The 103,467-nt window shown below is 38.3% G+C and overlaps 3 protein-coding genes across 4 annotated transcripts in view; all 3 read left to right on the top strand.

Moving 5' to 3' along the window:
* LOC131942276 (glutathione hydrolase 1 proenzyme) overlaps window positions 1-4,513 on the top strand; it is a 15,397-nt gene extending 10,884 nt beyond the window's left edge. Inside the window, exons 9-16 of the mRNA XM_059302051.1 lie at window positions 148-344; window positions 777-864; window positions 1,731-1,861; window positions 1,990-2,231; window positions 2,365-2,467; window positions 2,560-2,683; window positions 2,875-2,982; window positions 3,120-4,513. Of these exons, the coding sequence (XP_059158034.1) occupies window positions 148-344; window positions 777-864; window positions 1,731-1,861; window positions 1,990-2,231; window positions 2,365-2,467; window positions 2,560-2,683; window positions 2,875-2,982; window positions 3,120-3,283 (1,157 nt within the window). The 3' untranslated portion in view covers window positions 3,284-4,513. The remainder of the gene's footprint in view (window positions 1-147; window positions 345-776; window positions 865-1,730; window positions 1,862-1,989; window positions 2,232-2,364; window positions 2,468-2,559; window positions 2,684-2,874; window positions 2,983-3,119) is intronic.
* Window positions 4,514-11,476: 6,963 nt separating this feature from the next.
* LOC131942284 (cytochrome b-c1 complex subunit 7) lies at window positions 11,477-24,213 on the top strand. Its single transcript, XM_059302073.1, has 4 exons — window positions 11,477-11,570; window positions 23,113-23,181; window positions 23,482-23,660; window positions 23,962-24,213. The coding sequence occupies exons 1-4, from the start codon at window positions 11,489-11,491 to the stop codon at window positions 24,037-24,039; spliced, it is 408 nt and encodes a 135-aa protein (XP_059158056.1). The 5' UTR covers window positions 11,477-11,488; the 3' UTR covers window positions 24,040-24,213.
* Window positions 24,214-29,460: 5,247 nt separating this feature from the next.
* Window positions 29,461-88,469, top strand: LOC131942257 (RNA-binding protein 24-B). 2 transcript variants are annotated; one of them, XM_059302017.1, is made up of 7 exons: window positions 29,461-29,590; window positions 36,910-37,373; window positions 53,744-53,870; window positions 61,922-61,976; window positions 70,048-70,092; window positions 85,624-85,733; window positions 88,136-88,469. In XM_059302017.1, exons 2-7 carry the CDS (start codon window positions 37,185-37,187, stop codon window positions 88,369-88,371), a joined length of 762 nt encoding a protein of 253 aa, XP_059158000.1. In that variant the 5' UTR covers window positions 29,461-29,590; window positions 36,910-37,184; the 3' UTR covers window positions 88,372-88,469. The 2 variants fall into 2 exon arrangements, with proteins under 2 accessions (XP_059158000.1, XP_059157999.1); XM_059302016.1 differs by having other exon boundaries at window positions 29,461-29,722.
* Window positions 88,470-103,467: the final 14,998 nt, after the last annotated feature.

Raw genomic sequence — 103,467 nt, 5'->3', positions numbered from 1 at the left:
TTGTTTTAAATATTTTCCTTGTCAATGTTACTTCAATACTTTAAATAATTTAAAACATTTAAAATGTATCCCACATTTATTACTAAAGTATCAGTATTTTATAACATGCATTTAACTATATAGACTATTTGTTTTTATAAACTTCAGCCACAGTGTTGGAAAAACAGAGTGATTTTGAAGACTTCCAGGATAAAGTTATGAGTGATCTTTTCTTGGATGGTAGTATGTTCAAAAAGCAAAATTCTAATATAACCTGGAAAAGTCTGGCCAAGACTTTGAAAAAAATAGCTAGTGATCCAGATAGTTTATACACTGGGAGCTTACTAACTGATTTCCTTAATGATGTAAGTTCTCCCTATTTTTATCTGATAATGCAAGGTTTCTAAAATGTATCAAAAAATATAATTGATTAAAATTCATAGGGCGTTTTAAAAATTTGTATGCAATCTGGAAAAGGTATCTAATTTAGAAAAGTGTATATCAAACTACTAAATGTCTATAAAACAACTTTTAAAATTTATTTAACAATATTCTGCACAGGGATAGAACCACCATTCCAACTCAAAAGTGAATGCTAGCAAAGCAATCTCAAATGTTTTTGAGTTTTCAGTTCACTAAAATCCATAAACATTGCATAATTAAATCGCACCTCCTTTCTTTAAGAATTGCAAGAAGATGTTAACTGTACTCATATTCTTATATAATTCTCAGCAATGAGTTGTGATTTATACTGATTCTGAAAGATGGCTTATTAGGAATTAATTATTATTTTATAGGTTAGTAAAGCCAATGGTGTAATTACTGAAGAAGATATGAGAAATTACACTGTAGAACAGCTTGAAGTATTGAAAACAAAATATAAACGTAAGTATGAATGATTTTATTATTAATAAACCGGGAGTGATCTCCCCTAAACTTTCTCGAATATTCTTATATAACTTGGAATGTAGACATGATTTTTAATTACTTAAACTTTTAAAAATAGAATAGAATCTCATAGAAAAAAACATTGCGCACCAAACAAACGCCGAAACAAAATGTGCATAATAGTGCGCAATATTATTAGTGCTTTAAAAATTTACATTAGTTTTTTGAGAAATCGGAAGTAGCGTAAATTACTACTTCCGGTCAACGGAAATTACTCAAAATTTAACAGAAGGTAGAGAATTAGATCTTTTACTTACATGTGAAATTTCATTTAACTATCTGAAATAGTACTCAAGTTATAGGCTTTTGAAAAATTCAAAGTAGAAAAAGTACCACTTCCGGTTGTCGGAAATCGCTCAAAAGTTGATACGGATCTACGATTTTGATATAATACTTATATATGAAATTTCATCAACCTAGCTGTAACGGTACTCAAGTTATCGTGTTTACACACAGACACACACACAGACATACGAACAAGATTGCAAAATTATGTTTTTCCGTATCAGTGAGGTGTAAAACGTCGAGATTTGTAAAAATCTCGATATTTTTTTTTTTGCACGATTACAATACTTTCTCTATACTACCGAGAAAGTAAAAATTAATTATGAACTACTTAAATTGGATATTTATGATACCATTTAATGCAGGTATAGAAAAATAATAAAGATAATATAACAATGTATTTGTTAATTGTTCCCGAATTGCTATAGTTTTTAAAAATATTTTCATATTCTATAATGAATTCTTAGAAAATGCTATTATATTGAGAGAAATCTCAGTAACTATTTCTTTTGTGACAGAATGGACAGTGGTCAGCTTGCCACCCCCAGCAGGTGGAGTTCTTGTGGCTTTAATCCTTAAAATGGTTGATAAACTAGGATGGAATGAAAAGCAATATGATGATAGCCTTACCTACCATCAACTCATTGAGGTGAAGAAGATTATTAACTAAAAGACATTTAAAATACTAGTATATTTTAAAAAGAATACATGAAACTATTTCCCTATTTTTAAAAATGTTTGATGCAACAATGAATGTATGAATTATTTTTTTCTCAGAGTTTCAAGTTTGCCTTTGCCCACAGAGCTTTACTGGGTGATCCTAATTTCAATTCTAGTATGCAACAAAATGTAGAAGAGCTTTTAAATGATGAATTTGTTTCAAAACTTGTAAATAAAATTGATAACAATAAAACTCATTCTGAATCAACATATTATGGCCCATTCCTGCCTGGCCAAAGTGCTGGAACATCGCATGTTTCAGTTATTGATTCTTCTGAGTTGATGGTGTCTATTTCTCTGTAAGTATTGAAAAAAATGATGCTTAATTATACTAATCTTTTGATATAAATTGTCTGAAATTTATGTTGTCTAATAATAATAGATTAAAAAGCCATCTGTTATTTGTGGGTTTTTTTTTTTTTTTTTTTACAGAAGTATGAATAACAATTTTGGCAGTAAAACATTACTTGAAACAACAGGAATTTTGCTGAATGATGAACTCCTCAATTTTGACCTTATTAATTTAACTTCTGCTGTAAGTTAATGCCAAACACCTTTTAACTGTTAGATTTAAATAACTTTATTTTGAAAATTGTATTCTTTGAAATTTCTTCTTGTGACTTTAAGAATGGGATAGCACACGGAAAAAGACCTCTGTCTAGCATGAGTCCTACTGTCATCTATGATGAAGAACATCCCTGCAACTATAGACTAATAATTGGTGGTTCTGGTGGATTGAAACTTACTACAGGTTTTGCCTTAAAATAGTTTTACATATGTACTTTATTAACTAGTTCAAGTTTAAGAAGTTTTAATATATATATATCTTTGATTATAAAAAGTTTTTTTTAAAATTAGCAATTAAAAATTGCTCATTAACATAAAAAAATGATAGTCTATGCATTCTAATCTAATTATAAAATCTCTTTTTTTTACTTGAAGGTCTGACTCAATCAATTATTAATGCAATTGATTTCAAAATGAACATTTCTAAAGCAATAAATAGGCCAAGGATTCACAATGAATTAGATCCGACAACATTTTATGAAGGTAATACATTCTACAAACAAAAGTTCACTCCTTCACTATTTATATATGTAACTTGTACTTGCTTTTAGGCAAGCAATAACATTAGCAAGCTAAAAATGAGTTTCTAACTGCTTAAATTTTAAACATTTTTTGTGTAGATGGAATCCCTCAGTCAGTTCTTGGTGAACTTAAAATTAAAGGTCACAATTTGATGAAATTTTCACTGCAAGAAACTTCAAGCATAATAGCTTTGCAGAAAATCAATGATGAAATTCAAGCAAATGCTGACTACCGAAAGAATGGAGGAACAGCTGTATATTAATTTGACTTCACATATTATTGTAAAGATATGTATTATAGTTGGGAATTTTTTATTTTTTTATTAAGAGAAAGTGCACCAGAGTTTTTTGTTATTAAAAAATTTGCAGTGCTCTTCTAATTTAATTGTTATTCATAGAGAATACAAAAAAAAGCAGTTTAAATATTGTTAAATGTCAGAAAAATCCATCAATCCTAAGGCATTTTTTTAATATGCATTATTCCACTTTTTAAATAAGTGATTAGTTTAAATTGTGCATGATCCACAGAATGCTTTTTAATTTTTCTCCATACTTAAAGAGGGAGGTGGTGGTAAGAATGTTCTATTTTTTTTATTATTTGAAAATAATTCATATTTATTGTTGACAAAATTTAATTATTATAAACATTGTAAAATTTTAATGTGATAATTGTATATACATTTCAAGAGAAAGTTATAAACATTTTACCAACAAATTTTAAAAATTAAATAAATGCTAAATTTTTAAAAGCCAAAATTAGTTGATTTCTTAGATTATTGTTCAAAATATCTATAAATAATTGTAACTCCCAAAATTTTAAACCAATCTTATAAGATATTGCTCTGAAGGATTTCTGGGTAGCTGATATTATTTTTATCTTTTAAACAAAGAATTATTTATTCTGATTTTCAAACTGCAATTACTCAAAAACTCCCAATATGTAAAATTCCTATGTTTGATAATCATTATTATTTATATTGTTTGGTACTTTTGTCATGAATGGAGCTGTGTTATTATAAAACTGGAGTATTCCACTTTTCAACTATACTATTTCTTTGATCAGAGCTATTAAAATACTTTTATCAATGGTGTGAATATGTTCTAAACTGTAAGAAAAACTTTCAGAGTATCAAGCAATAGGAATTATCAATTTTTTTTTTTTTTCTTACCACATTCAAGGCATAATCCAAAAATGTTTCAAAATCCAGATTTTTAAAGCTTTCTCTTTTATTGCACACATCTTCTTAGCATTTATTAGATAACATAATCATAACACCTCTAGTGATTAGATTATCTTGACATTTTAAAATACTATTTTAGGGTTTATTATTTATGTACTTACTTGTTTCAATTGTTATGATTCCCACTTAAATAAACTTAATTAAAGAGCTTACTTTATTGGTATGTTTACTCCAATGCATTTAGACATTGAATTTGTGGCTGATGTAAAATTTAGTATACATTAAATAAAACGGAAGTGATCTCCTTTAAACTTTCTTGTATATTATTTATATTTATTATATAACAATAGGCAGGAAGGCATTTTTTTATTTTTAATACTTAATTTTTTTTTAAAATAGAAGGGAACCACATAGAAAAAAGAATTGCTCACAAAGTGAACTCAAATTGTGTATAATACTGAGCAGAATTAGTAGGCCTACTATATAAAGGGAACATTGATTACATTTTTGGAGAAATCGGAAACGGCTTCAAGTACCACTTCCGGTCACTGGAAATCATTTAAAATTTGACATGTATAAAATGTGGTTTTCTTAATTAAAACGGTATGCAAATTTTTAAAACAAGAAATAAAGTATCACTTCCGAGTATCAGGTCAGTAAAAAATTGCAAGTTATCGAAGTATAAGATCTTATACTTATCTATAAAATTTCGTTAACCTAACAGAAACAATACTCAAGTCAGCATGTTCCCCCACAAAAAAAAAATTCTGGTTAACAGAAATAGTCCAAAAGTTGATAGATAATTGCGTACAGGGGCGTAGCGAGAGGGGGGGGGGGTGCGGACCGCACCGGGTGACACCATTTAGGGGGGTGACACCAAGGCAAATAATAGCAAAATATATAGAGAAAAACTTGGGGGGGGGGGGGGGGGGGGGGGGGGTTCAAACCGAAAACTTGAAAGTTTGTCCCCGGGAAGGGTCGCTACGCCTCTGGGGGGTGACACCATTAAGTGCCGCATCGGGTGACACCCGACCTCGCTACGCCACTGATTGCGCATACTATTGGGAAGTAAATCACATGGTCAGGAAAAGTGCAAAATAAGACAAAAGACAGTTCATACAAGAGACAGAAACTGCAGTAGGACAAGGAAACATGAAGAGGCTCTATGAAGTAACCAGAACTCTATCAGGCAAAAATATTAATCCCAACAAACCAGTGAAGGATAAAGTAGGAAATATCTTAACAAGTGACACAGAACAGAGAGACAGATGGGTACAGCACGTAGAGGAGATTCTAAACCATCCTCTCTCATCAACCATCCCTGATATACACAGTTTCTTCCAGGCATCTCTTCGAACGAAATGAAATTTATATAGAAAATATATACTTTTAACAGTGTCCGCCCCCCCCCCCCCCCGAAAAAAGTCTACCACCCCCCCCCCCAAATTTCAAGTGCTCCCCCCCCCCCCCTCCCCCGGAGAAAAAAGTCTGGAAGAAACACTTCTGATATACCACCTGCAATTCACCTACCTAATGTGAGTACAGATTCCATCCCCCCCCCCCCACACACACACAAAAAGTAAGAAATAATAAGAGCAATAAAGGGCATGAAAAATGGCAAAGCAGCTGGCCCGGATGGCGTCCCGCCAAAGGCACTCAAAGCAGACCCTGCCATTTTAACAGATATATTACATCCTTTACTAATGCAGATTTGGGATGAGATAATCCCATCTGATTGGAAACTGGGCTGCCTGATAAAACTGCCAAAGACAGGAGACCTGACACAATGCAAAAACTGGAGAGGGATAATGAGATAATGGTTCTTTCGGTCCCAAGTAAGGTGCTGACAAGAATCAACCTAGAGAAACTTAGAGGTGCCTTGGTCGAGACAGGTCATGTATGACCACATTGGCACGTTCCTTGACTCAGTCTCTTGAGTGGCAGTCCCCCCTGTACATGACTTTTGTCAACTTCGAAAAGGCGTTTGACAGTGTGAATAGATACGCTATCTAGAAGTTAATGAGCCAATATGAAATACTCAAAAAATGTATATATATATATCAAACAGAAACTATATGAAGACTACTCCTGTCATGTAATACACAAAGGAAAAGTAACAGAACCCTTCACAGTGAAGACAGGAGTGGATGTATGCTATCGCCAATGTAATTCTTGATGGTAATCGACTGGATCATGCTACAAACTACAAAAAATGACAAAGGAATCCAGTGAAGTCTGACGAAAAGGTTGGAAGATCTCGATTTTGCCGATGACATCTGCCTACTATCTCACAATCAGCAACATGCACAAGCCAAACTGAATCGGCTATCTGAAGAAGTCTCCAAAGTTGGACAAAAAATACACAAAAGTAAAACAGAGGTCATTAGAATCAAAACAACAAGGACCTACAATTACAGCTGAATGGAGAAGATATACGTGAAACAAACACATTCACATATCTGGGAAGTGTGATCAATAAGGACGGTGGAGGTGTGAGCAGACCAGGACATAAAATGCCGTATGAACAAGGCTAAATGTGCCTTTAACTCACTGCACCCAATGTGGAAGTGCACAGCCCTGTCACTCTATCATCATCATTCCTTCGTGGCCCCTGGAGAGCAAAGGGCTGCAACCACACATCTCCATCGGACTCGGTTTGGGCTGCTCCCTTTATCTGTGCCCATGTGAGCCCAGCTGTTTTCGCCTCTTCTTCAACCGTTCTTCTCCATGTCTTCCTTGGCCGGCCCACCCTCCTTTTTCCCTGGGGATTCCAGTCCCAAGCGTGTTTTGCGATGTTTTCTTTTTCTTTTCTTAATAGGTGTTCGATCCATCCCCATTTACTTACTTACTTAATCCTCATCACTCCCTGTGGAGTATAGGGCAACAACAAATCTCCGCCATTCCACCCTGTCCTGTGCGAGCCACTTTAGTTCATGCCAGGTTTTGCCAGTAGCCTGTACTTCTTCTTCCATCTCCCTCCTCCATGTTCCCAGTGGTCTTCCTCTACTTCTCTTTCCGGGTGGGTTCCACTTCAGCGCCATGTTGGGGAGTCTTTTTTTGCTCATGCGTAGGACATGGCCCAGCCATCTCCATCTCCTCGTTCTAACTTCTGAGACAATGTCGTTTAATCCTGTCCTTCGCCATATTTCCTTGTTCGGGACTTTGTCGTCCCACTTTATCCTGAGGATGCGTTGGAGGGATCTTCTTTCAAAGCCTCTGAGTCGGCTGTCTACTTTCTTGTTTAGTTTCCATGACTCTGCAGCATAGAGGAGTACAGAACGTACATTAGACTTATAGATCCTTATTTTAGTTCTCTGCTGCAGTGAGGATGATTTCCAGATCTTAGCCAGTCTGTTGAAAGCTTGTGCTGCCATTGCTATTCTGGTGGCAATTTCTTTCTCCGTGCTGCCATTTGCTGATATATAGCTGCCGAGGTACTTAAAGTCTTCGACCTCTTCTAGCTCTGCTCCATTCGCAAAGGTCTTGAGAGCACTTTTGGTTTTTATTTTCATTAGCTTGGTTTTTCCGGAGTTTATCTTTAGCCCAACGCTTTTGGCAATTTGCTCTATTCTTGTGGTTTTCGCTTGGATGTCTTTTTGGGCATGTGAAAGTAAAGCCAAGTCATCAGCAAAGTCACAGTCCTCTAGGTGGTTGGTAAGTTCCCAAACAATTCCTCTTGGCTTATCCTCAGTGGCTCTTCTCATAATCCAGTCTATTACCACCAAAAAGATGACAGGTGAGATGACACAGCCCTGTCTGACTCCTGTTTTTACCTTGAACCATTCACTTTGCTGATTTTCGTGTCGCACACAGCATTGGTTATCATAGTACATGTCCTTAAGTATGTTTATGACTTTTCCTGGAAAGCCATATAGCTCTAGTATCTTCCATAATGATGGATGGTGGATGCTATCAAATGCTTTCTCGAAATCTATGTAGTTGATGTAGAGAGACGAATTCCACTCCAGGGACTGTTCCACTATAGTGCGCAAGACAAATATTTGGTCGTTACATGACCTGTTGGCCCTGAAGCCAGCTTGTTCTTCACGAAGGATCCCATCAATTCCTTTCCTCATTCTTTGTAATAGCACTCTGCAGAAGACTTTTCCTGGTACTGACAGAAGATTAATGCCTCTCCAGTTCTCACAAACATTAAGGTCGCCCTTTTTGGGTAATTTGATAATGATTCCCCGTTTCCAAGAATCTGGGACTTTTTCTTCATTCCATACTTTGTTGAAGATCCCTAATAGAGTTTCTGCACCTATTTTTGGGTCTGCCTTTAGCATCTCCGCAGTGATTCTGTCCTCTCCTGGAGCCTTATTGCTTTTTGTTTTTTGGATTGCTTCTATTATTTCTTGTTCTAGGATGGGTCCTCTATACATTTCAAAATGTATGTTCATGTCAGTGAAGTCAGCAGTTTCTTCTGGGTCTGGTCTGTTTAGGGTCTCTTCGAAGTATTCAGCCCATCTTTTCAATTGATGTTTCTCCGTTGTAAGAACTTTCCCGTTTTTGTCCTTGATAGTAGATGACCTATTTGCTATTCCTCCTGTTAGAGTCCTGATAATCTTGTAGACTGTTCTGCTATCTCCCTTATCAGCTGCAGCCTGTGCTTCTGTGGCCATTGTGTCTACATAGTTCCTTTTATCCTTCCTAGCATTCCTTTTTACCTCTTTTTGCAGTCTTCTATATTCTACATCGTTCCGTACCCTGCTTTCCATGGTTCCAGATAGTGTTTTGATTTTGGCTTCTCTTCTCTTTTCAATGAGATTCCAAGTATCGTTTGAGATCCATTCCTTCCTTTGTTTGTTCCTGTGTCCTAGTATGCATTGGCTTGTTTTCGTGTATACATCCAGGATCTTCTCGCATTGAGTATTGGTGTCCTCTTCTGGTAGGTTCTCGAGTAGACTAAATCTATTTTTTAGTTCAATTGCGAAGTTTTCCTTAATGGTGGGATCTTTTAGTTTAGCTGAGTCAAATAGCTGGTGGTTTACTTTCCTGTCAACTCTCTTAAGCTTGAGTTGTAGTTTGCACAAGACTAGATTATGGTCGCTACCCACGTCAGCTCCTCCTATCGCCTTTACATCCCTCATGGATCTTCTCCACTTTTTATTTATAGCAATGTGATCGATTTGATTGCTGGTTCGCTTATCTGGGGATATCCAACTGGATTTGTGTATTTCTTTGTGCTGAAATAAGCTGCCACCTATAACCAGACCATTTTCTAGGCAAATCTCTCTAAATCTTTGGCCGTTGTTATTTGCCTCTCCCAGCCCCTCCTTACCCATGCAGATCTCGTATCCTTCATTACTGGCCCCTATTTTTGCATTCATGTCTCCCATGACCACAAGAATGTCATGTTGTGGAGTCCTGTCGATTTGCTCTTGTAGAGTGTGGTAGAACATGTCTTTGTCTTCATCCTTTGCTTGTTCTGTCGGGGCGTAGCACTGTATTACGGTAATCTTTACATGTCTTGAGTAGAATCTGGCTCTAAGCATGCGAGAATTGATTGGTTCCCACCCTATTAGGCTTTTCCTTGATATTTTATCCATGATAATACCAACTCCTTCCTGGTGTTGGTTATCAGATCTCCCAGAATAGATTATAGTTTCTCCTGATCCGAGTGTAGTCAGGCCTGAGTCTGTCCATCTCATTTCGCTGATACCCAGGATGTTGATCCTGTATCTTGACATTTCCTTGACCACTTGAGCTGTTTTGCTAGTTTCGTACATGGTACGCACATTCCAAGCTCCTATTCGTGTAATAATTTTGGGGGTTACTAAGGACTGTTTCAGAGTAGAGACTTCCTTGCGGCTTTCATCTAGACTCGTCATATCAGGCAAAGCTGCCTCGGTCCTCGGTTGCTCTCCCATGATGGTTTGATTTAGATCTGTTGCCGTTTCTGTAGCGTTTTTGTTTTTACATGGTGGGTTGCTAGCCCAAACCCAAAACCCTCCTCCTTTCCCATTCTGGACTTGGGACCAGACAATGGCGGAGTTATCCCCATTTACGGGCCTTGATATATGTCTCTAGGCTGTTGCTTTAAAGTTCGCCGCAGATCTTTGTTTGATATTTTGTCTGGCCATCTTATTTTAAGTAGATCTATATGCCGTAAGCATTTATAAAAATGTTCAATACAAATGTCAAGGCAGTATTGCTCTATGGCTCTCGGATACTTGGAGGATTACAAAGTCCCCCCCCCCCCCCCGAAGAAAGTGGGAACAGGGCATTACCCCCCCCCCCCCCCCCGACATTACCCCCCCCCCCCCACCTCCCCGGACATAGCTATGGTACAGCTAGAGTAGGGTTAGGGCTAGGGTTAGGGCTACGGTTAGGGTTAGGGCTACGGTTAGGGTTAGGGCTAGATGCGGGGTTAGGATTAGGGTTAGTGTTATTGTCAAGGTTAGGCTTAAACTTAAACCAATGTCTAGCGTTGGTTTTGGTTTTGAGTTTAGCTTTAGGCTGAGGTGAATGCTTAAGTTTTTTTTTTTCTTAAGGTTTGGATTATGGTAATATATAGGTATTGAATTTGAGTTAGAGTTAGGATTCTAATTTGAGAGGGGAGGGGGTAATTGACGGGGGGGGGGGGGTAATTGCTCGGGGGGGGGAATACAGGGGTGGGGTAATGTCCTGTAGCCGAAGAAAGTATACAGCTCCGCGAACGAAATGGAATGTATATAGAAAATATATACTTTTAACAGTGTCGTCCGTCCCCCCCCCCCTCCGAAAATTTCAAGTGCCCCCCCCCCCCCCCGGAGAAAAAAGTCTGGAAGAAACACTGAACCTATTTCGCTGTAAGATAGATATATCAAAGACAAATCACACACAAATGTCTGACTCATTTCGGGCGAGATTTAATCGTGTTCTAAAAAGTTTACATCTCATTTCTCATTTAGATCTAGATCTATACCTTTTACAAAAGCTATAAGTACAAATAGCTTCGGCCGCTTTTCGGACAAGGCAATAAATGTGTTAAGATATAGAATGGCCTATACCTTTTCTGTTGATTTGATTTTTTTCTTGTAATTCCATACGGTATCTAGAGATTTTGCTTTCATTACCCAATTCATTCATGACAAATGTCACGGCGAAAGGAGTTCTTATAGGTCCACTCTATTCTATATCAATGGCATATGGACAATATGGTATAAACTATATATATATATAGTGTATATTTATGCGTGTTACAGTTTGCCCAATTATGATAGTTTAAGTTAAAATTATGATTTATTGGATAATTAAAAACAAAAGTTCCAAAAATAAGCGAATCTTGGTTGTTTTTCAATCTCAATGCTAAAGAGTCGATTATTTACAAGGTCACTTATACCAACTACAATGGCTGCACCTGTTCGTCAAGCTATTCAGAAAGGAGGTAATCATTTCACACATATATATATATATATATCTAGATCTAGACCTAGATAAACTATTTCAGAATGATTCTTCTATTTGTATTCGCATTTATTAAAAAAGGGGTAGATCTCTAGATCTATGTGACACTGTGTTGTACCAGTATCCGAATTGGGGGTAATCTATCGTTTTGGGTACGTAAAATCGCCCGCGATTTGTAATGTGAAAAACAGGTGACTCCTTAAATTTTAATAATTATTTCACATTTTGAGGAGAATTTATGTTTTAAAAAATTCAAAAATGTTTCCTTGATTCATTTATGTACCTGTTTTTAAACAATTGAATTAAAACTTTTCCGTAATAAATGAAGACTAGCGATGTTTCCAACAGATGCAACCATGCTCATTTACTATAGCAGCCATCTTGTCTAAGTTTTATTTTTATAAGCTTTTAGCGCCAGATTCAGGGGGAAGTCACTCTATTTTACAAATGGCTGCTGTTTATATAGCAAATCTTGCTCTCAGACACTGCTGTTTAAAGTTAATTTCTGGCCTATATCGATATATTTAGCCATTAATTTAGGTTTATTATTCATTTATCTATAATATTTGACACAAAAGTATGACAACATACTTCTATTAAAGCCTTGACAATGAGGTAACGTTTTCGTACATAAATAGCCGCGGGCGATTTTACGTACCCAAAACGATAGATTACCGAATTGGGTAAACCTCCATTTTAGCGTATTTTATTCTCCATTGCTTGTTTACCTCCAGTTGAGCGTATTTTATTATAACAACCGAAACACACCAAAACATTAGGAAAACACGATTTATTATTTGTATTGTATTTTTGTTTTCACAAATGAATAAAATGAATGTTTAAAAAACACGACTTGTTTATTTGTATTGTATTTTTGTTTTAAATAATGAATAAAAAACAACAAAGAGGCTGACTGAAGTGCTTTGTTCGTTGGTTACAAAAAAAGAGATGCACACTTTGTAAAATTAAGTGTTCCAATTTCAACTAAACTGAATAAAAGTATTAAAAGGCACAATAATGCTGCTAAAAGTGGGCCGGGGGGGTGGAATTTGGTGAGGGATGGCTTGGAGTGTTAGAGAAAGTGTGACAACTCACGTCATTTTAAAAAAAAAATGTTAGAGGTCGTCCATAAATGACGTCACACTAGTAGGGGGAGGGGCAGAGGCGTAGCGTGGTTGACACCATTTAGGGGGGGGGGGGTGACACCAAGGCAAAAAATAGCAAAATATATAGAGAAAAATGATAATTCCACTTAATTAAGTGATTAATACGAGTGTTAAATAGTCTTTTAAGAGGTGCAAATCGAAAGTTGAGTTTGTCCCCGGGAAGGGTCGCTACGCCTCTGGGGAGGAGGGGGTCCGTAATTTTGTGACGGTGTGTGTTGAGGGGACGGGGGGTTCAGATGGTGCTACGTCATTTGGGGGGGGGGTCTTGCTTTTTGTGACGACACGCTTTTTTTACGATTTTTACCTCCCCCTCCCCTCCTTTACACGTCGTCACAAAAAGCCAGACCCCCCCTAAAATGATGTCACACCACAGCCTACACCCCCCCCCCCCCCCCTAAAAATTTTTGTTGAATTTTTCTTAAAACATCGATAATTTTTCCAAAAGCTTGTCAGAACTCTGTCAACAGAGTATTTTGATCAATTCCTATTACAATTTATTAAAACCGTTTTCTAAAACGCGAAATAACGGCTAAAACTCATTTTTCTAACATTGCTTTTTTTTATAATGCAAAAAAGTGACGTCACACCAGCTGAAACCCCACCCCCTCCCTACACACCGTCACAAAATTGCGGACCCCCTCTCCCTTACGAGTGTGACGTCATTTATGGACGACCCCACGTCAATTTTTTTTAAAGCCAAAAATTTACTCATACAAAAAATCATACTTGATAGGCCTACATATATCAAAATATTTGGAAGGTAGTAGAATTACTATGAATTTAAATAACATACAACTCTATAGTAAAAATATTTTTTTCAGTTTTGGCAAAATTGTCAAACAAAAAAACACAGAGTTTGTAGGCCTTCATTTATTGCATAAATACAAAAAATATAATACAGAATAATTAACAGTGTATCTGTTTCACCATGAGACAAATGCCTTTTTAAAAAAAATACAATACAAATAAACAAGGCGTGTTTTTTAAATATTCATTTTTATTCATTTGCTAAAACAAAAATACAATACAAAAAATAAATCGTGTTTTCCTAATGTTTTGGTGTGTTTCGGTTGTTATAATAAAATACGCTCAACTGGAGGTAAACAAGCAATGGAGAATAAAATACGCTAAAATGGAGGTTTACCTCCGAATTGATAATGAGTCATAATAATTAGGGAGGCTCACTAAATCTTAATTTTAATTTTTTATTTTTTTAACCAATACCAATAAAAGCTAGAGATATTTTTCTAACTAACTAGGCACTACATTTGATGATTTTAGCTCATTATGAACTAAAATACATGATTTTAATTATTGGTGCCATACAGCTTAGCTGTGAAAGATTTTTCCATGACAACCAGTCTGAGATCTGATTCCTAAAGTTGACCTGAAAACTACCTAGGAGGTTCGTAAGGATCATGTGTGGGGAGGGGGAAGTGGAGGTATGCTGCAATAAAACGAAATCGAAAGGATACTCGTAACTTGGTTATGTAATCTATTTACTATATTTTTAGCAAACGCCAAATGAATGAACCAAAAATAATCACGTATAAATGTTTAAAAATATATAGATCTAAACTTTTTAAAGGTATTCATTTTCACGTTTTATTCAGTCTTGATTAATCAGTGTAAATAGGAATGTTTAATTAGGACAATTATGCATAATAATACATAGATTGAGTTAACGGCGGAATCTAACCCTCCTCCCTTATCCAGCATGGAAGCTTTGTCTAGGCTGAGTTTTAAATATTAAAAAAAAGTATATAGGCATAATAAAAAATCTGTTTTTATTTTTAAAACTGTCGTTGCATTAAATTTCATCACATGTGAGCGAGAAATGCATTCCAAACATCGCCACTCATAGGCTGTGCGTAGTGACGGCTCACTCGCGTTGTTTTGTCAACGAGAGAAACATCGCCCGTCCGAAGCTAGATCCAGGTGGAGTTTTAATACTTAAATTTGTATCTAGAGCTGGTGTGTAGATCTAGATAGATCTATTTAAAGATTGTTAGGCTACGCCTATCACATTAACGTTGATCACTTGTGAGTGAAAAATTATGCAAATTCGTCACGAGCCCGCTTGCGTTCTTTCGTCACGCGAGCGTGTGCGCAAGTCCCTGTACTGTGTCAACTAGATCTAGATCTAAGAATGCAAACTTTTGTTTATGCAGGCTGTCCTCTAATATAATTATTATAATTTATTAGCCTAGCCCTTCTGGATCTAAATCATAATAATCAATTATATAAAAATGAAAGCAAATGAAAATAATATTAACTATAATTCGATCTAGTAGTAATTAGTAATAATAAAATCAAGTAATTAATTTAGCACCTAGACTTTTTCGAGATCGCGTTTCACCACGAGATCACAGGTTTACGGGCTTTTACAGAAATACCAACTAATTCCTATCTTACCGTGTTCAGATCGAAATACTTAATTAATTTGTCCAGCAATGTAAAAATCAAAATTGGAAAATATTCACTTAACGCTCGTCAACACAAACGTAGTAAAGAGTCGATAGAGCCACCTAGGCGAACGTCTGCCGCCCAATAGCGGTCACGTGGGTTATGGAATTTTTACTTCTGGTGGTGACCGTTTTGGAGAATTTTTTTTAAAATTAGCGCATGTAATATTCGATTTATTTTTACACAGACTGTTAAATCTAATATTGATGTACTTTCGGTTTCCGATTTACATCGTAGTTGCTAATATTTAAAAAGATCTACGAATGTTTGTCGGCACCACTTTTTGAGCTTCGGTCTTCATTATCCAAAGCAATTTATAGCGTTTCTCTGGCATATTTAGCACTGCCAACTATAGTTTGTTTACATTATGTGAAAAAACCGCAATTTTTCACGAGGTAAACATTTTAAAAACGAATTCCTATAAAGTCACTTGGGCAGACAAGAAAAATGTCCGAAACTAAGCGTCCGGTTTAGGACGCCATGTTGTTGTTACAGAGGCGTAGCGACCCTTCCCGGCGCCCGGGGACAAACTTTTCGATTAGCACCCCCCCTCGAGATTTTGATTTGCACGCCCCCCCCCCCCCCCCTCAAACTTTCGATTTGCACCCCCCCTTCGAGATTTTGATTTGCACCCCCCCTTCGAGATTTTGATTTGCACCCCCCTCAAACTTTCAATTTGCACCCCCCTCAACCTTTCAATTTATTTTTCCAACCCATTTTGGCGCCCCTAAGCGCGGCGCCCGGGGACATGTGTCCCCCCCCCCCCCCTCGCTACGCTACTGTGTTGTTAGCAACCAGAGACGCTTTCAAGTTAGTTATCCTTGCTATAATAAGTATGCATCAAATACTCTCACCAATACCAATCTGAAGGGTAGATCGATGTGTTTCGCGGGCTTTTATAGCCTTGTAAGATACCTATCATCACATGGCCAGGTAAAAGATCACTAATGATTCTCAATTAGCCTAATTACGCAGGAAATCAAGGCCAAATTGTGAGCCCATTTGAAATAATATACAACCCTTTTAGCGTCTATTGCGCATACTTCCGTACAGCATCCATCACAATAGCGATGACGTCACAATTAAAAATTACGTGCTTTCAGTGACCTTTTTTGGGCGCCGATTTCTTAAAATGGTTATAAAATAATTACAATATTTTTTCACTAAACGATCAGTCTAATAATAGCCTACCGTACAGTGCCATTTGGACACCTAACAGACCATTATTTAAAGTTTTTAAACAACTCAAACTATACCCATGTTTACGTTTGACCTACATTGTCAGAAGCAAATTTTTTTTTTTTTTTTCTGGCAAAAATAGCTTTGTCATCTTCAGATAGCTTAAAATACGCAAAAAAAAACGCCATTTTTCGCGTGATAATTATTTTTAATGTTACTGTTAAGGTGGTCTCTCGAACAAAGCTGAAAAAATTGCCCAATCGTAGGCCAAGGTGTGGTAGCCATGTTCTGGTTAGCAACCAAGGACGCTTTCGAGTTAGTGAGCCTCGCTAATAATAATGACTCAAGACTCAAAATGAGAATGGAGGCGAGCGAGTTGACGAGATTCCTTCCATAATGTTGTTGACATGGAAAAAAAAAACGTGCTTTTTAGATTTAGACCGTAAAAAAAAATAAAAACTTAAGCCTAAAATTAATTTAGAAATTTTATATTTTTAGAATAAATGCTATAAAAGTTGCAAATCCAGAGAACTTGAAAATAATTTGTTGAGTTTTTTAATAACAATGCAAATTTAAAACCCAATGACCTAGTTTTCTATTTTTAACTTACAATGTGTACAACAAAATCTATGACGGCCTATCCAATAACAGGATGCCATTGTTTATGTCGCCATTACACGTGAAAACCAAATTGTTTTTGCTTTTTTTTTAAATTTTTATTTAGTTACCGAAAATATTATAAACATCAAATAGGCCTACATCCAATCTTTAGTAAAGTCCGAAAAAAACCAGACAGGCAGGATTTTATAACCATATTAATTGTAACTACGCTGTGCATGATTTTTAAATGAATTTATACACCTCTCAAATACCTTTGAGACTTTTCTCGCTGGTGTCCATTTTGCCACCCACAATCCACAACAGCACAAAAGAAACAGTAGTCTAGAATAAGAATAGATGAGTAGACGTAAGTCGTAGATTCTAGATTTAGTCTAGATCTAGATCTCTAGACATTTTCATTTGTTTGATGAAAATGAATTTAATGACTTAATGATAGTTTCTAGAGTAAAGTGGCGTCTGCGGACAGACGTAGCAAAATAATCGGAACTCCCGATTTCCATTGTGAGTTCATTGAGCGCCACTCAGTAGCCGTTTCACATAGAAACAAACCGAAAGTACCATCTTACTCCGCATTCTTTCTAGTTTAATAACGTCTGATTCATTTTGTATTCATACGCATAGCATTGGATGTATTAACATTTTTAGTGGTGAGACTCTGTGTGGACACTAAGCGCACTTTTTTTACATTTTATTTTCTGTGCGGACACTTGCTCCTTATGCCGACAAGGCATATTTTGTTCATTTTGTTTCTATTTAAATGATTGAAATAAATATGTTACACACATAAATAGTGTTGGTGATAGTTTTATATATTAGGGCCTAATATATTGGAAAACAAAAAATATGAAGAAATATGAAATAAGTTTTAATTAAATTAAAGTGATGCCTGAAAGAAACTCAGGACCTGGTTGAGATTTTATTTCACTTTTTGCTTAGTAGACACGTTTGATGATCTAAAATATTTTTAAAACCTAAAAACATTACAAAAAACTAATAGATCTAGATTTAGACTTAAATTTAAATATAAATCTGGAGTATCAAGATTAGTTCAAAGCTCCTTTTTACTTGAAGTGTAAGAAATATACTCTGATTTTTCGTTAGTGTCCGCTAAAGGTTAACCCTAAAAAAATGTATATCCCTTATGCGGACACCCCAATTTTTCCTCTAAGATGGCTTAAATAACCTTAACTATGATATTTATAGCTTTCTATATATAAATATAAGCTATTTATAGTTAACCCAGTTAACTAAGCTGTGATTGGTTCAATTTATTCCTCTAATCCGGGGACTAGTGCTCTTCATCCGGGTGAGGTTCCCTACATAAAACGTCATACGTCGCAACTTAGAAAAATTCCAATTAATCTTCCTATTGAGCGAAATAGAAGAAATTGACCCAGATGTGTTTAAAAATGGACATGAGATGTGTTTAAAAATGGACATGCGTTGTGTTGTTTGCGGTAGTTTCGTATAAAACATTCATACAATTATTATTTAAGCGAAAAACAGCAAGGTGTCCACACAGGGGAAACTGTCCGCATACGGCACTTTACTCTAGATCTAGATTCATAGATTCTATTTAATGAAAAGTTCTGGGATTAGGACAGGATTTGAGGATTAGGCTAGGCCTACTAAAAATTAATGAAGTGACTGCGCGTCTCGCAAAGCGTGGCCCCTAAGGAATAGACTACATGTCTCGCAGGTTGGATTTGCCATCTTGTAATTGAAAATGCTTACTTTTTACTATTCCGTCACATGCTGTGTGGTTGAGTCAACAGTGTGCCAGCTGTAGACTGTAGTTCATAGACCCGGGTTAGCACGACTGGTAGTTTTTTTGTGTTATTTTTTACATTTTTTTTTTTTTCATGTTGAAAATATGACGTATGATTCTTTTTTTTTAATAAAATTTCCAAACAACGTCACTGGCGTGATTGATTGCTTGCATTACGTTTACTATATCGTGAGTGGAAAATCCCACCACGGCCCACGGTCGGCTAGTTCACTGAGTTCAGTAGGCCTAAAGCATACGTCATAGAATTAACACAAGTTCACGTGATCATCTGTCGGGCAGTCCTGATATCTGTTTTTTTTTAGATCGCGTGACACCTAAGGTAAAGATTAAGCGTAACGCGGAGCGAACAGCGCAAAGATGGCCTTACGCGTAACGCTGAGCGAACCGCGCAAATGCGGCCAAAAATTAAATTGATCGAACAAGTAAAAAGTATCAATCCATTTATGATTTATCAATTGTAAACTTATAAATTATAAAGTAAACTAGATTTAGAATCTAAAAAAATAAAATATCCAAGTCAAGGTAATATCACGATAAAGCGTCAGAAATTATCCGGTAATGTTTATTTTAATTAACATTCTGCCACTTGCTAAGTTGCTTTGCTATATCTAGATTAGATCTAGTACTTGGCATGTGACCTGCACACAAATCTACTTTTGTTTTATTTTAAATTATAATAAAATATATAGCAAAATCGGGATTTTTGCAAATCTCATTGTTTTACACCTCCCTGAGTCTGAAAAACATAGTTTTGCAATCTTGTCCATATGTCTGTGTTTGTGTATGTGTGTCTGTAAACATGATAACTTGAGTACCATTACAGCTAGGTTGATGAAACTTCATATATGAGTATTATATCAAATTTGTAGTTCTGTATCAACTTTTCAGCGATTTCCGGTGACCGTAAGTGGAACTTATACTGCTTTTAGTTTTTCAAAAGCCTATAACTTGAGTACTGTTTCAGATAGATAAATGAAATTTCACATTTAAGTAAACGATCTTCTGTCATATTTTGAGTAACTTCCATTGAACGGAAGTAGTAATTTACGCTATTTCCAATTTCTCAAAAAAAAAAACGAATGTGAATTTATAAAGTACTAATATTCCGCACTATTATACACAGATTGTTTGGCGTTCACTTGGTGCACAATTATTTTTTCTACGAGATTCTATTTTAAAAAGTTTAAGTAATTTAAAATGGATTAAAAATCATGTCTATACCCCGAGGTCCATCCCCCGTTGTGTTATATATGAATATTCGAGAAAGGGGAGATTACTCCGGGTTTTATTATGTTTTATGATTTGTACACAATCAGCATGTTATGCTTTTTAACTTGATAAAGGTAAAGTATACCAAGTTACAAAAACTACAATCTAACAATGAGTAGGCCTACTTTCAGTTAAAAAAATAAAACTAACAATCATCAATGAAGAAAGCGTACCTAATGCATTCTAATTTTAGGTATGACATAAAAAAGTCATAACTCTAGCCAAATGATTGGATTTTTGTGCTGCACAAATTTCTCATAAATCCGGAAAACTATTACCAGATAATTATGTGTGTAAAATGAAGGCTTTCAATCATGATTGACATAATTGAAGCAGTATTTAAGAGTTATTTGATTTGAAAGACAAGAATGCATAGAGCTAAAGCACTGCTTTAAAGACAAAGTACTGAGGTCAAAAGTACACAGGCAATCCTACATAAATAAAATTGACAATGGTAAATAGTAGGAAATTTTAATTAATAAAAAAATTAATTATGCATCCAATTAAGTCAAATTTGATGTCAGATTGCTTCAAGTTTGAAACAAATTGGTCAGTTAGAAGTGCTCAAAATTTTGCTAGGCAGTTTCACAGAAAGACAGAAAGATTGGGGAAGTGTGTTAAATAAAAGCTTGTAAAAATTACTAAAACGAGCAGAAAATTAGTACTTTTTAAAGGAAACATTATTGAATTTTAGGTAAGTTAATGAAACATCCAATTAAGTCACATTTTGTGTCAATTGCATTGTGATAGAGACCTGATGTGAAATGTTTTAAAGAAATCGACACTGTAGAAGTGGTCAAAATTTTGCTTGCAAGTTTCCATCCATCACAATTAACAGGGGAATCAGGTTAACTAAAACCTTGTATTTATTAAATTCTGAATGTTTTTGAGAAATCTGAGATTGAATACTAAGTAAAGAAACTTTTCTAGATATCTGAGTTCACTCATAAATGATAAATTAAATGTATATTAAATGTAAGATCTTATACTAATTTATAAAATTTGTCAGAAATTAATAGAAAACTACTAAAAATTACTTGTATAAAAAATTTCTTAAACCAAACTGAAATGGTTGTCAAGTTTACATACACACAGACAGAAGGATAAGATTGGTCAACCAAATACCTAGGAGTCACTTTTGACACTCTTCTTACCTGGAGGAGACAAATAGAAAACACACAAACTAAGGGGATCAAATGACTAAATCTAATGAGGAAACTGGCAGGAACAGACTGGGGAGCAAATCACCCCATCCTGAAAAAAACCTACACCAGCTATGTGAGACCTACGTTAGAATATGGTGCTTCGGCCTGGGGCTCAGCAGCTAAAACAAATATTAGCAAAATTGACAAGGTTGAGAACATTGGTTTGAGAATAATGACAGGAGCTATGAAAACAACGCCTATAAAAGCAATGGAAGAAATAGCCGCTCTTAGTTCAATAGAAGAAAGAAGAGAATCAGGCACTGGATAACCGTAATCTAAAACATAAACTTCAGAAGCCCAGCCCATCAAACAGACTTTAAAGAACAAGTTTTATTAAAGAAGCAAAAAATCTAAAAAAGAAATATGAAATAGAAAACATCATTCCAGAAAAAATCAAAACTCGAAACCTCTCCCAGCCGTGGATCTCTCACCATACTTTAACCACCAGTGACTCAATAGATACTATAGAAAAAAAATCTGACTACGATCAAGAAGAACTAAAGAAAATTACATATAAGCACATTAAGGATCAGTACCCCAGCAATACCTGGATTAGAGTATTTACAGATGGCTCAGCTGAAGATGCCACAAAAAAATGGCGGGGCTGAAGTCCTTATTGAATGGCCAAATGGAGAAAGCTTAGAAAAGTCAATAGCCACAGGCAGCCTAGCCGACGATTTTAGAGTAGAGAAAGAAGCTTTAGAGCATGCAGAAACCCTCCTGTCAGAACACCCTGAATCTCCAAATCGTCAGATAGTATTTCTTACAGATGCTAAATCTGTCCTGCAGTCCCTAAAAAATCCACTTTCCTATATTAAATCACTCAGGACAGCCCTTAAAAGGCTACAAAATACCTGCAGCATGATTGTGCTGCAGTGGATCCCTGGCCACTGCCAGATACAGGGTAATGAGATCGCGGACCAGCTGGCAAAAATTGGGGGAAAGAAAAAACCAGAAATCTCGCTACATCTAAAAGAAATCAAAAGAATCATAAAAAACAAACAAACACAAATGTGGTCTGACACACACCCTCACTACAAAAAAGACAATGGATATTACTATTTGACACGAAACAAACAATGCATAATCTTTAGACTCAGAACAGGCTACAACAGACTAAAACAGCACATGCATAAAAAACTAAAAATTGGGTGTGGCGAAATATGCCCTTGTGGCAAGGCCCCGGAAAATACGGAGCACGTCCTTCAAGAATGTTCATTATATAGCCAGGGGCGATCCAAACACTGGCACCCGCTGATCTGGAGACCACAGTCCAGTTCATCCACGAAGTTGGGCTTGTTTAAATCCTCCATCATATACTTAATTAATAATTAAGAACGAAGAAAAAAGGAAGGTCAACTAAGTTTTTCTGCAGGATTACAATAGTTCCTCTATACTTTGTTTATTAGAAAATAAAAATACAATTTAATTTGAAAATTTTATCTGTTAAGATTAGAGTACTACAAATTAACAGAAAGTGGGGTTTTTAGAAGATGCATCACAGAGTTCCTGTAATAAAATAGAAATGTAGCCTTAACTGCAAAAAATAGTCCAGTGGTGGAACGTTTGTCTTACCCAAATTTATAAATTTGTTACCTAGTCTCAAGTCTCTAAGCCTGTCTTTCCCACCAAAATGTTAACCCCATCCCACCCATATCCATACTTGGTTGTGTGAAGGACTAATGGGGAAAAAAGTAATACTAACTGGACAAGCTGTGGACAACAGGAGAGATATACTTGATTCTTATCTTGTTTAAAACTGATTTATGCAATTAGTTTGTGAGACTAGGATTATTTTACTGATTCAGTGTAATATTATTTTCTCAGTTGATAGGACGAGTCTTGGGTACAAGATCAGAAGATGGTGCTATTATAAATCTTATTTTCCAGAGCTAGGTAAGTTTGCTAATTTTAATATTAGAATTTTCATTAGCTGTATTTTAAAAAATGGTTTCACTTCTAAGCATGCCACTAGTGCTTCTCTACACACATTTTAAAAAATCATCATCACAAAACAGAAATAATTAACAATGTGTGACCAGATCTCATTGTGTTCTTAATAAAACTGAATATGGTTATATAGGCCTACATATTTTAAAGAAATAGTTACTTCTGGTAAATTGTATTAGAATTTAGATGCTGTAAAACAGTTTTAACACTTTAAGGTACAATGTTAACATTTTTATTTCATTACAGGGCTCCGCAAAGATGACATTATTGTTGAAAGTCCAGAAACTGGTCACATCATAAAAGAGGCACTGAGGAGAATACCAAAAGAAGAATTTGATGCCCGTAACTTTCGTATCTTGAGAGCCAGCCAGCTGTCAATGACAAAAACAACTTTACCCCGTAATCAGTGGACAGTTTATGAAGAGGTTTGTTTTGTTGCATTTTCCTTGCTGAAGTTCCAAGTTTTACTGCTCTGTTTAGTGTTTATTGACTTCATTTTAGCCAGCTTCAATTGTATTATTATAGATGATTTTTATGCATAGCCTATTGTAAATTATATAGTTTCAAGTAAGTATTATTTAGTAAAATTAAGCAGTGATAATTCTGCAATCCCAAAAACTCAGCCTACACATGGTTTGTGTCAGTATACTTTGGGTTAGCTGAAAATTGTAGTAAAAAGACATTTTAACAAAAATTCTTGTTTTATTTTTCCAATTTTCTTTCTAGGATGAACCTTACCTCCAGCCACATATAGATGAAGTTTTGCGAGAGATGAAGGAGAGAAAACATTGGGATTCTGTTTAATAGTTTTGTTTACAAATGCTCTAATTGCATGCTACATTATTTAGAATAATTCAATAAAAACTGTTTTTATAAAAGAGATGTAGTATTGTATTCAAATGTTTACAGTGAATGTCACTAAAGCAATGCAAAGTATGGAATGATGCTTAATTTGATTAAAGATGCTCATTAAAGACATTTTACTTGTTTTAGTAATGTTAGATTATGCAAAGTATATAGTATGATTTTAATTGCCGATAGTGAACAAGCTATAACGTCCAAAATTCATTGCACTGATAAAAACAATATTGTTTCTATAATCAAGGTAAAAAATGAGTATAATCAGAGTAATACCATTTTAGTATTTCAAATTTGAACCATTTTGCTGCTCAATAGGAATGACTTTCTTGTTAATGCAATTCTTGTACATCAAGAGAGGTTTGATATTTTAAATAATAATCACCAAAGCCTACAACAAATAAGTAGATGTGTGATTTGATTACCTAAAGTAAGATTTTCAAGATTTATGCTTTTTAGTAAGCTGTTACTGTTACATTTTCAGAATATAAAAGGCTTTGTTCATCAATATCAATTTAGTATTTTTACATTTCAAAGTTAACTTTTATATTATTCTTTAATTTGTTTTGATTTTCATTACTAAATTTGTAATAATTTTTAAATGAAAGACAGTCACACATCTTCACCCCCCCCCCCCCCCACACACACACACAAAATAGCAGTTGAATTTATCTTTAAACGGATATTTTTTTCCAAAATCTTGTCTGAACTCTGTCAACATAGAGTATTTTATTTAAATCAATTCCTATTACAATTTATTAAAACAGTTTTCTAAAACGCGAAATAATGACTTAAGTTTAAACTCGTTAAACTTACATACATTGTTTTTTTTAATATAAATCTGACCCCCCCCCCCTCATCACACCATCACAACATTACGGACCCCCCCCCCCTCTCCCACCATACACGTGTGACGCCATTTATAAACAACCAAGGGAATGATGAACACATAAGCCAAGAAGAGTTACGGGGAGTGGGAAACATTCTTGAAGTCGGTACTATTAATATAAAAAGAAATCGGTGCTGTAGAAGTGGTCGAAATTTAGCTTGCAGTATATTACAAAAATTGATTTTTGGCAGGATTATGTCTACTACCCCTATATGCTTACTCGGGTGTGGGGGAGGATGCTTTAGATGTCACTCCCTGGACCTAATGGTTTGCTATCAGATGGAAATTGAGGATTATAGCCAACATTAATTTATGTTTTTGGACTAGAAGTACCGTAGTGTTCGATGGTAAGAGCTAAATTTTGTCTCAGACCAAGAGTAAGTCCACCAAAATGAAATGTCTGTAAATTTATTTGTCGTGTTGCTAGCATTGAAGGTACAGAACTTCTAACCTGTGAACAGTTTTTACGACAGAGTTATTTCCCTTGTTATCTAGATAAGAAAAAACGTATGCGCTTGTATTTAGTTTGTTAAAATATTCCGTTCTGAGAAATTTAAAAAAGGATCGTAGAATATTTCTTAAAGAAAAATAATTAAAATGTATTGTTTTTAGGAAGGAGTATTTATTAATTACTTCCTCCCCCCCATTCAAATTAGAAAAGTAGGACTACATCAGTCAGACAATTGAATTAAACTACTGGTAAAAAACTACATAACTTATAACTTTGATCTTTTAAAGAGGAACCTCCTTGACCAAGTTGGTGATTTAGCAATTTCTGTTGCTTTTTCTGTAGGTTTTTTATGATGCAGGGTTGCTTGACCACCGGCTTGGGACTTACTTTAGCCGAGTTATGTAACTTATACATAGTATGGGCCTACTGCTCTTATAAGTTATAAAATCAGTATCTATTTAACAACTTTTTAAAATCAAATTAATACAATTATTTATTAAATATATCGTTGAAACAATTGGTCATTAAATTTATCTTGAGACTTTGTCTTCAAAACATTTTCATTTCCCTTGGCGTTGTGCGGGGCTGTTGAAAAGTCAAACAAGAAACAGAAAGATAGACACTATTAATGGCTTCCCCCCCCCCCCCCCCCCCGAAGAGATGCCTGGAAGAAACACCGCAACTAGGCAACGCAATTGTAAAATTAATATAATGGGAAGTGTTTCTTTCAGACATTTTCTCGGGAGGAGGAGGGGGGGGGCAGATTTTGTTTTGTGATTTATTGTGCTTTACACTTGTGTTATGTCTTGTTGTGCTTTGTTATTTTTTTTATTTTTTTTTCGTTCACATTAGGATCAATTTGTTGTTAGATAGCTTTAGAATAGATTAGTGCTATAGTAAAAAAAAATTAGTCTACTATTGGTCTATTTCTTTAAAAGAAAATTAACATTATGCTCTTTCAACAAGTACGGGGCTAAGTATTCGAGATTCGATATGACCAACATGATTTATCCACGTCTAATTTGAGGCAGTTTTTGAGAAGAATCGCCATTTAAAGAAATATACACTTACTATATAATTCATTTTGCGTTGTTTATTAAAAAGTGTTAAGTTGAACCACCAGTATACAAAATGTTAAGTTTGTGGCCACCGTTAATTTAAACCACATTATTGCATCTTTCGATCACCATGAAACTTTGGGGGGGGGGGGGGGGGTCCCGGACATAAACCCCCTAGACAATAGCCCCCCCCCCCCCCCACCGATTAAGGTGCCCGGGTGAAGCACCATTCGATTACTAAAGCGCCCCGTCATGCCCCTGACACCTGGGCGGTCGCCTATGTGTGTTCTCAGACTATCTCACACGGAGAGCGATTAACGTACACTCAAGGCTTTCATACAGCACGCCCTGGGATGTCTGGGTAATAGTGTGGACAAATCCCCCCCCCCCCCCCCCCAACAACAACTATCAAAGAAATATACCGTCGGCTTTGTTTACATTTAAATAACTCAATTTTAGAAAAAAAAATAAGGTCACGCGTCTAAAAATACATGATTGGTAACACATTGATGAATGTTGCGTCATCATTTCTTCTGAGATCGCAGCGACGCGCTGGACGTGTACGTACGATAGTATTTTAATAAATATTTTTGTCTTGAAACTGATTAAAAGTGATACAGGATCACATTTGGTCCCAAAAAAAGCGAGTCTCAACTACAAGCCCTTGCTCGTCACATTTCGTTACTAAATGCACCGCCCTCCCCCACTCTACTCAACCATACGTCACGACGCCCGCATTAAAATTTGATGGGCAGAAAAATTGAGCGCAGGAAAGAATTTAGTTTCGAGTTATCTTCCCTGATCATATGAATTTTTCACCTGGCGCCTTGCTTGAACAGCTGGTTGCGACTTTTGTTAATTGCTTGTTTTCACTAGCTGTCTTTAATCTCTAGCGAATTATTAGCTGGGTCGAATGTCAAGACAAGATGCCTCTTAGTTTAGTGTAGTGTCAAGACATCATAAAACCACGTGGAGTGTGTGTTGGGGGGGGGGGGGGATAGACTGACAATCACACACAGACAAATATTGCTAGCAGAAAGAAAAAAAAATCAAAATGACCAGTGTAAAATAGGATATTTATATATCTTTTGTCGTGCATTCTCTTGGGTGAGGTGTACGGAACAATGTTTTGAATGTTTCTTCTTGTCGTGGTGAAAAGAATTGTGTTAGCGATTGATTATCTTATTTACACGTCTTGACTCAACAAAAACAACTGCAGCCTACCTTGTAAAAAACTAGTTATTTACTGAGGAACACAAGGCGCCGTTTCTACTCACATATTTCTAGTGGTTAAATAACATGTCGACCAGCTTTAGGTTTTGTTTTATCCTGCAACATTTAGATCTAATAGATAACCCTCCCTCAGGCCCCCATTACCTTTCTACCCCAACCCACTCGTTAACCCCTCCCACCCCCTCTCCACCCCTCCCCACCCCTCTCCACCTTTTTGCGTTTGAAGGATCTTGAGCGTGTTCTCACGTCTTAGATTCACAACTGGCTGCCAACGGTACGTGTGCCATGCTGGAAAGTTTTTATGTAGCTTTCTTCATGTGCGGTTCTATTTTTGAAAACGTGAGAAAAGAGTAGACAAATGCAGGTTTGACATGAAGTCGCATCACAATTGTCATTGTTTGAAACTTTCGCATTTTCTATTCATGGTTATATATATATATATATATATATATATATATATATATATATATATATATATATATATATATATATATATATATATATATATATATATATATATATATATAATCCCTACAATTAACCTCCGCCCTATTACACCCCATGTGAACTACCTTTGCCCCCTGTCAATTAACCTCGTTCTCGTTGAGAAAACCACATTTATTAATTGTATTTTACATGAAATCGGAAAACATAAAACCCCGGCATTTTCAAAATGCCCAGTCTTTTGTTTTTTTCAGTTCCTGACATGGGCTGGCAAATTTCCCTCGAGAACATTTACTAAACGAACTATTCCTAACTCTGTTACTTTCCCTATCCATATGCCTACCCACCCTACCTTACCCTACCCTACCCTTTAAATATATATATATATATATATATATATATATATATATATATATATATATATATATATATATATATATATATATATATATATATATATATATATATATATATATATATATATATATATATATATATATATATATATATATACATATGCATGTAGCGTATGTCTTATAAACATAGTTTCTTCCAGGTATCTCTTCGGGTGGGGGGGGCTTTGCCCCCCCCCCCCCCAATTTTTTTTACCGCCCCCCCCCCCACCGATCGAAATGAAATTTATATAATTTATATAGAAAATATATACTTTTAACAGTGTCCCCCCCCCCCCCCCCGAAGAAAGTCTACCGCCCCCCCCGAAAATTTCAACCGCCCCCCCCCCCCGGAGAAAAAAGTCTGGAAGAAACACTGCTTATAAATAACAAGTCTTGTTTTTTTTTTAGCCTTTTGTCAGTATTGTTTTGACAAAGTTTTTATGTTTAGAAACATTTATGGGAGCCGTCTCGTTCCAGGCCATTTTGATGGGGTACATTGTCTCTTTGAAGTCTATACTAACAGGCCTAAACATATGAACCCATAAAAATTCTATACTTGACCTAAAGTTTTATATTCTTTAACCATCGACCTGATGCTTGATGAAACAACTTTTAGATTGCTCAGTAAACCAGAATGGTTACTTGAATTAGTGTTGCATACCACAAGTAATTCACCGCACGAACTAGAAGCTACCCTATTGGTCTCCCCTCTCTTTTATCTGTTAAGCTAAAAAAAATATTTTGGCTGCTCTTCTGGTAGTTCCAGTCTTTCATGCCAGCTGATCCCGGCTCCCCAACCCGTCCCAACAATGCAGAAATGTATTGTTGCTGTTGCCCCACGAGGCGTGTCCAACGAAACCCCTCCCCCCAAATCTTTCTATCAGTGTTAATCAGGTGAATAGACTGCTAGAGGGGCGTGGCCAGGTGACAAACCAGGTGGGGGAGCCGGGTAAAAGAAAAACTCTAGCACTAATAAACTTGGCGACTCGCTTCCTACCCCACTGTGCGCAATCACCAAACTGGAATCGTAAGTAGCGCACCTATTGTTGTAGTGATTTCCATTCTAGTCGTGGTACCAGCTCAGTGTATTCCGTCCTCTGGCGCCGATAGCATAACCCCAGCACTAGTGGAACCGTTAGAGGATCTCAACTTGGATTTGGTAACTACGATTTTCTTTCTTTGTCATTCTCATTAGTAGGGGGTTGTCCATCATAACCTTTGACCTTATCTTCATATGTTAGGATCCGTTCAAACTTTCCATCCATGCCAAACACGTGTAGTATAGGTTCAAACGTGGCTTTGTTTAAAACACGTGTAGTATAGGTTCAAACGTGGCTTTGTTTAAAACACGTGTAGTATAGGTTCAAACCTGGGTATATGTATTAGCACGTGTTGATAGAGTAGGCTTGAACCTCCCTTTGTTTAAAGCACATGCAGTGTAGACTTGAACCTCCCTTTGTTTAAAACACGTGTAGTATAGGTTCAAACCTGGCTTTGTTTAAAGCACGTGTAGTGTAGGTTTAAACCTCCCCTGTACATAAAGCACGCGTACTGTAGGCTTGTGTTTATTCTTGACTTGATTAGGACTGGTCTGGTCGGTCTTGTAATTCAACGGTTAAACGATTCCCAGCATCCAACTTTTTTTTCTTTGTTTTTTTTTTCCTTTCCGTTTTTTACCTGCCACTCGCTTGGCTGGAACCGTGTGCCCTTTAGTCGTTGCGTCTGTTGGGACGATACCGTTTCTCTCTAGTCGTTGTGTCTGTTGGGACGATACCGTTTCTCTCTAGTCGTTGTGTCTGTTGGGACGATACCGTTTCTCTCTAGTCGTTGTGTCTGTTGGGACGATACCGTTTCTCTCTAGTCGTTGTGTCTGTTGGGACGATACCGTTTCTCTCTAGTCGTTGTGTCTGTTGGGACGATACCGTTTCTCTCTAGTCGTTGTGTCTGTTGGGACGATACCGTTTCTCTCTAGTCGTTGTGTCTGTTGGGACGATACCGTTTCTCTCTAGTCGTTGTGTCTGTTGGGACGATACCGTTTCTCTCTAGTCGTTGTGTCTGTTGGGACGATACCGTTTCTCTCTAGTCGTTGTGTCTGTTGGGACGATACCGTTTCTCTCTAGTCGTTGTGTCTGTTGGGACGATACCGTTTCTCTCTAGTCGTTGTGTCTGTTGGGACGATACCGTTTCTGTCCGTTTGTTCGTACACCGAGTGATGCCGGTACCTTTGTTTTTCTCTAATTAAACGCGTCATTCGCATGTTCTTCAAACCGGTCTCACTCAACTCTACAATAAAAATACTATACCTGTTCTTTGATAACATTGAGGTAGAATTTTAAATTGGTTTTTAGTACCACACTTATATTCAGTAACACGTTACATATTTAGTAACACCTTGCACGTCCAGCAACACCTTACATATTTAGTAACACCTTACATATTCTGTAACACCTCATATATTTAGTAATACCTTACATGTTTAGTAACACTTTACATATTTAGTAACACCCTACATATTAAGTAACACCCTGCATATTAAGTAAAACATTACATATTTAGTAAAACTTTACATATTTAGTAACACCTTACTTATTTAGTAACATCTTACTTATTTAGTAACACCTTACATATTTAGTAACACCTTACACATTTAGTAACATCTTACATATTTAGTAACACCTTACATATTTAGTAACACCTTACATACTTAGTAACACCTTACATATTTAGTAACACCTTACATATTTGGTAACACCTTACATATTTAGTAACACCTTACATATTAAGTAACACCTTACATATTTAGTAACACCTTACTTATTTAGTAACACCTTACATATTTAGTAACAGCTAACATATTTAGTAACTCCCTACATGTTTAGTAACACCTTACATGTTTAGTAACACCTTACATATTTAGTAACACCTTACATATTTAGTAACATCCTACATATTCAGTAAAACCTTACATATTTATAACACCTTACATATTTAGTAACACCCTACATATTTATAACACCTTACATATTTAGTAACACCTTACTTATTTAGTAACACCTTACATATTTAGTAACACCTTACATATTTAGTAACACCTTACATGTTCAGTAACACCTTACATGTTTAGTAACACCTTACATATTTAGTAACATCTTACATATTTAGTAACTCCTTACATGTTCAGTAAGACCTCACATATTTAGTAACACCTCATATATTCAGTAACACATTACATATTAAGTAACAACTTACATATTTAGTAACACCTTACATATTTAGTAACTCCTTACATGTTCAGTAACACCCTAAATATTTAGTAACACCTTACATGTTTAGTAACACCTTACATGTTTAGTAACACCTTACATATTTAGTAACACCATACATATTTAGTAACACCATACATATTTAGTAACACCTTACATGTTTAGTAACACCGTACATATTTAGTAGCACCATACATATTTAGGAGCATTTTACATATTTAGTAACACCTTACATGTTTAGTTACACCTAACATATTTAGTAACACCTTACATGTTCAGTAACACCCTACATATTTAGTAACACCTTACATATTTAGTAACACCTTACGAAAACCAAACCCCGAGACTTCTGCTGATTTGAGGACACCACCCACTTGAGGCTGGGGGGGGGGGGGAACTCGCTGTTGTTGTCTGCTATCAACACTCTGTTGTTTCTTATAAAGTCTGTATTTCATATGCTAATTAGCATGAATTATTGCAATAACTGTACTCACGTTTATCCTATAAAACACAACTTTGTCACTAAACAAGTGCACACCCTCCCTCCACCCCCCTCCCACTTTGGAACAAAATATAAAAAAAAAGAATATAGAAAATAATTTTTATATTGTAACCAGTGTCACTACCCCCTTCCCCCCCCCCCCTTCCCCCCTGGAAATGTAAGTGCGCCACCTGAGAGTTACCTCCCCCCTCCCTTAAAAATACCTGAAAGGAACACTGTTTGCATGCATATCTTACTTTTTATTAGGGAGAGTATCAGACAACCAATCGAGTTAGTTTGTCTTGAAACAGATATCAACTGGAAATAATTGTAAACACAAAGGAAAACTCAATCATATACCCCCTGGTCTTTATGTCTTTACCTATCCCCCCCCCCCCTATCCAGTAAGCGTGCCTGTAGCCGCCACAGGTCAAAACGTGTCTATCAGCAGAACTCTCGGGATATCAGGGCACTAAAGATTGCTTGAGTTAACGTGGCTCTAATCACAAGATCTCGACCACCACAATTCTCTTTACAATTCTTTCCGCCTGAGTTTTTTGTTGGGCAAACATGATTTGATCTTAACGCCTCGACGGTTAACTATTGTCTAATATATCTGTCTGTTGGTCAAGTCCACCGGTTATAAAACAAAGTAATTAGGATTTGGTTAGGTGCTACCATATAACACAAGGTATTTAGGATTTATTTGGTTAGGTGATACCATATAACACTAGTTAGGATTTGGTTAGGTGGTACCATATAACACAAGGTATTTAGGATTTATTTGGTTAGGTGGTATCATATAACACTAGTTAGGATTTATATAGGGTGTACCATATAACACAAGGTAGTTAGGATTTATTTGGTTAGGTGGTACCATATAACACAAGATAGTTAGGCTTTGGTTAGGTGGTACCATATAACACTAGTTAGGATTTGGTAAGGTGGTACCATATAAGACAAGGTATTTAGGATTTATTTGGTTAGGTGGTACCATATAACACAAGGTAGTTAGGATTTGGTTAGGTGGTACCATAGGAAGATAAGGTGACGGTTGGTGGGAGAGGGGTTGGAGGCGTAAAATTTAGGCCCTTCAAAGTTATCACATATTTTGTAGTGTAATATTTCTGACATTTAGTACCAGTTCTTCTCTTTTTCAATTTTACAAGGTGAATGAGGGACATCGGGATCTAGCCAACCCCAATTTAAAAAAAAAAACAACAGATCGTGCGCCCCCTCCCATAACTCAAATGTTAGATTCGTGGGGGCAATGCCTTTTGATATTCTATATTTTTAAAAATTGCAAAATTTACACCATTTTTGATGAATTTGATAGAAACGTAAGACAAACTACGGTTACACGCGTACAAATTATGCGATACTTATTTAAAAACAAAACAAAACAACTCCACTTTTTGTAATACCAACTTTTGTGTCATAGTTTGTGGGGGGAGGGGGGGGGGTCGGTTCCTACAATAGATTATATATGGTAATGTATAGAATGGTTATACAGAGTATGAGGTGGTAAAAATTATCCTATTTTTGTGCTACACAAATGTACAGGATGTTCCAACACATATGGGACATGTAGGATCAAACATATTTCTTTGAAACATTACAACAGCTTCGTTGATTAAGGTTTTCTTAAAAAAAATTGTCCAAAGCTTACAAGAAAAATAATTATTGGACCAAAGTATTCCGTGTTGTTTGTAAACTTGCTGCTACCATTTTAGAAGAGTTGGTATAAAACTCCACTAAAAAAACGGGTTTACAAATGTGTAGAGCAGCGACCCAACTCTGATGTAACCCGGCGTGTTATGGGGGGCTCTGCCTGCAGCATGTACATGGGCCCTCACATCAACAGATCGGCTTTGTTGGCTACTTGCAAGACCCCCTGTATACTCGACTACCCGCATCTTCTAAACGATTCAAGGTGAAATTTACAAACATTTCTCCCAAAGTTTGCCGCCATGTTTTCATCAAGCCATGCCAGTTCTTTTGTCTCGCACGTCAGAACGTAGGTAACAACGAGGCACCGTATCACGTGACCTGTAGAGCCTGAAGGTGAGAACACACCTGGGCCAGGCATTGTGTGCAGCACGGGCGGCGTGTAGCACACACCATAGTGAGTAGCGGCATAGCACCGTCATGTACAGTAGCACGGTGTGTAGTTTCTAGCGTGTAGCACACACCATAGTGAGTAGCGTCATAGCACCGTCATGTACAGTAGCACGGTGTGTAGTTTCTAGCGTGTAGCACACACCATAGTGAGTAGCGTCATAGCACCGTAATGTACAGTAGCACGGTGTGTAGTTTCTAGCGTGTAGCACACACCATAGTGAGTAGCGTCATAGCACCGTCATGTACAGTAGCACGGTGTGTAGTTTCTAGCGTGTAGCACACACCATAGTGAGTAGCGTCATAGCACCGTAATGTACAGTAGCACGGTGTGTAGTTTCTAGCGTGTAGCACACACCATAGTAGCGTCATAGCACCGTGATGTACAGTAGCACGGTGTGTAGTTTCTAGCGTGTAGCACACACCATAGTGAGTAGCGTCATAGCACCGTAATGTACAGTAGCACGGTGTGTAGTTTCTAGCGTGTAGCACACACCATAGTGAGTAGCGTCATAGCACCGTAATGTACAGTAGCACGGTGTGTAGTTTCTAGCGTGTAGCACACACCATAGTGAGTAGCGTCATAACACCGTAATGTACAGTAGCACGGTGTTTCTAGCGTGTAGCACCATGGTGTGTAGTATTTAGTATGTAGCACCAGTTTATAGCACACTATTTTACACCGCATTCTATGTGTTACACCGGCGTGTGTAATACCAACAATATGTAGCACCAACTATATGTAGCACCAACTATATGTAGCACCAACTATATGTAGCACCAACTATATGTAGCACCAACTATATGTAGCACCAACTATAAGTAGCACCAACTTTATGTAGCACCAACTTTATGTAGCACCAACTATATGTAGCACCAACTATATGTAGCACCAACTATAAGTAGCACCAACTTTATGTAGCACCAACTTTATGTAGCACCAACTATATGTAGCACCAACTATATGTAGCACCAACTATATGTAGCACCAACTATATGTAGCACCAACTATATGTAGCACCAACTATATATGTAGCACCAAGGCGTGTAGCTTCAAGGCATGTAGCACCATATGTAGCACCATATGTAGCACCACATGTAGCACCATATGTAGCACCATAGTATGTGGCAATTTCGTGTTCAGGTGGTGGTGGGGGGGGGGGGGGCGATTTCGTGTTTCTCTCTAACACATGCCCAAGTTGCATTTTTAATTTCTTGAATGCATTAGCAGAAACATCAGGAACCAAATCATGCGCTATAAAACTACGCGCATCCACGGCTAATGAAGACAAGGGGTCTTAAAACTGTGTGAGTGTAACAAGGGGTCTTAAAACTGTGTGAGTGTAACAAGGGGTCTTAAAACTGTGTGAGTGTAACAAGGGGTCTTAAAACTGTGTGAGTGTAACAAGGTGTCTTAAAGCTGTGTGAGTGTAACAAGGGGTCTTAAAACTGTGTGAGTGTAACAAGGGGTCTTAAAACTGTGTGAGTGTAACAAGGGGTCTTAAAACTGTGTGAGTGTAACAAGGTGTCTTAAAGCTGTGTGAGTGTAACAAGGGGTCTTAAAACTGTGTGAGTGTAACAAGGGGTCTTAAAACTGTGTGAGTGTAACTATATATAAATGGGGTGGGGGCGGGAGTGCGCCCCAGGTGTCAGAGTGCGTAGCTACGCTACTGTTCTACAAATACTTTTGTTTATTACTTGATATCTGATACAAATACTATTGTTTCCTGCTTGATACTGGATACAAGTCCAGTTTAGTTTTGATCTTTCTTATCTTACTTAAGTTTTATTTCATCTACGAATAAACTCAAAAGGATTTATTTCGCATACTAGTGAGAAAACAACGGGACTATTGATTTTCTAGTATAACTGCACTTGATCATTAGAGTAGCTTCCCTTAGTTCAGCACAGGAAGAGCACGATAGCGGCAGGTGCGACAACTGACCAAGTGATCTATGTTAACTATCCCAATGAAACTTTATCCGACACTAGCGTTTAATGCTAAGGTTGATAAATGAGTTATCAATCACTTGAAGCTAGATATTGAAAGAAGTTGGGAAATCTCGGGTCAATTGGACTGATTATCAGCATGAGTTTGTGCACACTCCACACATTAACCTCAGCAGGTTTTTCTTTTTTTCACTTTATTACCTACTAGAGATAATTCTAAGGTAAGACTCGAGCATATTTCTATGATATTCTACCTGAAAAGGTCAACTTTGTGCCCCCCCCCCCCCCCACCTATAATGTGGAGTGGGGCGAGATTTTCTCCCTTGTGCCACCAGCAGCATGATGGCGGCTACTCCAGTTTAATTTGGGCCGTAGCATTTCGATCTTCTTGATCATTCTACTAGGTTGTTTTAAAAATAAGTGTCGCGTTCGCAACATTTATCTAAACCAACACACAATTATTTACATCGTAATCCAACATGAACATGTTCCCTTTGAATTGACAGTAAAGTGATGTTTTGGTTTTTTTTTCAGAAAGAAAAGAAAAAAAACTTCAGTGAGGATCATCTGGGTAATCTCTTGCTGCCAGTGACACAACAAAGCGACACAACAAACGACATAACAAAGCGCCATAACAAAGCGCCAGTTTGATCAGATCGTGTACACATACACGTGGTGTAAACAGCCCGGGTCACTTGAGCCAGACGACGGACTGACCGTTGGACTTCCCAGCCGTCACCATTGAACATCCGGGTATTTACCTCATCGCCACCCCCTCCCAGTCCAGCTCCTACCCCCAACCTTCTGCCATGTCCGCCCCCTCCGTATTGTCCATCACCGGTCAGAAGGACACGCAGTACACGAAGATCTTCGTTGGGGGACTACCTTACCACACCACAGACCAGAGCTTGAGGGAATACTTTGACAAATTTGGCGAGATCGAAGAAGCAGTTGTTATCACAGACCGACAAACGGGCAAGAGTAGAGGATATGGATTCGTAAGTACAATTTTCTTTGCACATTTAGTATCGCCAGGATTCGTAAGTACAATTTTCTTTGCACATTTGGTATCGCCAGGATTCGTAAGTACAATTTTCTTTGCACATTTAGTATCTCCAGGATTCGTAAGTACAATTTTCTTTGCACATTTAGTATCGCCAGGATTCGTAAGTACAATTTTCTTTGCACATTTAGTATCTCCAGGATTCGTAAGTACAATTTTCTTTGCACATTTGGTATCGCCATGTTTTAACTTAGTCGTTTTCTAACTGTTAAAGAACTAAGTGGTTGAAAGAAATTTGAAGACAACACACGTGTTCATTGTATTCAGAAATCAATAGCCAATATTGATTTTCGATAGCGCTACACATCTAAAGTCTACCTGATCATATTGATGTCAGCTTGGGTGGTCTGTTGACCAATAGCTTTATGTCATTATATCTGTCATCTGTTGACCAATGGCTTTATGTCATCTGTTGACCAATGGCTTTATGTCATCTGTTGACCAATGGCTTTATGTCATCTGTTGACCAATGGCTTTATGTCATCTGTTGACCAATGGCTTTATGTCATCTGTTGACCAATGGCTTTATGTCATCTGTTGACCAATGGCTTTATGTCATCTGTTGACCAATGGCTTTATGTCATCTGTTGACCAATGGCTTTATGTCATCTGTTGACCAATGGCTTTATGTCATCTGTTGACCAATGGCTTTATGTCATTATATCTGTCATCTGTTGACCAATGGCTTTATGTCATCTGTTGACCAATAGCTTTATGTGTTCTGTTGACCAATGGCGTCTTGTCATTATATCTGTCATCTGTTGACCAATGGCTTTATGTCATCTGTTGACCAATGGCTTTATGTCATCTGTTGACCAATGGCTTTATGTCATCTGTTGACCAATAGCTTTATGTCATCTGTTGACCAATGGCTTTATGTCATCTGTTGACCAATAGCTTTATGTCATCTGTTGACCAATGGCTTTATGTCATCTGTTGACCAATAGCTTTATGTCATCTGTTGACCAATGGCGTCTTGTCATTATATCTGTCATCTGTTGACCAATGGCTTTATGTCATCTGTTGACCAATGGCTTTATGTCATCTGTTGACCAATGGCTTTATGTCATCTGTTGACCAATGGCTTTATGTCATCTGATGACCAATGGCTTTATGTCATCTGTTGACCAATGGCTTTATGTCATCTGTTGACCAATGGCTTTATGTCATCTGTTGACCAATGGCTTTATGTCATCTGATGACCAATAGCTTAATGTCATTATATCTGTCATCTGTTGACCAATGGCGTTTTGTCATTAGAAATCAATTAGACATCACTTAGAAATATCTGGCTAAAATAGATGTCTACTACATTAACTGAAAAACCCCCACAACAATTTTGACGTCACTACTGAGTTAGTGATAAAATCAACCCAGTGATCGGATTATGATCAATATGTTGATCGTGGCAGTGACTCCTCCATATTACCTGCTGATTAAGGTGTTCTTAAAAAGTTAACAAATTAAATAAAAACCGTAATTCGATATAAAAACGGCCCAAGTTTTATTGCAGACTATTTGTAAGAGAGCGGAGATTTGCTGTCACCTAACGGCCACCTCTAAGCTGACATGGAATAACGGCGACTTTCTATAGAATAAAAGAAGAAAGGCAAGCCTGCAGTGGTGCCGTGTTACAACCATTCAGCACGGCTGTCAAAGGTTATTTAGCTCTCCTAGCTTTAACACGGCGGCAACACAGACGTTTGGGGTGTCTTACGTGTTTATGTGGCCCAGTCACACATACGGCCCATGTGTTCAGTGGCCCATGTGTTCAGTGGCCCAATCACACATACGGCCCATGTGTTCAGTGGCCCATGTGTTCAGTGGCCCAATCACACATACGGCCCATGTGTTCAGTGGCCCATGTGTTCAGTGGCCCAATCACACAAACGGCCCATGTGTTCAGTGGCCCTTGTGTTAAGTGGCCCATGTGTTCAGTGGCCCTTGTGTTAAGTGGCCCATGTGTTCAGTGGCCCTTGTGTTCAGTGGCCCATGTGTTCAATGGCCCATTTGTTCAGTGGTCCATGTGTTCAGTGGCCCAACCACACATACGGCACATGTGTTCAGTGGCCCAACCACACATACGGCCCATGTGTTCAGTGGCCCAATCACGCATACGGCCCATGTGTTCAGTGGCCCAACCACACATACGGCCCATGTGTTCAGTGGCCCAATCACACATACGGCCCATGTGTTCAGTGGCCCAATCACACATACGGCCCATGTGTTCAGTGGTCCAGCCAGACGAGTGATTGAAATGTTTGCACATTGCTTGCACGCGGTGACGTGCGATAAACCAAGTTTTCACACCTGTAATATGTAGAGCTGAAGCTTGTTAGCCCACAACAACATTTATGATACTAGCTTGTTAGCCCACAACAACAGATATGATACTAGCTTGTTAGCCCACAACAACAGATATGATACTAGCTTGTTAGCCCACAACAACAGATATGATACTAGCTTGTTAGCCCACAACTACAGATATGATACTAGCTTGTTAGCCCACAACAACAGATATAATACTAGCTTGCAGTGTTTCTTCCAGACTTTTTTCTCCGGGGGGGGGGGGGGCACTTGAAATTTTCGGGGGGGGGGGCGGTAGACTTTCTTCGGGGGGGGCGGACACTGTTAAAAGTATATATTTTCTATATAAGTTATATAAATTTCATTTCGTTCGGGGGGGGGGGGGGCGGTAAAATTTTTTCGGGGGGGGGTGCTTTGCCCCTTTGCCCCCCCCCCCCCCCCCCCCGAAGAGATGCCTGGAAGAAACTCTGCTAGCTTGTTAGCCCACAACATTATAATTATACTAGCTATGACTCTATCATACACCAACATGAGATCCATATCATATACCAACATGTGATCCATGACTTTATCAAAGTCAGGCCAGATGGCTGGAAGAAACACTGCATGTTATTAAAGCCTATATCAGGGACAGGTCTAGATGCTTGACTTGATAACTCAAAGCTGCTAGGAAAACCTAGCCGTAGAAAATGTCGGCACGCGAGTTTTCTTATCTTAGTGTAAGGCACATTGTAATCTGGTCAGATTATTCAATCAATCTGTGTATGTTGGCCAGATTAACACACGTTCAATCATCCACGTGTTGATGTGTGATTCATGTGTTATTCATGTGTGATTCATGTGTTGATGTGTGATTCTTGTGTTATTCATGTGTGATTCATGTGTTGATGTGTGATTCTTGTGTTATTCATGTGTGATTCATGTGTTGATGTGTGATTCTTGTGTTATTCATGTGTGATTCATGTGTTGATGTGTGATTCATGTGTGGTTCATGTGTGATTCATGTGTGATTTATGTGTTGAAGTGTGGTTCATGTGTCGATGTGTGGTTGATGTGTGGTTCATGTGTTGATGTGTTTTTCATGTGTGGTTCATGAGTCGACGTGTGATTTATGTGTAGTTCATGTGTTGATGTATGGTTCATGTGTGGTTCATGCGTCGATGTGTGGTTCATGTGTGGTTCATGTGTTGATGTGTGGTTCATGTGTGGTTCATGCGTTGATGTGTGGTGCATGTGTGGTTTTTGTGTTGATAAACACAATATGTACACACTGTGGTGGTAGGTTCATGTTTGATGGGACCCTAGTACACATTGTGGTGGTAGGTTCATGTTTGATGGGACCCTAGTACACACTGTGGTGGTAGGTTCATGTTTGATGGGACCCTAGTACACATTGTGGTGGTAGGTTCATGTTTGATGGGACCCTAGTACACACTGTGGTGGTAGGTTCATGTTTGATGGGACCCTAGTACACACTGTGGTGGTAGGTTCATGTTTGATGGGACCCTAGTACACACTGTGGTGGTAGGTTCATGTTTGATGGGACCCTAGTACACACTGTGGTGGTAGGTTCATGTTTGATGGGACCCTAGTACACATTGTGGTGGTAGGTTCATGTTTGATGGGACCCTAGTACACACTGTGGTGGTAGGTTCATGTTTGATGGGACCCTAGTACACACTGTGGTGGTCGGTTCATGTTTGATGGGACCCTAGTACACACTGTGGTGGTAGGTTCATGTTTGATGGGACCCTAGTACACACTGTGGTGGTAGGTTCATGTTTGATGGGACCCTAGTACACACTGTGGTGGTAGGTTCATGTTTGATGGGACCCTAGTACACACTGTGGTGGTAGGTTCATGTTTGATGGGACCCTAGTACACACTGTGGTGGTAGGTTCATGTTTGATGGGACCCTAGTACACACTGTGGTGGTAGGTTCATGTTTGATGGGACCCTAGTACACACTGTGGTGGTAGGTTCATGTTTGATGGGACCCTAGTACACACTGTGGTGGTAGGTTCATGTTTGATGGGACCCTAGTACACACTGTGGTGGTAGGTTCATGTTTGATGGGACCCTAGTACACACTGTGGTGGTAGGTTCATGTTTGATGGGACCCTAGTACACACTGTGGTGGTAGGTTCATGTTTGATGGGACCCTAGTACACATTGTGGTGGTAGGTTCATGTTTGATGGGACCCTAGTACACACTGTGGTGGTAGGTTCATGTTTGATGGGACCCTAGTACACACTGTGGTGGTCGGTTCATGTTTGATGGGACCCTAGTACACACTGTGGTGGTAGGTTCATGTTTGATGGGACCCTAGTACACACTGTGGTGGTAGGTTCATGTTTGATGGGACCCTAGTACACACTGTGGTGGTAGGTTCATGTTTGATGGGACCCTAGTACACACTGTGGTGGTAGGTTCATGTTTGATGGGACCCTAGTACACACTGTGGTGGTAGGTTCATGTTTGATGGGACCCTAGTACACACTGTGGTGGTAGGTTCATGTTTGATGGGACCCTAGTACACACTGTGGTGGTAGGTTCATGTTTGATGGGACCCTAGTACACACTGTGGTGGTAGGTTCATGTTTGATGGGACCCTAGTACACACTGTGGTGGTAGGTTCATGTTTGATTTGACCCTAGTACACACTGTGGTGGTAGGTTCATGTTTGATGGGACCCTAGTACACATTGTGGTGGTAGGTTCATGTTTGATGGGACCCTAGTACACACTGTGGTGGTAGGTTCATGTTTGATGGGACCCTAGTACACACTGTGGTGGTAGGTTCATGTTTGATGGGACCCTAGTACACACTGTGGTGGTAGGTTCATGTTTGATGGGACCCTAGTACACACTGTGGTGGTAGGTTCATGTTTGATGGGACCCTAGTACACATTGTGGTGGTAGGTTCATGTTTGATGGGACCCTAGTACACACTGTGGTGGTAGGTTCATGTTTGATGGGACCCTAGTACACACTGTGGTGGTAGTTTCAAGTTTGGTTATTCTCGACGCCATTCAATTGTGAATTTGTAAGCATGTATATGTGTATGTGTGTGTGTGTGTGTGGGGGGGGGGGGGTTGTGAGCCTTTCAAAAACATGCACTGACAGATAAGTGTGAAATACAAATCTTCAGACATACAAACACTGACAGATAAGTGTGAAATACAAATCTTCAGACATACAAACACTGACAGATAAGTGTGAAACAAAACTTCAGACATACAAACACTGACAGATAAGTGTGAAACAAAACTTCAGACATACAAACACTGACAGATAAGTGTGAAACAAAACTTTAGACATACAAACACTGACAGATAAGTGTGAAACAAAACTTCAGACATACAAACACTGACAGATAAGTGTGAAACAAAACTTCAGACATACAAACACTGACAGATAAGTGTGAAACAAAACTTCAGACATACAAACACTGACAGATAAGTGTGAAACAAAACTTCAGACATATAAATACTGACAGATAAGTGTGAAACAAAACTTCAGACATACAAACACTGACAGATAAGTGTGAAACAAAACTTTAGACATACAAACACTGACAGATAAGTGTGAAACAAAACTTCAGACATACAAACACTGACAGATAAGTGTGAAACAAAACTTCAGACATACAAACACTGACAGATAAGTGTGAAACAAAACTTCAGACATACAAACACTGACAGATAAGTGTGAAACAAAACTTCAGACATATAAATACTGACAGATAAGTGTGAAACAAAACTTCAGACATACAAACACTGACAGATAAGTGTGAAACAAAACTTCAGACATACAAACACTGACAGATAAGTGTGAAACAAAACTTCAGACATACAAACACTGACAGATAAGTGTGAAACACAAATCTTGAGACATACAAACACTGACAGATAAGTGTGAAACACAAATCTTGAGACATACAAACACTGACAGATAAGTGTGAAACACAAATCTTGAGACATACAAACACTGACAGATAAGTGTGAAACACAAATCTTGAGACATACAAACACTGACAGATAAGTGTGAAACACAAATCTTGAGACATACAAACACTGACAGATAAGTGTGAAACACAAATCTTGAGACATACAAACACTGACAGATAAGTGTGAAACACAAATCTTGAGACATACAAACACTGACAGATAAGTGTGAAACACAAATCTTGAGACATACAAACACTGACAGATAAGTGTGAAACACAAATCTTGAGACATACAAACACTGACAGATAAGTGTGAAACACAAATCTTGAGACATACAAACACTGACAGATAAGTGTGAAACACAAATCTTGAGACATACAAACACTGACAGATAAGTGTGAAACACAAATCTTGAGACATACAAACACTGACAGATAAGTGTGAAACACAAATCTTGAGACATACATGCACTAACACCTCCAAGCACTGACACAAACCAGCGTATAGCAGGACGGGGCCCTGTGGTTCCCACCTAGCTACACACGGATTTGCTCCAGTTCTGAGACAAACTTTGATTGATCGGTAGCAGAATACAGACTCCACGAGTCTCAGACGTTTGGAAAGTCCCGGGGGTCTCTTTGTTTGGTTGCGGATATCAGGAGAGTAATTAGCATGTTGCGTACTAGATCACCACATGGTGCTCGGTCACCATAACATTTTTGGATCACCACATGGTGCTGGATCACCACATGGTGCTGGGTCACCACATGGTGCTGGGTCACCACAAAATGCTGGGTCACCACATTGTGCTGGGTCACCACATGGTGCTGGGTCACCACATGGTGCTGGGTGACCACATGGTGCTGGGTCACCACATGGTGCTGGGTCACCACAACATGCTGTATCACCACAACATGCTGTATCACCACAACATGCTGGGTCACCACATGGTGCTGGGTCACCACATGGTGCTGGGTCACCACAACATGCTGGGTCACCACATGGTGCTGGGTCACCACAACATGCTGGGTCACCACATGGTGCTGGGTCACCACATGGTGCTGGGTCACCACATGGTGCTGTATCACTACAACATGCTGTATCACCACAACATGCTGGGTCACCACATGGTGCTGGGTCACCACATGGTGCTGGGTCACCACAACATGCTGTATCACCACAACATGCTGGGTCACCACATGGTGCTGGGTCACCACATGGTGCTGGGTCACCACATGGTGCTGGGTCACCACAACATGCTGTATCACCACAACATGCTGTATCACCACAACATGCTGGGATCTCGCTTCAGTAGTAACGGGGCCACTGTTCAAACAGGTTTAGCGAAGACAAAAAATCTAAGCCTATCACAGAACCAGCCCCCTTCCCCCCCCCTCCCCAACCAATATCACGATTTTTAATCACATGTTTATCGATTGAATAGAAGACCTATAGAACGGTTTTATTTATTTATTTGTCTACTTTTGTGGTCAAGCTAATATTCTATATATCCATCTTTTTTGTGGTCAAGCCAATGTTCTATATATCCATCTTTTTTGTGGTCAAGGTTACGTTCCGTGTAATCATGTATATTTAGGGGAATGGTATAATGTTTACGAGTGACTAAAGAACACACTTATAAAATATGAAATGCTTGAATATTTATCTGAGTCAACTCTTTACAATTTGTTACTGCTGCAAAGTTTGAGCTTCCTCATCAACAATTCTATCAGCTGTCACCTACAGTTTGGCTTTTTAAATTATATATATATATATATATATATATATATATATATATATATATATATATATATATATATATATATAATATATATATAATATGTGTGTGTGTGCGTATGGTTGTTTGTGTGTATACCTATGCATGTTTTACAAAGAGCATTAACACGCCATACGACTTGGCCCAGATCTAGGGAACCATTGCGCCGATGCCCCCCCGGCTCGCCAAGAATGTAGACGTGGCTGACGTCTTAACGATACTATTGTCGCAGAGAACCTTGGTACAGATTATCCAGTTGATCGATAGCATAGCATAAGTAATCAATGCTGTGACTTATTGATTGATCAGGAAGAAAGAAAATGTGTCGTCACGGTCTGGTGGCCAGAAGATTTTTTTACACCAATTCTCTATTTAGTTCACAACTCCATGGGGAAAAAATCTTTTTTGTCATTAAAAGTCTTAACCGTTAATCTATGCATTCTGTCTATTAAAAATTTTAACGTTAATCTATGCATTCTGTCTATTAGAATTTTTAACGTTAATCTATGCATTCTGTCTATTAAAAATTTTAACGTAAATCTATGCATTCTGTCTATTAGAATTTTTAACCGTTAATCTATGCATTCTGTCTATTTGAAGACTTAACCGTTAATCTATGCATTCTGTCTATTAGAATTTTTAACCGTTAATCTATGCTTTCTGTCTATTTGAATTCTTAATGTGTTTCATAGAGTTGGTGAACAGCTGTCTTAAAGAGTTGGTGACCAGCTGTCTTAAAGAGTTGGTGACCAGCTGTCTTAAAGAGTTGGTGACCAGCTGTCAGAGTTGGTGACCAGCTGTCTTAAAGAGTTGGTGACCAGCTGTCTTAAAGAGTTGGTGACCAGCTGTCTTAAAGAGTTGGTGACCAGATGTCTTAAAGAGTTGGTGACCAGCTGTCTTAAAGAGTTGGTGACCAGCTGTCTTAAAGAGTTGGTGACCAGCTGTCTTAAATAGTTGGTGACCAGATGTCTTAAAGAGTTGGTGACCAGCTGTCTTAAAGAGTTGGTGACCAGCTGTCAGAGTTGGTGACCAGCTGTCAGAGTTGGTGACCAGCTGTCTTAAAGAGTTGGTGACCAGCTGTCTTAAAGAGTTGGTGACCAGCTGTCTTAAAGAGTTGGTGACCAGCTGTCTTAAAGAGTTGGTGACCAGCTGTCTTAAAGAGTTGGTGACCAGCTGTCTTAAAGAGTTGGTGACCAGCTGTCTTAAAGAGTTGGTGACCAGATGTCTTAAAGAGTTGGTGACCAACTGTCTTAAAGAGTTGGTGACCAGCTGTCTTAAAGAGTTGGTGACCAACTGTCTAAAAGAGTTGGTGACCAGCTGTCTTAAAGAGTTGGTGACCAGCTGTCAGAGTTGGTGACCAGCTGTCTTAAAGAGTTGGTGACCAGCTGTCTTAAAGAGTTGGTGACCAGCTGTCTTAAAGAGTTGGTGACCAGCTGTCTTAAAGAGTTGGTGACCAGCTGTCAGAGTTGGTGACCAGCTGTCAGAGTTGGTGACCAGCTGTCTTAAAGAGTTGGTGACCAGCTGTCAGAGTTGGTGACCAGCTGTCTTAAAGAGTTGGTGACCAGCTGTCTTAAAGAGTTGGTGACCAGCTGTCTTAAAGAGTTGGTGACCATCTGTCTTAAAGAGTTGGTGACCAGCTGTCTTAAAGAGTTGGTGACCAGCTGTCTTAAAGAGTTGGTGACCAGCTGTCTTAAAGAGTTGGTGACCAGCTGTCTTAAAGAGTTGGTGACCAGCTGTCTTAAAGAGTTGGTGACCAGCTGTCTTAAAGAGTTGGTGACCAGCTGTCTTAAAGAGTTGGTGACCAGCTGTCAGAGTTGGTGACCAGCTGTCAGAGTTGGTGACCAGCTATCTTAAAGAGTTGGTGACCAGCTGTCTTAAAGAGTTGGTGACCAGCTGTCTTAAAGAGTTGGTGACCAGCTGTCTTAAAGAGTTGGTGACCAACTGTCTTAAAGAGTTGGTGACCAGCTGTCTTAAAGAGTTGGTGACCAGCTGTCTTAAAGAGTTGGTGACCAGCTGTCTTAAAGAGTTGGTGACCAGCTGTCTTAAAGAGTTGGTGACCAGCTGTCTTAAAGAGTTGGTGACCAGCTGTCTTAAAGAGTTGGTGACCAGCTGTCTTAAAGAGTTGGTGACCAGCTGTCTTAAAGAGTTGGTGACCAGCTGTCAGAGTTGGTTACCAGCTGTCTTAAAGAGTTGGTGACTAGCTGTCTTAAAGAGTTGGTGACCAGCTGTCAGAGTTGGTGACTAGCTGTCAGAGTTGGTGACCAGCTGTCTTAAAGAGTTGGTGACCAGCTGTCTTAAAGAGTTGGTGACCAGCTGTCTTAAAGAGTTGGTGACCAGCTGTCTTAAAGAGTTGGTGACCATCTGTCTTAAAGAGTTGGTGACCAGCTGTCTTAAAGAGTTGGTGACCAGCTGTCTTAAAGAGTTGGTGACCAGCTGTCTTAAAGAGTTGGTGACCAGATGTCTTAAAGAGTTGGTGACCAACTGTCTTAAAGAGTTGTGACCAGCTGTCAGAGTTGGTGACCAGCTGTCTTCAAGAGTTGGTGACCAGCTGTCTTAAAGAGTTGGTGACCAACTGTCTAAAAGAGTTGGTGACCAGCTGTCTTAAAGAGTTGGTGACCAGCTGTCAGAGTTGGTGACCAGCTGTCTTAAAGAGTTGGTGACCAGCTGTCTTAAAGAGTTGGTGACCAGCTGTCTTAAAGAGTTGGTGACCAGCTGTCAGAGTTGGTGACCAGCTGTCTTAAATAGTTGGTGACCAGATGTCTTAAAGAGTTGGTGACCAGCTGTCTTAAAGAGTTGGTGACCAGCTGTCAGAGTTGGTGACCAGCTGTCAGAGTTGGTGACCAGCTGTCTTAAAGAGTTGGTGACCAGCTGTCTTAAAGAGTTGGTGACCAGCTGTCTTAAAGAGTTGGTGACCAGCTGTCTTAAAGAGTTGGTGACCAGCTGTCTTAAAGAGTTGGTGACCAGCTGTCTTAAAGAGTTGGTGACCAGCTGTCTTAAAGAGTTGGTGACCAGCTGTCTTAAAGAGTTGGTGACCAGCTGTCTTAAAGAGTTGGTGACCAGCTGTCTTAAAGAGTTGGTGACCAGATGTCTTAAAGAGTTGGTGACCAACTGTCTTAAAGAGTTGGTGACCAGCTGTCAGAGTTGGTGACCAGCTGTCTTAAAGAGTTGGTGACCAACTGTCTTAAAGAGTTGGTGACCAACTGTCTAAAAGAGTTGGTGACCAGCTGTCTTAAAGAGTTGGTGACCAGCTGTCAGAGTTGGTGACCAGCTGTCTTAAAGAGTTGGTGACCAGCTGTCTTAAAGAGTTGGTGACCAGCTGTCTTAAAGAGTTGGTGACCAGCTGTCTTAAAGAGTTGGTGACCATCTGTCTTAAAGAGTTGGTGACCAGCTGTCTTAAAGAGTTGGTGACCAGCTGTCTTAAAGAGTTGGTGACCAGCTGTCTTAAAGAGTTGGTGACCAGCTGTCTTAAAGAGTTGGTGACCAGCTGTCTTAAAGAGTTGGTGACCAGCTGTCTTAAAGAGTTGGTGACCAGCTGTCAGAGTTGGTGACCAGCTGTCTTAAAGAGTTGGTGACCAGCTGTCTTAAAGAGTTGGTGACCAGCTGTCTTAAAGAGTTGGTGACCATCTGTCTTAAAGAGTTGGTGACCAGCTGTCTTAAAGAGTTGGTGACCAGCTGTCTTAAAGAGTTGGTGACCAGCTGTCTTAAAGAGTTGGTGACCAGCTGTCTTAAAGAGTTGGTGACCAGCTGTCTTAAAGAGTTGGTGACCAGCTGTCTTAAAGAGTTGGTGACCAGCTGTCTTAAAGAGTTGGTGACCAGCTGTCAGAGTTGGTGACCAGCTGTCAGAGTTGGTGACCAGCTATCTTAAAGAGTTGGTGACCAGCTGTCTTAAAGAGTTGGTGACCAGCTGTCTTAAAGAGTTGGTGACTAGCTGTCTTAAAGAGTTGGTGACCAGATGTCTTAAAGAGTTGGTGACCAACTGTCTTAAAGAGTTGGTGACCAGCTGTCTTAAAGAGTTGGTGACCAGCTGTCTTAAAGAGTTGGTGACCAGCTGTCTTAAAGAGTTGGTGACCAGCTGTCTTAAAGAGTTGGTGACCAGCTGTAAGTGTTGGTGACCAGCTGTCTTAAAGAGTTGGTGACCAGCTGTCTTAAAGAGTTGGTGACCAGCTGTCTTAAAGAGTTGGTGACCAGCTGTCTTAAAGAGTTGGTGACTAGCTGTCAGAGTTGGTGACCAGCTGTCTTAAAGAGTTGGTGACAAGCTGTCTTAAAGAGTTGGTGACCAGCTGTCTTAAAGAGTTGGTGACCAGCTGTCTTAAAGAGTTGGTGACTAGCTGTCAGAGTTGGTGACCAGCTGTCTTAAAGAGTTGGTGACTAGCTGTCTTAAAGAGTTGGTGACCAGCTGTCAGAGTTGGTGACTAGCTGTCTTAAAGAGTTGGTGACCAGCTGTCTTAAAGAGTTGGTGACCAGCTGTCTTAAAGAGTTGGTGACCAGCTGTCTTAAAGAGTTGGTGACCAGCTGTCTTAAAGAGTTGGTGACCAGATGTCTTAAAGAGTTGGTGACCAGCTGTCTTAAAGAGTTGGTGACCAGCTGTCAGAGTTGGTGACCAACTGTCTTAAAGAGTTGGTGACCAGCTGTCTTAAAGAGTTGGTGACCAACTGTCAGAGTTGGTGACCAGCTGTCAGAGTTGGTGACCAGCTGTCAGAGTTGGTGACCAGCTGTCAGAGTTGGTGACCAGCTGTCTTAAAGAGTTGGTGACCAGCTGTCTTAAAGAGTTGGTGACCAGATGTCTTAAAGAGTTGGTGACCAGCTGTCTTAAAGAGTTGGTGACCAGCTGTCAGAGTTGGTGACCAACTGTCTTAAAGAGTTGGTGACCAGCTGTCTTAAAGAGTTGGTGACCAACTGTCAGAGTTGGTGACCAGCTGTCAGAGTTGGTGACCAGCTGTCAGAGTTGGTGACCAGCTGTCTTAAAGAGTTGGTGACCAGATGTCTTAAAGAGTTGGTGACCAGCTGTCTTAAAGAGTTGGTGACCAGCTGTCTTAAAGAGTTGGTGACCAGCTGTCTTAAAGAGTTGGTGACCAGCTGTCAGAGTTGGTGACCAGCTGTCTTAAAGAGTTGGTGACCAGCTGTCTTAAAGAGTTGGTGACCAGCTGTCTTAAAGAGTTGGTGACCAACTGTCAGAGTTGGTGACCAGCTGTCAGAGTTGGTGACCAGCTGTCAGAGTTGGTGACCAGCTGTCTTAAAGAGTTGGTGACCAGATGTCTTAAAGAGTTGGTGACCAGCTGTCTTAAAGAGTTGGTGACCAGCTGTCTTAAAGAGTTGGTGACCAGCTGTCTTAAAGAGTTGGTGACCAGCTGACTTAAAGAGTTGGTGACAAGCTGTCTTAAAGAGTTGGTGACCAGCTGTCTTAAAGAGTTGGTGACCAGCTGTCTTAAAGAGTTGGTGATCAGCTGTCAGAGTTGGTGACCAGCTATCTTAAAGAGTTGGTGACCAGCTGTCTTAAAGAGTTGGTGATCAGCTGTCAGAGTTGGTGACCAACTGTCTTAAAGAGTTGGTGACCAGATGTCTTAAAGAGTTGGTGACCAGCTGTCTTAAAGAGTTGGTGACTAGTTGTCTTAATGAGTTGGTGACCAGCTGTCTTAAAGAGTTGGTGACCAGTTGTCTTAAATAGTTGGTGACCAGATGTCTTAAAGAGTTGGTGACCAGTTGGCACCACGACACACACTGAGATAAAACCGGTCACATACGGGGGTCATACTGTGGGTCATGCTGTGGGTCATGCTGTGGGTCATGCTGAGTTTTAGGGTCGCACGAGGGATTAGCGGTCAGAGGTCTAAATGAGTCGCAGATGATGTCTTGGTTCTTTAATCTGATTGAGCCATCTTTAGTGACATGTAGAGGTTAAATATAGCCTTTATATATGTGAAAAGGAATAATTGATAAACTAGGTCCTGAGTTCGACCCCTGGGGTCACCTATCCCTGCTTCAGACTGACAAAGATGATTTACAGCCCATTGAACTCTAGCAACACAACAGCCCATTGAACTCTAGCAACACAACAGCCCATTGAACTCTAGCAACACAACAGCCCATTGAACTCTAGCAACACAACAGCCCATTGAACTCTAGCAACACAACTGCCTTCACTTGATCGACAACAATCAACGACGCACATCGACCCCTAAAGTTGTTTGACGCACATCGACTCCTAAAGTTGTTTGATGCACATCGACTCCTAAAGTTGTTTGACGCACTCGACTCCTAAAGTTGTTTGATGCACATCGACTCCTAAAGTTGTTTGATGCACATCGACTCCTAAAGTTGTTTGAAACAGTAAAATATTGAACTGTTGGGTTAGATATTAAACATTTGAAAAGTATGGTCCATACTGAAAAGGTTGAATGTCTATGAGTGGAGCTTGGAGCGTGTAGGAAACAGATGAGTGTAGTTTGACCGTCTGCGGCGTGTATGAAAAAGATGAGTGTAGTTTGACCGTCTGCGGCGTGTATGAAACAGATGAGTGTAGTTTGACCGTCTGCGGCGTGTAGGAAACAGATGAGTGTAGTTTGACCGTCTGCGGCGTGTATGAAACAGATGAGTGTAGTTTGACCGTCTGCGGCGTGTAGGAAACAGATGAGTGTAGTTTGACCGTCTGCGGCGTGTATGAAACAGATGAGTGTAGTTTGACCGTCTGCGGCGTGTATGAAACAGATGAGTGTAGTTTGACCGTCTGCGGCGTGTAGGAAACAGATGAGTGTAGTTTGACCGTCTGCGGCGTGTATGAAACAGATGAGTGTAGTTTGACCGTCTGCGGCGTGTATGAAACAGATGAGTGGAGTTTGACCATCTGCGGCGTGTAGGAAACAGATGAGTGTAGTTTGACCGTCTGCGGCGTGTATGAAACAGATGAGTGTAGTTTGACCGTCTGCGGCGTGTATGAAACAGATGAGTGTAGTTTGACCGTCTGCGGCGTGTATGAAACAGATGAGTGGAGTTTGACCGTGCTAGAGTCGAAGCATTAAAACTTAATAACCCCCCGCTTCTCTCGATCTTTCGTTAACAGCTCGTTTCTTCTGCCTGCATTATAATTATGGACAGGATTGAGGGGTGTTTAAAGTTTCCTACATTCTGATATCTAGACAGGATTGAGGGGTTGTTTAAAGTTTCCTACATTCTGATATATAGACAGGATTGAGGGGTGTTTAAAGTTTCCTATATTCTGATATATAGACAGGATTGAGGGGTGTTTAAAGTTTCCTACATTATGATATATAGACAGGATTGAGGGGTGTTTAAAGTTTCCTACAATCTGATATATAGACAGGATTGAGGGATGTTTAAAGTTTCCTACATTCTGATATATAGACAGGATTGAGGGGTGTTTAAAGTTTCCTACATTCTGATATATAGACAGGATTGAGGGGTGTTTACAGTTTCCTATATTCTGATATATAGACAGGATTGAGGGGTGCTTAAAGTTTCCTACAATCTAATATATTGACAGGATTGAGGGGTGTTTAAAGTTTCCTACATTCTGATATATAGACAAGATTGAGGGGTGTTTAAAGTTTCCTACATTCTGATATATAGACAGGATTAAGGGGTGTTTAAAGTTTCCTACATTCTGATATATAGACAGGATTGAGGGGTGTTAAAAGTTTCCTACATTCTGATATATAGACAGGATTGAGGGGTGTTAAAAGTTTCCTACAATCTTATATATAGACAGGATTGAGGGGTGTTTAAAGTTTCCTACAATCTTATATATAGACAGGATTGAGGGGTGTTTAAAGTTTCCTACAATCTGATATATAGACAGGATTGAGGGGTGTTTAAAGTTTCCTACATTCTGATATATAGACAGGATTGAGGGTGTTTAAAGTTTCCTAAATTCTGATATATAGACAGGATTGAGGGGTGTTTAAAGTTTCCTACAATCTTATATATAGACAGGATTGAGGGGTGTTTAAAGTTTCCTACATTCTGATATATAGACAGGATTGAGGGTGTTTAAAGTTTCCTACATTCTGATATATCCCTGGCTATTGCAGAAATCAAATTGTTTCCTACATTCTGATATATCCCTTGCTATTGCAGATATCAAAAAGTTTCCTACATTCTGATATATCCCTTGCTATTGCAGATATCAAATTGTTTCCTACATTCTGATATATCCCTTGCTATTGCAGATATCAAATTGTTTCCTACATTCTGATATATCCCTTGCTATTGCAGATATCAAATTGTTTCCTACATTCTAATTTTTTGCCTCTGCAGGTTACAATGGCTGACAAGTTGGCGGCTGAGCGGGCATGTAAAGAACCAAATCCTATCATTGATGGCAGGAAAGCAAACGTCAATTTGGCGTATCTAGGAGCAAAACCGCGACAAAATGGACTCGCAAGTAAGTCCGAATTATACTTTAAGCCAACAGCTTTACTAGTGTGTGCCGTGTATGTAAGCTACTGTGTGCCATGTATGTACCTAACTATATATTCGGGTTTCACTCACTACAACCTTCTGTGTCTCACTGAACTGTGTACACTAATGTTGTCTTTACATAACACATACAGCCATAGTACCTCTCTACCACCCCGTACACATACAGCCATAGTACCTCTCTACCACCCCGTACACATACAGCCATAGTACCTCTCTACCACCCAGTACACATACAGCCATAATACCACTCTACCACCCCGTACACATAAAGCCATAGTACCTCTACCAACCAGTACACAAACATACAGCCATAATACCTCTCTACCACCCCGTACACATAAAGCCATAGTACCTCTACCAACCAGTACACAAACATACAGCCATAGTACCTCTCTACCACCCAGTACACATACAGCCATATTACCTCAACCACCTATAACACGACAGCTATCATACCACTTTACCCCTATAACACGACAGCTACCAACCACCTATAACACGACAGCTATCATACCACTTTACCCCTATAACACGACAGCTACCAACCACCTATAACACGACAGCTATCATACCACTTTACCCCTATAACACGACAGCTACCAACCATCTATAACACGACAGCTACCAACCACCTATAACACGACAGCTACCAACCATCTATAACACGACAGCTACCAACCACCTATAACACGACAGCTACCATACCACTCTACCACCTATAACACGACAGCTACCAACCACCTATAACACGACAGCTACCAACCACCTATAACACAACAGCTACCAACCACCTATAATACGACAGCTACCAACCACCTATAACACGACAGCTACCAATCATCTATAACACGACAGCTACCAACCACCTATAACACGACAGCTACCAACCACCTATAACACGACAGCTACCAATCATCTATAACACGACAGCTACCATACCACTCTACCACCTATAACACGACAGCTACCAACCACCTATAACACGACAGCTACCAACCACCTATAACACAACAGCTACCAACCACCTATAATACGACAGCTACCAACCACCTATAACACGACAGCTACCAATCATCTATAACACGACAGCTACCAACCACCTATAACACGACAGCTACCATACCACTCTACCACCTATAACACGACAGCTACCAACCACCTATAACACGACAGCTACCAACCACCTATAACACGACAGCTACCAACCACCTATAACACGACAGCTACCAACCACCTATAACACAACAGCTACGAACCACCTATAATACGACAGCTACCAACCACCTATAACACGACAGCTACCAATCATCTATAACACGACAGCTACCAACCACCTATAACACGACAGCTACCAACCATCTATAACACGACAGCTACCAACCACCTATAACACGACAGCTACCAACCATCTATAACACGACAGCTACCAACCACCTATAACACGACAGCTACCATACCACTCTACCACCTATAACACGACAGCTACCAACCACCTATAACACGACAGCTACCATACCACTCTACCACCTATAACACGACAGCTACCAACCATCTATAACACGACAGCTACCAACCACCTATAACACGACAGCTACCAATCATCTATAACACGACAGCTACCAACCACCTATAACACGACAGCTACCATACCACTCTACCACCTATAACACGACAGCTACCAACCACCTATAACACGACAGCCACCAACCCCCTATAACATGACAGCTACCAACCACCTATAACACGACAGCTACCATACCACTCTACCACCTATAACACGACAGCTACCAACCACCTATAACACGACAGCTACCATACCACTCTACCACCTATAACACGACAGCTACCAACCACCTATAACACGACAGCTACCAACCCCCTATAACACGACAGCTACCATACCACTTTACCCCCTGTCCAGATGATCAATATTGTGAGATCAACGTCTTTCGGCTGCAGCTATAAATAAAATGAATAGGTCTTGACGTGAATAATCAAGCACATATTTGCTGCCGTCTGCTAGCAGTTGTTTGACTTAGCAGACGACTTATGTAGATCAACAGTCTTATGAATAGAGTCAATCAAATTTCCCTTGTTAATTCAATAAGACAAACAAACAAAGCCAGGAAATTTAAGTGCTAGGCATAAGAAGGGCAACAACCGGAACACAATCATTGAGAACCGTTTCAACTGTTGGTTTATCCACGCTAGTCCTAGTTAGTCTAACGATATCACCGTCTAAGCAAAGAACAGGAAAAAAAACCTCTCACGGCTATACAAAGCTGTTAACGGTCAAATAGGTGTCTAGCGCACACGTCATGTAATAAACATGTAAATAGGTGTCTAGCGTAATCTTTATAGAAACAGGTCAATATGTGTCTAAAACACCATAATATGTACCATAACTGTACCTGGTGTGATGTTAGTCTACCACTGTACCAGGTGTGATGTTAGTTCACCACTGTACCAGGTGTGATGTAGGTTGTACCACTGTACCAGGTGTGATGTTAGTTGTACCACTGTACCAGGTGTGATGTAGGTTGTACCACTGTACCAGGTGTGATGTTAGTTGTACCACTGTACCAGGTGTGATGTTAGTTGTACCACTGTACCAGGTGTGATGTTAGTTGTACCACTGTACCAGGTGTGATGTAGGTTGTACCACTGTACCAGGTGTGATGTTAGTTGTACCACTGTACCAGGTGTGATGTTAGTTGTACCACTGTACCAGGTGTGATGTTAGTTGTACCACTGTACCAGGTGTGATGTTAGTTGTACCACTGTACCAGGTGTGATGTTAGTTGTACCACTGTACCAGGTGTAAACGTAGATACATATTGCCCATACTAATATCGTCATCCTATACGTCACGACGTAGATACATATTGCCCACACTAATATCGTCATCCTATAAGTCACGACGTAGATACATATTGCCCACACTAATATCGTCATCCTATACGTAAATGTAGTTCGACCGACAACCAGTTAACAGTTAATGCTTTTGCCAACTTTCCTAAAAAAAAAGTTTATCGGATTCCTATGACGTAAGCCGTCTAAAGCGAAATGGATAGGGTCTTTTGAACGTGTTTTCTGTGAACTAGATTTATTTCCTACCAGTGTATCTGTACACAAATACCAAGAATGCTTCACGTTTCTGTTTCTTCATTACACAACATAAAATAAAAAGACCAACTCGACAACCAGATTTCTTGTTGTGGTTGAATGGCAACTAAACATTACTGGCAGAATACTTACTTTTGGATGATGGTTTAACAATAAAACAAGGAAAAACAGGGTTATTTCTTATTTCAGCTAACACTTGGGATGTTAGATATGCTAGGGATTTTTTCTTATTTCAACTGACACTTGGGATATCTAGAACGGACATTAGCAAAAAACACAAGTTAGCTAGATTGACCTAGTTAGCTATATACTCCCAAAAAATGACCTAGTTAATTATAACCCCATAGATTGACCTACTTACTTGTCCACCTTAGATGATGATCTGGAATAAAGTTGACTTGCCACGTGTATGGAAGTATTTCAAGATGATGAATGGATTCCCATCCATCTCCCCCACTGCTCATGTTGGGCTCCCACCCATCTCCCGCACTGCTCATGTTGGGCTCCCGCACTGCTCATGTTGGGCTCCCACCCATCTCCCGCACTGCTCATGTTGGGCTCCCACCCATCTCCCGCACTGCTCATGTTGGGCTCCCACCCAACTCCCCCACTGCTCATGTTGGGCTCCCACCCATCTCCCCCACTGCTCATGTTGGGCTCCCACCCATCGGCCCTGAATTAAAATTTCTCGATTGGTTAGAGCTATTGAATTAAAATTTCTCGATTGGTTACAGCTATTGAATTAAAATTTCTCGATTGGTTACAGCTATTGAATTAAAATTTCTCGATTGGTTACAGCTATTGAATTAAAATTTCTCGATTGGTTACAGCTATTGGCGACTATGTTCTCCTTTCGGGTCTAGCATTCAAATTTTGTATGATAATTCATATAAAGCAATTTTTTAGGTGTTTTTTTTGGCATTGGAATATAAATATATAAATTTATTTACGTACACGTGTGTGTATAAGACCCCTCCCCCCCCCCCCCCCTTAAAAATTCACGCTGCCAACGCTACCGTTTAAAGACTTGATAACGTAGTTTGTCTGGACTATTCAGATCGTACTATATAAAATAAAATAACTTAATTATATCAAGTGTCTTTCGGTGAATACAGAATTTAATTGTTTTTAATTATTATTGTGCATAATTAATATGCCCCCCTGAGTGTATTTATTAGCTAGATCAGATTATAGTTGTTGAAATCACCGATAAATCGATGTTTTTTTACCGACAAGCCCGGTATTGTTTGGCTGGGGACGAACCTCTCGACTTGATGCTATCTCTTGAATGAAGCTTTAGAGCAAATGACACTAGTGATTTACCCGTATCAAAAGACACAGCCACCGCTCCTGGATCCCTTAATCAAGTTATTTGGGTGATCCAATGACAATACGTGATCTGGGTCTAGACATGTTGCCCCGTCAAGGCTAGCTCACACAATAACAGTTTTGTAGCCGACAACCCCCTGCGATTAGATCGTGACGTGGTCGTGTTGATCTTTTCAAATGTGGCCGACTGTTCTCCGCCCGACCAAGCTGGTGTTAGATCCCCCGCTACTGCCGGCCACAGGGAGCGGAGAGCAAGCCTCGACCCGCCCGTCTGCCCAAGCTAACTAAACTGGCGGCTAACTAACGGTCCGCGTCAATTATCACCCGCCGCAGCACGCCGTACGTCACAGTTCATTATTCTTTTGTTCCGTGCGTTCAGCTTCAGTGGAGCGGTTCGAATCAGCACAAGACTTGGCTTGTAAGTCAGTCTACTCAAGAATATGTTTTCAGCTTCAACAAACACGCCCCATTAGCCCGGACTTCAGACGCTCTGATCTACAACACCGTTCATCTTTTGTTCAACGTATTTACCCGCTGCTATTGTTTTATATGTTTTTATTGAACAATTCTTTATCAGAAGCTTTTAAATTGTTACAATTTGTGAACACACAAAAGACAGCAATAACTCAACTAAACCCACACAATAACCCCTCTAAACCCACACAATAACCCCTCTAATCCCACACAATAACCGCTCTAATCCCACACATTCTCTCACAAAGAAAAAATAATATGTCATTCTGATGTTTGATACGACCGTCACCTAAATAGAACCTCATCACCTAGCGACAACATGGAGACCAGGACCAGTCAATGGTCAAGTCTACTTATACCACGTGATTAGGTTCTATATAATGGTCAAGTCAACTTATACCACGTGATTAGGTTCTATCTAATGGTCAAGTCAACTTATACCACGTGATTAGGTTCTATATAATGGTCAAGTCAACTTATACCACGTGATTAGGTTCTATCTAATGGTCAAGTCTACTTATACCACGTGATTAGGTTCTATATAATGGTCAAGTCTACTTATACCACGTGATTAGGTTCTATCTAATGGTCAAGTCTACTTATACCACGTGATTAGGTTCTATATAATGGTCAAGTCAACTTATACCACGTGATTAGGTTCTATATAATGGTCAAGTCAACTTATACCACGTGATTAGGTTCTATCTAATGGTCAAGTCAACTTATACCACGTGATTAGGTTCTATATAATGGTCAAGTCAACTTATACCACGTGATTAGGTTCTATCTAATGGTCAAGTCTACTTATACCACGTGATTAGGTTCTATATAATGGTCAAGTCTACTTATACCACGTGATTAGGTTCTATCTAATGGTCAAGTCTACTTATACCACGTGATTAGGTTCTATATAATGGTCAAGTCAACTTATACCACGTGATTAGGTTCTATCTAATGGTCAAGTCTACTTATACCACGTGATTAGGTTCTATCTAATGGTCAAGTCTACTTATACCACGTGATTAGGTTCTATCTAATGGTCAAGTCTACTTATACCACGTGATTAGGTTCTATATAATGGTCAAGTCTACTTATACCACGTGATTAGGTTCTATCTAATGGTCAAGTCTACTTATACCACGTGATTAGGTTCTATCTAATGGTCAAGTCTACTTATACCACGTGATTAGGTTCTATATCATGGTCAAGTCTACTAATACCACGTGATTAGGTTCTATCTAATGGTCAAGTCTACTTATACCAGGTGATTAGGTTCTATCAAATGGTCAAGTCAACTTATACCACGTGATTAGGTTCTATATAATGGTCAAGTCTACTTATACCACGTGATTAGGTTCTATATAATGGTCAAGTCAACTTATACCACGTGATTAGGTTCTATCTAATGGTCAAGTCAACTTATACCACGTGATTAGGTTCTATCTAATGGTCAAGTCTACTTATACCACGTGATTAGGTTCTATCAAATGGTCAAGTCAACTTATACCACGTGATTAGGTTCTATATAATGGTCAAGTCAACTTATACCACGTGATTAGGTTCTATATAATGGTCAAGTCAACTTATACCACGTGATTAGGTTCTATCTAATGGTCAAGTCAACTTATACCACGTGATTAGGTTCTATCTAATGGTCAAGTCAACTTATACCACGTGATTAGGTTCTATATAATGGTCAAGTCTACTTATACCACTTGATTAGGCGGACTAAATTTTACGAGCGGACGGACACTGTTTTTTATATAAATTCTTTTCGTTCGGGGGTGGGGGGGGGTGGAGGTGGAAGTAGAAGGGTTTTGTTGGGCAGTGCACCCCCTTCCCCCTGAAATAGATGCCTAAAAGAAACTTTGAATATGACATTGTAGTAGCTGCTTTAGTAACGATTGATCTAATCTTAAGTTGACTACTTGGCTGGCATTTTTTTTTAATTTTCTTTAGCCAACGAATTAATATTTGATCACCTCCCTTTGTTTTAGGAAGCTTCCCTGGCACGCAGTTTGCTGACTCCACTGTTGACTACTTTTTTGTCTAGCTTGATCGTTGGCTGACTCTTTAATTGAGTTGACTCCTCTGTTTATGTTAGTCGATTGTTCTGTTGAGTCGAGTGATGTTCTGTTAACGGTCCATTCCTTCAACCCTCACACACCTGGCTCAGTATGTAGACGTCAGCACTGGCAAGGTTTCTGTTGAGTCGCTGGGAGCAACACACAGCAGGGAGCATGTGTGTGTGTGTGTGTGGGGGGGGGGCATGGGTGCTGGAAGGTAAAACGTTCCACAGATTGAGGCCATTGGCACAGTGGGGGGTGTGCTGGGAGCAGAGGAGTTAGATTTAATCTATCTAATCTTAGGAATCATTAACTAGAAGGAAAACAAAAAAGCACATGTGTAGCTTAGTTAATGCGGAGAATGAAACTTAATTAAACCTTACATTTTGTGCAGTAATCTACCCATCATGAAACTTAATTAAACCTTACATTTTGTGCAGTAATCTACCCATCATGAAACTTCATTAAACCTTACATTTTGTGCAGTAATCTACCCATCATGAAACTTAATTAAACCTTACATTTTGTGCAGTAATTTACCCATCATGAAACTTCATTAAACCTTACATTTTGTGCAGTAATCTACCCATCATGAAACTTAATTAAACCTTACATTTTGTGCAGTAATCTACCCATCATGAAACTTAATTAAACCTTACATTTTGTGCAGTAATCTACCCATCATGAAACTTAATTAAACCTTACATTTTGTGCAGTAATCTACCCATTATGAAACTTAATTAAACCTTACATTTTGTGCAGTAATCTACCCATCATGAAACTTAATTAAACCTTCCTTTTTGTGCAGTATTCTATCCATCATAAAACTTAATCAAACCTGATATTTTGTGCAGTATTCTAACCATAAAAAAAACTTAAACTTTCGTTAAGTGCAGTATATCTACTTATCTTAGCATATTAATGTTTCTTATGTTTAGGATGTATGTTTCATGTGTTTTGAATGTATGTTTCATGTGTTTTGAATGTATGTTTCATGTGTTTTGAATGTATGTTTCAGGTGTTTTGCCGTACGCTATCAAGTCGATCCCCGGATTAATTCCTAGTCAATACGGGTAAGTGTTTGCTTACATTAGCATGTCATCGTGTTGTATTGCTTTCTGCTCTATAGGGCTTGCCAGTCATAATTTCACAATAAACACACACACATACACACACAAACACACACACACTCATATATATATATATATATATATATATATATATATATATATATATATATATATATATATATATATATATATATATATATATATATATATATATACTGGGCTCAAGGTCTTGCTGATCCGCTCACGTGTTTGTAATTAGAGACCAACATAGCTTGGACCTGATTGTGTCTTTAATTTGTTAACCCTCTTATTACAGGTCTCTGGTGGAAAAAAAACATTTATTAACCCTTTAAATGCAGGTCTCTGGTGTGAAAAAAAAACGTTTATTAACCCTTTAAATGCAGGTCTCTGGTGAAAAATATTTATTTACTTAATAATCTAAAGACATTTTAAAATTTAAAAAAAATGAGATCCAGTGTTTTGTATAAAACACAATTTATACACACTCAACTTGGTTAGCTACTGGATGGCTTCTCGGGGGGTAGAAAAATATGTTAGTTGATTGGATTCAAATAGAACAATCTGAGCGAGAATTCACCATTTTAAGCTCAATCTTAACTGTGTTTTACAGTGACCTAGGTTTCTCAAAAAACCTGTTTTAAAGTATACATTTTAAATTTAGGTTTGACACTTTTACTACACAATGTAGCTACATTTCAACTGAAATAAATGGACAAGAATGGCATAAAGATAATTTCTGAACAATATAAATGGATGACTGTTGGACAATTGACCAAACACTATAGCAATGAGTATTTACTTGTGTGAAATTTTGTCCTCTCTTTACCAGACGTCCACATTCTGCCTTTATGGGCCGACCCCTGGTGCCCAGGAGAACGGTACGATAGTTCTGCTGTTTGTGACTTTGGTTTGGTTCATATTTAATCTTGCTGGATGAACTTTTCTCATTAAAACACATTTAACGTTAGCCAGCTGTTGTCGTTCTTGTTGTTTTTCGGGTTGCGCTGTTTTTTTTTGTTTTAACACTTCTAATGTTTTCCTTTTCTTTTAATTGAAGTGCTTTTGTTGTGTGATATATATATATATATATATATATATATATATATATATATATATATATATATATATATATGTATATAAATACATACATATATGTATGCGTAATCAATGAAAACTTTATTGGTCGGTGAAATATTGTCCTTATAGAATTTATACTTTTAGTTTATCATTATTTTAAAGGTAAAAAGTAAACCTTTTAAAATATAGAAGACACATGTTCAATTATAATAAAAAACAATTTTAAAAGTCTGCTGTCATAGCCCCTAAGGTATAACATCAGATATCTTTTTAAAAATTATCTCTAATGACTTATTCGATCTCAGGAATGTATACACCCAAGCTAAAAAAAAACCAAAAAATGTCCAGTTGAAATTTGAACTCTTTTTAAAACTGGATAGGTCCTATGTTTTGGTTACTCGTTTCAATCGTGTAGTTGAATAATGGGGAGCCAACCAAAGCGACAGTTTAACTAAACTTTGAACTGTTGGACTTAAATAAATGTTGGACTTATTCTCACCACAGGCCAATAAAGTTGATATGTTTTTGTTGGTGTGTGTATGTGTGTGTGTGTTTTGCTTGGACTAGTAAAAGTCACTCCTGATAATGATTTTTTTTCTCATCCAAGTTTGGGCATTTCTGTGTCGAGTGTAGTGTCATTTTTGTTTTTCGCTGGGAGTGTATCTTTCTCCATTCAGATGAAAACTTTGTACACCCTCTACTTGACATCTTTGTACATCCTCTACTTGACCTACACTTAAACAGACTCTCCTGCTGAAAGACGTCAGTAGAAAATTTTTGTCATGACTAGAACTTTGACACGTACATCTGTTTGACTTGGAAGGAATTGAGTTTCGTGTTTTTTGGTTGCTTCTAGTCTATGTGTTTGACCCTGATGTAGCTAGAGCCATGCATACCTGTCAGTGGATGTAATGTCTACCAGCTAAGCTGACATTGTCAACGACCGCATGGTGACAAGAGTAGCTTACATGAGTAATAGAACTATGCACCATTGTTTTATCATGTCTCCATTTTTATCATACTTACAACATAACACGATTACTTTCTGGTATATTTTATAACTGTAGTCGTCGTGAAGTCAATGCATGGTGTCACTTTTAGACGATGGTCAAAAAATAATTTCTCGGATGCTACGATTTAAGGATATCAGCTCTCAGTAACAAGTTTAATTTTTGGCACATAAAAACATTATTTTTTCAGCTCATTTTTGTTGCCGAAATTAATTTTAATCTGACATATTAATACAGACTCGAGGCTACATTTATGTTGGTTGATCTTCATGTTGGTAGATGGAGGCTACATGTTGGTAGATGGAGGCTACATGTTGGTAGATGGAGGCTACATGTTGGTAGATGGAGGCTACATGTTGGTAGATGGAGGCTACATGTTGGTAGATGGAGGCTACATGTTGGTAGATGGAGGCTACATGTTGGTAGATGGAGGCTACATGTTGGTAGATGGAGGCTACATGTTGGTAGATGGAGGCTACATGTTGGTAGATGGAGGCTACATGTTGGTAGATGGAGGCGTTGATAAAGGCTACATGTTGGTAGATGGAGGCTACATGTTGGTAGATGGAGGCTACATGTTGGTAGATGGAGGTGTTGATGGAGGCTACATGTTGGTAGATGGAGGCTACATGTTGGTAGATGGAGGCTACATGTTGGTAGATGGAGGCTACATGTTGGTAGATGGAGGCGTTGATGGAGGCTACATGTTGGTAGATGGAGGTGTAGATGGAGGCTACATGTTGGTAGATGGAGGCTACATGTTGGTAGATGGAGGCTACATGTTGGTAGATAGAGGCGTGGATGGAGGCTACATGTTGGTAGATGGAGGCTACATGTTGGTAGATGGAGGCTACATGTTGGTAGATGGAGGCGTTGATGGAGGCTACATGTTGGTAGATGGAGGCGTTGATGGAGGCTACATGTTGGTAGATGGAGGCGTTGATGGAGGCTACATGTTGGTAGATGGAGGCTACATGTTGGTAGATGGAGGCTACATGTTGGTAGATGGAGGCTACATGTTGGTAGATGGAGGCTACATGTTGGTAGATGGAGGCTACATGTTGGTAGATGGAGGCTACATGTTGGTAGATGGAGGCTACATGTTGGTAGATAGAGGCGTGGATGGAGGCTACATGTTGGTAGATGGAGGCGTGGATGGAGGCTACATGTTGGTAGATGGAGGCTACATGTTGGTAGATGGAGGCTACATGTTGGTAGATGGAGGCTACATGTTGGTAGATGGAGGCTACATGTTGGTAGATGTAGGCTACATGTTGGTAGATGGAGGCTACATGTTGGTAGATGGAGGCTACATGTTGGTTGATGGAGGCTACATGTTGGTAGATGGAGGTGTTGATGGAGGCTACATGTTGGTAGATGGAGGCTACATGTTGGTAGATGGAGGCTACATGATGGTAGATGGAGGCTACATGTTGGTAGATGGAGGTGTTGATGGAGGCTACATGTTGGTAGATGGAGGCGTGGATGGAGGCTACATGTTGGTAGATGGAGGCTACATGTTGGTAGATGGAGGCTACATGTTGGTAGATGGAGGCTACATGTTGGTTGATGGAGGCTACATGTTGGTAGATGGAGGCTACATGTTGGTTGATGGAGGCGTGGATGGAGGCTACATGTTGGTAGATGGAGGCTACATGTTGGTAGATGGAGGCGTTGATAAAGGCTACATGTTGGTAGATGGAGGCTACATGTTGGTAGATGGAGGCTACATGTTGGTAGATGGAGGCTACATGTTGGTAGATGGAGGCTACATGTTGGTAGATGGAGGCGTTGATAAAGGCTACATGTTGGTAGATGGAGGCTACATGTTGGTAGATGGAGGCTACATGATGGTAGATGGAGGCTACATGTTGGTAGATGGAGGTGTTGATGGAGGCTACATGTTGGTAGATGGAGGCGTGGATGGAGGCTACATGTTGGTAGATGGAGGCTACATGTTGGTAGATGGAGGCTACATGTTGGTAGATGGAGGCTACATGTTGGTTGATGGAGGCTACATGTTGGTAGATGGAGGCTACATGTTGGTAGATGGAGGCTACATGTTGGTAGATGGAGGTGTTGATGGAGGCTACATGTTGGTTGATGGAGGCGTGGATGGAGGCTACATGTTGGTAGATGGAGGCTACATGTTGGTAGATGGAGGCTACATGTTGGTAGATGGAGGCTACATGTTGGTAGATGGAGGCGTTGATAAAGGCTACATGTTGGTAGATGGAGGCTACATGTTGGTAGATGGAGGCTACATGTTGGTAGATGGAGGCTACATGTTGGTAGATGGAGGCTACATGTTGGTAGATGGAGGCGTTGATAAAGGCTACATGTTGGTAGATGGAGGCTACATGTTGGTAGATGGAGGCTACATGTTGGTTGATGGAGGCGTGGATGGAGGCTACATGTTGGTAGATGGAGGCTACATGTTGGTAGATGGAGGCGTTGATAAAGGCTACATGTTGGTAGATGGAGGCTACATGTTGGTAGATGGAGGCGTTGATAAAGGCTACATGTTGGTAGATGGAGGCTACATGTTGGTAGATGGAGGCTACATGTTGGTAGATGGAGGCTACATGTTGGTAGATGGAGGCTACATGTTGGTAGATGGAGGCTACATGTTGGTAGATGGAGGCTACATGTTGGTAGATGGAGGCTACATGTTGGTAGATGGAGGCTACATGTTGGTAGATGGAGGCTACATGTTGGTAGATGGAGGCTACATGTTGGTAGATGGAGGCGTTGATAAAGGCTACATGTTGGTAGATGGAGGCTACATGTTGGTAGATGGAGGCTACATGTTGGTAGATGGAGGCTACATGTTGGTAGATGGAGGCTACATGTTGGTAGATGGAGGCTACATGTTGGTAGATGGAGGCTACATGTTGGTAGATGGAGGCTACATGTTGGTAGATGGAGGCTACATGTTGGTAGATGGAGGCTACATGTTGGTAGATGGAGGCGTTGATAAAGGCTACATGTTGGTAGATGGAGGCTACATGTTGGTAGATGGAGGCTACATGTTGGTAGATGGAGGTCCTTATGGCTGTTATTTATTTGTTCAGATCTGTATCATGCACTTTTTAAACTAAGTTCTGGTGTAAAATGTAAGAGAACAGAAGGGATGAGACCAGTGGTTTACACTTTGGCTATTTATAAGTGGATGGTTATTAATTTCATCTTAACAAAAGAAACGAGAAATGTGTAGGTTGGGTTGAGATGGTCGCCACAGGTTTGACTTGCCCTAAGTAGATTGCAAACTCTTGATGTGTCTCTTTAACTTCACTAATGGAATCATCTTGAAATTTGACCTGGAGACCTTTAAGCAGGCAAAGCTTGGGAACGTGCATGCAAAATGACCTTTGATCTTTAAGCAGCCTGAATTGATTATTTCTAACCTTTGCAGTGCCGGGTATAGATAGTGGAGTAAGGCGAGAGGCGCATTCCGTCTTCCCCCTAAACCAGAGACGCCACTGGAAGTATTTGACTCTCCACAGTTTGAAGAAATCTTTGTTTATTTTTTAATGGAAGTCAAATACAATTTTGAAAATATTTAAAGTGGAGACCATGACTCATTCCCAAGCCATTTATAGTTGTATCATTTTTATTGATTAACGTTAAACCACATTAATACAATTGGCAGCTTATAGTTGTATCATTTGTATTGACTAACGTTAAACCACATCTCTACAATAGGCAGTTTCGTGAAGCAAATATTGGTGGAAATTTGTAGGCAGTAGCATGACCGATACATTTAGAATTTTTACAACCATTGAATTTAAACCGTTGTTTTAAAACAAGCAAGCCTAGAACAATGTAAGTCGTTTGATAAGTTGATCTGAAAGTTGGGATGGTCAAGTTGAGATGGTCAAGTTGAGATTGTCAAGTTGAGATGGTCAAGTTGAGATGGTCAAGTTGAGATGGTCAAGTTGAGATGGTCAAGTTGAGATGGTCAAGTTGAGATGGTCAAGTTGAGATGGTCAAGTTGAGATGGTCAAGTTGAGATGGTCAAGTTGAGATGGTCAAGTTGAGATGGTCAAGTTGAGATGGTCAAGTTGAGATGGTCAAGTTGAGATGGTCAAGTTGAGATGGTCAAGTTGAGATGGTCTAGGTGAGATGGTCAAGTTGAGATGGTCAAGTTGAGATGGTCAAGTTGAGATGGTCAAGTTGAGATGGTCAAGTTGAGATGGTCAAGTTGAGATGGTCAAGTTGAGATGGTCAAGTTGAGATGGTCAAGTTGAGATGGTCAAGTTGAAATGGTCAAGTTGAGATGGTCAAGTTGAGATGGTCAAGTTGAGATGGTCAAGTTGAGATGGTCAAGTTGAGATGGTCAAGTTGAGATGGTCAAGTTGAGATGGTCAAGTTGAGATGGTCAAGTTGAGATGGTCAAGTTGAGATGGTCAAGTTGAGATGGTCAAGTTGAGATGGTCAAGTTGAGATGGTCAAGTTGAGATGGTCAAGTTGAGATGGTCTAGGTGAGATGGTCAAGTTGAGATGGTCAAGCCGAGCAATCAAAATGTTAAAACCTTATGTTTGTTGTATGTATTTGATATCGAGTATTGTGTTGTCTATTGAGTTACAAACGATTGCGGTGAGCGAGATAAATCGAAATGTGTTTCAGTTTTCGAAAAGGAGACATGAAACGGGTGATCTCTGTGAAACAGGCCCATGGTCTTTTTCATGTTGAATTACTCTTTTGGCTGCTAAATTTACAAGTTACATTTTTTTTAAATATTTTTTTTTACCTATGAACTGTATATTTCAATAATTTATGTGGAAAAAAAACAATTATAAATTTTCAAGTCGTCAGTTCTGTGTCTGATAAGGTTTATAGTAATTAATTACTTCCTGTTTCAAGTAAAAGTTAAAAAAAAATTACTGGTATTCAAGTCAGATCCTATATTAAGCATCATACAAACATATACCACAGAAACATCATCTACACCTATACCACAGCAACATCATCTAAACCTATACCACAGCAACATCATCTAAACCTATACCACAGCAACATCATCTACACCTATACCACAGCAACATCATCTACACCTATACCACAGCAACATCATCTACATCTATACCACAGCAACATCATCTACACCTATACCACAGAAACATCATCTAAAGCTATACCACAGCAACATCATCTACACCTATACCACAGCAACATCATCTAAAGCTATACCACATCAACATCATCTAAAGCTATACCACAGCAACATCATCTACACCTATACCACAGCAACATCATCTAAACCTATACCACATAAACATCATCTAAAGCTATACCACAGCAACATCATCTACACCTATACCACATCAACATCATCTAAACCTATACCACATCAACATCATCTAAAGCTATACCACAGCAACATCATCTACACCTATACCACAGCAACATCATCTAAACCTATACCACATAAACATCATCTAAAGCTATACCACAGCAACATCATCTACACCTATACCACAGCAACATCATCTAAACCTATACCACATAAACATCATCTAAAGCTATACCACAGCAACATCATCTACACCTATACCACAGCAACATCATCTAAACCTATACCACAGAAACATCATCTACACCTATACCACAGAAACATCATCTACACCTATACCAAAGAAACATCATCTAAACCTATACCAAAGCATGTAATTCGGTTTTTTCTACATGCATACAACCATGAAAGCCGCTTTCATGAGTTTCTAAACGTGTGTTTCTGCGACTGAAAAGACCGTCATTATAATGGATAGTTTGACTAGACCCTCATTAGAATTTATAGTTTGACTAGAGCTCAATGATATATGCCATTAAAATGATATATAGTTGGATTAAAGAATCATTCGCATGGATAGCTAGTTTGACTATAGAATACAGGACATCATTAAAATCCAACAAAGAACGAAGAAGAAGAAGATTAAAATCCAACAATTTCTTTTTTTGTCAGGTGTGACGTGGATTACTACTTGTCATCTCAGTTACTGTCAAGAAGGTATGTATTCATTTCCAAACGCTGTTTGTTTAACCGTATAGAATGCTGAAGAGGGGGGCGCATCATATATGCTTGTTTCAATAGGAAGGAGAACGTATGCATCTTTCACTAGAGAGGGCTGGGTCTACGTTTCTATCCCGGGTCTAACTATCCAGATAGACTGGGTCTAACTATCCAGATAGACTTGGTCTAACTATCCAGATAGACTGGGTCTAACTATCCAGATAGACTTGGTCTAACTATCCAGATGGCCTGGGTCTAACTATCCAGGTGGCCTGGGTCTAACTATCCAGATAGACTGGGTCTAACTATCCAGATAGACTGGGTCTAACTATCCAGATAGACTTGGTCTAACTATCCAGATAGACTTGGTCTAACTATCCAGATAGACTGGGTCTAACTATCCAGATAGACTGGGTCTAAATTTCTATCCCGATAGCCTGGGTTAGTGACTGTAGCCTGGGTTAGTGACTGTAGCCTGGGTTAGTGACTGTAGCCTGGGTTAGTGACTGTAGCCTGGGTTAGTGACTGTAGCCTGGGTTAGTGACTGTAGCCTGGGTTAGTGACTGTAGCCTGGGTTAGTGACTGTAGCCTGGGTTAGTGACTGTAGCCTGGGTTAGTGACTGTAGCCTGGGTTAGTGAGCCTGGGTTAGTGACTGTAGCCTGGGTTAGTGAGCCTGGGTTAGTGACTGTAGCCTGGGTTAGTGACTGTAGTCTGGGTTAGTGACTGTAGCCTGGGTTAGTGACTGTAGCCTGGGTTAGTGAGCCTGGGTTAGTGACTGTAGCCTGGGTTAGTGACTGTAGCCTGGGTTAGTGACTGTAGCCTGGGTTAGTGACTGTAGCCTGGGTTAGTGACTGTAGCCTGGGTTAGTGACTGTAGCCTGGGTTAGTGACTGTAGCCTGGGTTAGTGAGCCTGGGTTAGTGACTGTAGCCTGGGTTAGTGAGCCTGGGTTAGTGACTGTAGCCTGGGTTAGTGACTGTAGCCTGGGTTAGTGAGCCTGGGTTAGTGACTGTAGCCTGAGTTAGTGACTGTAGCCTGGGTTAGTGACTGTAGCCTGGGTTAGTGACTGTAGCCTGGGTTAGTGACTGTAGCCTGGGTTAGTGACTGTAGCCTGGGATAGTGACTGTAGCCTGGGTTAGTGACTGTAGCCTGGGTTAGTGACTGTAGCCTGGGTTAGTGACTGTAGCCTGGGATAGTGACTGTAGCCTGGATTAGTGACTGTAGCCTGGGTTAGTGACTGTAGCCTGGGTTAGTGAGCCTGGGTTAGTGACTGTAGCCTGGGTTAGTGACTGTAGCCTGGGTTAGTGACTGTAGCCTGGGTTAGTGAGCCTGGGTTAGTGACTGTAGCCTGGGTTAGTGACTGTAGCCTGGGTTAGTGACTGTAGCCTGGGTTAGTGACTGTAGCCTGGGTTAGTGACTGTAGCCTGGGTTAGTGACTGTAGCCTGGGTTAGTGACTGTAGCCTGAGTTAGTGACTGTAGCCTGGGTTAGTGACTGTAGCCTGGGTTAGTGACTGTAGCCTGGGTTAGTGAGCCTGGGTTAGTGACTGTAGCCTGGGTTAGTGACTGTAGCCTGGGTTAGTGACTGTAGCCTGAGTTAGTGAGCCTGGGTTAGTGACTGTAGCCTGGGTTAGTGACTGTAGCCTGGGTTAGTGAGCCTGGGTTAGTGACTGTAGCCTGGGTTAGTGACTGTAGCCTGGGTTAGTGACTGTAGCCTGGGTTAGTGACTGTAGCCTGGGTTAGTGACTGTAGCCTGGGTTAGTGACTGTAGCCTGGGTTAGTGACTGTAGCCTGGGTTAGTGACTGTAGCCTGGGATAGTGACTGTAGCCTGGGTTAGTGACTGTAGCCTGGGTTAGTGACTGTAGCCTGGGTTAGTGACTGTAGCCTGGGATAGTGACTGTAGCCTGGGTTAGTGACTGTAGCCTGGGTTAGTGACTGTAGCCTGGGTTAGTGAGCCTGGGTTAGTGACTGTAGCCTGGGTTAGTGACTGTAGCCTGGGTTAGTGACTGTAGCCTGGGTTAGTGACTGTAGCCTGGGATAGTGACTGTAGCCTGGGTTAGTGACTGTAGCCTGGGATAGTGACTGTAGCCTGGGTTAGTGACTGCAGCCTGGGTTAGTGACTGTAGCCTGGGTTAGTGAGCCTGGGTTAGTGACTGTAGCCTGGGTTAGTGACTGTAGCCTGGGTTAGTGACTGTAGCCTGGGTTAGTGACTGTAGCCTGGGTTAGTGACTGTAGCCTGGGTTAGTGACTGTAGCCTGGGTTAGTGACTGTAGCCTGGGTTAGTGACTGTAGCCTGGGTTAGTGACTGTAGCCTGGGTTAGTGACTGTAGCCTGGGTTAGTGACTGTAGCCTGGGTTAGTGACTGTAGCCTGGGTTAGTGAGCCTGGGTTAGTGACTGTAGCCTGGGTTAGTGACTGTAGCCTGGGTTAGTGACTGTAGCAACACCGTTGATGAACGCCAGAAATCACCTACTTTCTAGCGGTGGGGGTGAAGGCGTCTCAAATAATTTATTGGGGGGGGGGGGGTTGAGTATCACATTCTTTCCGGGAAAAGTCGTGTTCCCAATTTGCTGGGGGGGGGGGGGGGGCTTCTCACCTAGTTTCTAAAAAGTCCCTCATCTCTAGATGCCTGGTGCTTCTCCTACTCTCTCCCTCTCCTTCTCCTGTTGTACCAAACGGCATGTGGCACATCCCTGTCTGCTGTGGTTGATAACCTTTGGAAAGTGAGTCTTTTCTTTTTCTTGTAAATACATCCTCACAGGGTTAGGGAGGGCCATATATTATAGTGTTAGCATAGACGGTTAGAACCAGTCCATGATGGTGGTTAGAGTGGACGGTTAGAACCAGTCCATGATGGTGGTTAGAGTGGACGGTTAGAACCAGTCCATGATGGTGGTTAGATTGGACGGTTAGAACCAGTCCATGATGGTGGTTAGATTGGACGGTTAGAACCAGTCCATGATGGTGGTTAGATTGGACGGTTAGAACCAGTCCATGATGGTGGTTAGATTGGACTGTTAGAACCAGTCCATGATGGTGGTTAGATTGGACGGTTAGAACCAGTCCATGATGGTGGTTAGATTGGACGGTTAGAACCAGTCCATGATGGTGGTTAGATTGGACGGTTAGAACCAGTCCATGATGGTGGTTAGAGTGGACGGTTAGAACCAGTCCATGATGGTGGTTAGAGTGGACGGTTAGAACCAGTCCATGATGGTGGTTAGATTGGACGGTTAGAACCAGTCCATGATGGTGGTTAGATTGGACGGTTAGAACCAGTCCATGATGGTGGTTAGATTGGACTGTTAGAACCAGTCCATGATGGTGGTTAGATTGGACGGTTAGAACCAGTCCATGATGGTGGTTAGATTGGACTGTTAGAACCAGTCCATGATGGTGGTTAGATTGGACTGTTAGAACCAGTCCATGATGGTGGTTAGATTGGACGGTTAGAACCAGTCCATGATGGTGGTTAGATTGGACTGTTAGAACCAGTCCATGATGGTGGTTAGATTGGACGGTTAGAACCAGTCCATGATGGTGGTTAGATTGGACTGTTAGAACCAGTCCATGATGGTGGTTAGATTGGACGGTTAGAACCAGTCCATGATGGTGGTTAGATTGGACGGTTAGAACCAGTCCATGATGGTGGTTAGATTGGACTGTTAGAACCAGTCCATGATGGTGGTTAGATTGGACTGTTAGAACCAGTCCATGATGGTGGTTAGATTGGACGGTTAGAACCAGTCCATGATGGTGGTTAGATTGGACGGTTAGAACCAGTCCATGATGGTGGTTAGCATAGACGGTTAGAACCAGTCCATGATGGTGGTTAGAGTGGACGGTTAGAACCAGTCCATGATGGTGGCTAGATTGGACGGTTAGAACCAGTCCATGATGGTGGTTAGAGTGGACGGTTAGAACCAGTCCATGATGGTGGTTAGAGTGGACGGTTAGAACCAGTCCATGATGGTGGTTAGATTGGACTGTTAGAACCAGTCCATGATGGTGGTTAGATTGGACGGTTAGAACCAGTCCATGATGGTGGTTAGAGTGGACGGTTAGAACCAGTCCATGATGGTGGTTAGAGTGGACGGTTAGAACCAGTCCATGATGGTGGTTAGAGTGGACGGTTAGAACCAGTCCATGATGGTGGTTAGATTGGACGGTTAGAACCAGTCCATGATGGTGGTTAGAGTGGACGGTTAGAACCAGTCCATGATGGTGGTTAGAGTGGACGGTTAGAACCAGTCCATGATGGTGGTTAGATTGGACGGTTAGAACCAGTCCATGATGGTGGTTAGATTGGACGGTTAGAACCAGTCCATGATGGTGGTTAGATTGGACTGTTAGAACCAGTCCATGATGTTGGTTAGATTGGACGGTTAGAACCAGTCCATGATGGTGGTTAGATTGGACGGTTAGAACCAGTCCATGATGGTGGTTAGATTGGACGGTTAGAACCAGTCCATGATGGTGGTTAGATTGGACTGTTAGAACCAGTCCATGATGGTGGTTAGATTGGACGGTTAGAACCAGTCCATGATGGTGGTTAGATTGGACGGTTAGAACCAGTCCGTATTTAAAATTGACGGTTTTAATACAACTTCAATATCAACGTAAAGAAATAAAGGCTAAGCAGCGCCATTGTTGTAAAGGTTATACAAGCACGCTAATAAACAAGAGTGTGAGAGGAATCCCAAGCCGATCAGGGAGAGAAATCTTGAGAGCCATGTTAGCGGCACATGGAAGAAGTTGAGGAGATTTTGACATTAGCGAGTAAAGGAGATGGCATTGTTGCCACGTTAGCAATGCTGCATTGTTTAGTTCTGATGGACGCGTTATGTCATGTGCAGTTTACCTGCCAATGTTTTATTTACCTGCCTGTATTTTGTTGTGTGATGTATGCCATGTAATGTAGTAAGATGTGTATGATACAACATATAATACAGCATACGTGTCTGATACAACATACGTGTCTGATACAGCATACGTGTCTGATACAACATACGTGTCTGATACAGCATACGTGCTTGTTACTGAGCTAAAAGTTTTAGCTCGCGTGTTGCATGACTGGCAAGTACGGGTCAATGAATGGTTCAATATTGGCCAAGTACGGGTCAATGAATGGTTCAATATTGGCCAAGTACGGGTCAATGAATGGTTCAATATTGGCCAAGTATGGGTCAATGAATGGTTCAATATTGGCCACTTCATGACTGGCAAGTATGGGTCAATAAATGATTCAATATTGGCCAAGTACGGGTCAATGAATGATTCAATATTGGCCACTTCATGACTGGCAAGTACGGGTCAATTAATGATTCAATATTGGCCACTTCATGACTGGCAAGTATGGGTCAATTAATGATTCAATATTGGCCACTTCATGACTGGCAAGTATGGGTCAATGAATGATTCAATATTGGCCACTTCATGACTGGCAAGTACGGGTCAATTAATGATTCAATATTGGCCACTTCATGACTGGCAAGTATGGGTCAATGAATGATTCAATATTGGCCACTTCATGACTGGCAAGTACGGGTCAATTAATGATTCAATATTGGCCACTTCATGACTGGCAAGTATGGGTCAATGAATGATTCAATATTGGCCACTTCATGACTGGCAAGTATGGGTCAATGAATGATTCTATATTGGCCACTTCATGACTGGCAAGTATGGGTCAATGAATGATTCAATATTGGCCACTTCATGACTGGCAAGTATGGGTCAATGAATGATTCAATATTGGCCACTTCATGACTGGCAAGTATGGGTCAATGAATGATTCTATATTGGCCACTTCATGACTGGCAAGTATGGGTCAATGAATGATTCAATATTGGCCACTTCATGACTGGCAAGTATGGGTCAATGAATGATTCTATATTGGCCACTTCATGACTGGCAGGTATGGGTCAATGAATGATTCAATATTGGCCAAGTACGGGTCAATAAATGATTCAATATTGTCTCATTTAACGAACAGTTGCCCTAAGTTGATGTACTGGCGCCTGCCACCGTGTGTCAGATCTCATTTATTATTGAGAACATCTTTTCACTTGACTAAAGTCAGTCCATTTTTTGATCGATTGTTGATAGGTTCGAATGGAATGTTCTGATTCTTGAACTGTTTGATCTGAATTCAATGAACGACTTGTGAAGCAACTCTGATGTGTTGAGTTGAACATTTGCTGCTAAGCTAGTACAAAACCACCAACATTACAAACTTAGCTGTAGGAAATAAAAGTACTATTGCGTACGTCAGTTGCGTAGGTCAGTGGTAGCTCAACTTAACTGTAGGAAATATATAAATATAAATGTAAGTCTGTAATAGAAAACCAAGAATAAAAATATAAGTCAGTAATACAATGAGAGGAGGGGGCTACCCTACAGGATAACACCACAGGATAACACCACAGGATAACACCACAGGATAACACCACAGGATAACACCACAGGATAACACCACAGGATAACACCACAGGATAACACCACAGGATAACACCACAGGATAACACCACAGGATAACACCACAGGATAACACCATTTTTAATCGGGGTGAAATAAAGGGTTAGTTTAATTTTACTGTACACGTGCAAGTAACACCAAACTGTACATGTACAAGTAACATCAAACTGTACACGTACAAGTAACACCAAATTGTACAAGTAACACCAAACTGTACATGTACAAGTAACACCAAATTGTACAAGTACAAGTAACACCAAATTGTACAAGTAACACCAAACTGTACAAGTAACACCAAACTGTACAAGTACAAGTAACACCAAACTGTACAAGTAACACCAAACTGTACAAGTAACACCAAACTGTACACGTACAAGTAACACCAAACTGTACAAGTACAAGTAACACCAAACTGTATACGTAACATCAAACTGTACAAGTAACACCAAACTGTACAAGTAACACCAAACTGTACACGTACAAGTAACACCAAACTGTACAAGTACAAGTAACACCAAACTGTATACGTAACATCAAACTGTATACGTAACATCAAACTGTATACGTAACATCAAACTGTACAAGTAACACCAAACTGTACAAGTAACACCAAACTGTACACGTACAAGTAACACCAAACTGTACAAGTACAAGTAACACCAAACTGTACAAGTACAAGTAACACCAAATTGTACAAGTAACACCAAACTGAACAAGTAACACCAAACTGTACAAGTACAAGTAACACCAAATTGTACAAGTACAAGTAACACCAAATTGTACAAGTAACACCAACCTGTACAAGTACAAGTAACACCAAACTGTACAAGTAACACCAAACTGTACAAGTAACACCAAATTGTACAAGTACAAGTAACACCAAACTGTACAAGTACAAGTAACACCAACCTGTACAAGTACAAGTAACACCAAACTGTACAAGTAACACCAAACTGTACAAGTAACACCAACCTGTACAAGTACAAGTAACACCAAACTGTACACGTACAACTAACACCAAATTGTACAAGTACAAGTAACACCAAATTGTACAAGTAACACCAAACTGTACAAGTACAAGTAACACCAAACTGTACAAGTAACACCAAACTGTACATGTACAAGTAACACCAAATTGTACAAGTACAAGTAACACCAAATTGTACAAGTAACACCAAACTGTACACGTACAAGTAACACCAAACTGTACAAGTAACACCAAACTGTACAAGTAACACCAAACTGTACAAGTAACACCAAACTGTACAAGTACAAGTAACACCAAATTGTACAAGTACAAGTAACACCAAATTGTACAAGTAACACCAACCTGTACAAGTACAAGTAACACCAAACTGTACACGTACAACTAACACCAAATTGTACAAGTACAAGTAACACCAAATTGTACAAGTACAAGTAACACCAAATTGTACAAGTAACACCAAACTGTACAAGTAACACCAAATTGTACAAGTAACACCAACCTGTACAAGTACAAGTAGCACCAAACTGTACAAGTACAAGTAACACCAAACTGTACAAGTACAAGTAACACCAAATCGTACAAGTAACACCAAACTGTACAAGTAACACCAAACTGTACAAGTACAAGTAACACCAAATTGTACAAGTACAAGTAACACCAAATTGTACAAGTAACACCAACCTGTACAAGTACAAGTAACACCAAACTGTACACGTACAACTAACACCAAATTGTACAAGTACAAGTAACACCAAATTGTACAAGTACAAGTAACACCAAATTGTACAAGTAACACCAAACTGTACAAGTAACACCAAATTGTACAAGTAACACCAACCTGTACAAGTACAAGTAGCACCAAACTGTACACGTACAAGTAACACCAAATTGTACAAGTACAAGTAACACCAAATTGTACAAGTAACACCAAACTGTACACGTACAAGTAACACCAAACTGTACAAGTACAAGTAACACCAAACTGTACAAGTACAAGTAACACCAAATTGTACAAGTAACACCAAACTGTACAAGTAACACCAAACTGTACAAGTACAAGTAACACCAAACTGTACAAGTAACACCAACCTGTACAAGTACAAGTAGCACCAAACTGTACACGTACAAGTAACACCAAATTGTACAAGTACAAGTAACACCAAATTGTACAAGTAACACCAAACTGTACAAGTAACACCAAACTGTACAAGTACAAGTAACACCAAACTGTACAAGTAACACCAAACTGTACAAGTACAAGTAACACCAAACTGTACAAGTAACACCAAACTGTACACGTACAAGTAACACCAAACTGTACACGTACAAGTAACACCAAACTGTACATGTACAAGTAACACCAAATTGTACAAGTACAAGTAACACCAAATTGTACAAGTACAAGTAACACCAAACTGTACAAGTAACACCAACCTGTACAAGTACAAGTAGCACCAAACTGTACACGTACAAGTAACACCAAATTGTACAAGTACAAGTAACACTAAATTGTACAAGTAACACCAAACTGTACAAGTAACACCAAACTGTACAAGTACAAGTAACACCAAACTGTACACGTAACACCAAACTGTACAAGTACAAGTAACACCAAACTGTACAAGTAACACCAAACTGTACACGTACAAGTAACACCAAACTGTACACGTACAAGTAACACCAAACTGTACACGTACAAGTAACACCAAACTGTACAAGTACAAATAACACCAAATTGTACAAGTAACACCAAACTGTACAAGTACAAGTAACACCAAACTGTACAAGTACAAGTAACACCAAACTGTACAAGTAACACCAAACTGTACAAGTAACACCAAACTGTACAAGTACAAGTAACACCAAACTGTACAAGTACAAGTAACACCAAACTGTACAAGTAACACCAAACTGTACACGTACAAGTAACACCAAACTGTACAAGTAACACCAAACTGTACACGTACAAGTAACACCAAACTGTACAAGTACAAGTAACACCAAACTGTACAAGTACAAGTAACACCAAACTGTACAAGTAACACCAAACTGTACACGTACAAGTAACACCAAACTGTACAAGTACAACTAACACCAAACTATACAAATAACACCAAACTGTACACGTAACACCAAACTGTACACGTACAAGTAACACCAACCTGTACAAGTACAAGTAGCACCAAACTGTACACGTACAAGTAACACCAAATTGTACAAGTACAAGTAACACCAAACTGTACAAGTACAAGTAACACCAAATTGTACAAGTAACACCAAACTGTACAAGTACAAGTAACACCAAACTGTACAAGTAACACCAAACTGTACAAGTAACACCAAACTGTACAAGTACAAGTAACACCAAACTGTACAAGTAACACCAAACTGTACAAGTACAAGTAACACCAAACTGTACACGTACAACTAACACCAAACTGTACATGTACAAGTAACACCAAACTGTACAAGTACAAGTAACACCAAACTGTACAAGTAACACCAAACTGTACAAGTACAAGTAACACCAAACTGTACACGTACAACTAACACCAAACTGTACATGTACAAGTAACACCAAACTGTACACGTACAAGCAACACCAAATTGTACAAGTACAAGTAACACCAAACTGTACAAGTAACACCAAACTGTACAAGTACAAGTAACACCAAACTGTACAAGTAACACCAAACTGTACAAGTACAAGTAACACCAAACTGTACACGTACAACTAACACCAAACTGTACACGTAACACCAAACTGTACAAGTACAAGTAACACCAAACTGTACAAGTAACACCAAACTGTACAAGTACAAGTAACACCAAACTGTACACGTACAACTAACACCAAACTGTACATGTACAAGTAACACCAAACTGTACACGTACAAGTAACACCAAATTGTACAAGTACAAGTAACACCAAACTGTACAAGTAACACCAAACTGTAAAAGTACAAGTAACACCAAACTGTACACGTACAACTAACACCAAACTGTACACGTACAACTAACACCAAATTGTACAAGTACAAGTAACACCAAACTGTACACGTACAAGTAACACCAAACTGTACAAGTAACACCAAACTGTACAAGTACAAGTAACACCAAACTGTACACGTACAACTAACACCAAACTGTACAAGTAACACCAAACTGTACACGTACAAGTAACACCAAACTGTACAAGTAACACCAAACTGTACAAGTAACACCCAGCTGTACATGTACAAGTAACATAAGCGACCCGATGAGAACAACTGTAACTTAACGTTGGGGGAGGGGAGGGGAAGGTGGATTTATGGGGGGTTCCCCACCCTTACATAGACCACTTACTGACTGGCATGTGATTTTTTTGTATAGTTACTTGCCCTTTAAATTATAAACATTCACTTACAGTAGCCCACTCATAATGATTCGAATTGCTTTAAAAGAAAAAGCAACACCAAAAGTGTAATTTTTGCCTTAATTACATCATGTTATAGAAATTATCTTTTCATTTGAATCTTTTTACTGAAGGTACGGATTTACATCCTGATATATATATATATATATATATATATATATATATATATATATATATATATATATATATATATATATATATATATATATATATATATATATATATATATATATATATATATATATATATACGCGATACACACTTCCTGGGTTGACCTACAAGACGTTAACGTTAAACTGCTTTGCCTTCATTGAGGTGGAAATCCAGTTCACTTTTCTTCCTGCTCCCCCTACCTGTATGCTTAATGGTAGCTCCCAACGACACGAGGCTTACAAGCCACATGATACCAATAAGGAAACAAAACCGCCTGAAACAAAGAAGTTTTGCCATCATATTTCACCGCCATTCCTCTCGTGTTTTTTTGCCATCTTGATTCCATTAGCTTCTCTCAGGAAGGACGAATGCGAAATGGCGTATCGATAACGCTTTAGAGATGCTTAGAACGATACTAAAACAGCAAAAGTAAATCGAACACTATAAGATCTAGGGGTAATTTTTTTTTGCGGGGGGGGGGGGGGGGGGGGGGGTTCAGATGCAAACCTTTTTACTTCATAAAACAGAGATTTAAGGGGAAAAAAAATCTTTGGTTATTAATCTTGAGCAGATAATTGCATGAGCCATATCAACACAAAACTAGACGTGAACCATATCAACACAACTAGACGTGAACCCTATCAACACAACTAGACGTGAACCCTATCAACACAACTAGACGTGAACCCTATCAACACAACTAGACGTGAACCCTATCAACACAACTAGACGTGAACCCTATCAACACAACTAGACGTGAACCCTATCAACACAACTAGACGTGAACCCTATCAACACAACTAGACGTGAACCCTATCAACACAACTAGACGTGAACCCTATCAACACAACTAGACGTGAACCCTATCAACACAACTAAACGTGAACCCTATCAACACAACTAGACGTGAACCCTATCAACACAACTAGACGTGAACCCTATCAACACAACTAGACGTGAACCCTATCAACACAACTAGACGTGAACCCTATCAACACAACTAGACGTGAACCCTATCAACACAACTAGACGTGAACCCTATCAACACAACTAGACGTGAACCCTATCAACATAACTATGCGGTCACTAAGTGCTTACATCGTCTTGAAGCTTGAAACAAGTTGTGGTCAAAATATCATTTCTCTGTCAAAGTTCATTTGCCAGTTGCTGGTGCTTTCTCTCCCTCTCTCCCTCTCTCCCTCTCTCCCTCGCTTCTCCCTCTCCGAGCTTACTGAAAACACCGCCACAAATATTCACAGCACTAAAGATATTTAATTTTGTTATAAACAAAGGTTAAAGTTGAATGTTTGAATCAATTGCTATCTTTAATGAATCAGCTGATGAAACAATACTATCTGCCAAATATGTTTTCATAAAGAGACAAATAAAACTGAGACTGGCCAAATTTGGTATCGCTTCTTGCTCGCAGTCACTGCTATATGACGTAGTACATAGAACCTAGAAGACGTAGATACTCTCCACAGCAGATATGAAGGTATGATGATTGGAACGACACTAGTCTCAGCTCAGCTCCGACAAACACGTAGTTTTTTTCCCAGTGTGTATCCATCTCCCCCCCCCCCCCCTCCCCCACTTTTTTTGTTTCTCAGGCAACCAATTATGAAAACAATATAAGACATCTCTTGGTCTTTGTCTAGCTATTTGTGGCTAAGGGGGAAATACCTCCATGGCATCAGCTGTTTTCTATTAAGACAGTGATGAATAGTGCGTGGTACTTGCGTTGGCTACACACGCCAACAGTTATCTAACATCAGCGGCTCGCGGGACCATTGCCTATTTCGTTTATTACATCGTCTAGATAGCCCACTGGAAACAAAGTATTAACGCCAGATTTTACAATCTGTGCTGGTCTTTATCTACTACAATAGTTGTTTCAATTATTTGTTTTTAGTAGCTTGACTTGAAATAATTATGTTGGCCTATAGCTGACCCCTATAAGCTGGAGTAAATCTCCCCTAAACTTTCTCTAAGTTCGTCCATAATACTAAGGAGGATCGGACTTTGGGCAAAAGAAATAAAGACGTTAGTGACAAAACCGCTCATTGTTTTTTTTACTTTCTCGTATATACAAAGTATACAGAAAGTCTTGTAATCGTTTTACACCTCACTGATACAGAAAAACGTAATTTTGCAATCTTGTCGTATGTCTGTGTGTATGTGTGAGTGTGTGTGTCTGTAAACATGATAACTTGAGTATCGTTACAGCTAGGTTGATGAAATTTCATATATAAGTATTTTATCAAAATCGTAGATCCGTATAAACGTTTGAGCGATTTCCGATAACCGGAAATAATACTTTTTTATTTTGAATTTTTTAAAAGTCTATAGCTTGAGTAATATTTCAGATAGATAAATGACATTTCACACTTAAGTAAAAGATCTAATTCTCTACCTTCTGTTAAATTTTGAGCAATTTCCGTTGACCGGAAGTAGTAATTTACGCTATTTCCGATTTCTCAAAAAACTAATGTAAATTTATAAAGTACTAATAATATTCCGCACTATTATGCACATTTTATTTGGCGTTCACTGGTGTGCAATTCTTTTTTCTACGAGATTTTATTCTATTTTTTAAAGTTTAAGTATTTAAAATGGATTAAAATTCATGTCTATATCCCGAGTTCCCATCCCCTGTTTTTTTTATATAAGAATATTTGAGAAAGTTTAGGGGAGATCACTCCCGGTTTATTTTTTATTGAGAAAACACATATAGTTAAAAAAAAACTAAATATCTTTGAGAAATTGAAAATAGAGCAAATACCCCATTATAAAGCACTAATTTTTCGATTATTATACACAATTTAAATAGAATAGAATTTTGTAGAAAATAGAATTGCACACCAAAAGTAATGTAAAATTATTAAATTCTTATGTGTTTTTTTTATTTAAGAAATCGGAAATAGCGTAAAGTACTCCTTACGGTCACAGGAAATCACTTAAAATTTGACAGATTCAAGAGAATATGATCTTATACCTTTGTATGAAATTATGTCTGCCTAATTGGAACGGTACTCAAACTATGGGTATTTTAAAAACTTGAAAAAGAATAAAGTACCACTTCCATGTATATGATTTTTTGGCTTATTTATGAACTTTCGTCTACCATACCTAACCAGTACTTAGGTTTCTCATGAAAATAGAGTAAAGTGCCTCTTCAGCTATCCGGAAATTGTTCAAACGTTGAAAGAAACCTTTACATACATTGTTATACTTACACGTGAAAGTTCGTTCACCTAACTTAAGTTGTAGATACTCTAGTCATTGGTTTTGAGAAACCGGATTTAGAATAAGTACACTTCTGGTTACCGGAAATCGCTCAAACGTTGATAGAAAAATACAAATTGGATATAATATACACAAATAAAATTTTGTCAACCAAACTAAAACGGGACTCAAATTATCGCGTTTACACACACACAAACACACAAACACACAGAGAGAGAGAGAGAGAGAGAGAGAGAGAGAGATAGCAAAAACTAAGTTTATTTTTCGGCCTTAAAAGGTTTCAAAATGCCAAACTTTGTCAAAATCTCGATTTAGATTTTTGCACATTACAAAAACCCGTATACGATAAATTAGGGTGTAAGACAGTGAAAACTGTCAAAATATGTGTGTTAATTATTCAGCACGATTACAATACTTTCTCTATTTCTCTGTAAATGAGAAAGTAAAATGAACGGCCTATAACGTACCACTATCATTTAATAATGTAGGTCTATAGCTTACAACTATACAAAAAATGTAGGTCTATAGCGTACCGGTTAAAAATTTCAACGCAGACCTACAATATCTTTTACCTCCCTAGGGTGTAGCAATTTTGTAAATCTGTAAAAAGATGTGTTAATATATTCTCATAAATTATGTAGGCCTTTATTCAACGGTGTGTTAAATATATTACATAAGTAATTTCATTTGATGATATTCTGTCAGTGTACGGCTACTTAAACTATGCAATACCTTATTACGTTTGTGTAAGAAATGTATACAAGTCCGTTTTCAATTATTTTTCAGTCCACTTGTAGGAAGTCTGTATTTAGCCCACATGTTTAAAGTCTGTATTTAGCTCACATGTTTAAAGTCTGTATTTAGCCCACATGTTTCAAGTCTGTATTTAGCCCACATGTTTCAAGTCTGTATTTAGCTCACATGTTTAAAGTCTGTATTTAGCTCACATGTTTCAAGTCTGTATTTAGCCCACATGTTTCAAGTCTGTATTTAGCCCACATGTTTCAAGTCTGTATTTAGCCCACATGTTTCAAGTCTGTATTTAGCTCACATGTTTCAAGTCTGTATTTAGCCCACATGTTTCAAGTCTGTATTTAGCCCACATGTTTCAAGTCTGTATTTAGCTCACATGTTTAAAGTCTGTATTTAGCTCACATGTTTCAAGTCTGTATTTAGCTCACATGTTTAAAGTCTGTATTTAGAATGTCTGTATTGAGCCAGACGCGATGATTGTTTCTCAATGTTTCCACAGTTACCCCACCCAGTACGTCTACCCAGCATCCTACCTAGCAGCAGCAGCAACAACTCCTGGTATGCTCACGACAATGCCAGCCACAAGCCCACTGTCACCAACCCCTGCCGGTAACTTTATATGCACCTCAATAACAGAATACACCATTTTATGACGGAAACAATTTTCTTCATAATAATTCATAGACAGGCACCACTCGTAGCATTACTTGATTAATACTTCTTCGCGTGTTGTCCATTAAATATCCCTTGCCTGGTAGGTGTAGTGGAGGGGTGCAGAAGGGGGAGCTCAAATGGTATTTCCCGTTGGCAGTTTTATTTTATTCTTAAGCAATTAAAAACACATACTCCCTCATGCTTCAAAGGACCCCTCCCTTCCAACCCCCGAAAGTAGGTCAAACCAACTTTATTGTTGCAAGTTATTCTTCAATTATCCTTGACCCATTGTATCAACATATTTTCAGTATATGGCTAATAGAGGAATAAATCTATAGGCCCACCAGAAGGTTCTTGTGGGATCACGCTTGTACTGACCATAAAAACAGGCAGAAAAACCTGAAGGATATAAACAAGCAAAGAAGCGGCAGAAGTTCTAAGCCATTATGACTTTTAAAAGAATAAAAGCATTGGAACAAAATATTTCTTTATACGCAAATAGCGATTTATATTCAACCTTCTAATTAGCAAATTCTGAGAAGGTACATCAGTAAACTAAACGCTACTTCAGATACTACGCAAGGTGACAGCAAGCTGGGGGGGGGGGGTGCTACCATGGGCTTGGGGTGGGTAGGGAATAGGTAATTGTACTGAGGGATTCGAGGGACGGGTAATAACAGTGGGTAATGTCTTAGACCCGCACTTATCATACGTAACATTATTTTAAGCTCAGTTGCAAACATATAGTATACATATAGTACACATATAGTATACATAAAGTATACTACATGTCTAGAATTTTTTTTCCAGTAAGTAGGCCCTAAGTAGTCCCCCCTCCCATACATGTTCTGATAAAATGAACTTGACCACATTGTGGCGGGTTTTTGTTGTTGTTGACTTGTATAATATACATGTCTCAAGTATAAAACAGTGTAAGTGGTATCAGTTGGCCTGCAAACGATTACATATGGTTCTCGCGCAGAGTATATTCATATACTCATATTTTCTCTTTTTCTTTTTGGTGCATTAACATAAACTAGAGTAGGCTAATTAACACAAACTAGAGTAGGCTAATTAACATAAACTAGAGTAGGCTAATTAACATAAACTAGAGTAGGCTAATTAACATAAACTAGAGTAGGCTGATTAACATAAACTAGAGTAGGCTAATTAACATAAACTAGAGTAGGCTAATTAACACAAACTAGAGAAGGCTAATTAACACAAACTAGAGAAGGCTAATTAACATAAACTAGAGTAGGCTAATTAACATAAACTAGAGTAGGCTAATTAACATAAACTAGAGTAGGCTAATTAACATAAACTAGAGTAGGCTAATTAACATAAACTAGAGTAGGCTATTTGTCGCGTGCGCGGCGATCTCATAAGAAATACTAATATGAAAACAAACAAAACACGTTTTATGAAATGCCCAAGCTGATTTAGCTGAGTTAGTGACTTAAATAATTCATTTAAAATCCAGTTTTAGCTCACTTATTTTTATTAATTTATTGGCGACTAATCATCAGAGTTTCTTCCAGGCATCTCTTCGGGGAAAGTCTACCCTTACCCCTCCCCTGAAAATATCAAGTGCTCCGCGGAGAAAAAGTCTGAAAGAAACACTGTTAAACATCTATTGATGTTCCTTTAAGTTTTCTTCATATTCTAGAATTGTCAATATCGAAAATATATAATATGGTTGGAACTAAATAGAAATAGCAAATAAAAGTATCATTAAAGCTATAGCTGCAAAATAGTAATGCGTGTGTGACATATTGATAGTTTGGCGTAGGATAAGTCGGGGAACAAACTAGACTAGATGTGTTAGAGTGAACTCATTTTTAGACGCATACTCAACCATGCTATCACTAAACTTTTAAAGGAAACTTCGAACACATGCCTAAGTTAAGATTAATCCCAGAGGCGTAGCGAGGAGGGGGGCGGGGGTGTGGACCCCACCGGTTGACACCATTTAGGTGGGAGTGAAACCAGGGCAAAAAAATTGCAAACTATAGAGAAAACAATTCTACATCCAACTGTATTATTTACAGACCTTAGATAAACATCGTTACTATTAAGCCTGCAGTGATTAAAGCATATGCACATACATGCACGCGTATGTGGCATACATTTACATTATAAGGCGACACACACAAAGAGCATTATATATATATATATATATATATATATATATATATATATATATATATATATATATATATATATATATATATATATATAATATACTTTGTTTCTTGGGGGGGGAGGGGGGGTGACACCACGATTAATCCTAATCTTGGGAAATCATCAATGGTTATAATTAAAATTATTTCCTATCAATTTGATGTTGTCAACAGGTACACCCACCCAGTATGCCCTGGACTACGCCTCTGCTTATTCTGCCGCTACTGCTGCCCAGTTTGCTGCTAGTGGTTATGAGACCTATAACCCTTACACGACAGCTGCTACAACTGCTGGTTTTGGCGTGGGAGTCCCTGCTGGCTACACTTACGCCATGCCACAACAGATTGCTGCAAGCACAACACACTTTGCCCAGTATCAACCTCAGCAAATACAAGAAAGACTGCAATAAAATGTTTTTTTTCAATTTGAAAATAGCATTCTTTTCATGAGATTTTATTTATGGATATAACTAACATGGCTTAAACTAAAAATAAACTAAATACTTATATATATATATATATATATATATATATATATATATATATATATATATATATATATATATATATATATATATATATATATAAACCCAAATAAATACATAATTTATGCTATGAATCAAAGTTGATCTAACTTATTTTAATTGTATGTTGTTTTTTACCATAAATCACTGAGGTTTTTCAATGATTATATGATTTGATGTGCAGTTAAATGCAAAACATGAGACGTAATTCAGTAATAAAGCAAAAGAGGCTAATAGGGCTCATTTGGATGAAGGATGCTTTAACAAGAAACTATCTGATTTTAAAGCAGCAAAGGCTAAGGATAGATAGATGGATAAAAAATTTCATAACACATTTTTTAGCTTTATTTCTATAGCCTATTAAGTCAGTAAAGCATAGTATGAAACAAATACCTCAATGCAATTTAATAAAAATTCATTTACAGTAAGTTCTCATTTGATAATAATAAGTTATAATCTGATACTTTGTATATTAAAAGTTGTTGCATAGATTTATACTCTTTAATTTATTTGATATACAATATACATATCTTTATATGTGAAGAAAAATAGTATTTATTATAGAACTTGTGATGAAATAATTTATCAGGTTAAAAAATTCTTAATTTATCCAAAATGCTATTTATTTAAATTTTCCCCCTACATAATGATATTGTATAATACTTTTATATATATAACTATATATATATATATATATTTGTTATGCAATTAAATGCTATTGACAGTTATTCTAATAATTGTACTCCAAAATGGAACAGTATTATTATGAAATTATTTGTCACATCATACTGTTTCCATACTACATTGTTTATTAACTATTAGTTTACAATTAATTTAATATTAATAAGTAAATCAATTATTATCATATTTATAATATTTTATTATAGAAATTCAATGAAAAACAATGAAAGATTCATCACCATATCATTAACTTTGTTAACACATACTATCAGTTATAATTTATTTATGTGTTCATTTGTTTTATATGCCATCTTTGAAATGTGTAGCTAAGTATTTAAACAGTTTATTTTCTATAACCTTCTTGACTGTAAAAATACATCTTAACCGTCCACACAGCGTTCTATAATTTTTTATTAAAAATGCATCAGTTATACAATACTTCCTAATTTTATGTGGGGCCTTATTTGATTAAAAAATGTCTTTGATAATCAACATGCAAATTATGCATTAAAATAATTCAATCCATTTTTAAACTGCTCATTTTGACTGTTTTCAACAGATATTTTTTTTTTACTATAAGCGGAACTTTTTAATTAAAATATGGGGGAAACACAGTGGTAAGTTGGTTCAGGATTATATATGATCATGTCATTTGTTCACAATATTCTATATTTTTATTTAGATGGGCTTATCACCCCCCATCTTGTACAAAGTAAATATAAAGTAGCATCATGTAATAGGCATTTCATTATTCTTTCAGCCATACCTTGATGTTACAAATGTAAAATGAATTTCATACACTTTTTTAAAAATTGTTTTTTAATGTCACATGAAAAGTTGCTTCTATGAGTTAATTTAAGTAAAAAAAAAGACTAAAAATAAATTTTGTATTAACATCCAAGATGTTGCTTTCATAACTGTATTCAACTTAATAGAGGATACTTTCACAAGTAAGAAATTAATAGAGAATTATTATTTGTTTAACACTTTAATATTTTTCCTGTTTTTAAACAAGAAAATATACTGTTGCCTGGTAGGAAAGTGCTTTTTGTGGGTTTGATTTTAAAAGCTTGTTTCTAGTTTTATATCTTAAGGAAACTTTATAAAAAATATTCTGTAATATATTATTTAAAAAAACAAACAGTTGAAGCAACTGTAATTTGATCCAAAAAGTAAAAAAATGACGACTTGACCCAACAACAAATACCTATTTTATTCTATTGTCCATATTTATTTTTGCCAGATGAGACAATACTTAATTTTGAATGTACATTGAGAAATTTTTTATGTTATTTCGTTTCTTAACTTTATTTATTTAACTTTATATAATGAAGTGAGAATCATTAGTGTGCAGTCTTTTCAAGTGATGGAAAGTGAGGGGACTGTATGGATGAAATCCCAACTGAACATAAATCTTTCCTTTATACATACATGCTGATTCCTACTATTATTTACAATCTCAAATAAAAGATTATATTTTATTAAATTTAAGTTTATACATTTTCATATAAAATAATGTTGTACATATATATTTGTTGAACACAAAGAGTTTCTATATTGATGCTTATTTTGATAATAATTTATAAAATAGTAGTATTTGTGATTCATGTTCTGGGAAATATAGCTTGCCATATGTTTTTAGGATACCTAAAAAGAAATTCTATATTTTAATAAAAATAGTGATAATGATCAATTTTAACAAAATATGTTTCAATTATTAATAGCTGAATTTTGTTTTTTGGAGATTTATTTGTTTTTTATGTAAACATTAAAAAGTCATTTTGACATACTTTTCAAGGCAGTTTAGCTTTGCATTAGAACAAGTAGATTGTAATTTTGCTTTATTCATCATGATCATACAACCTGGTAAAGTAGAACCTAATCATGTTCATATTTTCATGACATTCGTTTTCATGTATTATTTTCATGAATTTTTTTCCACTTCATAATTAACAATATAAATCATGTACCAAATTTTTATGACAGCTTAAGAAAACAACAATGTTTCAAATGTATTCTATCTGACATTTAAACTTTACTGAAGATTAATTTAATGCTATGTAAAGATCCCTTATTGTAAAAGTAGGCCTATGTAGCCAAACACAAGTCAGTCTTTAAACTTAAGGAAAGTTTTGGAAATAGAAAATTAAAATAATGATTTAAAAAAACTGATCCAGACTTCTACATATTCTTTTTTTATTTGTGCTTTCAGTGTAGAAACAAATTCTACAAACTAGAGCGCCATAAAAATGCTAAATATCTATTTAGAAATCAAATAGTTTTGTATTTTGTCCTTGTGTCAATCAACTCACTTAAACGCCTTTGAAAAATAGATCGTATACATAGATTTAATATTATAATACTGCTCTCAAAAACTTATAGAAATCAAATTATATATATATATATATATATATATATATATATATATATATATATATATATATATATATATATATATATATATGTAAATTATATATATATATATATATATATATATATATATATATATATATATATATATATATATATATATATATATATATATATATACATATATATATATATATATATATATATATATATATATATATATATATATATATATGTATATATATATACTATTTACCGCGCTTATGTGCACATTATTTGTGTACAATTAGTACATCTATTGTATTAAAAATTTTAAAGTACTGAAATAATTCTTAAAAAACGTTTAATTACCATTTTTGTAATGTAATTTAACAGTAATTATGCACTAAAATGGAGAAAATATATGATTTTCTGTAGTTCTAATCATATAAAAACTATTATTAAAAACAACTAAAAATAAAGTGTGGGTCGCTTCTTGAATTCAAGTGTCTGTACTCAATACATAATGTAACAACCCACTCATTTTTAAATTTTATTAGAGAGACAACTAAATACAAACATTACTATAGTCAAATTAAAAGGGGGATAACAAGAAATAAAATACTTACAATTTTTTTTTTTAAAAACCACGTTTTTCTTGTGGACTAAAAAGTAGAAAATAACTATTTACATACATTTGATGACAAAAAACGTGGGTACGTTCACCATCAAATTTCCCGACCCATCTGCCCGACCCACGTTTTTTGTCATCAAATGTATGTAAATAGTTATTTTCTACTTTTTAGTCCACAAGAAAAACGTGTTTTTTTAAAAAAAAAATTTTAAGTATTTTATTTTCTCCTTTTTAGTCCGTTGCTACACATGAAAAACGTGGTTTTTAAAAAAGTTTTTTATATAGTTTATTTTCTACTTTATCTAATGACTTGATTAAGTATGAATTGACTAAGTGTTTATAAATACACGGACTAAAAAAATCTTGAGCGACCAGGATTCGAACCTGGGTTGTCGCGGCCACAACGCGAAGTACTAACCACTATACGATCACGGCCAGCGCGCTCACATCGATTGGGGCCGAAGTAACTGTGTCAATAAGCCTCCCCTCCAGTCTTGTCGGTATCTTTAGAAATCATGTCCTCAATTTTATGGTCCTTGGGGCGTAACTAAATTAAGCTAATTACGGTCTCTAATTGCTAGTTTTTATGATTGCATCTGAAATTGTTAGGCGAAAGTAACCTGCATGCCAAATTTCAGATCTATAGAGCAATCAGAAGTGGGCTAATTTTCGATGTCAATTTTAACAACAAACACACAAACGCGAAGCTGAGTTAATAAAAACGTGTTAAAATACTAGTCAGCGATGGTTTGATCAGAGGGCCGTTGTGAGTGAACTGTCACTTCACGGTAGGATGATTTACGAGGCGCGTTGGCTAAGAGAGAAAAAAGGGGTTAACTATCTTTTAGAGATCACAAGCTACTGAGAAAGGGTTTTAAAGCAAATATTTTTAGTCCTAGTTGAGTTGTAGTCTCATCCACGACGAATGTTAGAGCCCAGTGAAGTTAGTAAATGCTATTAGGGGCAGGTAATAAGATAATACACTATTTCAAAACTAAGGGGAGGTAAAATGACTAAGAACTAGCCATTGCTTTCAGAGATCGCGAGATACTGATTGTGTTTTAAAGCAAATACTTTTTAGTAGTAGCCTTATGGATTACGGAAATGAAGAAATATTTATTTTTTATTTTTCTAATAACAAGCTTTTAAATAAAAATAAGAAAATAAAAATAATTCACAAATCACACCAAAAAAGTAAATTAAAAAGCCAGGAATGAAAAAAAAAAATGCAGTAAAAAGGAAAAATGAGTTTACTCTAACTTTATTAAAGTTATATGCGGGTAAGACATAATAAAAGCCTAGGCGGCTACATTTTTAAAAAAACTTTTTAATGCATTTTTTATTTTATTCTAAATTTAAAAAAAAAATAATAATTTAAATTTGGCAAAACTATAGTTAGCCTACATGTTTAAGAATTAAAGCCGTTTAGGCAACCATCGATTATTATTTATTGAATATAAGCCGTTGAAAAGCTGTTTACCAATTCAAATATTTTTTAAAAACCCGCCCTCAACCCCCTTCTTGAAGTAAACCGGAGTGTGAAGGGAGAGTAAATCAATGAAAGTCACAACTAACATAAATGATAAAATACACAAGAGCGGTCCGTTGGGTAAAGCCTAGTGTTTTATTTAAGTAATATAACATCCCCTATCACAACAACACTCCAACTCTACTAATCCAAATTAAAAATAGGCTATAGCTAAATTACTATTGGGCTCGTTCATAGGGGGGGGGGTCCGTAATTTTGTGACGGTGTGTGATGAGGGGGAGGGGTGGTCAGATGGTGGAACGTCACACTTTTGCATTATAAAAAAGCAATGTTAGAAAACTAATTAATCGAAGTTTTAAGAAAATTTCAACTGCAATTTTGAGGGGGGTGAGGTTGTAGGCTAAGGTGTGACGTCATTTTAGTGTGGGGGGGGGGGCTTTTTGTGACGATGTGTGACGGAGGGAAGGGAGGAGGTAAAAAGCGTAAAAAAGCGTGACGTCATTTATGGATAACCCCATTATATTACTAGTAATTATTTGCTTCAATATCTCTAGCCTTATTAAAACCGGAAGTCATTTTGTAGTTATTTCTCAAATGCTAAAAAATATTCAATTTTGATTGAAAAAAATGCTTTCTGGCAATATATATATGTATGTATGTATGTATTTATATATATATATATATATATATATATATATATATATATATATATATATATATATATATATATATATATATTACACATTTATATTTTGAGCACAGTAGTTTGTAAAGATTTTACGTAGAGCTTTTTCACTACCTTGTGTTTTTTAGCCTAATATTTTACGTCTAGATTTTGCACATGTGTATCTTCAGATACTTCGACCTCTGTTTAGGTTGTCGAAATTGAAAACACGCAGCTTGAAAAATATGTCGCCACTTTCGGCATATTTGATGTATGCTTGCGATCTGTTAGCTTTCACAAAGACTTCCTCTTTGTGTCTGTAGTGTACTTTAAAATAATGTAATTACGCGATTCAAACTTTTATAAAAATCGATTATTTATTTTAATATAATAACTTAACACCCCTCTTTTCAATTTGTAGTTATTTTTAGAATGCGTATACGTATTGGAAATTGCAAATAGTAATGCCTGGATGTGCATAAATCTAGACCGACGACCAGCAGATGGGCAGGCAGGCAGGCAGGCAGGCAGACAAGGGAAACAAGTTAAATAAAAGATTATAATTCATGTAAAAAAAAAAGGCAATTTCAATAGCCAGATTGCACGGAAAGTGTCATCTCCCGTATCGTTATTTAAGAATATACGAGATAGTTAAAGGGAGATCATTTCCGCTTTATTGTTGTAGTTATAAAACATCTTCATTAAATTTGAATAGCTGGACTATCATGATTGCATGTCATGATTAGACGTTATCACTTGTGCCTGCAATTCAAATTTTTAGTCTATGAAACTTATTTTTGCAGCAATTACCCGTAAAGAGGTGTATTATTATTCATTATTATTATGTTAAACAATAATCTTTAAAGAAAAAAAAGCAGTAGCTAATTCAAAAAATGTAACGACCTGAAGAGCAAGAACAATAAAGTGAATTAAAAAATAAAACTGATGTAGCTTTTAAAGTTTGGGGTCATCCATAAATGACGTCTTTTGGCCGATTTTTACCTCCCCCCTCCCCTCCGTCACACGTCGTCACAAAAAAGCCAGACCCCCAGACCCCCCCCTAAAATGACGTCACACCTCAGCCTACAACCCCCCTCAAAATTGCTGTTGAAATTTTCCTAAAACATCAACATTTTTCCAAAATCTTGTCTAAACTCTGTCAACATACATTAGTTTGATCAATTCCTAACATAATTTATTAAAATCGTTTTCTTAAACGCGAAATAACGGCTAAAACTCGTTTTCTAAAATTGCTTTTTATAATGCAAAAAAGTGACGTCACACCATCTGAACCCCCCCCCCCCCTCCCTCATCACACACCGTCGCAAAATTACGGACCCCCCACCCCCCTACGCGTGTGACGTCATTTATGGACGACCCCTTTTCTGTTAGGTAGATTTTATTTGTACTCACGTCTGCAAAGCTCTTTTTTTTGTTGTAAAAATCAACATCGTTTTACGGATTTTCTTTACTCGACAATATTTTGGCAACTATGAAAATAATGTATTTAATTTTAATTGTCGACAAAGTGATTTGTATAAAAAAATTGCATCAATTTATTATCCTAATATATAGAAGCCCATGTGCGCAATTCTCTCTCTCTCTCTCTCTCTCTCTCTCTCTCTCTCTCTCTCTCTCTCTCTGTCCGCAACATTTTTGAGGCTATGTGTTCAGTATGTTTAGCGATATATGGAGGACTTACAGATACGGACTTCAGTTGAAAATAATATGTTGGATGTTTTAAATGTATAAACTAAATTTTATTTAAAGAATGAAAATAAAATAAAGTCATATTTTTAATTATGCAAACGGAAAAGTGTTTATTGTTGTGACTAGAACGCAAAAAAAAAAACAATGACGTCACATGAATCATGTTTAAACTTTATCTTCCAATTTTAGAAAATAAAGGGGGGGGGGGGGAAATCTCCATTTAGATCTAATTACTATATATAAAATTGATGTTTTCTCCATTTAATTACTATATATATACAATTGATGTTCATGTCTTTGAAGCTGTATAAAACCATCAAAAATTATTATTACTATTCTAATTGTTTAAAACAAATAAATTTTAAAAAACTGTCGGAGGACTGCTATAGATATAGATGTTTGAAAGGGAAGAATGTTTGATTTGAGATGTCTCATTTAATCAGCATAGCTTTTCCAGTTGCTTATTAAAATTTATATAATTTTAATTCTCTGTAATCCCACATTTATTTCAGCTATACTTAAAAGCCCCCCCCCCCCCCTCAGCCCACCACGCCGATGGGAAAAAAAATACCTTGAATCATCATTTAATTACACATTTGCATTTTCAGGTTGTTGTTTTTTAATAAAATTGTAATTAGACGTTTTGTATTAGATCTATGTATAAGTAAACCATCTTAAATGAATGAAAGTAGACTACAAGTAAGAAAGAAGTATTACTATTGTAAATCTGTATCAGTCCTCACAAGCCGATGATGAAAACTGTAATACTAAAAGCGAACATGCAAGGCAAACTGACGCTGAGGCAAAAAAGGAAGAAAAAATTAAATTTGAATATGAAGAAACGAACTATTTCATTGAAATTTGATTTAGATCTATAGATCTATTTATCAAAACGAACACTATGAAATGTATACAATTTACAAATTACTTTAAAAATCAACATAAATACCATTTAACAGCCGGGTTTTTTAACAGAATAATTTAAGTCTCTTAATCAGTGTGTACATTTAATATTATGGTGTTGTGTTGACTAATAAAGAATATAACTTGTTTTTTTCTAATAGGTATTGGTAGCCTATGTTATTTTAGATGTGTCGTATTTTTAGCTATTTAGTTGTTTCTTTGCTTGGTCATTTTATTGTTCAACGTGTAGTAAAGCACACCGCGTTTTGACCAATAACTATTTTGTAAAATATTTTTCTCAAACAAATATAACATTAAAATATATAGGCCTATAATTCATGTGTAACGAGTACCGACGGCTAGTATTAAATAATAAAGAAATGTTTGGTTTGGTTGAATTTGAAAATTACATGGGTAGTTTTATATTGATCGATATTAAGAATTTATTTCCACTACTGTAGTTCGCTTGTCTTAAATCTTTTTAATATTCCATTATAGTGGGTTTTTTTTTAAAGATTGCAAAACAGGTTTTGTTGTGTTTTGTTTTTGGTTGTGTTTTGTGATGTTTTGTGTGATAAGCTGTTTTGTCTCACACATTGTTTGTGCTCTATTCTTTTATGTCCTTCAAAGGGTTATTTTTTAATGTTTTACACCGTAGCGAAGCGATGACATTTTTTTATATATATGTATGATATATATATATATATATATATATATATATATATATATATATATATATAATATGGCGCCTTTTCACGACTCGCCGCTCCCCCTGAAAACCCTCATACCCCTCTGGTCTCAGTGGGATGAACGTTTCCTTCCTGACGTGTTCACCTCGCCCCTCCCCATTTTTTAAACCAACACCGAATGAGGCCCACTTTTCTATCTCTCCCACCAAGAGCCTTCAAATGACTAATCACTTCACGTTTAATCAAGTTTTATCATAGAACATTAGCAGAATATAAAGTTTAACTTGGTTTTTCCGTGCTTCTTTCTTTGTATTCCCATGGTTGTTTCCTGACAAAGTTAGAAGGCCAAAGCTTAATTTTGCTTATTATTTAGACAATGGCCTTTAAAGCTAAAAATTGACAAAAGCACATAGAAAATAAAAAAAAAAACAACATTTAACGATTTAATGTTTTATTCTTTCAATGCTTTAGCTTTTATTTGAAATACTTGTATAAAATAAATCAGTATAAAAACGGCTAAATACCAATGTAGTTTCAATAGAAACATATCACCTTGACATGATCACCAACGTGTTTACAACTTGAAAATTACATTGGCTATATATATATATATATATATATATATATATATATATATATATATATATATATATGCTCTAAATAAAAGTATTCATATTATTAATGTTTCTATTCAGCCTCCTCAGCCCGCACGTTCGCGTTTTCAGTATTTAAAAACCATAAAATAAGGTGGCATAAACCTAAAAAGGCAAGTATTAAGCAAGCAAAAGCATATCCATATTTTAAAATTAAATCCATGAAAATTAGAATATTAGTCGAAAACTGTAAACCGAAAAAGCTCTAGAATTATTTTTTTTTTCGATTTAATTAGGCATACAGCATAAATAATTCCTAAGTAAGATTTCTACTAAATAAATTGAAACAACATTGATGAAGTGCAAAGACTTACATTTTACGTACATTGCTAAACTTCAAGAATCTTAACAATGACAGACTACTTCTAAAACGATTCTAAAACATTTTTGTTGTTTGAATAAGATAATATAACATTTCATGCAAAGAAGTTCTACAAACTTTTCTATACAATGTTATAAACAGATTTATTTTCTTTCACTGTCTTTTTTCGGCCTCGCTGCATTGATAAATAGCTGTCGTTACACTGTTGGCCATATTTATTTCCATTTGAACTCCCGAATCCAATGCCATCATCAAGAGACCTCCTACAGCCACCAACACAAAGATCAGAGTGCAAAGAAAATAGATATACGCCACTACAGGGTACATGAATGACGTCTCTTCTGTCATAACTGCAATGCATTTAGCACCAAATACAAGAGACCTTCATTGTGTTCCTGGCTTTATCTACCAAACAGTTGAGCAAGACGGTAAAGAACTTTGAGCTAGATATTGAGCTCATGTGCATGTTGTCAAAGTACATGAAATCACCATCCACATAATAAATATTAGGACTAGTACGTAAAATCCGATAATAATATAGCAAGGATACAACAAAAAGGAGGGCTGAACGTCATATATTTGGATGCTTCCGCGTTGAGTGGGTGCAAAATCCCCTCTTCCTAAATCCATTTAAAGGCTAGATCATAAGGGGGAATATTTGTTTTAAATGCACTTTAATTATACTGTACATGTATAATGTCACGACTACACGATATTTATTTTTTCATTTTCGAGTTCTTTAGCTTCAATGATACTTCTGTAGATTTAGCTTAAGTGTTTTTTTTTCTTTAACAGTTCTTATTTACCCCGTCTGTTACAAGAACAGTACATCTTGTAAATTATAAATAACACCGCTATTAACGCAAAAAGCAAAAGAATTCTGTCGTCGAAAAAAAAGTAAACTACCATGTTTGTGGTGGGAGGGGAATATCCGGTATTTGCTTTACTAATCACAAATAGTTGTCCTGTTTACTTGCACAAATGATCCACAAAAAGTAGCAGTTGGAAAAGAACAGGTAGTTTGTGCCTCTATCGGTTTTAAAATGAATGTTAATCGTAGTAGGAGATTCTTATATGTCGCCTTCTTGACGAGGTGCTGTCTTCAGTTATATATTTTTCTCAACAGACACCGGAGAGATAACGAACATAGCGTGTAGAGTTCAAAGCGCATTTAGGTATATTGCTATATAACTTTTAGCGCTGACGTTGAGTAAATTTGTGTAAGAACATGAGTGTGTTTTGAAAAGATATCGAAACTATTAAGTACAAGCCTCGATCCACATTCGGTTAGAATGCCAGTCCAGTTAAAGATAAAGTTGATTTCTTGTAGAAACGAATTGTCAGCTGCCAACAGTGTTTTTATTTTATTTTGTCAAAGTTATGTTCACTTGATTTGTTACAATGGAGTCGACAAATATTTTAAAGTAAACAACTATTTTGCCTTGTCGCGAATAATATTATGGAAAATGCAAAAAGACACAAGAATTAACAATGTCAAGGCGCAGTCCCCGATAGAAGGCAGAGACAACATCTCATCTTCGCAGAGCATTTTTCGTGCATTTTGTTGACTGTATTTTTGAATTGGGCCTCACGTTACCCTAACTGTTGATACTGTTGATCAAGACACGTTGGCAAAGTCAACAACGTCTACAACAGCAGCACGCTTGTGGACATTTTTTTTCTGCAACAACAGGAACAATTCAACGGCTTCTCTTTGTGATCGGCAAAGAAGAAATAATAAATAGCCAAAATAACTAGGCTGTAGACTAAAATATCTGAGGGAAGAATTTCCTCGTGGGTCATTGCAGTTGTTTATTTTAGAAACTACATACTCACGATGAGAAGAGTAGCGGTGTTTTGCATCCTTGGTGCAACTCTAAATGGGAATGCTGCGAATAGTATCCAACTTTTTTGCACGCACAATATGAAGCATTTTGATGAAAACCCAATTCATCAACTCTGATTTGTTCAAATATCTCAATACGTTTTCAGACTCATCAAAATACCAGATAAGCTAAAGCACATGGGAACGTTGCGGTTATTATTGTAAGATACATAAGTAAGTAAAAACTTAAAAGACACCTTATGTAATCAAAATTTTCTGAATCGTCTTTAAAGCTACTTACATCGTTTGAAATGTTTACATCCATTTGAATTCCAACACCCACTCGGATCGTTAAAGAAAAATGAAGACCTTATTTTATAGTTATTAGATTCAAAAGCCGGCCTATTGCATATTGAAAGCTTTCGTTTTCATGATCAAACTTAGAATCTCATGTTGTCAGTAATTGGATGATCTGGACATTTTGATTGGAAGATCAGAATACATTTCTGTGGCTGATCACAGTCACAGAAACGAAACCAAAGAAACGAAGCTATGTATCTATTCACGTATTCTCAACAATGCTCCAGAATTGTTTAGATTTTAATCTGAACACTGTTCTTTGGACCTTACAACCTTTTTCAAGTAGGGGGTGACACGACTTGCAATTTTTGGGTGGTGAGTGGGCTGACACGACTTGCACTATTTGGGTGTGAGGTGGGCTGACACGACTTGCAAATTTTTGGGTGGTGAGTGGGCTGACACGACTTGCACTTTTTGGGTGGTGAGTGGGCTGACACGACCTTGCACTTTTTGTGGTGGTGAGTGGGGCTTGACACGACTTGCACTTTTTGGGGTGGTGAGTGGGCTGACCACGACTTGCACTTTTTGGGTGGTGAGTGGGCTGAACACGACTTGCACTATTTTGGGGTGGTGAGTGGGGCTGACACGACTTGCACTTTTTTGGGTGGTGAGTGGGCTGACACGACTTGCACTTTTTGGGTGGTGAGTGGGCTGACACGACTTGCACTTTTTGGGTGGTGAGTGGGCTGACACGACTTGCACTTTTTTGGGTGGTGAGTGGGCTGACACGACTTGCACTTTTTGGGTGGTGAGTGGGCTGACACGACTTGCACTTTTTGGGTGGTGAGTGGGCTGACACGACTTGCACTTTTTTGGGTGGTGAGTGGGCTGACACGACTTGCACTATTTGGGTGGTGAGTGGGCTGACACGACTTGCACTTTTTGGGTGGTGAGTGGGCTGACACGACTTGCACTTTTTGGGTGGTGAGTGGGCTGACACGACTTGCACTTTTTTGGGTGGTGAGTGGGCTGACACGACTTGCACTATTTGGGTGGTGAGTGGGCTGACACGACTTGCACTTTTTGGGTGGTGAGTGGGCTGACACGACTTGCACTTTTTGGGTGGTGAGTGGGCTGACACGACTTGCACCTTTTTTGGGTGGTGAGTGGGCTGACACGACTTGCACTTTTTGGGTGGTGAGTGGGCTGACACGAGTGGGGTTGACAAGAGTGATCTTACCAAGGGTTGGTAAGCAGGCTGATAATCGACCGGTTACTTAAATATGTTCCCCTAACATTGTACTGCAATTTCTTTTTTAGTGTTTCCCCGAAAAAGGTTTGTATCTTTGCGTTATTTTTCGTATTTCTGTAAAAGAAAAAAAAAAGACACCTGTTTATTAATCTCTATATATAATTCTCTTCATGGAGACCATAGAAAACACCAAGCTGTAAGCAAATTATGAATTACTGAAAAGTAGAAAATAAAACAACTAAATAGCGGCATATGATGGAGTAATGCCTAAAAGACAGAACATGTTTTTTCCACATGTACAACTGTATATGTCCAGCTCACGCGTCGGATAACTTTCTGAATTGGGGGGAGGGGGGGGCATCCACAAATTACCAAATTACGTCACGTTTTTTCTAACGACTTACAAAAAGCCAGACCCTCACACCTCATCCCCCCCCCCCCACCAATGTCGTCATTTATGAATAGTAATTGACTATTAATAATGTTGAATTAATTCTAAACGTTCTTATTTAATTAATACTAATAGTTTCGCTGTCTGTGTATCTGACAAGAACGCTCTGTCTGACAAGAACGCTCTAGAGAAAACACAAGCAATTTAAAAACATGCACAGTAATTCGAAAAACGAAATATGACGTCGACACATTTAGCGCACAGAGTAGAAAATAATCTCAAACCCAGAGAGTGCTCAAAGTTATATGACGTCATTGATTTTTCGCGTTAACATTGAATAAAAAGGAAATGTTGTCTAATCTTAATGGTTTGCGTGAAGAGTTTCTTGCATACAATTCTTCGGGTAGGGGCGAAGCCCCACCCCCCGCGTAAGAACGTCTGAGCCCCCCCCCCCCCCTCGGGGAGGGGGCGGACACTGGAAAAAGTATATAATTATATTTCGTTGAATGGGACGGTAGACATGTTTTTTTTTGGGGGGTGGTGGGGGGGTGGGGGGGGGGGGGTGGGGGGGTGGTGTGGGTGTGGGGGGGGTGGGGGGGTGGTGGTGTGTGGGGGGTGGGGGGTGGTTTTAGTTTAGACTTTTTCCTCCCCCAGAGAGGGGTGGTGGGGGGTACTTGAAATTTTCGGGGGCTGGGGGTAGAAATTTCGGGGAAGGGGCGGACACTGGAAAAAGTATATAATTATATTTCGTTGAATGGGACGGTAGGCATGTTTTTTTTGGGGGGGGGGGGGGGGGGGGGTGGAGGGGGGGTGGGGGGGGTGGTGTTGTGGGGGGGGGGGGGGGCGGTGTGTGGAGGGGGGGGGTGGTGTGGGGGGTGGGTGGTGGGGGTGGTGTGTGGGGTGGGGTGGGGGGTGGTGTGTGTGGGGGGGGGGGGGTGGGTTGGTTTTAGTTTAGAGAAAAGAGACAGCACTATCAAGCTAGCGCCCGGTGTATCCTTCCTCAACGGGCCATTTTTCTCGTATATTTATAATCTTGCTATTTTAAACCTTTTAAATACTTTTGGACATGTCATGCCCAGTGTTTCTTTCAGATTTGTTTCTCCTGTGGGACAGACTAAAT

The sequence above is a fragment of the Physella acuta genome, unplaced genomic scaffold (genome assembly GCF_028476545.2).
Source record: "Physella acuta isolate Inbredline_101_S28 unplaced genomic scaffold, ASM2847654v3 ptg000398l, whole genome shotgun sequence".
In the NCBI taxonomy this organism is placed as follows: Eukaryota; Metazoa; Mollusca; class Gastropoda; family Physidae; genus Physella; species Physella acuta.
This window is presented reverse-complemented; position numbering and strand designations above follow the sequence as displayed.

Bases quoted from the DNA above. Each gene is read 5' to 3' on its own strand.
- LOC131942284 (XM_059302073.1), top strand. From the start codon at position 11,489: ATGCTAAAGAGTCGATTATTTACAAGGTCACTTATACCAACTACAATG. The intron at 11,571-23,112 runs GTAATCATTTCA...TTATTTTCTCAG, and splicing joins TCAAGCTATTCAGAAAGGAG to TTGATAGGACGAGTCTTGGG. The intron at 23,661-23,961 runs GTTTGTTTTGTT...TTTTCTTTCTAG, and splicing joins AGTGGACAGTTTATGAAGAG to GATGAACCTTACCTCCAGCC.
- LOC131942257 (XM_059302017.1), top strand. From the start codon at position 37,185: ATGTCCGCCCCCTCCGTATTGTCCATCACCGGTCAGAAGGACACGCAG. The intron at 37,374-53,743 runs GTAAGTACAATT...TTGCCTCTGCAG, and splicing joins AGAGTAGAGGATATGGATTC to GTTACAATGGCTGACAAGTT. The intron at 61,977-70,047 runs GTAAGTGTTTGC...TTTTTTTGTCAG, and splicing joins TTAATTCCTAGTCAATACGG to GTGTGACGTGGATTACTACT.